Source organism: Pseudopodoces humilis, chromosome 5, assembly GCF_049639895.1.
Source record: "Pseudopodoces humilis isolate 2021_Gansu_Grassland_sample_001 chromosome 5, ASM4963989v1, whole genome shotgun sequence".
Lineage (NCBI taxonomy): Eukaryota > Metazoa > Chordata > Aves > Passeriformes > Paridae > Pseudopodoces > Pseudopodoces humilis.
In genome coordinates this window covers 32,987,670-33,131,848 of record NC_142204.1, presented here as the reverse complement: position 1 = coordinate 33,131,848, position 144,179 = coordinate 32,987,670, and the positions used below count along the sequence as shown (strand labels likewise).

At 36.7% G+C, this 144,179-nt stretch overlaps 1 protein-coding gene across 3 annotated transcripts; it reads right to left on the bottom strand.

The window, feature by feature from the left end:
- Positions 1-81,922: 81,922 nt before the first annotated feature.
- On the bottom strand, positions 81,923-118,312 carry SLC6A15 (solute carrier family 6 member 15). Of its 3 annotated transcripts, XR_015772486.1 has the most exons (13): positions 118,184-118,312; positions 107,529-107,998; positions 98,567-98,724; positions 97,969-98,095; positions 96,023-96,204; positions 94,692-94,802; positions 90,996-91,237; positions 90,698-90,890; positions 89,309-89,501; positions 86,728-86,887; positions 84,438-84,600; positions 83,734-83,949; positions 82,916-83,049 (listed from the first exon to the last, which is right to left on the bottom strand). XR_015772486.1 is itself a non-coding variant. In XM_005519401.3 (12 exons), exons 2-12 carry the CDS (start codon positions 107,815-107,817, stop codon positions 82,678-82,680), a joined length of 2,190 nt encoding a protein of 729 aa, XP_005519458.1. In that variant the 5' UTR covers positions 107,818-107,998; positions 118,184-118,312; the 3' UTR covers positions 81,923-82,677. The 3 variants fall into 3 exon arrangements, 2 of the variants coding, with proteins under 2 accessions (XP_005519458.1, XP_087911174.1); XM_005519401.3 differs by lacking the exon at positions 83,734-83,949 and having other exon boundaries at positions 81,923-83,049; XM_088055048.1 differs by lacking the exon at positions 82,916-83,049 and having other exon boundaries at positions 83,098-83,949.
- Positions 118,313-144,179: the final 25,867 nt, after the last annotated feature.

The window sequence follows — 144,179 nt, the reverse complement described above, 5'->3', positions numbered from 1 at the left end:
AAGGTACTCCAGACTATTTTTGAGAAAAAAGGTTCTCTCCTTCTTTTGTTTCTCAAGGAAAAAATCCCACAGAGGATTCATCTTAACCTTAAGAGATGCTTACATTTCTTAGTGACCCCACTTAACCAGCTTTCTAACTCATGTCTCCTGCTGATACCTCCTGCAAAAAGCAGTTGGCGGGTTCATTTGCAGAGTAATAAATGCTGTCTCCCAGCCTGTAAGAAACAGATTGAAAGAGATTACCTCCCAACAGTGCTTGTTAGCTATGATTGACATATCAATATGAGACACACTTTTACTTTCAACCCTGTGCACCCTCAATTTCAGACAGAAAGGCATTTTAAAGGCAGTGAAAATAACTAATATAAATTCTTTCTGTAAAGATTGCTATGGGTTTTCATGTGTCTCAGCATTATAATTTCCCCTTCATTTATCTCACTTTTTTTTGCTAGAAGTCAGTGTGTAATGGAGAATGTCTTATTATTACCAAGCTTCCTCCATCTTAAAGGACATTTTAACTGCCCTTTTAAAAAGAGCAAAGCTAGGGCTTATTGTTGTCAGTGTTCTTTCAATGCATCAAGTTCGGAATCCATCTAAGTTTTGATCAGTAAACAAATGAAATACGTGAGAAGGGATGATTACCCAAATTCACTTTATTATTGCTTGACAGATGACACAGATAAATAAGCCAAACAGAATAAAGGCAACTACTCCGTCCAAAGTCTGTGTAATATGATCATATTTTATTTGGGAAATTTACTTAACACCTTCACTGACATAGCCTTACAATGAATGAATCTTTCAAATAGCTCAGCTTGTTTACTAGCTGGCAACAGTGCAGCGTATTTTGGAAGTAGGATTAGTGATCTTGGTGACAGCTCTGTATTATATAAACTACCATCCCCACAGCCAGAAAGAAGTCTGCACTTTCAGCTGAAATTTATTGACAATTTCAGCTCAAAGGCTAACGCTGAGAAGGCTCCACTTCTGTGACACGTTTCTGCAAAGTGTGCTCTTTGCTCATTACCAATTCCTGATCCTGAAAACCCATTAACTACCAACACTATGGGGAAAAAAGGTGCCTTGTAAAATGTTACAGGTGTAGTCATATGAATCAGAGTTAACATTTTAAACAGCCAGAATACATGTGCAGGAGGAGCTGGGCAATTCCCACTTCACTCATCTTACACTTATGTACAAATGGTAAGGTCCAAATTTCTCACTCAGTTGCCACCTAATTCAAGACAAACTCCAGGTACTCCAGCTCTCTTCCTTTCTATTTTGAAAGCCAGCCAGCCCAGAATGCTGTCACTTTCAAAAGAATTATTGGTTTTCACAAGACTTCTGAAGGAGAATCAGGTCCCACTGATGCTTTGTTTTATCTAGTGGTACAGTACATAGCAAAGGCTCACCCCAGACTACAGAAGTGCAAGATTCTGATTCCCAGGAGGTTTCCCACAGCTCTCTGATAGAGAGTGTGCAGGGCAGAAAGCAGAGCAAAGAGTCCTGTGCTGGAATTATTCCTTTCTTAGAATAACTGGAGATCTGGTAGATCTTTCCCTGGAACATTCACCTACTTCACTCTAAGACCTGGTTCTTGTTCAAGGAGATGTTTATGTGACTTTTTCCAACCACTGTTTAGTGGAAAGTGCACAGTCCCTGAATCATGCCTGGAAAGCTCTCCAATAGCTGGAAGGCCAATCCCCAACCACTCATATATAAACTCTTGCTGCTTTTTTGTCCTTTCTCTCTGGTCTAGTATAGATTTTTGATACATAGTGAAAGAGATTCAACAAAAAGGGAAGTGGTCTCCTTTTAGCCGCAGTCTAGAGGCCACATGACTCTCCCAGAAGGTGGGAGTTTGAGTTCCCTCTGGCAGAAAAGGCACTGGGCTCAAATGTGTCAGACAGTAAAGGAGTATTCAATCCAGTAACCAAAAAAGCTGCATTAAAGAAAAAAACAGAACTTCCCTTTGTAACTGTACTTAGGAAAGGGGATTAATTAAAAAAAAAAAAAAATTGCTTTGGTTCAGGTGACCATTTTGAGTTTTGATTATGGAATGGAAGAAGGTGGAAAGAATATTATAACATAGCAACTACACACAGACACCCCTACCCCTTACGGGGTCTGTCTAAGGTGGAGTTAGCTTTCCCCCAGCACTGTGGCATTCCCTCACAGTGCTGTGCTGTGTTTGGATTCCACAAAGGTGTTGATAACACAGCAGTGTTTGGCCACTGCTGAGCAGTGCTGACACACCACCAACGCTGTCTCTCCAACATTCCCCCTTTCCAAAGGCCAGCAGGCTGGAATTGGGCAAGAAGCTGGGTGGAGACAGAGACAAAGCAGAGACTGACCAAAGGGATATTCCATACCATATGGCATCTGCTCAGCAATAAAAGCTAGGAGAAAGAAGGAGGAGGGAGCATTCATTATTTATGACACTAATCTTCCAGATCAGCCGCTTCATATACTGAAGCAATACTTCCCAAAAAGAGGCTGGACATTGCCTGCAGATGGGAAGTAAAGAATAAATCTTTGTTTTTCTTTTCTTCTGTGTGTAACCTTTGCTTTTGTGTTATTAAGCTGCCTTTATCTTGACCCATGAAGGTTTTTGCCATCTTATTTTTTCCCCCCCTTCCCAGCTGAGAAGCACTGTGGGCACCTGGCATCCAACCAAAATCAACCCACCATACCCTTCCCCCAAAACAAACAAACAAAAAAATAAAACAACCACAAAAATGAGAGAGGAAGTGTGATAAATTGAAATTAACTGCTAATCTTTTTCTTTAGAGTAAAATATCACAGAAAAACAAAAAAGAATCATTACTCAGACTGAAGGAAAACATGAGTTAAGGAAACATTTTATTCAGTGGGAGACTATTTCATCAGTAGGCCAGAGAAAATCAAGTAGATGTTGACCCAGCTGCTACTGAAGCCTGGAAGCTTTCTGAATATTTCCTACAATTACACAAATCTCATCTGAGGCACTGCAGATTTGAAAGTAAGAGCTAAATCCTCTAAAGAATATTTCCCCCGAGGCGTTTATTTCTAATGGAAATTATTCCTTCAGATGTTTGACTTAGTTTACTCCAGAGAAGTTTGGGGGTTTTTTGCACAAACAAAATGTTGCAGAATAAAAAATGTTGCTAACCACAGGTAGTAGGTACTATTATTCAATAACCTTTCCACTGTTTCAGTACATTCATTTTCATGATGCTGAGGTCTGATAAATTGTATTCCATTTCTTAAGAAGTAGAAAAACTTCCACAAAAACCAGTCACACAGGGACTGAATTTGTTCAGATACAGCTGAAAAAAAAAACTCCTTGCAAAAATAATTAAAACTGGTCTGCACACAGCTGCGTGTGAGTGATTCTGTTTAGAAAGAACAGGTTTGTCTCTAGGGCAAAATAGGTCTCACAGGTTTGCTGCTTCTCATTTAGATACTCTGTTCCACATCTGTAGCTCTTCTATATTCTGGTAAATGATTTATGTATATTCACCGATACTTTTCCTTAAGTAATTTAAAACATAGCCATAAAATCATACTTGCCAAAAGGATTGTTACGGTTTAACAAGGAAGACTGGAACACATTTTCTGAAAAACAGGTTAATGAAGAGTGAATGGGGATGTCTGCATGTAGATGCATCAGTAGGAATAGGATAGGGCTCAGGGTGTGTTAAGAGGAACAGGGCTCTCTGAGTGGCCTCTGATGATGGCTACCAGATCAGCCATTCACTATCCATCATCAGCATCCCAGCAGGAGAAGCCATATCTGTAACTTGCATGTAGTCCCCAGCCCAGGAGAAACCTTGGAGATGTGAGGACAATTTGACAGCTTAAGTCTCTTTTCCACCATGTCATCACAGTGGAACCTGGAATTCACACCTGGATTAACCTCAAGGTACCTGGCTGCTGGACAGGCTCCTCAGACTCTGCACATCCTGGTGGTTCTGAGTATGAGACTGGAGAGAGTGAGGGTAACAGGGAAAACTCATTTGCTTCAGATTTTATTTTAAATAAATTACCTCACGCTCCTAATAATATCTGGCAGGGGTAGTTCCTACAGGGCTGGTGCATGGTGGCAATAGTATTTCCTACAAACACTGTGGCATGTAATTGTGCTAAGGCATAATAAATCACAAACACAAGGAGGCTTCAAAAACTTTTGGCTAGACAGAGCACTTGACATCAGTTTCTCAACTGTTGTATGGTTGTATGGGAGCAAATCCAGCTGTGCAGAAAGGCATGCAGACTTCCTCCAGTAAAGAGAGAAAAGTGTTCCTTCCTGATAAACCAAAAACTAAAAGACTGTGAAATATGCAATTTGGAAAAATGCATTGGGAAAATAGAAATACTGAAGTAAAAGGATTATAATAGTTGAAGTAGAGATAATTTTCTGGTCAACATTCATACACTTTCTACCAATATTCGGAACAATTTTGTAATATAGTTTAAGAATTATAAAAAAAGCCCAACAAATTTACAAATAAGAATGGCAAGAGGGAGAGGTTATGTGACAGACAAAATGATACCTGTTTGGGAACCAGTGTCGGAGAGAAATTGAGCTTATTCCTTTCATTTCAAATCTTAACCCACACAGATTTTACCTGTTCCTAAACAGGAGAGATTCCTTAGAAGCATAAGGGTTTATTTCCCCAGGCTCCTCACTTATTTTTCCTGAAAACATTTATACCAAAGATGTACCAAGTGTTATTTCTTTGGGAAGTCATGGCTACAGAGTTTTCCAAATCTAGCTGGCCAAATAAATAATATATTATTGAGAAATGCTGATCATCTTTAGTGCAAATGCTTCTGTGCAGTCTTTGAGGCATTTCTATTAAATTAAGATATGCTAATGTCAGATTTGTCACACAAAGATTTTTTTTTCTGTACAAAGCAAAACCCTTTTATATAAAAAAATTCAAGAACATATATTCATTCAATGTCTGAAATGAACTCAAAATGTTGTTCAGACTTTTTTATTTTTCAGCTTGCATGAATAAGAAATATTTTGAAAAAAACTGTTAGGCTGCTACTAGGGTTTGACCTTTTTTTATTGAGGTTCCAGCCACATTTCCAGTACAGCATTAAATCTCAAATAATCTTTCTAACGCTAACACATAACATCTTCATTTTTAAAAAAAATATTAGGGACATGAAACACTGTAATTTTAAAAACCACTTAGCATACATACTAGACACTAAAAAAGAAAAATCAGAATATACTCAGGATACAAGTTTCTTCCCGGCCATCTGGAAAGCCTAATCCATACAAATGCTTCTCTCTCACAGGGTAGCAAATAGGGAGAGGAAGAACAACTCTGATATGATAGAATAGATTTTAAGTTTCTTCCACCATTTTATTTCTCAGTGAATGTTTCCTTTAGTGTAATTCTGGCTATAATGTATTAAAAAGGTATCTGACACAAGTTTGCTATGAATCTTAGTTCCTAAAAAATATTAGTCCAGCACAGACCAACAAAATGGGAATGAGTCCTCGTGAAGAGAGAAGGAATATGATTTAATCATCCATGAGCAACACTGTGGTGTTCTTGAGATTAACAAGTCTGGGGACAGAGCTACCCCTATCTAATGAATACATATATGTTCTATCACCATGAAAGCTAATAAGTAAAGAAGATTTAAGGATCCTTAAGCATCCTACTCATTGAAGGTAGGTGAGACAGTAAGATCAAAATCAAATTCTTGTCATAGCCAGACAGGAAAATATTGGTTGGAGTTTTATTGTTGTTGGTTTTTTTTTTCTTCTTCTTTCCTGCTTATCAAAATTATAAATTTCTCCCAGTTATTATAACTTTTACAGTAATTGAATTAACTTTCTGGAGCTTAATACAATTTATTTTTAAGTGTAAATTAAAGCAACTTAATAAACACGTATAAAATAGCTGAGAATTTTTGAGAATATTTTAACTAGTCTTGTCACACATGTTTCTGTAATGAGAATAAACTTGAGCTCTCATTTGGACATCTGAAAAAAGAGAGTATTTGAAAAGGCTTTTCTGGGAATGCTACTTGTTAGCTAATAAACAGGGCAGCAAAATGAATAGAAAAACTCATGCAGTCATTGAAAAGACCTGAAGATGGTTATTCTTCTCATCACTGACACCAAAAAGAAATGTTTATAGCAGAGAATGGAAAATAAATATTTTTCATTATGTTTTTCATAGCTGAAAGATAAGATTATTCAATCAAGGGCATGAAATATAAAATTGCAAAGAAAATCTGCCAATGTATATTTTGTTCAGATTACTGAAATTTCAGGATGTTTTTTAGTAATTATGGAGCCTCAGGTCTGCAATAACTCTGAAAGGATGTCTGCAATAATTAAATCTTTCATGCTGTGGGATTTCTCAAATCAGGACCATGAGATAGACATAGATGAATTTATAGGTAAAATGCAGAATGGACTAAAGAGATCATAGTGACACAGACTGTGTCACAGATTTATGTTCTTACATGAGGGAATGGAGAAGAGGTCAATTTTGTGTGATCTGGATGCTTCAAAAAATTTTTAGTTTTAATTTAATTATGCTAAAATGAAGTCCTCTCTATCGGGTAATTCATTATTTCCCTCTCATTTCCCAGCACAATTCCTTCTTAATCAATGAAAAATTACAGTCCTCCAATAAAGGAGTTGAATGATTGTGGGAACCTATTCTTTTCATAATAGTTTGATATTTGAGAAAAGGGGATAAATATTTGGTTTTAATGGATTAACCAGCTATCTGTATACATCACTGGTTTGGCAAACACTTAATGAGTTTTCACAAAATTACACAAAAGATCATGTAACTTCAGAAATCTTCCTGATTCTTAAATGGGGTAACAGCATCATAGAGTAATTCAGATGGAAAAAGACCTCCAAGGTTATCAAGTCCAACATGAAGCCCTCTTCACAAACATTACTACCCCATAATGATATATTTATTATATATTTATTATATATATGATATAGATATCTAGATATAGATGATATAGATAGATATAGATGGATATAGATAGATTAGATAGATATAGATATAGATATATTTGTATTACTTTACCAGATTTGGGACATGAGGAAGTTTTTTTTGTTTCATTATTTTGTTTTAAGTTTTAAAATGCTTGGTATAAAGTACATCATTCTCTATGTTTTTCTTTCTTTTCTTTCTTTCTTTCTTTCTTTCTTTCTTTCTTTCTTTCTTTCTTTCTTTCTTTCTTTCTTTCTTTCTTTCCTTCTTTCTTTTTTTCCTTCTTTTCTTTCTTTTTTTCTTTCTTTCTTTCTTTCTTTCTTTCTTTCTTTCTTTCTTTCTTTCTTTCTTTCTTTCTCTTTCTTTCTTTCTTTCTTTCTTTCTTTCTTTCTTTCTTTCTTTCTTTCTTTCTTTCTTTCTTTCTTTATCTATATCTATCTATCTATCATCTATCTATCTTTTCACTTTCAGTAATGAATCAAAAAGGAAAAAGAAGAATGTTTTTAATGGTCTCAACTTTAGATAATTTTTTTCTGGAAACCTTATAACATTAGAAAAAGACTGACTTGACTGACATTTGAAATGAGGATAGTTAAATCCATCCCAATAAGTAGTGGGAAAAAAATTAGTTTTTTTTTTTCTTCAACCCCCTTGTGCAAGTATCTGACATGCTTCACTTAAGCAAAATTGCATGAACTTGGATGTCTGCCTTTCCCAGTATGTCCAATGCAAATGAGGTGAGAAGAGGAGACGAAGGAATTCCCTGGTGTGATATATATTTTATGGAGGTATTGATTTTTTTCTTAGCATTTAAAAACTTTTTCTTAGCTTAAATAGCTTCTTGGGTTAGGGAAGAGAGAAGGGGCCTGGATACACTGTACACTGACACACAGATCAGTTTGGATGAAGTTATGTACCATATAGCCTATTATTTTATTATTTGCACTGTAGTAGAGCCCAGAGGTTCAGTCAAGGATCAGAGGCCCATTTTTGTAATGAATAAAAAGACAACCAAGATTGCTTCCAAAAGTAAGTAAAGACTTTTCCAGTTGTTATTGGCAAAAGTCAACTTCTGTGTTTCCAAAATAATAAAATTCAGTTACTTCAGTACATATTACCTAGATCCAAGAGGTCAATAAGAATCAGGTTACTGGAAAAAAACCTTTTTTGGCTTACAACTAAATAGTTTCATACTTTCTAAATTCCCATTGATGCTGCCTTTAACTTACTACCATTTTCTGTATTTGCTATTTGTATTTGTGACAGTAGGTAGGAAGATATAAAGAGTAATTTAAACTGGCATTTGGGGATGGTCTCTTCTATTACTTGAATTCTTACAGAAATTCAATATTATTAGACAGCACATCAGTGAAAATATTCCAAAATTAAATGAACATATTGCAGTTCATATCCATTTGTCACTGGAGTTTCTCTGTATGCAGTACCTTAATCCATTTAAAAATTATAACAGAGTTTTTTCTAACTGAAACAGAGCTAGTTCTCAAAGCTGATTATAAAAGACTTTATAGTGCATTGCAAGAAACGGAATTAATTCATCCAAGAGTGATTATTCTTTGTGTTTACAACATGATAAGGAAAAACTTCTTGGATGCAAATAGAGGAAAACCTAGAATAACTGAGAAAAACCATCAAGGCATGTGTCTAGTTATGATTTAGCTCTACTTACTTTGCCTCAGTCAAAATCTGAGTGGACTGACTTCTCTTCTCTGTCTGCACTGACCTCCCTATCTTGAACTTGACACTGATAGCCCCTAACTTGAGTTAGAGGTGGTTTTTCATACGGAATTTCAACTCCCAGTATTCTTAATTTGCAGGAATTTTCTGTTGCACTCAGTTGTTTTTCAGAGTTTATGTCTCCCCAGGGGAATGAAATAAAGACATTCACATTAGTCATACATATATCCCCCAAGATCACCTAATATTTATCTAAGACATTTCTCCATAAAATACATTAAGTCAACAGTATTCTGCTTCTGAGGTGCTGTCTTTTAAACTGGACCTTCTTGCTGATTTATGTATTGTACTCTGAGGAGAGAAAATGCTTCAAATATTAATCTTAAAGAACAAACTAACTTTAAAACAAATGCCAAGTACTCTCCTATTTTTTGAAAGCTTACACCACTTGTCTACACTGTACATATGGCTTAATTGCTTGGTAATCCATGGCATGCAAATAGAGTATCAATCTGATTACAAAACCCTTTGAACTATCATTGGTGGACATGTTGGAATGTCTCCACATTTTTTCTTAGAGAGTAAATTAAACTGCAATTATAAAATCAATGTAATGTTTTGCAAATCTTTTATTTATAAGGCAGTCACCTCTGCTACTTGTGGGTTTATTAGCATTTCATAGGGATCACAGAAGACATGTAACTTCAGCTATTATAGAGGTCACTGCACCAACACTTGATTTCCAGAGGAAAAGCAGAGCTGCTGAAAAGCTCCTGTGCTCATACATTCTTAAGTTAATGTAATATAGAATTGATAAATACATGAAAAATCAAGTTGAGGAAACAAAGACTTCATCAGAATATTCTGAAGCAGTTCTCTGGTGTTTTCCAATATTTATGAGAGTGCAGGCAGCAGCCAGGTATCTGTGAAAATGTTTATGAACTTTCAGATGTCTGCCAAGACTTATGCTGCCATTAATGTATGCTAACATCTTTTTTTTGTGCATTATTTTAAGTTACTGGTGATGCAATTCAGGCAGACAGAACTATTCAGGTGACTTAGAAAACCTGCTGTACCACAGAGCCCATGAACAGCAAGTGGAGAACTAATGTAAGCATTTTTTAAGCATTTATTAGGCAATTTACATCCATTTTGCATCCTGAAAACCATAAGCTCGTACCTTTCAGTGAATAACAGGATGTAAGGAACTGAGCTTGTGTTTTGAGTATCTTGCATGTATATGTAACAAAAAATGCTGCACATAATACTTGCAGCAACTGATTCAGAGAGAATTCTCCTAATAAATTTCCATGTATTTTCAACATAGTAGTCACACTGGATACTATTGGATATGGGATCTCTATGGAACAAGTTAATCTTGGCATTTTTATGTTTGATATGAAACTGATACAAGGAAATTAATCCATTTCATTCTCAGTAGAAAATCACATCAAATTTATGAAGCTCGCATATAAGTCTTTGAAATAAACACAACAAAATAAAATGTCTGTTTTTACTGTAATTTGTGTCTAACAGCTTTCCTGCTTGTTGTGATTGAGGTCTTTTCCCAGGGGACTTTACTCCCTAGTTCCCTGAGCAGCCTGAAGTCCGCTCCCACCACGTACAGGGTTGGAGTTTCACTGGCACTTTTCCTCCTGTAAATAGAGACTTTAAACTCGATCTCTTTGTGGTTGCTGTAGACAAGACAAACACCAATCTCTGCTTTGCTCAGGAGATCCACTCTTCTGACAGAGTGGATCAAGCAGCAGATCAAGGAGGGCATCTTTCCATGTCACTTCCCTTACAACCTGTAATGTAACATTGTCATCCAGGAATCTTCTGGATCCACAGCTGTGTGATGTTCCCAGCTAATACCTGGCAAGTTGAAGTCCCCCATAAAGACAAGGGTGGTTGATTTGGTAGTGTCCATTAGTTCCTCAAAGAATAATTCACTGGCACCACCATGCTACCTAGGCAGTCTAATATACACTCCCACAATGGCATTTGCATTATTTGTTTGTCCCTTAATCCTTACTCAGACGAATGCCATGTCATTTCCAGCTGTGAGAAATATTATATTATATTATATTATATTAGATTAGATTTATCATATCATATCATATCATATCATATCATATCATATCATATTTATCATATTTATAATATTTATCATATTAATTATATTTATTATATTTATTATATTATATTATATTCCAGACCCTCCATTACATATAATGCCAGAGAATGTCGTGATGTAAGAGGTAGGATCTACTACTTTAGCTGGCCCAGAGGGACCTTTGCCCACTCCATCAGTTGATTTTCCAGGAATGATCCAGGGCCTCATGCTCCTTGTAAAAGATCCCAGTTCTCTTTGAACTTGGATCTTGATGAGCAGTAGACTTTCTCATAGTATGCACAGTGACCAGCCTCCAGACCTCAACAGTTCAACAGTTTAATTCACTAACCTCTTGACAGTGTTCTGAGGCTCCCTGAATCTCCACTTCTATGGAGGTTTGAGGCTCCTGAGACCTCAGCATCATCAGTCTCTGACTGTGTGAATCACGTTCTCTTCCTTACATGGTTCCTTCACCTGTTGGCACAGCTCATTGGCAACAGCACATGCTCTGCAAAAGGAATGATTGTCGGCCCATTCTGGTAGAGGATCCTGTGATTCTGTGAAGCATGAAGAATCTACATGTTACTCATGAAGATGGTGAAAGAATGCTGCTGTTTAAGTTGGTCCAGGCACAGACTGTGTTCACCTTAGACTTATTGTTTATAAGAAATAGACACAAACAGGGCATTGCAGAGGGACTCTAGGTCTAAATCTGTGGCTGAAACTGTAGAGGGTATCTCCTCTGCCACAAAAATGCAGCTGGATACCAGAGCTAGTGGATGTTCTAGTTCAATATTCTTTTGTCTTGACAAACTTCCCTGCTCTTGAATCCTGCATTGTAACTTTAGATGATAACTTATTGGTTTCAAGATTTTCCAAGAGCAAAGAAACATTACAAATTTCAGCAGACCCAAAGATTCTAAAGCATATAGGATAGGAGCTATGAATTTGCCTGCAGTATGAAGCATTTGCTAAATCTTATTAAATTAGAATCAAAAAAAAAGGGAAAAAAAAAAGCTGTGGGGAGGAATTGATTTTAAACTGTACTGTCAGCATGGCTTGTTTATAGGCCATTAGCAATAAATTGCAACATGAACATAGCTGATTTGGTTAACAATTACCCTCAATAACATATCAGCTTTCTGTCCTCATAACATGAAACTCAGCTCATTAAATGGACTCTCAATTAACAATTATTCATACTGTCAGTTGATGGTGTAAAACTGTGGCAAGAGAGATTGAATAATTAGCTCATTTTAAAGGAAAAATAGAGAATGAATTCTTTGTCTAATTTATAGCAAAGCAAGAGACAGAAAAGAAGCTGGGCCAAAGAAACTGAACCAAGTGAATTCCTGAGATAAAGCAGCTCCTCATACAAGACCACAGCATCAAAAGGCACAGGAAAACTTTCCAGACAGGAGGAAGAAAGAGGCTCATTTACATGTGCAGACCTTGAAGTTCTACAGGTAGATTTAGTTCTTAAATCTGTTAGCAACTTAGTTCATTAGATCCAGTGGGATTTTGCAACTGAATAGAGCTTCTTGGATCAGATCCTAGTTGTGGGATTTTTTCTGTCTTTTCCATGCTCTCAAAGGGGTTTCCCCTTGATATTTTTGGTATCTATGTTACTGTTTACTTGTTTGATCTGTCAGGTTTGAAGTGCTTGGCCATAAATGTTGTTTATTTTTATCCATCAAATCTTGACTTTATAAAAACTTTGTTCTTCCTTTCTTTTGGCAGCAGTAATAAGTGGTCAAAGTTTCACCTTACCCACCTATTATTCACTCAAATCTTACTTCATTTTATAAGTAAGGAGAGAAGATATTAATCATTCAGTAAATATCAGGCATATGTAGTGTGCATAATGCTTCAGGTGAATATTATTTGAACTCTGCTTTTGGTCTTATGACTGACAAAATCCCTTTCAGGGTGAGTGAATCTATGTCCTGCAGCTTCCAAAATTCATTGTTACTCAAAAAAACAAGTTCATAGATATTTTCCATTGCTTTCCCTGATGAAACTTAAAATGAAAGCAAGAATGCCAAGTCGCTGAATTTTTGATGGAAAAAAGTCCAATTATTTTATGTTGCTAAATCAAAATAAATTTTGAAGTACTGTCTTAATGATGAGACTGAGAAGTTTAAGAAATTTCTAGCCTTCAATACCAGAAAAAATGGAGAATTTCAACTTACTTTTTCCTCTTTAAAAATTCAGAGAAAAAAAAAAAAAAGAAGAGAGAGAAAAATAAAAGAACATATTTCGTGGAAAAGATATTATATAGCATTTATACTGAATTAGTGAAATCACGTTTTACACAACACAATTGGATGAATTTCCTAGTGCTGAAAAAAGAATTAACATTGAATAGCATTGCTATACAGAAAATTATTCTGGGGATAGCTTTAAGCTGTGACTCAAGGAACTGTTGCATCATCTTGCAAGATTTTAACTTACAAACAATGAAGCTATCTATCTTCCATTAAGTTTTCCTGAAAGACAAAATTGTTTTGGTTAACAAACAAGTGTTCAATTTGCTCTGTATATAAAATCTAAATAGAAAAGTCAATTTTATGGTAGAACAAAATAAGGGCATGTATGATGCTTATTAAAGAGTTTTATGGTTGTTTTTATGCAAAGTTGAATTTTTCTTCTGTCCTTAATGCTGTATTTTTCAGTTCCCTCCTTTCTACATGTTTATGTATTTCTCCATTTGGATTAGCAGCGAAGTGTTGATATTTCCAGATATAGCAGAGAGAATTGGATAAATTATGTCAGCCACCATTTTTTTTTTACAGTTCTTCCTGAGTGCACTCTCCTGAGACAGGCATCTGAAAATGTCCCTGATGATCTAGTGGATGGCATCTGGCTAGATGACTTTAAAGGTGCCTTCCAACCCCAGCTATTCTGTGATTCTGAGATCTTACATGCACACTACTCAAAGACAAATTCTGAGTTTGCCTGTAGTTGTATGATAATCAAATTCATTAATTATCTTGTTTCTGACATAATTTAGCACTTAAAAATTCTTTTCTTCTAGAAGCTTTCAACAACATTTGTTCTCAGGGACTGTTACTCTTCTCAAGCATAAGAAATAAACGTGTTGGTAGTTTCTATTTAAAGGATTCAGTGACAGAGGGCAGACAGCTCTTTCCTACAGTAATGCTCAATTAGAAAACCTGAGCAGAGATGCCTGCTTTCTTAAACACAGCAAAAATTAAATAAGAAATGTCAGCCGCAGCTTTAGAGTTCTGAGCCTATCATTAATCACTACTTGATCCCAATATCTGTTTTATGATAGCAGCAGGCTAAGGATTTCTTCTCTGAGTATTCCTGAAATTCTGATTATTTTCACACATTTTTTTTTCTCACACAGGTCTGTAGGCAGATTAATAAGCAATCTCTGTCCCTGCACTTTGCTTGCTATGGGAACTTTTAAAATGCCCTTGTAATATTTTTGTACATTTTCATTGTACAATTTTACTTCTCTAGACTACTATTTTGGGTAGCAACTCTTGATATTTAAACTAGTTTTTCCTTAAAGATTTCAACAATTTTTATACTTATCTTGACAGAAAAGCAGCTGTTGTATCCACCAGCTTCATTGTATATAAGCTAAATCATGATGACTGCAAAACCAACCCCAAAGTTATTTTCTTTTATTCATTTAAAATTATACAGCATTCAGAGAGAGAGAGTGTCGTAGGAGTGTTTGTGCCTGGCTACTTATTTTGCTGAGCTTGACCTACCGTCCTGAGCCCAGGGCTTAACCTAGGGCCTCTCTTGCCACTGTAGACCTGCCTGGCCAGCTGTGGTGTCTGACCGTGGTCATCTTCACCAGACCTGGTCAGCTTTTTGTATATGGGTGCTGTGGGACTGGTCCTTTGTCAGTGTGGACACCATCCTGCCTGCCTTGCTGTGTTAATCTTCGGCTCCTGTCTTGCTTTTCTTTGAAGAGCAGACACCCTTTGTCTTGGAAACACGAGTTAAGGAACACATACACACATACATGTATATCTTGCATTTGTATAGACTTCTAAATTCTTTGATTCTAAATTCTAAACTGCACAGAAACATTTCTTAATTGCACTTAATGGGCCCCCAGAAGTACTTACTAGAAATGTAGGGAGAGCTTCCCCAGGGCAAGGTAGCACCTCAGCTGTGCTTGCACTTTGATACAAATTACTATAACGAGTAACTTGGCTCTTGGGCAGTAATTCAGATACTCAAGCATAGTTTAGCAGAGTCCAAATCAAAGATGACAGTTTTAGGCTTAGTCTTGCCTTTAGGCCTGCATATTTTTACATGAATTTGGCCTAAGAAATTCAGCTACAAGCAATTGAGTGTCAACCAGTACCTACTTTCAGGAGTCAGCATTACCTCTGTCATGCATAAGTATTAATGTGCAAATAAAATGTTTTAAATTGTATACTGAATTCGAATAGTCTTCAAAAATAATATGGGAAGTCACATCAAATAAATGAATAAATAAATAGCACTAAAAGGAAGGCTTTTACACAAACTGCAGGTTATGATAAATAAGGAGAAAAGCAGCTTACATGTCACCAACATGCTGAGGAACAATTCTAAGTAAATCCTAGTGTAAGTGGCAACATAATGAGTGTTTATGAAGTACACATTTATTTAAGTTTCCACTTGCCAAGTTTCTAAACAGTTGAGTGTAATTTATCATATTATTGAAAAAAATACCTTTACCAAACAAAATTTACCATTCTGGCAAATACAGGCATCTTTTAGAATACCTCAGTATGATACTTCTGTGATAGATTCAGATCTACACTGAAGTCCCAAATTTGCCTTCTTCACAAATTTGCAATGCAGTTCTTACTCATACAAGAATTTTGCCAGATTTTGGGAGACAGAAGTCAGAATAATTACACCTCTTCTATTCCTTAATACAGGCATACATATTCAAAGAAAAAGCTATTTACAGTGTGTACAGGGGAAATAGTGCCACCTGGATCTTTTTCTGTTGCCATGGTGTCACAGGGCCAACAGCCAGCAGCTGAGGCTCAGAGATGGCACTTGGATATTGCTTTATACGTACATACAAATTTTATTTCCCCTTATAATTGACTCTCTAGGAATCTTACATCTACATATGAATCTCACCTGGCTTTAGTACTAGACAATGGAGAAGTCACATGGCTGCTTTCATACCACCTGCTTATAGTAAAGCTGACAATTCTCTCATCTATTTTTCCTTAGAAGTGAAGACACTTGACCTGTCTTTCAAAGACAAAATGCATCTGTAATGTGTTGACAAGTCATGGACCTGCCTCATCTCTCTGTGTGATAACGCCCAAAAAAAGGTGTAGTAGTAACTTTTGTCTTGGTGTGGCTAACACTTGACCAATAAGTTTGTCTCTATCTTCTACACTAACATAGGTCATCTTTCTCATGTCAGCATTCAACGCTTCCAGATGACTGAAAACCTGTTCCTATGGTGCTTAACAGATGTTATATGAAGAAATAAAAAATTTGGCAAGGCTGCTAGGAAATCTACCTGCAAAAAAGTGAAAAAGACTAATGTTGTGAATGTTGACTGAAGTAGATCATTGTTTTGGGATGTCTGGGGTGTTGTATCTGAATCAGGAAAATGCAATTAAGCACTAAGTATTTCACTGTCACTGTGGAGTCTAACAAAACTCACTGAACTCTGCACAACTGTTAAGGAAAGCTTTTCAAAATGTCTGACACTGAGAGAAAATTTGATTCCCAATTAGCTCAACATGTTTTCTAACAAATAAGGTATCTGAATATTCCCAGTGGAGAAGTGCAATTCCAATCCTCTCTACGGGTCATCTCTTCATGAAGTCAAATTTCTTCTAATGAAAGGATGTATTGTTCATAATTTACTATGTCTGACATCAGAACTGAAATAATTAAATTGAGGGATTGGCAGAGAAGTTTTAAACCCCAGAAACAATACAAAATGCAATAAACAATAATAAAAAAATTATCTCAGTGGCCTTTGAAAACAGGTTATTATTTTCAGAAAACTGCATCAATAAAAATGAGAAATTGTGACCACTGCAAGTACTGAAAAAATTTGCACATATGCCTTAAATAAAAATAATGCAATTATTTAATAACTCAAATTAAACATTAATGGAAAGATGGCAGTATCATAAGAAAGGAATTCACAAAGTTTAACTCTCCAAAACCAGTGAATTACTGCTTTATTTTCCTTCATGGTAAAGCTGTTTATTATCTTGCCTTAGTCAAAATCACTATCTTTATGATGCAAATTCAAACAATAAGAATCCTACTAACAACTTTTGATAGTTTGTATAGTGCAAATTATAGCGCTGCAGAGAACCAAAATGTATCCTATAAATGTTAAAATTATCCAGACTAGACTTTATGAGCTAACATTTCAAAGATATTGCAGTGATGATTGTCTCAATAGCTTAGAAAGAGCTGCTGGAAGCCTAAGATATTCCTAGGATATGTTAACTATTAGTATGAAAAGTGACTTTGAGACTCAAATAATTGTGTTTAAAAGTAAACTTTCATAAGTGACATATGTAGCTTTCCTTCACTTGGTCCTCTTCACAGAACAGTTTGAAAATGTCTTTATCTGGTTGCTACATATATTTTCCTAAGTGTTCAGCTAAATTTATTTAGTTCTACTTTGTTAAGTAGTTCTCATGTTCACCAATCCCTTTTCAACTCCAGACCTATATTCTCAGGTCTATATTCTCACCTTTTCAGCTCCTAAAAGGGTATGTGTTAAAAGCAGTCAGAAGATACAGTTATCATTTATATTACCAAATCTATCACAAATACAAGTGACAATAATTTTAATCTTTAGTGAAATTTTTAAAGCAATGTTTTGCTAAGGGTTTCTTTAAATATATTCTCGCTACAGACACCTGATGAATGAATTAGAGCATAAATAAGAAAACCTATTTGTTACCCTACTTGTAAACAAGAAAACCTACTGCCCCATGTAGACAGCTCTAGAAGATCTTTCATCAGGAGTGGTGAGGCATGGTGTCCTAGACTATTGCACCTTGTCAACACCAAAGCTGGGATTCTGAGGTCCTATGTTGTCCCCAAACATCCTGGCAGTTGCTGCATTGTGCCACGAGCATGGAGAGACAAAATCTCTCTTGGTAATTGTGGTGATGACATCCTATTGCTTCTGCCACTTTCTGTTTGCCTGAGCTATATTTGATGTGCACAGTTCCAGGCTTTCAGCTCACACATCCTTTCAGCCCTGCACATCGAGCTCACGATGTGAGCTTGCTGCTACAGGCAGAGCTTGTGACAGTGGGAGAAATGAGGGGAGGAAAAAGGTGTCAGAATACTCTGCCTAAGAAAATTGTCACAACACAGTGGATCAGTGTCAGTGAAGTCACCACATTCATCACCTTTGAAGAGGCTGGACAGTCATATATGCACCCAGCAGCAGAGAATGCCATTTACAGCAGGCAAACAGTATTGTAACACTGGAGAATAATTGAAGCAGAGCTGCAGATACCCACAGTACGTATTTCCTCCAGTGAAAATCCACCAGATTTCCAATGATACTGCAGATAGTGGGGCTAGCAATCACCATGGCAAATTCAGAAGACAAACATCAGTTCTGCTCTCTGTGTGTATGATGCTTACCTCCTTTGCAACTGTCAACCTGTTGGTTATACAAACATATTTTTCCCACTTCTGTATTAATTGCTCATAATTTATTTCTGTCATAACTGTTCCTACTTTCAGCCAACTGTTTCATTCAGGTCCTGCTGTTACACTGTGTGTAGCTTTACATAGAAAACTCATGGGAAGTTCAACCTCAAAAAAACTAAGGAAATCTGCATGTCTACCATTAAAGGAGATTATTTTCAGGCAAACTTCGAGGGCCTGTGGGACATATTATGCCTTACAGACCCAACCACCATTCAGTGTGGATACAGATAAGTCAGAATACAACGACTTATGGCATACTTGGACTAGGAGAGGTCTTGGAAACAACCTTCACAAACACTGACCTGGCCTGTCACAGCCACAGAAAAAGAGAGGCCACCTCCTTAGTTGCAATGAACTTTAATCAGTCTAAAACTCAGAAGCATAAGGTAAAATCCCTTCTAGAAAAGAACAGGGTACAGGGAACATCTGTTAATTAACTGCCCCACAGATTTCATTAACGAGATTAGTGAACTCAGTGTATTTCCAGGTGTGTTGTCAGATGGTTATTCTACAGAAGGCAAAATTTTAAAGAAAATGCTATAGCTCTGCAAGAGAAAGAGGGAGCAAGAGAGGCCCAAAGAAAAGCATGCTGCAAAAGCAACAGTACTTTCTATCAACTTTACTGGCATCTTGTGAATTTTTTTAATTTGTTAGGATTTTTATTTTGCTTTGTTTATTCTCTTTTCTTAATTAACTGTGTTAGCTTGATGAATGCAAGAGGCAAATTCCACACTTTTTTTTACAAATAGTCACTTTCCACACAACTCAAAAAATAATTTAAATCCAGAATTAAATTAACAAAATTGTAATTGGAGAAGGATTCTGCAGTAGTCTGCAATAATCAGAAATATCTCCCCATTTAGGCTAGTGAACTGAGGTCAAGGAAACAGGAACAAATTTACTAATGATACAGGGCACTTAGAGCTACATACAAAAAAAAAGCATTTTCCATTACATACATTAGAGCTGTTTTTCTATCACTCATGGAGAAGCAGACACAAAGATATATTTTATTCACCATAGACTCATATGTAAAATCCAGTGTTTAAAAAAAGAAACAATACTGACAGGCAAGACTTCTACATTATGGGAATTGCAAAACAAAAATAAAGGCTATTTCCAACCATGACTGCGGTTTTCCTAGACGAGTCAGTATTGTGATATTTGTTCAAGACATCTGTAATAAAGTAGATTTCCAGAACCTGTTCATAATCTGCAGGTAGCATTCACACAGTTTCCAGCTAATTACACCACCTTTCCCTCCCACACTCTGTGCTGTAAGTTCAAAGCAATTAATGCAGTTGAGTGGAAAGGAATGATTTAGAAAAGGTTTGTTTCATTCCCTATATAGAGCTGAAAAAAATTAATCTCCAGACAAAAGATTGACAATGATTATGCCAAAATGTCAGGTGGCCAAAAAATTATAGGACTGGTTTAGACAAAAGATGCTCTATCAAAGGTGAAAATATATTGTCAAGTTAGTATGTACTGTAATTAGTATAATGGGCTAGGAAAAAGGAGAAAATGTGCAACTTATGAACAAAGAAACATCCAGGCTCAAAATATTTTATAACCAGTCAATAAAAATCTCTGAGGACCACTTTGAAACTTTTGTTAAGATTCTCATTAATCTTTAAACATGAGTCATTCTAAAGCAATAAAAAAAATGGAAAAAACAAACAAAAACACCAAAAAACCCCAAAAATGAAAAAAAAACACACCAAAAAAACATTTATCCAAGCCAAAAGCTTCTACTGTCTGAAATAGATAGCCAAGGTCAAGAACTTTTCTTTATCCAGGAAGAGATCCCACATCCAAAATGCTAGTCGAAAAGCTACCACAGATAAAACCCAACTGTCAGAAAAAGAGCAGTGAAGGGTACAATATACTCCATCAATGAATTGTAGAGCTTCTGTAATTCTTCAAATCATTTTCCAAGTCTCCAGAAAGAATCTTGTAATCAGAACAGAAAAGAAAGTTAAGTTCAGTCCCACAAGCCTCAAAGGTCTCCTTTCATGAGCAGGAGGATACTGTCCTCTGGCAGCCAAGAAACTATTCCCTGTCACACGTACACACTACTATTAAATAAAAAATGAAAGAAACCCCATGAATTTTTACACATTAAGAGAGAGATAATCAATTTAAAGTTTGTCTTTAGTGAGCACAGACACAGCATTCTGTTTTTATTCTGTGACAATATTATCTAGTCCACTGCAGTTTTGTGTAACATGTCTAAAACTTAGATGATAACCTCTTCCCCACTGTATCTCATCTAAAGCCCATCAATCTGCAGAGGCCACATGCAGATGACAGATGGCAAGGTAAGGTGACATGTCTGTATTTTAGGTAACTATAGTATAAAAAGCATTCATACCAGCTGTTCTCCACAGTTGGCTGGTGCCAGAGTTACCTAAATTTGATCTGCAAAGCCTAATTGATGGACATTTCTGTTCAGTTGTTCTGGACAGAGAATTTTTTCACTCCACTTATCCTTATTTCTAAACTCCATCAAGGTTCTCAGTAAACATAGGGATGCCTAGAATTCATCTATTCTTTTTCTGTGGCGCATCATCTGATAAGAGTGTTAGCATATGTGTGCTATGCATATATATATGTATGCACACAGGCATTTTATGTGCATTGAAGAATAAAATTAGACAATATTATATAATTTTATTTCATTTGCAAAAAATATATATAAACAGTGTATTATTCATTGCTGCAGTAGAGTTATATGTATTTGAAAACACAGTGGCTTCTAAAGGTTCTATTTATTGTGAAGAAGGGTTAAGTAAGGGGGAATACTCTGTGTGGACCCTTTGGTGAAACTGAACTTAAAAATTGACTGAAATCCTGTATTTGACAGAAGACCAGAACACAGCAGTTCAGCATACCTTTCAAAACTAAGTAATACATCAGATAGTCACAACTAAAGGGAAATGAAAGTGTTCAGCAAACATCATTATCTTTCTGGTTTTTGCATCACTAAAATAAACAAATGCTAGTATGTAGACTATATTTTTCTCCTGGATCTGTAACATACAAAAATGTTGGGGGTCCTCAAAGCATATTGTGTGTAAGCTGTGAACCTGGACTTCCTTGGCATCAAAAGGATGCTTTGGGAAGTGACGGTGCCCCTTAGCTCTGCTCTGCCTGGTTGGAACAGGGAGTAGCACATCTCACTCCTTCCAAACAAAGTATTCTGCAAGTGGCAATAAATATGGTGTACCACCAAAGGACAACTGAGATTTTTTTAAATCTTACTTGTGCTCTAGGAAAGTTCTACAGTATTCCCTCTTAATAAAACCATTACTTGCTGCTTTTCTTCTTATTCACTTTCCACAATTGGTAAAGGAGTGATACAGGATGTCGACTGAAAATTTACGGATTTTCACATTCTGAACAGAAACTGAAAATTCCATTAAGAGTTCCACGACCTTGAGTAATTTTTGGTTACCTTTATCTACTTTTAATCCAGAAGATTCTTGGCTACAATCAGGTTTCCAAGACACTGATTAAGGGAATGTATAAACATATTAAAAATTATTGAGAAGGGATATTTCTAATATGAAATATCTGAAGCTATAGAAAACTTTGAAAACTGCATCTTAAAAATTGAATGCAGATTATTGGAGAGAGCATAACACACAATCAACATTCTGAACCTGCTTATATTTTCACTCACAGTCACAACAAATTCAAATACATTGCTGCTTTCCTGTTGAAAAAATAACTTCATGTGAAAAGAAATAAGAAAAAAGAACTTCACGTTCTTTCAACAGACAGAAACTATACTTCTTCCTCAGTTTTCACAGGCAGAATTAATTATTTGGGTTTGTGTTTTGGATATACTATTCTTCCTTATGTTTGATCAACAAAGAATGATATTTAACTTTAAAACCTGGCATCTTTTTTAACAATACTTGGCCAACTTCAGCTTTTTTAAAATACTCTGTTCTTACTCCAAAGTCTTGAATTGCAATCTTTCTTGAATGAAATTATCTGACCTGACATTAGCTGATGATTTTATTTCTGGTATTCATATTGATAAAATATATGAGAAAATGAATTTCCAATTAATAAAAATGAAAAATTCAACTCATAAATAAAACAATATTCTAACTGTATTCTTGAGAACCTTTTAACATATAACAAGAAAATAAAAGTATATAATTGCAATTGATATTCTCAGGATTGCAATAGGTCAGGTGGAAACTTTGACAGATTTCTGCAGAACACATAAAAATGTAAATGAATCTAGCTTTCCTTTCTTGGTTGATTTAACAAATGTAAGGCTTTTCTTTTCCTGAAACAAACATTGATATGCATCTTTAGTATTTTGAACAGGACCACAAGTCTGGACATGTTTTATGTGGCAGAAATAGGGGAGAGGTAAACAGCTAAAACATCATATGCAAGTACTCTTGTTTTTCTCTGTTTTCTCTGAAAGTATAAAGTAAATAAATACATAGTTTAAAATTTTTATAAGAGTAATCATACTATAAATAATGCAGTGATAGTTCTTGTCACTGATCATGACTTACTGCACTTTCTATAGAGATCACCAGAATTTATTTGGCTTGGTGAAAAACAAGTGCATAGTCACAAACTGATAGTCCTGTAAGTCCCACGTGTTAGATACCACAGGAAGTATTCTTTAGGAGTATTTTTGTCAATAGCTCTAGTTGTTTTTGAGAATTCAAATAGGTTCTTATGCAACCAATTAAACTGAGAAGGAACAGCTCTGTTGGCCTTCCACCTTATCTAGTATTCTGCTCAAAATTAACATCTTTCATTTTTTTGCACATTAGGAGAGAGAAAAAAAAATAAAATTATCTATTGCTTAGATAAATTCCATTTTTGCTTCCCTTTGGTCTGCAGTTGGGCAGTTCTTAAGCTCCCTGATACTCTGATTCTGCTCCAGTTAGATGTTCTCTTTTGACTCTGGAAGACACATGCTTGGTTGAAAATTGTTCCTACATTGTGGAGTTTCCATTCAGACTATATATTTTATAGCACTGTATTTTTATATATATACTGCAGCACTACCAAATAGCAACCTGCACTACGTATTTCAAGTGGTATTGCAACATACACAGATGCCATAAAATTGTCTCCTTCCATGAGAAAACTATCACTCTGTGATTCATTGCAAAATCAGAAGGGAAGGATTAACATGTGGGAATACAGGAAGGGTGCAACCCACAGCCTTTCCAGATCCCATATTAAAATTCACTTCTGAGGGATGCTATACGTCAGAGAATTTTATATATTATATATATATAAAATATAAATATATATAAAAGTGACACTTCAAAGCAGAAATCAAATGTTAACCCATAAAATAGGTCTGAAAATATTTGTGCTTATGGATCTCCATTTTATAAAGGAAAGGGATGTACAGAGAACTTTGGTACATCATGTTATCTTCCTTGCTCAGCACCGGATTCTTAAAGAAGCAGTAAGTTGCATTCATTTTCTCCATTTCAGACATCTGAAAATTGTACAGCTGAGGTGAATACCTCTTTTAATCTTCAGTGGAGAGAGAAGCTTTTAAGATTAATTGATTCCCTTCCTTTAAATGTCTGTGTCTCATTACTAATAATAGAGGATTCACAAAAGGAATTATTTAGATTTATACTTTCGGACAATTAAGTTACTGCCAGTTTATCCCACAGAGTGACAATTTAGTGCTCTGCTTTGTCAAGTTGACAATCAGCTGATCAGCAGCACTTATCAACATTAGGCTTAAAATTTCTTTCTTCTTAAATACTAGTTTTACTACCCAGCAAAGATAACCATACTTTTATTCCCATCTGAATTGCCCTTAAATGAGTAGCACTATCCCAGAGGGAATGTAAATCTTAAAAGATGTGTTATTACTGGAAAATATCAAACTCAGAATATGCAAATGTACAGCAAGCACCTTGTAATTCCTAATCTATTTCTTGACAAGAATAGCTACAGACTAAAGTTACACAGGCATATTGAACAGAAAATAGCTGATCTGAAATAATTTCTCAGCAAATCAGATCAATACAAATTTGCCTTGTAAATAAAAGTAATAGTGTGATGTTACTTCCAATGAAAACAGAAGAGAAAGAGGAAGAAGAGGAAGAGGGAAAAGAAGAATAAGGATTTATGGGAAAGCTGAACTGTTCCTGCTACTTAAAATTCACATTTCTGTTTGCCTTAACTGGTAACTTGAAATAAGTGTTGAAAACCATTGCAATAGTATGCTACTGAATAGAGTGACTTCTTGTTAAATAAAGGGAACACAGATTATGCCTACAGCTCTAGTTGGTGAGATTACTGGTGTTTTCTGAATAATTATTACAAAGACCCTTAGAATTGTTTATTCTGGAGGGGAAAAAACTGTGACTATGCATTCACTAAAGCTAATCAGTTCATTAGGATCATTGAAAACCTCAGAGGAAAGAAAGAAATTAATTCTTTACTTGGATTCCATGTCATACTAGAATTCTCAGAATAATTTGGAACTATTAACACTTTAATTTCTATTAAAATAAATTGTCCAAATGAAGCTTTAACACAATCAGCAGGATGAAGCACTAATAAACTCAGGAAAATTATTTGAATAACATGGATTATTAAATTCTGAGTCATTTCATCTGACAGCTGGATCCAATTTTATCCCAGATGCATCCTTCCAGGTCTGTGAAACTTCAATTTGATCTGTGATCTTGGTTTTTTTCAAGTTTGCTTAGCGCATTTACATGATCACAACTTCCTTCCCCTCTTTTGCTGACTATAAAATGGTGAGACCACTCCCATTTCATTCTTCAACTTCACATAAAAAAGACCATTAATTTTGAAAAGTTACATCCTGATTAGGATATAAATTAAGGATGCAAAGACTGTAAAGTCCATTTGCATGTCATTCTAGTGCAGATTAAGTCAGCAATTCTCGAGACTGCAGAAAATGTTGATTTTGTAACTTTTTCATTGTTTTTTTTGATATAAAACCTTTTCAATGAAAATTAGTATCTTTAGGGATGACATACTAACTTCTCCAAATGTAATAATGTTGTTCTGAGTGGGAATGAACACGTGCATTTTTAGTTTGGAAAAGTTTTGATATCAAGCTTGCAAAACATAGGAAATTCTTTCCAATGACATGCATGTCTAACTTTTGCTATAGACACAGTAGATTGCAGTAAATGGGCATTTTCTAAGACTGCTATCTGACTGCTAGCCTATTATTGAAAATGGTGGTGCTTTTAAACTCTCAGTAAGCCACAAATATCATACTTTTGGCATGCTTATGTGAGAGAGTAGTCTTATTTTCTACCTGCATACATGCATGAATTTTGAAAGTCACTTATTTTTCTCAAAATTTATGAATCAAACTAATCCGAAAACATGCGTGAGAAGATTTATTCTTAATTATATTTATTATGCATATACCTGTTTTTATAACAATATAGGACGGGAAATCCTATGGCAGAGTTTTTCCTATCTCTTAGCTACTTTGGCTCTTTGATCTTATATCAGATACTTCTCCCTGAAATCCTTTAATCATACTAAATAACCCCAGGCACCAGTACAGGCTGGGGGCTGACCTGCAGGAAAACTGGTTTGCAGAGAAGAACCTGGAGGTCCTAGTGGGCAATAAGTGTCCATGAGCCAGCATTCTGTGCCTTCATCAAGCACTGTTAAGGTAAATCACAGTCAACAAGTGTTTCTAAAGGACTTTTAAATGAGGAATAGCTAGTGAGATCGGTGGCTTAGCTATCAAGGCTTGATTGTTCCTAAGTTCCAAACAGGCACCCAGATAATTAAAATGTAATTTTGCTTCCTGAGAAATTAAGGGGTTCTTCATAATTCTGATATAGCCAAAAGGTTTATTTTGTGAAAATAAAGCTTGGTGTTCTGTGGGTCTCCTCTTAGGCCTGGGTCTGGCCGGGACTGCAGGACGCCTGTGCAGTGCCTCTGCCCAACCTGCAGGTTAAGATGTGAGCTGGAGGACAGCCGTGAAAGGAGGGAGCTGCAGTGTGGAAGCCAGGGTCATGCAAAGCTGAGACAAAACAACCATAGGTATTTCCAAGGTGATTTAAGAAGCAGCTTAAATATTCATGGCATGTGATTGCAATAATGGGCTCTACATCCATAGAAAGGAAAAGTAACTCAAAAGTATTGAAGATGTGACAAAAGGAATTACAAAATTACAACTATAGTCTTTCTTAAGGTGACAAGGTGTATTCAGGGTATTTATTTACTTTTTTAAAAATACTGAGAATGAGGAATTTCTGATTCTTCCAGAATACATTTAGAAAGATGAGTTAAATTAGCTACAAAAAAAAATCTTAACATATACAGTTCTGAACATAGAAAAAAGACCTTTACCTAAACAAGTTCTGACATTTACCAACTCCACTATAATAAATTCACTAAGGGAAAGCATATACTTTCTTAAGAAAACATACGCCCATTGTTTTTTCTTAATCGTACCTGACATCCTCCCCGCCAAGATATATTTTTCTACTACAGTGCAAATATCCCATCCAACAGAGATCAGTTTTTGCCAAACTTGCATGATGGGTAGAAAAATATAAACATACATTTTTCAGTAATAAGCCAGGCATATGGAAGACGAATGCAATTCTTTTCTTTAAAATTAGCATTGGCTAGCTTGAGTATTTTCTCTCTGAATGTACGTCATCATTCACATTTTTTCCAAATATGGACTCTTTTTCTGTCTTGTTAATTCAATATATTTAATTGTAAATAGTTTGCATGTGGTGAACTAAAATAATATTGCTCAAACTTTTAAATATCGCTTTGAGTTGCATTTGGATGGGTAGGAACTTGGACAAAAACTCAGATTCTATTTTGTGCTAAAACATACCACAGCTTCGTAGATCAGATTGAATCATTCAAGGATCATATTTTATTCACAAAAAAACATCGAAGTGCTAGCTGTATATGTTCACAAAATGCTTTCTAATGCAAATATTTCCCAAAAAATAAAAAATGAAAATTATTTTAACTATCTTTGCTGTCAAAACTCAAACATTTCCAGAAAGTCATAGTTAACAGCTCCAGGTACATATATATATTTTAAATTAATGTAAGATCCATTAAGAATACAGAATTATCTCTACTTTATAGTAGTTGTCCTCCTTTTTTTCATACTGCTGTTCATAAGAAGGTGACATATATTTGGTCTCACTTACAAAATCCCAAAATAGTAACAATTATTTTTTGTTAAAGATTCAGATGCAAAATAAGCCTTGAAAAGGGAATATTGACAACTTTGGTCACACAAGCATTGGATGTAAACTTTGCTTCATCTCTTAACTATCATCCTTTCCCTTTGTTCAAAATGGAATGGTGCAGAATGGGAATTTCTTGACCAGGTTCTGACTGGAAATCGTATCATCTGCAGATCTTTGGTACATAAAGTGCTGTACCATGACACTGGTCAAAGCTCTAGATCAAGCTCTAGACAAGTCCCCCTTTTTGTCCAACTGCAGCTGGTGCTCAGTATTCTTCTACAGCTTTGGGAATGTTTTACCTCTGCAGACAAGCACAACACCCTTTACATTGCTGAAAGACTGCCTTCTGAACTATTTTGTATGAAAGAGTAAGAAAAGAGAATTGTCCTCAAATTTGCAAAAGTTCTTAAAGGACCTTTGTTCTCTTTACTGGAATGAAAAGACACTTTATCACTGGCTTCTTAAAATTATTTTAACGTTATTTTCTGATTCTGCACACTCTATTCATGCTAAATTTATTTTATGCCATAAAAAACAGTTTTAGTTCTGCTACAATTTTTTCAATCGATGTATATAGATAGTAAACTTGACATGCTTCATTTGGAATACTTCTTATACACCAGACCCAACTCATGAATACTAGAGATTACAGTTTTAGAAATAAATCACTGTATGCATTCTCTTTACCCTATACCAGTGTGATTTCCTGATCTATATTCTCTAGCTGAACTTAGAAATACAGTTTTCATATTTAACTTCTAAAGTGTAGTTCTTCAATATTCGGTCTTGAAATTAAACAGTAATAAAGACATCTCTACATTCCTAATTCTCAGCTCAAAAATGGTGCCTTCCAATTCAATATTGTTAACAAGCTCAGCTGGAATTAATCAGAAGAACAAACTAGTTAGTGGCCCAACAAGATTTTAAAAAGGCCCAGTTAAGTAATAAAACTATTTCTACCTATGTCTTCACGTCCAATTCTGATCATCTGGAACTAATCCTGTGCAATGTGCTGTAGGATGACCATGTTTGAGCAGGAAAGTTGGACGAGATGGTCCCTTCCAAACTTAGACATTGTGTAATTCTGATTATGAGGACTGCCTGAATAAGCATAGACACAAGCAAAAAAGTAATTATTAGAAGGTGGGAATAAAGACCCTTTAATACATAGAACAAGTCCATTTAAAAAAAGTCGCAGAGAATGACCAATTTTTTGCATAGAAGACCCAGTATTAGATGCTATTTCCACATCAGGTCTCAGCATTTCACAATAGTAATTCCGCACTAAGAAATACATAAGAATGAGTCAAAGTTACCGAGTGTAACAAATACCCTGGAAAGGAGATATGATCAAATAAAATGCAATTGAAAAAAACCAGAAAATTTGCAAATGGAGTGACTATGAGCAAATGTACTGAGATGAAAGGAGGTGTAGCAAAAAGGACCAAAACTTGCCAAAATTATCCCAGTTGAAATCCCAAAATCAGGGAAGAATGGTAAACAAAGAGACAGGAGAAGAAATGGAAGCAATGAAATGCTAAAAAAAAAAAAAAGAGAGACTTCCAAAAGCAGGAGAAAACAATATAAGCCACTGGGATGTCACAAAGTGCAGGAAAATGGACTGAAGCTTGTACAATTGCCTCTTTGAAATTTCAATATTTCATTCCCTTTCCTGAAAGGAAAATTTAAATTTAATCTAAATCTATTTTAGAATATCTCCACCCAGATCACTTTTTTCTTCCCCCCCTCTATATTGATTTAATCTTCCACTTTAACTTAATGTAAAAGGAAACTTTTGCACGTAGTGGCGCAGTCAACCCCTGCTGGAAGGTTACCGTGTACTGCACTATTCCCCAAATACTCATTTACAATGTCAAGTTTTCTGCCAGCTAAAGTAAATATACTCTAATTTATTTGTACTTGACAGTATGCTTCACACTGATAGACAGCTAGCTGAAAAGCATAAAAGTGTTGTGAAGAAAAAGTTTAGAACATTTTTTCCTATTGGACAAGGAGTTAAAAATTATACCTCCATACACAAGTAACAATTTTGCCTTTTAGTTTAGTAAGCTGACATCGTTTATAACTCATCTGATTTGCAGTATAAATTTCCAGTTTGCAGCAATGAGTCTAAAATATCGAAGAAAGAGCACTGTGATTACAGAAAGGCTTCAGGAAGACAGAAAGAACATAAGTTTTTTCTCTCCCTGTGGAACATGGAGGAATAGAAAGGCTTGAAACAAAACAACCAAATGTCAAGCTTTCAGGTCCTGACTTCTTACGTTACATTCCACAGTTAAAATAAACCCACAACCCAACAAACAAAAAACAAGCCCTGTTAAAGGAAACCTTAAATCACGTCTTAATTTTTTTTTTCCCTTTATACACATAAAGAGTTTTGTCTGGAAACTGTTAAAGATCTTTCATAACCATTCACATATTTTGTCCAATTTACTTGGATCCAAGATGAAGAAGATCCATTTTTAAAAGGTGTAATATAGGGCTTTATTGTAAATCAAACTATTTATTTGATACTTGGAAATATCTTTCATGTTGGTAAGATTATGTGTTGTGTTTGCATATTTATCACTACTACCTTATAAAACGTTTAATTTGACTTTTAAGTATATAATATATTATAAATATATTTTCTAATCCAAAAGAAAAGTGTAATTTTATCTTGCACAACAAATCTTTGTTATTAGAGGCATGACTTTTTTTATAGTACCAAAATTATTTTGAATTCATCACTGTTTATTGAACTGAGCAATTTATAATTATCTCCCTAATTAATTTCAAAAGCAATTAGATTTTATCCCTCTGTGTAATAAAAAATAAAGGCAAGTTTGAATTATTTATTTGGGAGGAAAAAACAGCTGGGAAGTATGTAAAGCAACTTGAAATCATTTTACTTATTAGCTCTCTTGATGGGGTCTGCCATTATAGAATATATTTATCAGGTATTACTATTAGTTTAGGTGCTGATCCTATAAACACTGATCTAGGTAAAGAATTCCATATTCTGGCTGATAAGGGTAAAAGTTGAGGTAGAGAAAACATGAAAAATAACAACTGTAGAGATTTATAACCAGAATATTATACTTAGTAGTTTGATTCAGCTTACAAGTTTTATAAATTACCTAAAAGGTATGCTAATATAGAAAAGTATGTGGGTTGAGTTATAAGAGAAGCTCAAGTGTTGTTTCTTAGTAGAGCACTGAGGATAACACAGAAATAAATTCAGGACAGTCGGAAAATGTACAGCTGAGGAAGGTCGGTAGTTGCAAAAGAGGTGTGGGCCATTTCCTTGCTTGATGTTGCAAAGCATTATAAACATTATAAAATAAGGACAAACATAAAAATTTGGCTATGACAGAAAGACAGAAATGTAACATCTCCCATATCACTTCTGCAAAGCAGTCAGTCCACTGGAGAGACTCAACTCATAGAAGTTCATGCTATATATATAAATTTCCTCTATCTATCTGCAAGAAGAAAAAGATATCTCAGAATGAATATCAAAAATCCACAAAACTCAAAAAGGGCTCTCCTATAAGCAGCAAAGACTTAAATTATTTTGAGAAGATGGAGAGAATGGTGAACCATAAATCCAGGTTTTTGGAATAACACCTTCAGATAGATCCTAGAATTTCTGGAGGTTCTCCATTACAAGTGGTGAGTTTAAGCACTTTTCCAAGTAATAGTTTGGTCCTTACCAACTCATCTGGAAAATGAGGATTGAGGTCTGTCCTCTTACAGTGTGTTGCAGTGCATCTAACTCAGTACTTTAAGTAACAGAAGAGTTGGCCCAGGGGCTTACCAGCTTCATCCATCTCTAGCCCAGATGAACCACAGAGGCAGATATACAAACAAGAACTTCCCCCTAATTCCCAAATATGGAGTTAGTATGAAAGCAGAAGGCAGTGTAAACTCAGTGCCCAAGCTTTGTCTCCTTTTCTGCAGTGGAGTCTTCCTGCCTTTTGTCATTCTTCAAGATGGAACACAAGGAGATCACTTGGAAGTGGGCCAGACCAGAAAAAAGGTAAATAACTCTTTCTTCTTCCCCTGCTTGGTCAGCGAGTGTTTGTCTTGATGTCATGTCTGGCAAATGCAAGAAAAGCCAAAAGCTTGGCAATGGAGATACTAAGCACCAATTCAAGATGTTTTCTGATAGCACCCTGGACTTTATTAAGCTAGATATCCGTTACCAGAGAGAGCTTGAAGCATATTTCAGGAAATGCTTGGAGCACTAAGAGTGTTCCAGGAAAATGTTAACTGAGATGCCATTACCTAACCTGGACCCAGACTGACTAAGACTGCCAACAAGCTGAGCTATGATGTGAGGCTCCAAAGCCTCACACTGTAGATCTTTGGCAGTTAAACCTTGCTTTCAACAAAATTGGACTGTTTTGTTAAACTTAATTTGTAAGAAGTACTGTTTTTATTTCTGTTCCCTCGGGAGTAGGTTAGCAATTTATGCTGGAACCCACCACAGAAGGTATCAGTTACTCACCTACCAAAGAGGTCTGCAAAGTGCAGGGGTTACCTAAGATATTTACAGCCTTAACACTTATGGGAAGACTTTAGACCACACTGATGTAAAGTTCAAAATAGATAACCTGACAAGTTTGTTGGGGGGAAAAAAAAGTATTTTTTTTCCGTGCAAGAAGTGTGGGCCAGAAGTCTTGGCTTTTGTGGCTGAGAAACCTGTTTGCATTGCTGAAAACCTGTAGTCAATCATATAAATGTCTATTAATCTAAACTTATATCCCTACGTTATATCTCCTTTCAGTCTAACTCTGACTTCTTTGGGCTATCAGATGCATCTCACTAGGGGAAACAGAAGTTTTCAAAACAGTAATCCAGTCTTCAGAGATGCAGAGACCTTCTAAACATTCTTCAGCCTGGCTGGAGACAGGCAATCCAAAAGTGGGACAGGGTCTTCTGGAGAAAGTCAGTGTGGCTTTCTGGAGAAAATTTTTGTGGCAGAAAGTAAGATCATGGTGCAACAGATGCCCTAATAATTACTAAGACACTTGTAAGTTTTGTTTAATGTCATGTTTGTAAATATTACATGGGGAAGAGTTTAAGGGAATGCTTTGAAGGAGGCATGAACATTTGTAATTTTTTTTTCCTTTTTATATAATAAAAAGCCATGGCAAATCTGCAAATGATCTTCTATCCTGCTTAGGAAGCAAAAACTGAAGCAGGTAATTGCCTATTTCAGCCATCCCCTAGCAACTTAACTCTTGTTTAATTACACCAGCTGATTTACTTAAAAAAACTCCCAACCTGGGGTCAAGCCCAAACTAAATCATCCTGCATGAAAATCAAAGGCTTAAAAGTATGACTAGAACAGATGGGACTGAAGGGATCATGGTTTGAAAACAGTCAAAGAGTTATTGGTTTAATAAAAAATGAACACTGAATAACACCCAGAAAATTTTACAAGAATTTGAATGAACAGAATTAAGGATATTATTGCAAGTCTGCCAAAAGTAAAAAAGTACTTGTGATATAAAGCAAGTGAAGGGAGAAATTTTTAAAAAACAGCACAAGGGCTTAATTTTGTGCTTTCTTGTTTTTCAGCCTGTTGGGTACGTGTTGTGGATTGACATTGGCCAAATGCTAGGCACCCATGAAGGCCACTTGCTCACCCTCCTCCCCTGCCACAGCTGGGCAGAGGAGAGAAAAAAAAGATTAATGAAGGGTTCATGAACTGAGATAAGGACCAAGAGAAAACACTCCAAGGGCAAAACAGGCTCAGCTTAAAGGTACAAAGTGAATTAATTATTAACAGAGTCAGAGGAGGATGATGAGACATTATATACCGTTAAAACGCCCTTTTTCCCCCCAGCCCCTCCCTCCTTCCCACCAAGAGCACAGGGAGACAGGGCATGGGAGTTTTGGTCAGTTCATCACCTGATGATTCTCTCCCACTGCTCAGGGAGGAGTCTTTCCCCTGCTGCACTGTGGGGTCTCTTCCCACAGGACACAGTTCTCCATGAGCTTCTCCAACATGGATCCACTCTCATGAGTCCTGCTAGAACTGCTGCAACATGAGTCCCTGACATGGGCACACAGACCTCCCAAAACTGCTGCAGCGTGGGTCTCTCTTCCATGGCGCACAACCCTCCAGGGCAGGCTGCTCCAGCCTGGAAGCAGAGCCCTCTCCACTGTGTCTCCCACTGGATCACAGAGCCTGTGATGCTCCAGACATCCATCTGGTCCAGCATGGGCACCTCCCCATGGGCTGCAGGTTGATCTCTGCATCCCCCGTGGATCCTTACAGGCTGTGGGTAGATCTCTGCATCCCTTATGGATCCCCATGGGCTGTGGGTAGATCTCTGCATCCCTTATGGATCCCCATGGGCTGTGGGTAGATCTCTGCATCCCTTATGGATCCCCATGGGCTGTGGGTAGATCTCTGCATCCCTTATGGATCCCCATGGGCTGTGGGTGGCTCTCTGCATCCCCCATGGATCCCCATGGGCTGTGGGTGGATCTCTGCATCCCTCATGGATCCCCAGGGACTGCAGGGGCACAGCTGCTTCACCATGGTCTCACCATGGCCTACAGGGGAATCTTGGCACTGTTGCCTGGAGCACCTCCTGCCCCTCCTTCTCCACTGCCCTTGGCGTGTACATGTTGTTTCCCTCACATGTTCTCACCTCCTCCTCGTCTGTGACTAAAAGAAAAAACTGTGCACTGTGTTTTGAATTTTTTCTTGAATAGGTTATCACAGAGGCGCTACCAATCTCCCTAACTGGCCCAGCTTTGGCCAGCAGCATGTCCATCTTCAGAGTGATGAGGGATTGCCTCTGCTGGACATGGTAGAACCTTCTAGCAGCTTTTCACAGAAGCCACCTCTGTGGCTCCCCCGCTACCAAAAAAACAGTGCAAAACCAACACAGTACCTTATAAAAATTCTAAATGAAACTCATACTGCAGTTTGCATGATGTTTTGTTTTGCCAACAACGTTGTGATTCCATATGTGTTGGCAAGTGTACTTTTGTCTTTGCCTAGTCCCCTGCCCAACTCTCTCCCTCCTCCTCCCTCCACCCCAAAAATAACAAATAATTCAATACTGAAGGTTTTCTTCTATATAGGGTAATGTAACACAATATGTTCACTGTATTTCAGTAAAATATAACAACCACATTTTCTTCATCCCTGAGGAACCTTCCCATCACATGTCATAATTTCAGTCCTGAAATCTCTTCCAATAAGATTTCCTGGGACTTCTGCATGCAGCAACTTGCACCATCATGCATGAAAGACTTTAGGCTGGAACAACCTCCAAATAGAGTATAGTGTCAACATCCATAGTACTGTTCTAGGCATAACTGCATCACTGCAATCTGCTGTTAAGGTTCAACAGAGGGTTTCCTGTGGGCTGAAATTTGGCATGCAGTAACTCAATTTATAAGCACGTTTTAGAAGTGTAAGTATTTACAAAATCATTTGGGTAGCCAAGAGTTAACCAGAGTAACATATCAGTTTTGCAGATGATACTTAAACAAAACTCAGTCGATGGAATAAAATGTTAGGAGAGTAGATGTTCAGTATTTCCAAAAATAAAAACTAAAAAATAATGAAGGATGTAAAGAAATCTCCCATGTCCTTTCGTTTTTCAAAATCCCAGCCTGGATTTGAAGAACTCATTTGTAGTTTGTTTCTGTTGGCAGAGAAAATCCGTGAGGAACCAAAGTATATGTCAAAACTTGTTATTTGTTTTGTCCTAAAAAAGGTAGTTCTTTACTTATGGAATTTCTGAATTCCCCTCTGCCAAACCCTCTTGTTTAGGCATGTCTTTCACTTAGAATACTGTGCATAAAGACTTCTAATCCTTACCTCTGTCAAAGTGTTTCTGAATTCATTATACAATATTAGGATGAAGTGGATTAGATGCTTTGGAACAGGGCACTTGGGGTAGATGGAGCAATATATTTGCAACATCTTGAGCTAAGCAGCTCTCCTGTGATCAGCAAATGTCATTTTACTCTCAAAGTAAAAACCGAAAGTTATCGGTAATAATCCTCACATAGCAAGATACCCTTACTACAAACTATGCTTTACAGGCGGAATGCAGGAATTATTATGTGAAGAAGCCAGAGTGTTCCCTTCCTTTTCAAATTTGGATATAGTATGGTAGTCAGTTTGGCATTATACTAATCACATTTAAGCCAAAGCAATCGGTAAGTATGGGACAGGTTTCGTCAGTCACTCTTGCCCATCCTGTGTCCCAGATTATTCAGATCAGAGAACTTGTTGAAGCAGGGCATGTCTGATTTCTGGTGTGCACAGCTTGATTTTACTCTCATGGAAACTCAGAGTGATAAAAAGGGAAGGCCCATGTGCCTCAATCTTAACTTCTAATGTAGTTAGGTCACAGATAAGACATATGTCCATTTCAGGAACTGAGAGGCACACCTGAGGTCCCACAGTACATGGGACTAATAAAATGGTTGACAGATTAATCAGATTTATTTCTTCATTGACATTCTTATTTCTTTATTTTAGCTTTTGTCATAAGCATACACTCCAAGGATGCAGGCATTGTGATGTCACAGTTTGCAATATAATTAAAAGCAAATAAAAAAAAATTAAAAAATGCCAGAAACTGAAGTTTTATTACTCATCCTGACATGTAAATTCTAAATTTATGTAGTTAACCACAAATTTATTTTTTGCTGTTAATCTTGGCCATTTTTTCATTTGAAAAATGGAACATATGGTTTAACACATATGGTTATTCCTATGGTAATGAAATCAGATACCATCTCACAAGCGAGATGAGGAAGGGAAAAGAAATCTGTGTAATGGTGAGGGTGTTTAAGGGAAGCCTTTGTTTTGCCCTAGTAACTACTAGTCTGTGGTATGTCAGTCACTTCTACTTACATCCACTCAAGGAAAGGTGAAGCACTTCATTATTAAAGCATATGTTCCAACACTACTATATGCAAAATTCTTTTGTGACTCAATCCAGGTGGGAAAAATATGTCTTTGCATACTGAATTACAAAATAATCAGCTGAAGGTCGTCCCAGTTCTACTGACATAATTAGCTGTTTATTATATATCAGTACAGATATGATCAGAAATATTTCAAATTTTTTTCTGCTCAAATAATGTAATTTTCATCATTTTGTAAATAGGACATATTTTGGATTTTTTTTCAGTGAAAAGTATTGCAAAAACTGAAGGTTTTAGGTATAGTTCTAAAATTAATTTAAAATCATAAAAAAAATAATTAAAAGTTTCAAAAGGATGAAAATGTATTGATTTTATGGACCTGGACATTTTTGTGTTTTAACTTGCTTTGGAGGACTTTTAAAAATGTTTCTAGTTTGATTTGAAACAAGAAAAGACATAAAAACCATGGAAAATTTTGTGAAATGGAAAATCTGGTTCTTGACCAGTCTACTCTAATTCCTGTTCATCTGAATCCTTTTGGTTTTCAAAATGCAAATTAAGTTTCTTTGCCCCATAAGTGTCTTCAATGACTTCATATTTTTTCTTCAGACTATTCTTGATCTCTGCAACAGCCATCCAGTCCTAGCTTTGGGTTTTATTGAGGCTTTCAGCCTCTTCAGAAGTTACACAAGTGAAGCTGTCTCTGTTTGCCAGATGGGGTTATAGCACTAGAAAAAAGAAAAAGCAGAATAAGAGGCAATCTGACTCCCACCCACTTTTTGTACAGTCTCAACTACTGAAACCACTTCATCTTGCAGTGACGAGGCAAAGGACAAAATAACTACCTTGCTGCATTTCCGTATTTGTAAGAGGCTTGCAATGATGTTTTAGAAGAGGAGAAAGAAAAAGAATTTCACAGGAGAAAGAAAAACAACAATTAAAAGGATAAGGGGAAAGAAAGGAAAATGGAGGAAGAATACACTGTAAGAGAGAAAAGGTTTAAGCTAATGGAGCTACCATGAAAAAATTCATCATTTAAGGTATGCATACATGTCATGGTTTAGGAATGGTATTCCCTAATTTAGTGCAACCTTTAAAAAGAAAACTGCTAGCTCCTCTTTTCCCCTCCTCCTGAGGAGAAAAAAAAGACAGAGATCCCAAGCTGAGATACAAACAATTTACTGAAAACAGAAATTAGATAAGAAAACAAACAGTAACAGCAACAATAATAACAATAAAAGTGCAAATAAAGGGTGATTTACTTCCAAACAATACTCACCAACAGACCTACCCAGTGCCACCTGATCCATGAGACAAAGAAAAAAAGGTAGCAGAATCTCCCTGCATCACCTTTTTCTTCCTGACAGTAATTCACTCCTGACACCCTTCCTGGAAGTAAGAATCCCTTATTGCTGTGTCTGGTAGTAATGTATAGAATAACAAACTAGACGTGTTCACATGGCTTCAGGCTCCACACCCTCAGTTGCTGCGAAACCCTGAACAAATCTGATTATTTTAATGTGAAGAAAAAGGAACAGCAATCTTTAAACTCTGACATGAAACTGCATTCACAACCTGTTATTCTTTATCCAGTAAAAGTGCCGTGTCATGTTGAATCCTACGGTCATTGTTTACAAGTAAACAGAACACCCTTGACCACAGAGATTTACTGTAGTGTCGAAGCATCAACAAATCATTCATTAGATGAAGTGTGAAAAATTAACAGATACTAGGTCATTTTATGTTTCTGAAAAAGTATCCCATCTAAAACAGAATTTAATATAATTTTGAAATCTGTGTAGTTAAAAACTTTCTGGTTTTTTATAACATTTTTTATTGTACAGCCTGTTCAGTTTTGAAACAAATCCCTAATTAATAAGAATTAATACTTACTGTCATTTGGGGTTTTTATAACCAATTGAAATGCTCAGGCCTTAGTAAACTTGCTTAAAAATAGGTAGGAAATGGATTGTGGGATTATGGTTGGTTATTTATGTGCTTTTCTTTACACAGGCAGAACACTTCTGTAGAATGACAGAAAGCCCCAAAGCTAGTGCTACAGCATGTTGTTAAAATTGTGGGCTTGCTTGTCTTGTTAACATTAGGTAGGTTTTTCTGTCTGCTAAATCAGAAACTGATTAAAACTTTTTCAGTGTTTACTATGGCAAGAAGAGCAGAAAAGAGACCTGTTGGATTTCCTACTATGTGCCTATCAACCCAGTGGCGCCACTCCTAAGCAGCGCTGTTAGCCAAGGCAAGGTTTTGTAATGTTTGTGTCTACAGCTTGTATCCTGAGGTTTACCACATACTGTAGTGTCATCCTCTGCAGACTGAGCTCTGCTGAAGTGACAAGAAGGCATTCATGACTATGCATATTCAGAACTGGCATGTAACAGAGAGAGTAACTTATTTAGCTGGTTTTTTTCTGTTCTTCAGCCATAAGTAAAAAGAAAAGGTTTTTTTTCCTAAAGCTTTATAAATTTGAATAGCTCCATAACTCATTGAATTTCTATTTTCATCAGGACATTATTAAGTTACAAAAGTAAAGTACTTTGGAAGTACTTCGAAAGTAGAGAAAATCATGTGGTCAGTCATCATTACAGGAAAATCTAAATCAAATTACTGAAGTTCTTACAGGACAATCAAATCAGGAATGCTAACACTTGGCATTTCAGAAGATATCAGTAAGATAGACAAAACTAAAGGAATCGTGAATAGAAAAATGCAGGAGCTATTTGGTATGATCCTTTTCATGTACAAATAGTAGTTTGTCTTGCAAACACCTGTGCTGACAGGCAATATTAATCACATTTACTTTTGTTTACTTATGTTTAGCGACCTTCCTTAGACCCCTTACATTTCTGAGGAAAACAGTGACTATGACAGCATGTAGTTTGCTCAAAATGTGATAGATTTTATTTTTAAATTTTTCTAAATTTTATAAAATTTAATTACTTTTTTAAAAATTATAGAATTTTATATATAATATATAATTTAAAATAATACATAATTCATTATTATATTATATTATATTATATTATATTATATTATATTATATTATATTATATTATATTATATTATATTATAATAAATATATAATCTATATAATGAACTTATATATTTATTTTATATATTTTTATATTTTTATATTTTTATATTTTATATAGTGTGCATTTATAATATATTAAACACATTTTATATATATTAATATATTAAATACATTTTATCATATTTATTTATTTTTTTTTAAGATTACCACCAATACAATTACAGCCAAAGATTACGGCATCTTTGTAGTCTTCTTTAGTCCTTGGCTTTCTTTTCCAAATCCCCATATTATTTTTAGTGATTTATCTATTTCAAGGTATATTTTTGTTCTTAGGAGAAGAACAGTAACAAAAGGACAAAGTTCCATGCATGAAAATCATAGTTAAACTTTCATTCATCCTCTGTTGTTTAAATTGCAGAATGCAATCTGACTATGTTCAGATAATAAGGCAATTTTTTTACATATTTTTGGTTATATGTCAGATACTTCACAACAGTACAAATCACCTTCTGTCACCTTAAAAAAAAAAATAAATAAAAATATCTGGTAGACCACAGTGCACATTCTAGACCTTCTACAGGGAATTTAAATCTTAATTTTGTAACAGGTGATTTTAGAACTGCCTGAATCAAATACAAATTCTATAGCACAGAAAAAGAGAAAGACATACAAATCACTGTGAAGTAGGTAGAGGGCAAGCCAGTTATTCCAGGAACAGAAACCCACAGAGCAGAGTGAGAAAGAATTTACAAATTAAGAATAACCCAAGGATCAAAAGCTAACTCTTCAAGGGGCTGGAAAAACGCAAGGAGCTGCTTTACATTTTGTGAAGGTTTCAGTATGTTCATGGTGGCTGTAAAGCTTTTAGAATATTTGGCAGGTTCAGGAAAAAAACAAAACAACAAAAGTAATAGTTTTGGTTTTTTTTAGTCTAGCTAAGGAAGTTGTATTCCTTGAGGTCAGTGGGTATATAATTGCTTTGTAATTTTTCTATAGGGTAATTTTAATTTTTCTCTTACATAGGAGTTACTTTTATTTAGTACATCATAACTTAAAGGTGTGCCTTGTTTTTTTTATTAATATACTAGCTGACTAACCAAACTTTTGGTTTCCAATCAGTGCCTCAGAATTAAATCTGTGTTTTTTACATAGATCTATAAACAAATCAATGATCCCTTATGATGTCATGAATGTATTTTCAAAATTAAATAAAAACAAAGCAGATGATCAGATTTTCTGTTTTAATTTTATGTTTATTATTTGATCTATTGTTTTAATGTTTCCTTTCCAATTTTTTCACATCAGTCTTTACTCACCTTCATGTTAGAGCCAATTACTGATTTATCTGTCCACTTTTTTTTAATTTCTAGTTCTTTCTCTGGTTGGTGCCTCCTCAGCTCAGTTAATTAATAGCCTTCCTGTGACTGCCTCACACACTGCTGCTCTCTTAAAACACAGGCAATTAACTTTTACAAAATTTGCAAACTTTCCACTTTGTCTGTGATCTGTACTTCTCCTTTACTGCTCTTGTGCCATCTCTATTGACACTATGGGATGTTTAGGGAATACTATAATCCACTGTAACCTCATGTAAATTAAAGAGTGTGAAGCAGAACAAAGGGACATTTTTGGCTGAATTATGAAAAATCCCTGATTTAAAATTATAGAACAAAAAGATGAAAGCAGAAAAAAATAGAAAGTTTTCCTCAGATCCTCTTATATTGGGTCAAACATTCCATAACTAAACTGTCATTAATAAATAAACAGTTTTATTTGCAAGTTTCAAAATATTGTAAGGCAAATTATTAAATCCAATGGCAAGTAGTAGAGTCATATTTCAAATGCTACACAAAAATAAATATTACTCTAATAAGTTTCTTTTGTTACGATTTTCTATAAAATATTATATTTTTTTCTCTGTCTACTCATAAAAATACACAAGACTCTCTGCAATAGGTCCGCAATTACTGTCACCACAGTAATTAGTTGAAATGTAAGCAATTACAGTGACTATGTTCTGTAATAAAACTGTTTAGTAACAGAAAAGGCTAGACAAATCTCCACTTTCCTTAATATTCTATATAGAAGACTACAAAATATATGAAATTGCAGCTTCTAAAGAAAAATGTTTTATCCTGCAATGTAGTTCGAGATATTGTACTTCACAATGAATAAAAACCAAAGGTTTTGGTAAATCTTTAATGTGCTAAGAAGTAAAGGTCATCTAAAGAAATATAGTAAACTTTTAATCTTTTAGTAAGAATTTGTGCTTTTTTTGGTAAGAATGCAGAGTTCACTAATAGTGAAAAAATTTATTTTGATAAAATATTTAGCAAAAATAGCCAATGACTAGAAAAAGCAACATATTCTTTTAATATTTAATGTTGAGAGACTATTGACAGATATAGAGTTAGAACTCTTAATAACATTTAACACTTCAAAACCTTTCAACACCTAGAAAAGAAATGTAAACTGTAACACTAGAGAGTAACTGGAGGATTCCTTCTATGGCATTTCATGCTAAAACTCTTCTGTGACTGAAAAATAGCTTAGAAAGTACCTTTAAAGCCTAAATAGCACAAACAGTATGTAAGAAACTATGCACTCCCTATCTCTTCACACCTCCATCTCTGCCTGAATGAACATTTTTCCTGATGGCAATCACAGCAGTGTTCCTCTGTTCCTTCACTTACCCCAAAATCATTGCTCCCCTTCTCACTGCTAATGCTTCATTCCCCTTCACCTACCACCTCTCAGTATTTCAAGGAGACAGCAGTTTTCAGAGATTATTCTTGAGAAAAGTGCTCCTTTAATGAGATTTTCTTTTAATTCAGGAAAGACATTAATGGAGAAGGTCACAGGTGCTGAATATGAATACTTGGATGTCAGATCTTTGTGGCCCACAGACAATCACATTCAGCAATGAGACAGGAGCGTAACTTTTTAAGTGCTTTTGCATGTCACATTCTGGGCATTCATCCTTTAATATTTCATAACTTGATATCCCACTCCACTTTTTCCAAACTTTAATCATTTCTTAGCATTTGAATTTTAAGCTTTTATACAAAACAGAAAGTCTCACCTTTAACTGTGCAAGGCATTAATACAGTTTGAATTTATTACAACTATCCAAACACTTCTCATATAACATCTTCTGATTATTTTTTTTCCCTGAATCCATCATGGTCTGCAGAAAAAGGCTTCTGCAACTCAGTGGCCTCTTTTTCAAGGCCTAATATGGTCTTCTCCAAAACTAAAAGAAAAACACATATCATTCTGTTACTGGCTGGTCCAAATCTTGAGCAAGCTGAAATAAATTACCCTTGCCCTGAGCAAGAGGTAGGACCAGACAACTTCCAGAAGTCTCTACCAACCTGTATGAATTTATGTCTGTACAGGTTGTTAGATACATATGCTATTTGTCTATATGTTCTCTATGTTACGTCTATAAATAATGCACCATGTTTCAAGCACAGAAGAGAAATAGTTAAGCCACTGATGGAAAAAATTGCTACATAAAAATACAATTCCTTCTAAGAGTAAATTTTTCTGAGAAACCTGCAGCAAGGGGTGCATCAGCAGCCAGAAATGAAAGACTCAGCAGCTGGTTTAAACTGCTGCTAATTTCATGGATCCCAATGAAGAGATGTACTTTAAAAATAGTTTCATGACAAAACATTTTTTAACCACAGGGTTTGGAGAAATGAACAAAAATGAATTAGTGAGTTTGGGGATATATTTTGCTAGCCCAGCTAGGGATAAATCCGACCCCTTCCCATAGTCAAAACTCATCACGTTGTGCTGAAGGCTAGCTACACAGACAAATGACTTAATAGGACAGTGTGTATCTGAGATGGCTGCACTGTTAGACTCAAGGTAAATATTCATTGAAATACGTCACCAAGGTGTAGTAAAAGTCAGGGGTTAAGTTTAAAGATTACCTTTAATACAGAAGCATCCAAGATTTTATATTTTGGGATTTGTCTCCAAAGAGAGGCAGGAAGATGTAGCAAAGTTAGCAGTAGGCTTTTACTCTCTCACACTTGGCTGTGCACATTTTTTGTAAGAACACAAATGTTTTCAGTTGTTTTCACTCACACCCATTTAAACTGGAGTCCAGCTCTACTTTGGTTTTTTTTATTACTATGTTTTCTTCTGAATTTTGAAGGATATAATGTTTTAACTGAAAACTTCTCTGACAACGCCAGTTCTATGTTACTCCTGCTTTGTACCTGATACAGAGTTAAAACAGTGAAGAAAAACTTGAATTTTTGAAAACTTTAACTGCCTGCTGATTTTGGCTAAAAATGCTGGAAAATTCCAAGGGCTCACCACCAGCAGAGAATACATCTTGCCAGGACAAGGTTTCAAATCCTCTGATAATTGGATGTAAGGATTCCATATGCAATGAGATAGATTACAATCAGATACAGGGTTTCCCTTCTTCACAGGAACCCAAAATGCAGGGCTCTAAAGATGCACCTACCTCAGAGCATTGCTTGTTTGTTTGTTTAATGTTGGATTAGTCAGCACCTATATTTTTGTACATTTCCAATACCAGACATTTGGTTTACCTTTTCTGGGCTTAGATAGATACTTTCCTTGGGAAGATGTTTCCCCAGGTACTAATTAGAGGATCTGTGAGCAGATAGTTTTTTGCTGCTTATTTATACAGAGTATTTCCTTCTACAAAACTGTATTTTCCTTTTCGTTCTGATGAGTGCATTTTTTTTCTGCATAGCTACATGATTTTCCTGTTAATTTCACTGCTCACAACATTTTTGGGCCATCATCTCCATCTCCTTGTTCAGTGATATTCAGTGGGGAAAGGAGTATGCTTGTCTTACTGCTATCTCTCCAGCTCTGTGCTTCTACCTACCTTGGTCTTCTGGCAATGAACACACAAAGCATATGAATCTACAGAGCAGTGTTGCAATTTGGCACCTATTGACCTCTGTGGCAAAAATTGTTTCATCTAGCTGAGAATTTGAGAATTCTTTTATCAAGAAAAATATCAAGTATTTTTCTGATAGTTTATGAGATAATTTAACTTTTTACTAAAACCTGTATAAAACCGCTTTTATTGGAGAGTCTTCCATTCTTACCTATCACCCATTTCATTTTGGCACTTGTTTTTTGAGTGAGTAACTTCTTTGCTTTATATACAGTCTTGCATCCAGTGGTTTTCTGTTGAAGTATTCTGGGAAAAAAGGCATGTCAGTGTCTGTCCAAAAATGTGATTTTGCAATCTGTGTCTCTGACTTTTAGGCAGACTTTCACACAAACATCTCTCTGGGTGTCAGAAAAGAGCCGTCTCTAAATGTCACAAGGCAATTCAGGAATTTAATTTTATCTTTAGTTTTGCTCAAACTGAACCCAAAGGCATTTCCAGTAACAAATTGTGCAAGATGAAAGCAACACAAAAAAGCAAAACAGACTGCAAAGACAGTCAACATTTCACCACCTGCTTTCTTTTCATCCAACTTCTTTACGCCAAGGAGAGGGACTGTACATCAGTACCCATCAATACATATCAGAGCCAGGATTTTTTTCCCATAAGCATGTTTTTAATTTTCTGCTGGTCTGCATCATTATCAGCAGTCAACCTGTCCAACAAATTTAGGGTACAGCTGAACAATACCCATTTTGTTCTGGTTGGGTCACCCAGAATTTAATGGTTAATTTCTTCCATTTTCCATTAAATTTTTACTACTATTTAATCTACTGATATCTATTCCTTGGTACAGGAGGATTTAATGGTAATGTGCTGCAATGTAAACATGTAATTACCGTGAACATTTCCCTACAGAAAAGTGTCATCAGTCTGATACAGCCTTTTTAAGACCCATTGGACAAAATAATGTATTCCTTTGTAAGGAAGGAAATTATGATGAATTTGAAATGTCATTTTATGTCTATTTTTCTGCTTAGTTAACAGTTTCATAGGAAACAGGTTTTCAGAAATGTTGTCCCAGGAGCCAAAAGATATTTTAAAAAATTTAACTGTGGTGAAGGACCATATAGTTCATGTTGTTTTATTCTCCTAGCCTCATTGTCACAGTTCCTAAGGTCAGAGGAATGATATCATCTGCATAACACAGAAAACATATTTTAACCTAATTCTGAGTTCAGGCAGTCTCTCAGAAAACAGATGGAATGACTGCACTCACAAATGCAGTATGAGAATGAATGCAGGATTTATATAAGAACTTAGAAAATCTTGCCATCACAACTATACACTGCAACTCAAAGTTAGAAATTAATGTATCCTACCTATCCTTGAAAGGTATGCTTTCTATTCTAAAATTCTAAAATTATCCTTCTTGGGTATTCTCAGAGTATGGTTTCCCCTAATCTTCAAATTTAGTAGTGAAAGAATAAGCATAAAAAAAATATTTCATAAAACTGCTGAAGTAGATTAACTCTGGCCACTAGGAATGCTGTGATCTGAAATTTACGACAGCTTTACACAATTTTTCTTAAAGGCAATAAGTGGTGTATAATTAGTTAGAAACTTATTCAAAATATATGGGGTAAAAAACCCCAAACAAACAGATTGCTGTGTGAAAAATAGACAGAAGTAAAAGACTGAAGAATTTCTGCCTCAGTTCCAGTCAAAAGCACATATTTTGTTCAGACAGCAAAACACTTCAACATTCTTTGTACTTTTTGAGAGCTGTTTGAAATGCAATTGAGACAGAATATGTTTGGAATCATTGTGAAGTATAACTTATATTATTTGAAGGAAAATAGGAATTAGTCTCAATTTTCACCTCATAATTCCATCTGCTTTACCTAAGAAGGTAGGTTATGATGAATGAAGTGATGTGCATCAGCTATTCTTTGGTTACATTCTGCAAGTCTTCTGCAAAAAAAACCCAGAAAGCAGCATATATATATTTTTATGGCATTGAATTCTGATGAGATACAATTTGATGCAACCACAAGCTTTCATTCTCAAATAAATATCCTCATAGTATAACAAATTAGAAGTTCCCTGACTATAATGGAGAGAGGGATTATTCACTTACCATCAGATATCTTGTCTCTATCAAATGTCTTCAAGCTAATCATTTCAGTCCTATGAATTCTGGAAAAATTAGTAAACTCCTCCCTAAATGTTTAGCTTTTTGAAATATATAAATATGTTTAACTCTTTAGCACTGTAAAAAAAAAATCACTTTAGTTTTCAGTTATTTATCAGATAGCTTTTTAGCTGCTCCTTATGAAACACCTTTCTTTTGCAAACAAAATTCATGCTGATTACAACTGCAGAGAACATAATTAGAGAACTATCCACAAGTTCCAAATGCAGCTCACATTATATTCCGTTTGAAATACTATTATTTCAGTGATGATTACAGGGCTCAGTACATGAATACAGGCATTTGAAATCTGACCACAAGTGTTCTGAGCTGATATATTCTTTTCAGCAGAGTTTGTGAAACTAAGCCAAGTGGTAGAACATTAATTACATATATCTCTTTTAAAATATTCTTTCTGCCATAAATAGGAGAATCTAGACAGTGCATTACCATTTGTTTGTTATTAGAACATTTTGGTTTTACCATTCAGCTGCTGTGACAATCCAGGAAGCTAACAGAAATTGCAGTTAGTGCGTATCACACATTGTTTATTTTGGATAGATCTAGTCAAAAGGATTCATTGTTATTTTTGGTACTGAACAGATAGAAAGATCAGATCTTGGGTGAGGGTCCTACAATGGAGAGGGGAGGGGAGGCTAAATTTATTCCATTCCCATATAAATAATAGTATCTTAAACTGTAATGTTCAAGCAAAAGATATACATTTTTCAGTAAGAATCTCAGAGTATATATTTTGTGAATTTAAAATCTTTCTATATAATTTCTTATAAAATATAAACAAGCAAAATAGCTCTAGAAATAAAATATTCTGAAACTTTATCTAGGATTAACATAAATTAAAATATGCAAAAGTAACGTGCAAAAAAGGCAATAACCTAGAAGTTATTACATTAGTATTTTTCTGTTTTAAATTACTTAAAACAATGTTTTACAATTTGTGTTTTGCACTGGTTGGATGTTTCTTCCTTTTTTAATCTCACTTTGTGGTCCTTTTGAAATATTTAATATTTTTCACTTCATGCTACAACCCTGTAACTTCAGTAGTAGAACTACCTGGAGTCTCCTAACTCTTGCTGACTCATTCATGAGCCTGAAGACACTAGAGCACAGACAAGACGCATCTAGGTTTGTGTCGTATTGTGTTGCTAATTTTGCTCCCCACGGTGTTATGTTAATGGTTTGTTTCTCTCTCCCCTCTCTTTTTGGTGTTAGTTTAGCCCAAGTTGTACCCCCCTACCCCAGTTGTCAATCCACCCTTGTACCTGCCCCTTGTTCCCCAATGTTCCCTGTTCCTCCCCTCTGGGCACTGTCTGTCACCCTACTACTCCTCCCAGCTTCTAGAAAGCTCGGGAAGGGTCGCTGAGTGATAGGGCAGAGACAGAGGAAGTCCCACCCTGAACCATTCTCATTGGTTCTCCTAATGTCTTTTTAATCCTATCACACTCCCCCTTGTTTCTCATTGGTTTGCTGTCTGTCTCCACCCCTTGTTCCTCCTCCATATTTAAGTTGCTGTCATCCCTGCTATGGGGATCTGCTGGAACAGTCTCTCTGAGTTTGATGGTCCTTTTGGGGACTCAGTAAACCTTGGGCTTTGCCCTTCAAGAGAGCCTGACTCCTGCCTCCTCCATTGTCTTCTGCCAAGCCGCTTCTCTGATTCCCAGGATTCGGAGGGGTGTCCCCCTGCAGGTTGGTGGTGTCGAGCTAGCCCGGGTGGGTCGTAACTCTGAAAGGGACATCACAACAGGTTTGGTGGCCTAGCAGCATTTTTCAGGTTCTCTTTCATCCCTTCCAGATTGTGCCATGATTTAAGATAGTATGCTGATTGACTGTACAGGCAGTTCCTAGGCTGGTCCTCTCTCACCTGTGATTAGCCGGCTGCTGTCCTTTCTTAGTTACGGATCATGCTCCCAACCAACTATCCTATATTTTCACCCAGTGTTTATATTCCCTGGAAGTCTATAACCATCTTACCTCCCCCCTAACATCTTCCTAATGCCAAGCTGCTGTTTTCTAGCTTATCGCCTTCCAATCAAACTATCCTTGCACACCATTCCATCTGTTGCCTTTCTGTTACAAAATTTGGTATTCGAGAAGTTTTGGAGGAGCCTACAACTGCTGCGTTACTGAGCAAATCTCCCTCCAGAACTTCAGAAACACTGGCTCAGGTTTCTGGGCTTGATTCAGATCCTCACAGAGGTTTTAAGAAGTGTTCATAAGTGTGAGGGAGGTGGTTTGAAATGAGACTTGTGAAAAAAAAAAAGAAGAGAGACTTGGTTCCAGTCTCTTTTTTAAAAGTCAGTGTTTAAATGTATCAGATGTTTACTGGAACAGAGATGGGGCTTTTGGAGCAGTTTTTACATGTAATTTCAGATATGAAATTGTGCTGAATTCTGTTACTTATATGCATTCCAACAGTGACACTTACACTTCATTGAAATTGAACTTTTTGGGATACAGAACAGTATCACACAAGAAGGTGAGGAGAAGGCAGAGCCAATGTACTACACAAAGAAATCTCACGTGGGCCTCTTTGCCCTTGCACTATAATACATCATTCTGGAAAGAATTGCATGCATATAAGATCATGCTTCAGTGTTTCGCTAGCATTATTTTTATGGAATCTGCTGTCCTAATATTGGGGAAGATTGCTTTGGTAAAAGATATGCACAGTCATATACTTTGGTGATGAATTGTGTTGCATTCCATTGGTGTCCAATCACTGCTGGTGTCCTCCAAGGACCAGTTCTGGGCCAAGTCCTGTTTGATGATCGGGATGAGAGGATTGAGTCTGCCATTTGGAAATTTGCAGATGACACCAAGCTGTGGTGTGATGCATGTGTTGATCTGCTGGAGGGTAGGAAGGCTCTGCAGAAGGACAGGCTGGATCCATGGGCTGAATTTAATGACATGAGGCTCAACAAGACAAGGTGCCGGGTCCCCCACTTTGGCCACAACAACCCCATGCAGCACCACAGGATGAGGACAGAGTGGCTGGATACCAGCCAGGCAGAAAGGGACCTGGGGGTATTGATTAACAGCAGCTGAACATGAGCCAGCAGCTGTGCCCAGGTGGCCAACAACATCCTGGCCTGCATCTGAAATAGCGTGGCCAGCAGGAGCAGGGCAGTGATCGTTCCCTGGTACTCAGCACTGGAGAGGCTGCACCTTGAGTGCTGTGTCCAGTGCTGAGCTCCTCACTTTAGGAAAGATGTTGAGATGCTGGAGCATGTCCAGAGAAGCGCAACAAGGCTGCTGAAGGGTGTGGAACACCAGTTCAGTGAGGAGCGGCTGAAGCAGCTGGGGATGTTTAGTCTGGAGAAAAGGCTCAGGGCAGACCCTATCACTCTCTACATCTCCCTCAAAGGGGGCTGTGGCCAGGTGGGGGTCAGTCTCTTCTCCCAGACAACCAGCCATAGGACAAGAGCACACAGACTTCAGCTGCACCAGTGAAGGTTTAGGTTGGCTGTTAGGAAGAAACTCCTCACAGAAAGGGTCACTGAGCATTGGAATGGGCTGCCCAGGGAGATGGCAGAGTCACTGTTCCTGGAGGTATTTAAGAAAAGAGTGGATATGGCATTCAGTGCCATGTCTAGTTGACAAGGTGGTATTGGACTTGATCTCAAATGTTGTTTCCAAACAGGTTGATTCCGTGATTATTTTGGATCCAATCACTGTCTTCACCCTCTTTGTGGCATCTAGCATATTCTGATGGCCCCTGTAATTAAAATGCGACAGAGATTTTTTTATTCTTTCCACTTCCTTTTTTTGGTTTTAGTAAGTCAATATCTTCCTTCAGGTGGTCATTAAACTTTGCTTCCATTACCACTGATGGATTTTTTTTTTTAAACATGTATTTGCTGCTTGTTACTCTTCGGAGTAATTTCCTGTAAACATTCATAAAACTCCTAATTTCTCCTTAAAAATTCCTCTTGAAAATCCTTCCCTTTTAGGAATAGAAAATACCTGAAAATTATTACCTCAGTCTAAGTTTGTGCTTACCATACTTGGACATTGGCCAGGACAGCCAACACTTCCTTACTCTTTCCTTGCTTTCTTTTTATATCTGGTAACGTCTCTTGTTGCCTTCCAAGACCTTTCACACACACAAACACACACACTCCAGTTGCAATCACTGTAACACTAAAGAACCTATTTACTATGTTTTCAGAACACTTAGCATAGTCTCTAGCCAGTAATGCATCTCCAGGAATTGCAGCAATCAGGTCAAAAGAATCTCAGTCCTTGTGCTTTTCTGTTAGACCCTATTGTAAGAGATAACGAGATGCAAAACTAGACTATCCTTTAAGGGCCCCATCAAAAATATGATTTTTAAGTAATACTGATCTCATTCTAAAGAATGGCATTGCTATAGTGCATTTCCAACAATCACTGCCTTGAAAGGTTTGTTTGTTTTTTTTGTAAAAGAGCCTAAAAGCATGATTTGATTGCTAGACAGATCTGTGATGTACAAAATTTTTTAAACAAATAATTTACTGAAACCATTGTGAAATTCTCTATGATGCTTTTTGGCTCAGTCTGTACACTGAGTGGTGGCAGAGACATAGCATCTTATGACATAGTTCTTAGGTGAAGCATGCTCTTGTGAGAGGAGTCAGGCTTGGTTTTTCCTCTGTAAAGAAATTGGATATGTTACATACTAGGTTTACCCCAGGATCCTCTTTGACTTGCATGGCTTTAGACATCTTACACCACCCAGCAGAAAGACAAAGTGAGATTAGAGATTCTGTATGGACTGTCAGCCCATATGTACAGTTACACATAAAACTATATGTATAGCTAAGGATTTTTCTTCCTGGAACACTGAAAAATCTAGAGGGGATAAAGCCTTGAAAATCTGAAGCATAGCATAACCTGTATACATATCTTCTGGTAACAGGATAAGGAAGCAAGGAGTGCTGAATATTTAACTAATTACAAGATAATAAATTGTACATGCTCATTTGAGGAAGGATGTTTCAGTTTAGACACAAAAATGATTATGTTCATCTCCTTTGTGCCAATAGATTTTTTCAGACTAATCTTAATTTTTGCAACATATTTATTCTGTTTCATTAGTATGAATTTGAAGCTTTAGTACAATTATTGAAATAAAATTATCTAGAGAAAACAGATATGCCTAGAAGGCTACAAGAGAAGAGGGAAAGTTTGTTTTAAAGACGGGTAAAGATATTAAAGTTTATCTTGGGTGAACACCATTTTTGATTTTTCTTTCCCAACAAAATTGAAGTTCCTCATGAATTTAAGAGATATTTGCACTTACACTAGATTGTAAAACACAGCATCAGTTGAATGTCTTCATCCAGATGCCACACATCAAAACTTGAAAGGTTTTTCTGTCTCAGAATTAGGACACACAGTGGGAATCACCTCATTGTCATAAATCTGTTTATAAGATGAAATATTAAAAAATTGTAATTGTGTTGTGAGTTATACGATATATAGGATTTTATGCTGACTTTCTAGCTTTTGTTCAGGACCTGGGCATATGACTTCAGAGGTTGGATTTGAAAGCTTGAGAACATTCTTGGTTCAATTGTCTTCTACGAGTAGGTGTCTTGCAGTTCAAAAAGCTATACCAGGACCCTTGTGCTTTGATCATAAATACCTCGGCATAGAAATGGAGCAAAAGTGGAATGTCCTTTGATTAGAATAAGTTCCAAGAATAGAAACATTTTAAAAGCTCAAATTCTGCAAGTGTAATTTTGTCATAAGCTCTCGTATGGAAAACTAATCAAAAGGATCTTGGAACATAGCATGCTTTCATGCTGGTCCCAAGGAAAAGGGATCAAATTGGTTACAGAGATTTACTAGGCAATGGAATGCCTGCACAGCATACTGGAACACTACACACAGATAGCAAATAGCCCTTAAGTGAGCCAGCTCAGGTTTTGGATATGTACTCCTCACCAAGGCAAATGTACTGGACTGTGTGGACCACTGGTGCTCCAGACATGAGCTGATTCTAGAAGTTACAACTTCAGGTCTTTCAGGTGCAAGTGAAGATGTTGCTGTGCTTGGAGCTGGTTGGGAACCCAGAGATACAATCTTCTGACTGAAATATGTTTAATTTTAACTGAACATTTTTAATATGTGAATATTTTAGTTTTGTAAAAGAGAAAATTATGTCAGAAATGCTAATTTTTTTTTTTTTTTTGCTGATGTGAAGTGCGCTACAGCAAATGCATGAACTCTACTACTTCTTCAGGTGCTTACATTTACTAATCATTCAGTAAGGTTTTTCAATCATCTGTCTAATTATGCCTATATGTAACTGGCTGATATGTGTATAGCCCTGAAGTAAATTGATTTATCTAACTGTATGCAGAGAAACGATCTTCACTTAGGAAAGGCTGTGGATGTCTATCTGGATTTCAGTAAAGTGTTTGCCACTGTCTCCCACAGCATTCTCCTGAAGAAACTGGATGCTCATAGCTTGGATGGAAGTACTTTTCACTGGTTGAATGACCAGATCCAGAGAGCAGCAGTGAATGAAACTAAATCCAGTTGGTGTCTGGTAACCAGTGGTGTTCCCCAGGGCTATCTTATTTAGTCCTATTTAATGATATCCTGTTGATCCTATTTAGTATCTGTAATGATGATCTGGAGGTGGCATTTGAAAGTGTCCTCAGTAAGTTTACAGACAACACCATGTTAGGAGAGAGTGTTGATCTGTTGGAGGATAGGAGGGCTCTACAAAGAGCCTTTGACAGCTTGGATCAGTGGGCTGAGGACAACTCTGGGAGGTTTGCCAAGTCCTGTTTTTGGGTCACAAGAACCTCAGGCTTGGGTATGAGTGACTTGAGAGCTGCTCAGCAGAAAGGAACTTGGGGGTGCTGGCTGCCAGCCAGCTGAACATGAGCCAGCGCGGTCTCCAGAACAAGAAGGCAAATGGCAACCTGGCCTGTATCAAGAATGGTGATCAGCAGGACCAGGGAAGTGATTGTCACCCTATACTGGGCACTGGTGAGGCCACACCTCAAATCCCAGTGCTCAGTCCTGGGCCACTCACTTCAGAAAAGACACTGAAGTGCTGAAGTATTTCCACAGAAGGGCAACAAAGATGGTGAAGATCTGGAGCACAAACCTTGTGAGGAGCAGCTGGGGTTCTTTAGCTTGAGGAAGAGTAGTCTCAGGGGAGAACTTCGCACTATCTACAGCTACCTGAAAGGAGGTTGTAGCCGGGGGGGGTCCATCTCTTCTGTTATGTCTCTGCCAGGTGAAAGGATGAAAGGAAATGGCAGTAAGTTACCAGAGGTCCAGATTAGATATTAGCAAAAATTACTTTCACTGAAAAAATTTCAGGCATTAGTGTAAGTTTCAGAGGGAGGTGGTGCAGTTGCTGTGTCTGCAAGTGTTCAGGAGGTGATCTGGACATGCTTGAGCAAGCATTAAAGACCAGTGTATCACTGTGTAAAGGCCTTCTTTACAAAGATTGATTTAGATAATGCAGGGCCTCCAGCTTATATGGAACACTAGCATATGTCTCTGTATATTGTAATATATGCTTACAAAGGCATATTATTTACTGGGACATCAGATATAACACTTCTCACTTGTACAGACTGCAACTAAATTATTTTCCAACCTGCTTCATTACCATTCTAACTTTTTTCCCAGAATTTACTTGTATAAGAATTTGAAAAAAAGTTAAAAAAAGACTATGTGACTTCTGTTGGTCTTGGGAGCTAAGGATTCTGTGTTGCTCTGTACTACAACTTCAAAGCTAGAACACAGAGATACGAGAATGGTAAAGAAACATCTGTGTTTCATTCAACATCTTGCAATGACCTCTTCTGGACAAGTCAGGCTTAAAAAATGACAATAAAAGGAAATACTGACACTTTCCTGATAGTGTCGTAGCCTATGGTGATTTGTAGCTCATGGTTTCTTTTAGCAAGATGTAATAGTTCGGGTTTAAGAACCTTTGATTGGTCTATCTTTCATAAGTTTTGTCTCATCAGTTTCTGGACCTAAATCAAATCTTCAGTTGTAGAATTTCATGCAAAGTATTTGCCTTGAATCTGTATGACAACTTTTAAGGATACCTTAGCTTTTGTGTTCATAACTGTTTGCCTGTATATAAATATGCACTTATGTTTATTCAGGATGTTGTCTCCACTACAGGTTGCTTTAATTATAAGCCTGCCTATTAATGTAGAGAATCATTTATAACTCTGCTTGATCCCACAATTCCTCTCCGTGTGCCCTTCGCTATGTGCACAGAGAACAGAGCAATAGTACTCTATAACTACACAAAGTAACTTTAATATTTCCTCAGTCATATTAGTGTCATTCTCTCTACAGCCCACAATCTCCACAGAAAATCTGCTAATAAAAACTTTATCACTGCTGAGAATGATGGTACTTTTTTTTACCTTAGTCTATTTGTTCAAAGAAAATAGTTACTTGCTATATACTGAATGCTAATAAATCCCATCTCGTTTCACAACAATTTACTCTTGTTCTGGAAAATGTTTTTTACTACTCTTGAAGGCATTATCATCAGTTGTTTGCAGAAAGCAAATGATGCATTAAGACATTGCCAAAAACAATTGTAAGGAAAGCAGGACTTAACTACTTCTCTTTCTTGGATCAGCAGCAAAAGTAAATAAGAAGCTACAGATTTGTGTTGCTAAAAACACCATCTTCTGAATATGTGGAAACTCAGAACTAGGAACATTAATTGCTATAAACTTCCCATAGAATATGTGATAAGACAACAGCATGTTCTTTCTTCTTTCTCTGTATCTTATTTAAGTCTACTCTCCTTCAGTTTAAACTGTTCCCTCTTGTGCTGTCACTGCAAGCCTTGGTAAAAAATCTTTTTCCATCTTTTTTTCTAAGCCACTTTTATGCAGTGAAAGGCCAAAATAACATCTTCCCAGAGCCTTCTCTTCTCCAGGTGGAACAGACTCCACACTCCCATCCTCTCTTCAAATGAGAAGTGTTCCTCTGACCTGGTTTAACAAGGCTGTGTCCTTCTATGTTGGGGACCCCACAGCTGGAGGCAGCTATCCAGGCAGGTCCAGCTATCCAGGTCCCAAAAGGGAGCAGCAGAAGGACAGAATCACCTCCACTGCCTGTTCCTTATTTGCAGCCCAGTATTTCTGGACTGCAAACACATGGCTAGCTCAGGTCCAGTGTTTTGTCCACCAGTATTCCCAAGCCTTTCTCTGCAGGACTTCTCTCAATCATTTCATTTCCCAGGCTCTAGTAATATTGGGGATTTCCCCAGCCCAGGGGCAGGACATTGAACTTGGCTTGGTTGAATGCCATGAGGTTAAATAGAAAGTGAATCCTAGAGATGCAGGTTCAGTGAGGTAGCCTGAACAAAGTTTGGTAATAACATTAAAAGCTTCTGTAGTAAAGCTTTTAAAGAAAGTCAAAACCAGATAATCAAAACTTTGGCTAAATGCTTCTTATGTAAATGATTTACATAAAATTTTTAATATATTTTAATAGGAGCTCTAACAAGGCTTCGAGGTATCATTAAACCACCCAGGCTTGGCAGGAAGTAGTCAGCCAGGAGTTAAAAAAACCAAACCTCTCTCAGGAAAATGAAAAGAATACCTGCAGTTGTATAGACTCCACAGCTGGTTGAAGTATAAGCATTTTGTCAAATGAGCTGAGCCATCAGAGGATTCTGAATTTATATTCACAATCAAAATCTAGATAGTAGTGAAGAGATAAAGATGTAAATCTTCAAGCATACATGTATTAGATATGAAACCAGGTTAAAGATGAAAAATGTTTACAGAATACTTAGAAGATGCCCAGTCATCAGTCCCAAGATCTTGCAGCTTCTAGCTAGTTTTGTCTTCAGAACTGGTGGAGTTCTTCAGGCAGGTGACATTTCCCGAAGTGTGTCAGGGAGGCTGTTTCAAAAATACTGCAGAGGCATCTGGTGGTTGCATTTTAAAAATCCCTGCATTTCATATTTCTTTTACTTGTAATCTTTTGCCACTGATGCTGTATCTAGAGATTTCTCTTTCTAAATAAATCATTTTTGTTTTACTATTGTTTGTTTGATGTGATGAATCACTGTGAATCAGCACCAGGTGATTCAGAGGCTGTACCCTGTACAGCTGCTGGAAATTTTATTCAAAAAAGCCAGCTTGTTTGTTCCTTGAAGTGATGTTCCCGTGTGTACATACAAAGATCTAAATGTATAGTAATAGCAGATGGCTATTAACTAGGTAATGAAGCTCAATTAAATTTTCAGGATTGTTTTAGGAGTGGAGGAGAATCTTTTGGGGTTCTTTTTCCTAGCCTTTTCTGATAAGGAGTTTTATCTCTGCCTCCTCACTGAGGTGGGTTGTTGTTTTTTTATTAACTTGGGAGGGAAGATAGCTCAGGATGAATCAGAGTAATGCAAACTTTAGTGGTCTGTATGAATGATTTCACATTTATATGAAGTGGCATGTTATGATTAGGTAACTGAGTAGGAAAAACAGGTAGGTAAAGCTGTGAGTGTAAGGACTCTTGGGGTGTAAAATATAAGTTTGAATATTAATCTTTTTCTGAGCACACTCCATTGATACTGTCAGAAAAAATGTGAGACTCAAATGGTGCTAACTTGGAATAGTTGAGATGAGGCTTCTTTGCATAAAGTCTGAATAACCTGTTTTTCCCTTATACACAGACCTGTTCATATGTGATTGATAAAACAGTTGATGTTTGCTTAAATCAGCTGAGTGAGAAGGGGCAAGGCAAGAGGTCAAGGTCAAATTCAGTGACTATTATAGAGCTGTTTGCTGTGACTGGTACAGATGGTACTTTCTGACTGTGTCAGCTGAAGTCCAGCTGTGGCACTCCTGTGTTACCTCATCTTCCAATAGATCATTACTCATAAGTCTTTTAGGCTGATTTTGATGGGAGTCCAAGGTAGACCCACATAGGTACAGATGGTTCCCACGGTTGTTTTCCTGGATACGCTCTGAGTCTCAGAGTGAAAAGGGTATAATACTCTCCCACAACTGATTAACTCAGCACAACTAACATCTTTCTAGATCTTTTTCCTTTCGTTGACACTACAAAAAATTAATGGATGGATGCTGTGTACTATGTTTCATCTGCTTAGATTCAAGAAGTTCATTGTAAAATGCCAGTCCACAAAGTGTTTATTATAGTGTGCTTTTGCACCCTCTGCAATATAATTCATGTGTCTCATTTTAATCCATGCATGGTATTTCTCCTCTGTGTAAATAGTTCTTATCAAATCCAGATGTTGCATAATCTCCTTTCATAAACTTGCCATGACATCTGATGCTAGAGCTGTGATGGCATCCATCCTGTCCACAAGCACATTAATACCTTGCTCTCCTAATCACATACAGCTAAGCACCTTTTCAGCTCATGTTCATACTAAACCAACTCCTACAGAGTAGTATCTTTGAAAGCCCCATTTCTCTTTGCTGTTGGCCTTGTTGCAGCACATCAAAGATAGATGGTTTGATATTGGGGAACCACCTGCCTAGTTGGAAATTAGGCTGGTAAGGGTGGTCTGTTGGATAGCCCTGACACAGAGTTTCAGCAGTGTAAAGACTGGGCTGCCCTGTGTACCCTGGCAGCATGTCCTTTGTACATTGTGTGAAAAATGATCAGGTACAGTGGTTTGAAGTCAGCTTTTAGACAGCTGTTCAAAGAGAATCTTCCTGCAGCACTGGTATTTTACCTCCTTGAAACTTGTGATGTTAGAAACTGCTGAATTTCTTCATGGTGAGTTGCATCCTGAAGTATTTAAGAGTATGACTCTTAATTAGTAAATTCTTTTAATAAATAATGGAGACAACCCAGGTACATTCCTGAGAACAAAGCAGATATTTATGCCCTCTTTAATAAATGTAACATGACTGGTGAACAGAAAAAAATAAAAGTTCCTGTGAAAAACAAAATAGTTTTTTTAACTTTTTTATGTGAAACTCTAATACTGCATTTCTGGCACAATGGGTTGCTGTTCAAAGAAGGAAATTAATAGTACTTCCTATCACTTTGTCGCTCAGAAATCTGCCCTTAAGCAAAAACTTACTTTTTTCCAATTTCTTAGTGTAAATGAAATCCAGAGCAACCAGCAAAAGAGCAGGCAATACTGTTCTTCAGGAATGTAACACAGTTAGTTTCCCATCTCTGCTGGAACTCCTTACTAAATTTCAGACTCCAGTTTTCACATTATCCACATTTTTTTCTGTAATATTTTTACTGTGTTTTCCACTGAACTCTCTCTCACTGAGATGTTAGATTTTTCTCTCACTAAGAGTCTCTAGTTTGTGCTTCAGTTTATTTTTCTGTCCCTCTAGCTATAAATTTGTGGCTACGAAACATAAGCCAAAGTTTTCAACTTATGTTCTCATGTAATATATTGAATTTACATGTTTGGTTATGTGGTTTTTATCACCGTAAGATAGCATGAAGAAAATGAGTGGCTTCAGGTAAAACTTTTAGTCTGATCAGTTACAGACATTTAATTTGTAAGCTATTACTTCTTCCTCAAGATCTTTTGTCCCTAGTCATTTGGAAAAAAATTTTGGATGCCTTTATATTTGAAGGTATTGACAGTTATTTACATAACTTTTAATATGTATATTTTCTGTTTAGTACACAGCTACTTCTAAAAATACATGAATGAAAAGTAAGCAAAGCTACAGAAGGGTGAGCTTAGTACTATTTTATCCCCTAACCTCACATGGATACCCTCAGGAGTTAAAATACCATTCCTCTGTGTGATCCATGTAATTGCATGCATTCTGACAGATGAAGTATGGGGGCGAAGCAGTCAAGTTATGTATTTTATTATATTCCATGTTTTACAATGTTTTGTTATTAAATAACCTTCTGAAATATCTCTTAGTGTGAAAACATGTATTGTTTTATTTATTTACCATCTGGTGGCCTGTGAACTCAGACCTGTGCAAGTCCTCATTCTTGAAGAAGGCTTCCCCTTATGAAATTGCTGTAAATCTGACTATACCAAAGGAAAATAATTGCACATGCAATGATTTATTCTCTCAATATAGAACTCACATATATTAGCAGAATAATATAAACTTTACATAATTGTTAATAATGGTATAGGAACCAAATTTAGGCAGGTCAATAAAATGCAAATGTTTATTAAATAACGTGAATCAGTAATAAAAATGTGCAAGTCTCAGGATTTCAGCTAAAACAACTGAGAAATTGAACAAGTTCAAATGTCAGTCTACAGGGTATAATTTCATTACTTGCAGACTTTTATAAACTCAACTGCTTGCAAGTAACTAAACTCAATTGGAAAGTAAAGATGGAGAAGGTTCTGCATAAGCATATTTTGCCCTTTCCTCTACAATTTTTAATGGGAATTTTTATTTTTTTTTTCAAACCTGAAAACCCAAACACTGATTTTTCTTCTTAAGGAAACTGAAACCTGAAAAAGACATTTTTGTGCATAAAATTCAGAAATTTGTGTATGTGTTGGCTAAAGGGTCAGCATTCTTGCCAAAATCACGTGTTTGTCAGAAGAGTTTGCGGGAAGGATATGCTCTTTTTATTTAACTGAAAACTAGTTTAGCAACTGAAAAAACATTGACAGAAAGTATTTCTTAACACCAATAATAGGCCAAATACTGTGTGATTTAGGCTGTCCACCCAAAGGAACAACCACTTTTTCATCTTTCTGCTATCAAACATAGTTTTAAAAGCATTTAATGACAGTGGTGGGCAGGATAGCAAGTTTTCATGCTCTGCAATCCTATTGTTATTTTTAAAGTACCTTTAAACCTTTCTCCTTATTTCTCTGCAGTTGAAACACTTCAGGGAAAAATTTGAGTTCAAATAGGAGTGGGGAAAAAAACCAAGTTATTATATTTTTGATTGCACAACTAATTTCATGTTTCATTTTGCTTTAAAGTAAATACTACAAATGAATACTTTGCCTTTGAAAACAATGAGATTTCTGAGGGTTTAGATTATGTAATTATCTGAAATCCACAGAAGAAGCCTGTATTGGCTGAAGCCTGCACTTTGCTGCTCTAAAAGAAGTAATGACTTAATTCAGTTCTTTCTTTAATAAATATTTAAAAGCCAACAGTAACTCTGTTTATAAAAAAAAAATAGTAGATCCCACAATAAAAAAAACAAAAAAAAACCAACAAAAAAACCAAAAACAAACAAAAAAAAACCAAAAAACACCTTTCCTGTTTTGACCTTAAGAAACATTTCACTGTGTGGTCTGGACAGGTACTTCTGATCAAATTACAATAATGAGTCAGATTTCATCTCTGCTTTGTGTTGTGAATAGGGAAGGCAATTTATGTGGAATCAGTTTGGGAGTCATCCTGTATAAAACAATGTACTTTATTACAGGACCCTGCAAAAGATAGCAGTTCATGTAATGATTTGTTAGCAACACACAGTTACCCTTCTGCCTCATGACATGAAGGCTGGATAAGTCATGTTTCCATACCCAAGCAATAGAACTTCAATGTGTAGTGTAGTCTTGGGAACACCTTGTCGTGCCAATAGAGATTACAGATCAAAATGCTTAAATAATTCACCAGTTTTACATCAAAGAGAGACAGATTCTGACAAAACAAAACAAGCTAGAATAAACAGAATATAGAGAACAGGAATTTCCTGTAAAAGTAATTGAATTCTCCAGATGTCACTGTGTAAGTAAAATCTGAAAAAAACAAGGGATCACTTTAGCATCCTGTAAAATGTGATCTTTTGTTTGAACATTTTCGTCCAATGCTACATAATGCGCGTTTACCATTGCATTGCCAGGTTCAGTTTTAAAAGCTATACGCTTCTCAAATGGTGTGAAACTGAAATGTAAAAGGAAATTTAGTACAGTATTATGTACAGAAGAAAAGCTTATTAGACTTCAGAAATAGTTAATAAAATCCAGTATTGAGACAGAAAATATATTTGCAAAGCAGAAATATGAGATAAGACTTTTGTCTCAATCAAAAGGACTTTTCCAAAATGTGTGAAATGTAAGAGAGAACAAGGTTACATTTTTGTCTCATTTTTAACAGCTTGCGAAAAAAAAGTACTAGAGCCAAAATGTTGCCTTTAATGTTATTTTCAATATTCCATCATGATTTTTATCAGTCATCTCCCTTTATAACAAGGCCTTTTTTTCTTTCCATATTGGGGCTAGTCTTACTACAGAGCAAACCAGATCTTCATTTCCTTTTTCATTTTTAACCTAGTCAGATGGTGAGAAGAAACATAGCAGTCCGATGTGTTCCCACCCTCTTTTCTCTTTTGTAAAATGAGACATCAATAAAACCCTAGATCATTTCAAAGTGTTAGTTATAGAATATCTAGCTATCCTAGGTGCTAAACATAATGGGAAAATCACAAGCCATGTTTTAAAGAGCATCAGTTTTCAACTGATTTTACAAGGACTACGCAAAGAAGGTGAAAATAAAATAAAGTATGTTTAAAAGAAAAAGAAAAATATTTGAAGGAAGACTTCTTTCAGTATGGGGGAAAAAAGCTAAAACAATAAAAACCAAGACTTTTTAATAGGTGTGGGGGAGGTACTTGTAAGCAGTTGAAAAGAATCAGAAAATGAGAAATCACAGGGTGAAAAGAAGTTTAAAAGGTGAAAATAATGAAATGTAAATAAATGAAACATAAATCAGAACCAGACTGGCTAGGATAAATTGAGCAGAATTTACAAGGGAAGAAAGAAATAAAAAGAAGCAGATTTATTTCAGAACTAAAGGCCCTTCAAAGAAATCCAAAATGCATAAGAAAGTTGACCTAAGTGAAATGATGTGCAGTTAAAACTGGAAACGTAATTAAAAGTTAAGTGGTTGGAAATATTATTATGAACAAAAACTTGAATACTTAAAAATTTAAAAGAACCAAAGAATAAAAATTAACACGCCAACTGAAATATAAAACTAAAAGTAAATAAAATATAATTTAATTCAGAGTGCAAAAATAATATGGCACAAAAAGCTGCAAGAGTTAAGTTTGTTTATTTGTAAAAGCTACCCCAGTGGAAGAGATTTTACCTTCATTTTAAATAATACAATCAAAATGGGAAACCATTCTTTTCCATAGGCAAAACCAAAAAGTGTCACTTTTTATTTGCGGCACAGTTATGTTTGGGTTTTTTGTTACAATTTCTCAACATAGAAGTTGGAAACACACTAAAACACAGATCTCTTATTTTTCATTCTACTGGCATTGCCTCGGCAAACACATACCCTCAAACAAGCTAAGATCATAGTCCGTCTTCCCTGATGCGTCGTAATAACAGGCTCGATATCTTCGACTCTCTCGACTGACAAGTGCCTACAGATGGACACAGAGGCTTGTTCATGCAAAAGCTGACTTCTTTGCATGTATTTCTATACCAAAGGACAAAATTAATATTTTGTTCAATGAGAGGAAGGATAAGAGAGAAAAATCAAGTTTCTGTCAACTTTCCTGAAGTCCTGTGAAAGATGGAATTATGTTTCCTTAACTGACCAGCTAGTCAGGATGAAGTGCATCTTTATTTTATGTACTGTTATAGGCTACTTGAGGCAGGGACCTGTTCTTTTTCTGTACTCATGGTGAGTACAGATGTTTAACTCACCAAAGACTTAATGACAGTCTGGTACCTAGGTTTAAATGCTCTTTTGTTTCACTTAAGAGCTCTACTAACTTCAGTTTGAAATCAGAAAAAAAAAAATAAAGCTGCAGTTTGAGCCTGGTGAAATGAGGCTGCCAGAATATATTTCAGATATTTATACTTAGTCTGTTTTTAAAGATCTAGATTTGTTAAGTTTTTATTCATAGTATTGCCTTGAATTTACTGCCTATATTAAACATCTCTACAATAAATACTTCTATTTCTTGTTCCAGTGTAATTTTCTGGTTATAGTATATGGATCAGAACTAAGAAAAATCAACACATCTGAAATTAAAATACCTTCATTTACCTTAAAAAACCCAAACCATTGAGAGCACAGTATGAAGTCATTCTGATCCACATTTACAGTAAGAATGGATGTGACAAAGAGACTTTCAGAACTTAGTCTTCTTAATGAGTGTAATATTTCCTACTATTGGAATAATAATGCACCATTCTCTTTTCGAATAGAATATTTTATTTCAAAGTATTACCTTTGGTTACCACTGTAGAAGCAGCACCAGTGGTTTTAAAGTTATTTTTGAAACTTGAGTTGACGCCAGTAACAGTGAACTCGTGTTTCTTTTGAAAACTCTGAAATGTATGGAACAAGCAGCTATTTGAAAAGATATCCTTAAATAGGAAACATTCCTTAATCCAGCATGAAACAGAGGATTGCTGCTCTCCATACTATAGAAATATTTTCTAATTTCATATAAACAAAATGGAAATGAAACTGTTCTTTATGAGTGTATCCTTAAATGTATAGTAGCATATCCAAGGCTGGCATTGAGCAACAAAATTAGAGAAATTCATGTTGCCTGATGATTTGGCTAATGTTTTGATACTGAGAGACAGCCAGCCTCTTCCCTATTCTCTGCAGGTCAGCTGGCACAAGCACTCATGATGGAGAAAAATGGTATTGTCTCATTTTGTTGAAAAAGATAAATGTCAAGGACACCCTACACTGGGATTGCAAATCCATCATGATTCATAGGCTAACATGCAGGTCATAGGCTCGTCACAGTAATAAGAGCACTGGCACAGTATCAAGAGAAGATGATGCTTACAATGAGGAAAAGGAAGGATGGACTGTTGCAGATACCTGGACAAAATCCTACCAACTATATTCCAGAAATATGAGCTTGGTGTCAGGATCATTAAACTTTTTCTTGGTTTCTTTTTGCCATACTCTTATTATTTCAACAGTGCCAATGCTGCTGGGTTTTGATGCATTCAGACAAGGATTCTGTGTTGCTAAGACCCTTCACTGAAAAAGGAAGGGAATGTTTACTGTGGGCATTATGCAACCTCCTCTACCTCAAGCACAGTTTCTGAAAAGTCTTTGTGAAAATTAACTTCTCCTAAGGAGATGAAGGGAGGGGGAAAAAAGGTAAAAAAACCAGTCTTTGCTCTTTTGTCCATTCTTACTGTGCCAGAGAGGTTTGCAGTTTCAAAAAATTAATGAGTCTCCCAGTTAGAATATGTCCCTATACTTCAGGATAATTTTCAATATTCTGTTTTGTTATCCACAGTGAGTTAAATCACCTGTATCAAGTGTTATTGTGTTGCACAAAAGCTGTCTGAAGAAACACTATCAAAGTTTTATGACAAAAAGTATTGAATTTCCAGAAAGATGATTAGCTGGTCCTTGTCACAAAATTGATTTGTGATTTAGAAGTTTTAGATACAGTTCTTAGTTATCTAGAGAGAATGAACAGATATGAATACAATGTGTATTTGTCACAAAGTTGAGAGGACAATTAAAGTACAAAAAGAATACAAAGTGACCTAATTAATACGTATGTGGTTAATGATTTTTAGTATGTTTACTGAGACAAAACATGAAATTGTTTTTCATTAAATTTGTAGATGACACACAGAGAGAAAGAGTATTTATATTCAATTTATTTGGCAGGGTTTGGCAGCAGAGGAGCTGCTGGGGTGGCTACTGTGAGATCAGATCAGCTTAACACACCACAGTCTTTTCTGGTGCCACACGTGGGCTCTGGAAGAATTTGAGAAAAGGGCAGTAACCAAGAGAGGTAATGGGCAAACCTTGATCTGAATATTACCAGAAAATGGAATATTTGTGAGGACTGTTTTGTAGTTGTAATGTGTTCTAGGGACAAAGAATGTGGTGTGCATGTGTTGTCCACCAGCATTGGTGCAGTCATGATACCAGTTCAAATTTGGTGGATAATACTCTTCATCAATGTATGTGAGGTTTGTGTAGACTGTGTGATGAATGTATATTTTAATGATAATTTTAAAATACGTTCTTTGCAGAGGTGAGGGGGGATATCTGGGGGGCAGATTACCCAGTGCAGGCAGAATAGATGTAACCTGAAAGATGCTGCAGCCAGTGGGGGACCCACATTGGAGCAGCTCTGGAAGAGTTGTAATGCATGGGAAAGACCCTTGTTGAGGAAGTTCATGGAGTATTGCATCCCATGGGAGGGACCCCACAATGGAGCAGGGAAAGGGCATGAGGAGGAAACAGGAGCAGACCTGAAGCATTGTGAACTGACCACAGCCCCATTCCCTATCCCCGTGTCCCACTCAGGAGTTCGGGGGGCAGAGGTACAGGAGTCAGGAGAATCTGAGCCTGGAAAGAAGTGGCAGTCGTGAGAAGGTGTGCTTAGTTTTGCCTTTGCTTCTCACTATCCTACTCTGATTCCAATTGGAATTAAACTAAATTATTCTTCCTCAATTTTAATCTCTTTTGCCTGTGACAGTAATTGGTGAGAGATCTCACTCAACCCATCAGTTTTTAATCTTATATTGTTCCCTTGTCCTGCTGAGGAGCAGAAGCAGCAAAGTGGCTGGGTGGGCACCTGACAGCCAGCCGAGGTCAACACACTGCAGTACTGAACAATGAAAGGGTAGTTTCTTACCAGTATCCCTGTTCTCTGCAAAGTCTGTGCAGTTAAAAATAAAGTCAATAAGCTACACAAAACTGGAGGGCAACTTCTAAAAGCAGTGACTAAGAAAAAGGTACCGAGAAAACCAGATGAAAGATAATTGATTGAAATTGCTTTCTGCTAAGTGCAATTTTTGGGAATATAATGGTGAATTTCTTATATGTAAGCAGAGCATAAGGATTGGGAGATGCAAGTGTAGATACTGTGATTTCCTACTGCCTTTCTCTGTGTGGCATTTGTGAAATAATTTTCTGATGATGCCCACTTCTATTTATTCAAGAGAGTATCTTGTTATCTTGTTTATTCAAGAGAAAAATAAGGTGATTGCATTACTTTCTTAGGTATGTGTGGAATAAATTTCTTAAAATACAGACATCTGTAACAGGCAGAAATTTCACAGTGTACAGTGGCTGGAGGCTTATATAAGACAAATCCAGACTAATATTGAGGAATTCCTTTTTAACACAGAGCAGCTAGCCATTGAAATAGCTTTCCTATGAAGCACTGAACATTATATCATATATATATATATATATCATCTGAAGTCTTTAAATAAAAGCTAGATAATTTTTCTAAAATGTCTCCAGCTCAGAAGTTGCAGAGTGGATATATCACCAGTTCAAAGCCTACAGCTTCTACAAGCAGGTCAAGCTATGATGATTGCTCATAGACTTGGAATCTGTTAATTCTTAAGAAGTACATTAAATGGGAGTGGTAGGTAGGAAAAGTAATTGCCAAGAACAATGAAACTTGGACACAAATTTAGTGAAGTGCATGTAGAGGTGAAAAAGGCAAACAGACTTGTTTTATAAACACAAAGGTCTGCATCCAAAAAAATATGTGGATTCAGTGCGTGACAAGTGATATAATTTTAATGCATCTTAATATGGATTTCATCTTGTAAGATGAACTGGAGAGATTTTTAAGAAAATAAGCAGTTCTGTAGGAGAGAGTTTCTTTTTTATTGTGGTATTTGCATTTAATTATGTACTTTTGTCTGAATTGTAACATTTTAGTCAATAGGTGCAAATGGCAAAGAGAACATGGTGCAGGACACTCATCTTTCTGAAACTAGCTCTAGGGTGAAGCCAGGTGCTTATCACAAACTGCATTGTATATATAGTTGCGGATCATTTGTTATGACTACAGCCATGTGCCTCCATTCAGGCTGAAACTTTCACTGTTTTTTGGAGGTGTTTAGAGAATGCTTAAAGATGAAGAAGAAATTCCTATAAATTTATCTAGCTTGGAACAACTACCATAGCATTTCTCCCTGGACTTTTCGACAACAAGAAGCTGACTTTTATGCAGCTGCTGACAGCAGGAGAAACCAGCAAGGATAAGTTGTCTAGCATTAAACCTGGAGCAAACTTAAAATTAAGCAAATAGTGAAAAAACTCTTATGGCTGAAGCCATACAAATGTTTTGGTTTTGGTTTTGGTTTTTTTTTTTTTGCTTTCCAGTCTGTGTATTCTATCAGAGTAACCATATGTTTTTATTATATTAACAATAGTGTATTGCTTCAGAAAATAAAAGTGATTAATGATTGTTTTGCCATTGCTCTGTACTTTACTATGTGGTTCTTGCTATGCTTCAGTTTAAATGCAAGCTTTATTGCCAACAGCTTTGTTCTACATCCCTCCAAGATTGCTTTTACACAGTAGGAATAGCAAGGAAAACTGCTAGAGGAAGGCCAAACTTTTCACATAGCACCTGTGCACACAAGAGCTGCACATCCCTAGTTTGTCAGAGGACAGACCAAGTTGATCAGTATAGTTCCCTTTTAAGGACGGTGTGTCTTATGGGGAAACAATGTCTGAAGTTTGACATCCTGTTATGAACTTCCTCATCTGAAAAACAGAAATTAGGGTTTTTCCGGTTCATATGAGGGCTATTCAGATTTGGGAGTCACGTACAGACAAAGTTATTTATTATGAAGTCCATTTTCCTTTCTGGTTTGATTCTTCCCGCTGGCTTTAGCAGCCTACCTGGTCTAGCCATCTGTGTTCTCTCCTTTTCTGGATGGCATTCCCAGGCAGATCATTTTTCTCCTCCACACTGGAACAGAGTTTTCCTGGAGTAGTTCTTCTTTCTCAGAATTGAGAATGACAGTTCAAATGTTCTTAGAGCCTTTGCTAAATGGATTTTGGATGGTCTCTTAAGAAGAGGGAGAGCTGGATACTGATCAGGATGTCTTGCTGTACTAAACCAAGATGCATGGGTGCAGCAGCCTTAACCTTTTATTCATTTTCTCCTTGACTGCAGGGAAAAGCATTGTATTAAACCACAGCAGTGTTGATTCAAATACAGTTTGGAATTTCAAAGGCAGAGTTTGGAATAATTTTATGATAAGTATCCTTTGATTCTTTCTCTTCTTGTGGGGCCCACTAGTTCACTACCTACCTGCCTGCCTGCCTGCCTGCCTAACTAACTAATTAACTGGCCAGCTCTTAACTAAACTGGCACTAAACCCCCATCCCTGTGTCTCTTAGAATCTAGGAATTTCAACAAGTGGAGCTGATGCTTTCCTTGTGCAATAGGTGAAGTGGCAGTCACTGACATATTCCAGTATTATATCCTGCTTCTAAACAGTGTTTTTCCTGTAAAGCACATTTACAGTAATCCTATATCATTAAATCTTTTAGTATTCATATTATTCATATCAGCTGATTTCTACTATCTTTTACCCTTCAAAAAAAGTTAGAAATCTCTTCCACATGTGATTACCCAGATAGGTGGTTGTTGACTATGTGTGTGTCACTGGGGGAAAGTGTATCACTACTTGTGAAATTTTAGAAGATACACCACAGTTCTCATTGTGTGGTTTTATGAAGTTATGATGCATTCAGTTGGTTTGCTTCAAGCTATCTATTATCTGGTTCCATTTTACAAAAGGATAAAGAGTACTTTCCAAGTACAAACCCAGACCATTTATTATATCAAATAATTCACTTCTATCCACAAAAAAAAAAAACAAAAACAAAAAAAAAGCAAAGCTATTTCCCTAGAAAAGTTGTACAACAGATCATGCAGTTGATTTAGGAAAATTGAGCTTTCCTCATAGTAAAATACGACTAGAAGGTAAGTGGGCATTTCAGTAGCAGAGGTAATGAAATTTCTTCCTGGCTCATATTCGTGGATTGAAACAAATAGGTGCAAAATTCTCAAGCAAGGGGTTTTTCCACCTTTGGAAATATTCTCCCTTCATATTTTAAAATTAAATTTATTTTCTGTATGTAGAGAAAAGAAATTGAAGATCTAGTGATAAACTGGCTTTTTCTGAATTTTGGGGGGGTTTCTGTAGTCCCTTGTTACTAGACAGAATGAGACACTACAGCACCTCATGTAATTTTTTTCTGTTTATTTGGCTGGCAGTACTGTAAACCTTCAGCAGCTACATGACTATGCTGCACTGTGTCTTTTTGTGTCCATGAGCTGTATGTTTCCAAAGCTCAGAAGTCTGATTCAAAGAAACCATGAAAATGCACAGGCAGCAGAAATGACAACCTACAGTATCTTCTGTGGTTCACCATGGATGGGAGCCATGACTTCTGACTACCCTTATTTTGTGTGGGTGGTCACTTGACAAGTTATCTGCAGGGATATTACTAATGCACTGATACTTTTATTTGAAGCCCAAGCCTATCAGTTAGAATGAAATCATGCTGAAGAACAAGCACATTTTATGAGGACAGTGAAAACTTTCTTTGAAATTAAACTTCGCCTCATGAAATCCACAGCTCTGGCAAATGTCTCCAAGTGGATGACCTATTCATCACCAGCAGTCTCTGTAGCTGGTTGAGGAAAACTATCAACAAAACACCTCATTCCCATGAGCATCAGAACATCCCTGCTGCCAAAAATAGTCTCATTTTTATGACTGCATAACCTGCCAGCTTCTAAATATGACTGTTATCCACAACACTGTGGAGAAAAACTGCTTTGATTTTGTGAGCTGAGTACTCGCAGATCCCCGTTACACAACAGTCCTAATAAGAAATCCAGGTCTCGTACAGCCTGCATTTCTAGGAAGAGCTGCATGTACATTAGTCACAGAGGTGTTTTACTTCATGCAAAAGCCACCAAAACTTCTTGTACCAGTCTACACATGGTAGAGTTTATCTGAAAAAGCTAAATTTATTCTCCCAGTACAAATAAAATTGGACATTATTAAAAGGTTTCAACATCTGCTGTTCTCACCCTGTTTCTTTGAATTTTTTTTTTTTTTTTTTTTTACTGGAAATAACTGGGGGAAATGTGGTATTTTCAAGAAAATGTCAGTGCCAAATAAGCATCTTTCTACCTCAAAGAATTTCTAAGCAGCTATCAACTACAGCTTGTCAACTTCACAAAATGATAACAAAATCCCAAACCTTGCTTGAAACCTGCACATAAACCATTATTTCTGTCCTGCAGTTCTCTGAGTTCTCTGCAGCCTTGCCTGCATTCCCCTGCATGTGGTGTGACTAAATTAAGCCTGAATTAAGAGTCCCAAATTACGATGTTGAACTTCCTGAGAAGAGCTCCAGCTGATGACCCTGCTGGATGCTTTTTCTAGTTCCATTCTGTGTGGGGGCAGCCTTATGTATCACGCCGTCCAAGCCATTCATAATTGATTACCTCAAGCCTCTGTCCATAAAGCTGAAATATTATGCACAACACTGTATTGAATGGGCTGGATGCACACTTATGGCTACACTTGAAAATGAAATGGGTAGACACTCTGCCCAGAATATAGTGCTCTATACTGCCATAATGGAGGAAACATAATAGAGTGTCACAGAAAACTCTCAGGCATTTCTGTCATTGAGAATAATGGTTTTCATGAGGATCGACCAATCTATCTATCTATCTCTGTACCAATCCATATTTCTGTCTTCTGTGTTCTTATCAGCAAGTCTTTTGACCCAAAGCACTTTTACAGTGTAAATTGAAGGACTCCCAAGAAATTAAAATCTACATTTGCCTACCAATCTGTTAATGTGAGATGGTATTTTACTATTTTGGTTTGAATTCGTGGGCAGACATTTGACTGAAAGGCTAAAAATTAACTTGAATCTCGTTCTGCCTTGGGAGTGGCAAAGTTTTATTATTTTGCAGATCAGGTAATTGTTATTGTTGTTACAATGATCAGATTTACAGTTTTACTACTTCACTCCCAGTGTAGTCATATACTCGTAGAAAATTGTATCAGTAGATCAGTGACTCTTGCCTTTACAAAGACAATTTCTGTCCTGACCTGCCACAGCCTAACTAAAAAGGAAAGTTAAGTTACTTACAAACCTAACTATGAAAGTGCTAAGCCAGCTTCCTTCAGAGGAAGTGGGAGCAGATATTTATGTCTCAAAGTGGCCCAGCATATCTGGCTTAAGATAGATACAAGCAACCTCACCTGAGATCCCAGGCTATGAAAAATACATGCTTTAGCTAAGTTAGATGGTGGTGATTGTTTTTGGCAGAAAGGAAAAGTCAAGGGATTCTCCACTGCCAATGGAGCTGTCTGAGTCTAATACTGACTGCAAGAGACCTAGAATTTTATCACTGCTAATCTGATATACCTTTCCTTCATTGACTGTACCTAGCATTCGTTATACCTTCTTTAAATGAAACTCAATATAAAAATAGAATAATAATTATTAACTAGAAAAAGAATACTCACTCTGCTATTTTGACTGTCTTTAACCTAACAGTGAAAAATTTATTGTTATTATTACTGTTATTATGGGAATATTAGGATAAGGGTGGCAATGCATTCAGAATTTATGCAGAAAATGACAGGTAGTAGAGAGATGAATTAAACGAAATCCGACAAGAAATCTCTGTCAAAGTTAGGTTTAGAACTAGTATTCCCTGATGCATAACTCTGTACTTGGACCTTAAATTCTCTCCTGTCAGATACTTGTTGCATATGCAAAACATGTTTCAAGCTTACATTTTATCCCTGTCCTGACATTCTTGGTGCTCAGCTGTTTGGCCATTTGTGCACCCTCTGTCACAGCTCCACATGTGCTGTCCAGAGCTCCACAGCACCTGCTGCCAGACAATCTCTTTGTCCCAAAGCACGCTCATGTGCTATATATAACTGCACATCATCAGGAAATGTCAACATGCATTTGAATTTCCTACTTTTAAAGCAAAAATACCCACTTAATTTTTTTTCCACCTTAAAAAAAAATGTAATAGGAGAAAAAGATAGCTAAACCCCTCAATTAAACTAGGGAACTGCCTGTTCCCTCTGTTAGTTGAAGAAAAGCTATAAAAAGCCCCCTGTGGTAAACACATTTCCAAAGGGTTATCGGGCTAGTCAGCTCTGCACTAGGTATGTGAAATTGTATCAGCATCCAGTGTCTCCTAATCCCACAAAATACATTTTAAAGTAAGGACACATTTCTTTCTTTGTCTTCATAAGGAAAGTGTCAGCTTCTTTCTCACCTTTCCAGTGACTGTGATGTGATCTTTGTTTCAAGCACATCTGTCCCAAACTTCATTTGTTTCCTTTCTAGTTTTTTTCTTCCCTGCACAATGGAGATCAAACATCTTATTTCCTGGGATATTTGTGTAAATACAGATTTAAAGTAAAAAAAACCAAAAAATAGAAAGCATTCATCATGGATCTCACCTTGATGGGAAGGGGCTAAAATGATCCAAATTATTTTTGCTTTCTCATAGGCTTAGACCTGTTGGAGAATTAGTGTTATTGAAACATCAGCAAAGAGGGAAGTCCTGTGTATGTTGTACACACCCCGTGCACTGCCTGCTGCTTTGAGCAGCAGTGACAACCCAGCCCATTCCCAATTGCTGACAGCATCCTGCCTGCTGTAGATTGGTACCTGCCCCTCTCCAGGGGTAGTGCAGTGCCTGGGAAGGGGGAGTATCCCATGGAAATTGCACACAGTTCTACCTGCACAAGAAGAATCCTCCCACTTGCTGATTTGGAGGTTTTTACAAGGTTACCAAACATTATTCATGACAAAGATGACAGTCTTTTAGCTTTTGTAACAAACCTATCTCACTGGAATCAGTTCCCAAATCTGTAATCTGTTTCTATTTTTCTCTTCTTCTTATTCCCTTTTTTTTTTTCCTTTTTTTTAATTTATTTTATTTCTATTTTTTATGAAAAGAGATGAAAAGTTAAAGATGGGGAAACACCAAGTCACACAACCACCTACAAGCATACTCTTCCCTCCCATGAAAGATACTGTCTTGGGAAAGGATTTTTTTACAACTCAAATAATTATTTTTAATGGCACCTATCAATGAGTAGAACTGTCTCCTTCATGTAGAAAGGAACTAGCATTTGCCAGCAGAGATGGATCTTTCTAATGCTGGTGATGATGAAGCTATATTCGTTCAAGGCTAGACTGTCAACATAAATTAGAAGCCAGAGCACTGTGAATCAAAAGGATACTGGCACACACTGCACAGTTTGGCACAATTTTGTGACAATGTGTGTCAGGATGTGTAGCACATGAAATATTCAGAAACCTAAATCTTCATTCCTGATGGTTGTCTTCAAAGAGGTAAGCTGTGTGACACCCATTAAAGCAAACAGAGGTTTAAAGCTTAAATCTTCTGTCCCACTTTAAAGACTTTCCACATTGTAGCGTGACTTTCTTCATATAGAACATGGAATATCATATTTTCCTTTTAAAACCTGAAGTCAACAAAATGAGGGGTTAATCCCTTTAGTTTATGATGCACTACCTCACCTCCTAAATATCATATACATAATAATAAAAATGATGAAGAGAGGCATTATTTTCTCAGTTTTGGAGTGGCTTACTTGCTATTTTTTTTTTAAGAAAGGCAAGTGATGAGGAATCTGTGAGCATCACAGTTAGTGTCTCATTTTGTTGCTGTTGCATTTTTCTCCCCATTTTAACAATTGTAATAAATTTGGGTGTAGGGAGATGCAGACTTGGGAAACAGTGATGCTACTCCACAGGTTGCTTCTGTCCAAAAGGGAAACTGTGAGACTGTTCAAGATCTCTGAACTTGGCTCTTGTTCTATTTGCATTAAAGAATTACATCCATATCTTGCTAAAGATCAGTATTCATTTGTCCTTTCTCAGTAAAACACTCTCTTGAGGGAACAGTAAGTATCTCTCACTGGGTATGTTTATCTGTACTAGTGTCTGTCAGTACCTTGCCTGAACCAAACCCCAGTTTTTTTTCATTTCTAGGCACAGTTTTAAAATCTGTTATACCACATGCTGAATTTCTGAAATATTTTGCCTGGGCAGCACTCAAAACTTCATGTATGTCTGTAAATGTGCTGAGTCAAACCTCAGATCTGACTTGGGAGAAGTTTGCAGTCTTTAAATAAATGGTTTGCCATACATTGTTAAATAAAATTAGATATTCAGTATTATGACTATGATGATGAAAGGTCAACAGCACACTCAATCCCACTTCAAGACAGGGAAACTTCCTGAGTTAGTTCAGCAGTAGCAAGCAAGCAGAGTTAAAAACTAAAAGAGTGGCAAATAATTACATTCACTTTGAAGACAGGATATGGCTCTAATATTCCCCTCACAGTTTTTTCCAGACATTACTAACGTGCTTTAATAAGAATGTGCTTTATGAATTTAACACATATTGTGAAAGTTCATGTACAGCCAGAATCTAGAATATACATTCATACATCTCTGTCTTGGTGTAATGCTGCATGATTGAGCAGATACAATAATTTCATTACTAATAAATGAGAGCTGTCCATTCCCTATCTCACTCCAGCAGTCTATTCCTTTCCTGACTGTACAGTGCCTCCTCCCTCCTGCACCTATGCTTACACTCATTTCTTCCTGTGATTAATCAGTTTGATTCACAACTTAAGAAAAAAAAATACTTGGAATAACAGGAAAAACAGTTTTCTGGGCTAATGTAATGGATCTGTCCGTGAAGGTGTGATGAACATGAAAGTGGGCAGGAGTGAGAGTAGGAAGATTAAAAGAATCTCTTCCTCCTCCCCTTCTCCAAATTGCTAGATTTGTTCAGTTGCTTGTTCAGCACATCCCATAACAGGTGCTTCAGCTAAGAGTGGTTTGAAGTGTTGCAGAGAATGAGAATTAGATGTCTGTGTCCTTCACACAGACAGTACAAAGAGATGCAGGATGTGTAGGCAGCCAGGGTGTGCTCTGGACCAGACTCCTTCTGACCTGTGCGATACTGGCACAAATGTTTTCTGTCCAGCACAGCAGCACAGGCTCGGCTTCTCTGCATTCAAACTGCAAAGGCAATTAAGAAAACAAATACAGATAATTCAACAATGATTTTTTTTTGTGTGTGATGCTGCTTCTGTGAACTCCAGACACTTCAACAAACCGTTGAGTCCTGAAGATTGCCAATTCTGTAAGGGGTATGGAAGGATATGGATGTGGAAGGAATATAAAATATAATATATTGATATGGAAGGATACAAAATGTAATCCTGAAAACAGAAGAAAAAGGCTGTGTAACAAAGCTTAAGATTTCTGATTCAGTTTTGGTTTTAATGATTGCTATAAAGTCATTATTTAGTGCCACCAGTGTTTCTTATGTGGCTGTATGGCCATATATTTGTACTCCATGTGTTGTCTAATTTTTAGCTACCTGATAAATGAAAATTATGTAAAACTCTTAAGAGGCTGGATACTTTTGCAGTTGTTTATTTGTTCATAAGATAGTTTCCATAGAGAGTACTGAATATTTCTAAAGCTGAAAGCAAAATTCCATGTTTGTTTCTTTGGTGGCAGTGCAGGTTTGAGCAATTTCTGCTCTCAGCCCTTCCTTCCTGTCTCCACACCACCACATCCATTGTGCCAGCACAGCTGTTTGTGCAGCTTGTGATGAAAATGGGAACCATCTGAGAAATCCCAGGGCAGCAGAGAGGAATCAAAATCAAAAGGAAGCTTATAACAATATGTGAATTAAGATGTATGAGAGGCTAACCTTGCATTGTGACATCTGTGGGGTCTATGGAGGCCTTGTTAAGTTGACCCTAAAGGATCTGAGGTCTAGGGAAACTTTTAGAGTCTCTTATGAAATTTCAAAATATGTCTAAAGAACCCTCTTATTGATCTGATTCAAAACCTCTATCTAGGTACCTTACTTTATAGCCGTTTGCTGCTTTGAAGATTCTTTATGGAGCAATATTAAACTTACTCAAAAATAAACCTTCCTGAAGAGTTAAGATAGACCCTTAAGTGCCAAGTGTTCCATCTCCTGTTTGCTCTTCTCTCAGAAAGACAATTGTAGCTAGATACATGTTAATGTAAACATTAGGTAAAGGGACTGTGTACATATAATCTAAAATACTGTTGCAACATATTTGAAAGCTTTTTTTTTTTTTTCATGTCAGGTAAGCAGTTTGTCTGATTTTGCTGCCTATGGGAGAGAAGAATATTCATGACAGCTTTCTTAAATGCAATATCCATATAATTAAACACAGTTTTATTCAAAATATTTTACGCTTGGACAAAGCCAAACATTTAATTTCTGCAGTGACCCACAGACATTGATGTCTCACCCATCTGTTAGGCAGTTTCTCCAGAGTGCCTCAGTTCCTTCTTTTGTTGATAACAAGGGGTTCTGTCACACTTAAGTCTCACACCAAATGTTGCCCATTTATAGGCATATAATTTTGGAGCACTTCACTGTCCAGATGCTTTGCATATGGGAGGCTGGGTATCTGGTTTTCATTCCAGGGACCAGGCAGTAAAATGCATATCTTTTAGGTGCTTTGAGATTTTGGTTAATTTCAAGTCTATGAATAATGGTTGGAACTATTCATATTCATTTTGCTAGGCAAATGCCCAAGAGATTTACTAAAATGTTAAATCACAGTAACACAGTGGTCTCCAACTCACAGCTTTTAGTCACAAACTCATTTTTCTTCACCTCATATTCTCATACATTGAGTTTTCTGTGTTTTTAAGTAATTATTTTTCTCCTTAAACCTTAAATATATGGCAAAATTTCACTGCTATTTTACCCTGATAATTTTGTCTTCAGATCAGACAGCTAAAATGAAGTCTTTTGGAAGGCTGCATTTCCTTAACATCTTCCCCCATAACATCTCAAAATGCATTATGAAAGATAATCAAGCTCTTTGGTATGTTAGAGATGCATGAAGGGAATTTAATTCTGCTCAAGACTTTCTCCCCAGCCCACTGTTCTCCTGTCCTGATTCATTCCTCTTCTCTCCTTCTCCTCCTATGCTAACAAAACTTCACCTACCTTTGATTCATACCTCTGCTAAACAGCTATATCTTACTGCAGACCATTTCTTATAAAGGTTTGATTACACCACACTTCACCAGCCATCAAAACCTGTTTTCCTTCTGAAGTCCTTTTTTTTCACCCCATACCCCTTTTTTTGATCAACTAGTACCTGTCAATTTACACTTTGTCATTTATTGTCCTCAGTATCGTTTTCCTTCCTCTTTTAATGTGATCCATTTCAGTTTCACCCCCTTTCATCAGTCTTTTGACATGTTTCTTAATTCTTTCTTAATTCTTTATTTGCAGGACTGCAAGCATGGCTCTTTCTTTGTATGTGTTTCCTTTTTGCTTGAATCAAAAATCTGAAAATCAACTAGACTTGCTTTGAAGGAAATTTCTTTTGCCTTTTCACAGCATTCTTCTTTTCACTAATCAGTTCAACTCCTTTCAGTTAAGAGAGTATCTCATGTCTTTGAACTTCTAGTTTTGGAAAACATACTTCTCTTTTTTCACCTGTTGTATTTGGTTTGGACATGAAAGATTCAGAGAGCATCACAAAACCAGAAAATTACATGGGACTGAATAAAAAAGGGAGAATGTCTATATCTGTTTTTTCACTGAATGTTTTCTTTATCTTAACACCCTATTTTAAAGACTATGTCATGGGAGCTGTCATTGCAGTTCTGTGTACTTTGCTGGATAAAAATCACTAAAGACATGTACTGATGCTGATTTCAGACAAGGTTGTCTTAGTTAGTCTTTTTCACTCATTTAATTGTCAGTAATGATGAATACAGTATAAATGGAAGGTACAGTGGTTTTGTCAGAGCTAGTGAGAAGCACTTGATACCTTCCTTACCAAAAGAGTTAAACAGATGCCCAGGGCACGTTTACCAGCTGTACTGCTCTTAAAAAAGTACCAGATACCTCAGTAGCTGCTTTCCTCAGAAGCAATGGTGCACGCTAGAGTCACTCCTTCAGCTGCTGCCTCTTCTCAGTGTTCTTGCTACCTCCCCAACGCCTTTCATCTACCTCCTGGCAACTTTAATCACTTACTGATGATAGCAGTGAGAAGTATTAAAGTTTTTAATATCATTATCAGTGTTAGTAGTAATATTAGAGTCAGAGGTTCTCTTACTCCACTAATTGGTCGACTAATTACTTTGCTAATTTAAGAAATAAAAATAGCAAGTAATAATGTATTTTAAAAATAATAACTAAATAATAAATAATAATAATAATAAAGCATGTTAGAAAGTACTGATTCTAAATATTTACTCAAGAACCTACTGCCTGCTGTCAAGACCCGAAAGTGTACTACTTGGCAATGGGATACTGACAGCTCGGTTTTGCTTTTGATAGCATTAAAAATTTGTGAGTCTTGAAAATAAAAACCCAAGTATATATATGAAAGCTGCTGAACGAACAGATTAATCAAATTCTGAGCTTCAGAAACATCATGGTCATTCAGAAATCTTGTCTTGATAGATAATAAAAATACATTATTCTGCCCTTTTCAAAACTCCCGAGCATTTCATCAACAGACATGACATGAGCACCGTCAAGTGGCGAGGCACGTAAATTACAGCTAGTATTTAGACCCTCCTTTTTTCCTCAAACCACGGAATCTAACTAGGCATTTAGATGTTTATATTAAAGTTCCTGCATTTTTTAAAAATTCACGTAACTATCTGTCTGCTAACTTCTCAGAGATGTGGTAGAAGTAGAAAGCTTTTTTGTAATACTCTGCATGTCACCTAAACAGAGCATTTGGGTGTTCCATGGTGGTTAATACAGGCATTTTCAGAGTATCTAAAATTCTTTTGCAAACATATCCTTTTTATTTTTTTCTCTGCTCTATTATCACAATCATAACCGATTTCTCCCTTGTGTGACAAGACCACTGTTCCCCTCATGGAAAGATAAGGATTCACCAACTAAACTGTATCTGCTGCTTCCTGAGAATAGGGTTACAATTGCTCAATTTTTTTCCCCTTTTTTATGTTTACTAATTTTTTTTTTTCTTCCCCCCATTCTTTATCTTTTCTTCACTGCATGATACTCTGTAAGATATCAATAAAACTTTGATCCATCGAAACACATCCACTAAAAATAGGTATTGAGTCTGCATGTTTATCCTGCACGTCACTGAATTTGGGAACCTCTGCTGAAGAGTATAGAGGTAATTATGTGGCCTTCATTTGTGCCACAAATGCTGACTGATTCTTTTAAATTTCTGTAGCAAAATCAGATCCCAAAAATAATATTGGTTAAAGGAACCTTATGATTTCTGCAATAATGATACTGGAAACCTATTTTCACTTTTCACACAGATGATTTTGCTCTTAGGCCATTTCCTAAGAACAAAATTGTGTAAGACTCAATTAGAATTTTCTTTCATTTTAAGCATGACTGACTTTTGCAATGATCTCTTCCTTAAACCACCCCCCTTACCCCCCAGATTAATTGTAGCTATGACTGACAGGACACACATTCTGGCTTTTAAGCAGGTAAATATGAAATCTCTCTCTTCTGCCCTCTTCTTTTACTACTTTGCTCCCAAAGTTGAAGTACCAAGGCAGGCTAAATTCCCTTGGCTTTAACAGCAATTGTACATATAATTTCTTTCTTTGCTTCAGTAGTTCTTTCATTAATAGTAAGAACCTGGATGTCACACCTTATAGCAATTACTTTTAGATTTTTTAAATCTTCACATCTGGCTACAGAACTTCTGCACTTGAGTGTTTTCAATCACAGCTATTATCAAATTATGAACTGAACATCTGACAGTAGACAGGACATACATTTTGGGTTTTCTCAAGCCTGAAACATTTCATGAAGCCGAGGTGTTGTGCTAACTGGAGTTAATAGGAAGCAACCAATTGAGAACTAGTGGTTTAAATGAGTGGAAAATCTTAGTACTCATTAAAAGTGTTAAAGTAAAGAGCAAAAGGGCAGATATATACTCCTCAGCAGAATAATCTCCAGCAGTTGGCTAAAGCAGCATTAGTCCCCTTTATGATGCATTAAACAGAAGTAGCTGTTGCACTTCAATAGTAAGATCTTGCTCACACTCATTTTAACAACTCTTCTGTAGCAGCAAACATTTGACCATGACTCTACACGGAAAAAAAATAGTTTTTTTAAGTAAAAGCATGTGTCAGTACAGGTAACTCATCTGTAAGAACAGAATTCTGCACTCTGTGGACTGGGCACAGCGGTGTGCATGGCACCTACCCGAACAGCCACTTTAGAAGCCTGATATATGATGGTGGAGATCTGCTGTTGCTCTGCCACATCAGGAATATTTTGTACATGCTTGCTCTGTCTCTAATGGTGAGCCATTACATGCACACCAGTATTGCCAATACATCAGTTATAAAAGAACAAGCTGCTTAAATTATGCCAGCTTTACCCCACAGGTTCCAGTACGTGCACTTTAGAGGACTTCTTTAAATGCTTTTTGACGTGCACAGTTTCTATCACATGTAATATAAGCCTGATAATTAAATACAGATTTTTGTCAACTAACGCTACTAGTTCAACTTTCTGATGATTGGAAATTATTTCAAAAGCTCTCAGGTTAAAAGTGGGAAATTATCTGAGATTATTCTCCTGCGACAAAACAGTTATCCATAAGGAATTTTGTCAAGTTGCTAAAGTGCTTTGCTCCTTAAGATTCTGCTCCTTTCCATTTATTTGACATACCTTTTCCATCCTGACACGGTTAAAACTGTAGTTTCAAGACACAGAGCTACAGAGACCTGCATTTACATCAAATAAAATAATCTGGTTCTTTGATGCCAGGACAATGCAAACCAATTTCTGCCCTTCGCTTATTAGAGGTAGAAAATGTCAGACTTTATGCCTAATTTTAAAACACTTAAGGAGTAGATCATGTACCAGCTTCCAGAGTATCCTGCCAGTTTACAATGCTGCATCACCTCCTGTATTCACAGTAAATGGCCGTGTCCAATAGTTTATTAAGATGACTGATTTTTTGCTTTGTTCAAGTTCTTTCAGCATCTTTATTCATCTAGCAAATACCATTCTTTCAGGTAGTCCAGATGAGGAAAAAGCAGGCTGTGTTACAATAAGTGTATTAGGGTATCACAGAGAAATACTTTATCAATCTCTTTATTTGTAGGTTAAAATGTAATGCCATACAGTTCTTAACAATTACTGACTGAAAAAAATTATCTGCATAAAACAGAAGCAAAACTGAAGGAGACTAATTAAAAAAGCCATCTTGCTTCAACTTTTGAAACGATTACATACAGAATAATATACATATTTACATTACAAGTATATTATATAAATATAATATATATGTAATCTTGTAACCACAATAAATATCAAGGTCTTTTTTAGGCACACAGCATAGAAAAAAATGCAGAATCTGCACAATCCTTAAGATTCTTGGAGTGACTCACTCTAACATTGTTTTCACACTGAAAAAGCAAATATTTTACACAAAATATACAGGCACAGTTTATGCAGTCCCCAGTGAACAGGGAATTTTTGATCGCCTTCCTATTAAGTCTACTCCTCGATTTTCTAATACTATTGCTCTATACAGCTATTATATAAGAAAATAGTTTGCAGGTTTGTTTTTTACTCAGCTAATAGCCTAAGTAATTATCAGTGCTAATAAAATAAGTACAGCATATCTACATAAGGTATATACAGGTGTTTACACAAACAGACTTGGTGAAGTAATACTGAGCTCACCATTAATACTTGGGAGTTAACCTGAAATTCAGCAGAAAAAAAAAGGTTTTTCCATGATATAACCTCAGAAATATTTTATCATTTGAGCGAGAGCTGGGCTTCAGAAATAGAAAGCTTTAAATTTAGAAGTTAATTAAAAAATCCAATTCTTGGCTATGCTGGCAGCTGTAGGTTGCCACTGAATCTGAATGTTTCCTTCAGTGCAAATAAAAACTCAGAATTAATCCAAAGGGAGTTTTCTCACCCAGTACATACAGTCATGGCATTTTACAGACTGTCACTATGGAGCACCTGAGATCGCACCCTAGTAAGTGATGCTGACCACTTCTCATAGCAGGGCCGTGGTCAGTGGGAGGAGAAACAAACGGCACTTCTTTTCCTGTGGTTACAAATCAGACTCTGGCATGTCAGGCATATCTGCCATCAGGTAGCCAATACCATAGCGTCCATTTGGAGCCGTGTCCAGAGTCGGTGACCCAGTCTGTTTTCGATAGATGTTTTTGCCGAAATTTGGAGATGGCACTTCACTCGGACTCTTCCCATGAATCAGACTCGTATTATCTCCCTCCAGATTAACAGGTTCCTTTATTATCCGGCCTCTTTTGTAGGAGACAGACGCCAAACTGCCAGAACTGTCGTCAATAAGGTTGCAACGGCGTACCATGAAGACTATTGGGACTGGCAGTATGGCCAACACCATCAAAGATATACAGACAATCATTCCCCATGTTGGATAGCTGTGGAACTCTTCCATAGCCTGAGAAATACAATAGAGAAACTATTAATACATCTTTCCCAGAAAAATAACAAAATGCCCCAGTCCTCACTGAGGTCTGTCATTTTGGAAACTATACATCCTCCACTGCACTCACAGCGTGGGCACCACTACAGATCTCAGATTTGTAGAGTCATGGAGATGTAGGACTGCTATCTTTCAGCCAGTGAGGAGGACTAAAACACCACTGAACAGTTTCTGAGAGCACTTCAGCAGCACACAACTCAAGATTTTCACTTTAGGCTTTCTGCTACATTTCTCTGTAGTTGTTCCCTGATCCTTTAAAGGGTGCCCAGAACAGACAAATGTGCAGTGGTATCTGTAACTATGCCTGGAAAATTAGCCCTTGTTCTGTAGGCTAATAGCTGTTCTAGACAGGAACCATCTCAGTTGTTGCACTTTGCATAAACTTTCAATAAACTATAATGCTGGAGCACTGACTACACCCCACACCTCTACTGCATTCATGCACCAACAGCCCCCGCTTGCCTGATTCTGTACAGGAAAAGGCATGGCATGTTTGGTATTCTAAGGTATTTCTCTTTCTAGTTTTTGCGGGCAAGAATCAAAAGTAACAAGAGCATTTTCCTGAGAATCATGTAGTTGGATAGAGGCAGGCATACTATCTACCTATAGTAATGCTGACCTCTTACATTTATCCTTTACCTGTCTTTGCTGTGACTTCCCCCCTGGCTAATTTGGGAAAGTTTCTTTAGATGAATTTTTCTGACATTTTCTCTCTCTCCATTTTGCAGAAAAAGCCTGTAGAAATAGCTCAGGGCTCGTGAGCCTACAACCAGCTGAAGTCTTCAGAGTTACCTTGACTGAGTATCTCTTTGAAGTCAAAGCTCAGAACTGTCTTGCTGCTCACCCTGAAAAGTTCTTATCAGAGACAGGTTTTAATACATACAGCTGCTACCTACATTTTCACGTGTTCCCAAAAGGAAAAATTACGACATGGCTAAATCTTAATTCCACAGAAAATACCTGATGTGGTATCTAAAATGATTTATGTAGTTGTCACCTCTTTTCTGCAGCAAAGTAAGACTTCATGAATGTGAACAACCTCTCCCATCATTAAGAGTTTCTTCATCATACATTACAAAATAAAAGTCACCCAGAGCATAAAGGTTTGAGTCAATCAGCTATATTTTAAAGCAGAACTACCCTAAAATTTAAAAAACTGGTGGTTTTACATTGAATTTACTTAAGATAAAAGCAACCATCATGTCATTATTTATACTGATTTTGTAATTTTTTTGTCTGTTCATGTGTTTCTCAAACGCTCCCGACACGATCACTATGATGATGGTAACGGTATCACATATACATCCAAACCCTACGTATGCACCTACATGCTATATACGTACCGTATCTTCAATCCAAGCATTGTAACCAGGAGGACTCAATCCCATTTGGACAATGCTAGCTACCAGCAAACATAACAATACGAATGGTGAAACATACTTCCACATGTAGTAATAATACTGGCTTGGAGAAAACCCCAGCATATCCTTCAGGTCCTCCATAAATCTGTGAAGGGATTAAAATGTCATTGTTAGTGTAGGCACTGAGATTTTGAAAGCTGTAATTGATACATAGCACCTAACCTGAGGGAAACAACACACTGGGAAAAATACATATATAGAAATAGCTGTAGTTTAAATTACTTGATGGGCTGAAAAATAGAGCTTATACTGTTCGTCTGTTCAGACCAGATGAACAAAAGGAATCCTGCACAGTGCAGTGACTTAGTAAGCTGCTTGCTGGACTGTGCTGGAAGATATTTAAAATAATTTTTCTTTTATAACATTTTTTTTTTATGTTTTCTTGTATTGTCTACTAGGTTGTTTACCAGCACTTCTTACAGATTGTGCAATATTAGTTTTGAACCAACACATGTGCTGCAGTCTAAAAAAACAACCTTATGCAAAAGCTATGGTTTGCATTGTATAAACTGCTGAAATAAACCTTTGCCAAGCTATAAAACTGCCTCCTTTCTCCTCAAAATTCTAAGTTAAGACATGAACAAAACTCCTATTTTTGTACTCATGATGGAGTATATGGTTCCAGAGCCAGTAGACACACAGAATGCTTTTAGAAATAATTATTTTGGAGTGTGAGTAAGCAATGATTGTTTTAACTCCTTTGTAGTCCCACTCCCTTTCAAAATGTGCATCTCAAAAAAGGATGTTTTCCAAGCAGTTACACATGTGAAGCTTCTGTCATGTAAATGCTCAGAAAAAAATTTTACCTGCACAGCTTGAGGCATTCTATTGTTTATTTACACTGAAATAAAACACATCATTAAAAGGAAGTTGAATTTACAAATGGATTGTGCCCTCTGTAGATAGCCTTCTCTTCCTGAAATCTCTAGTTCTTCTTCCAGTTGAACATGAATCTGTTACCTTTATTTTAAAGTCTTCCACTGTCTCCATCCTACTTACCCTCTTCTAAAAATCTCCTTTACCTCAAGCTCCTCATAGCACTGATTCCAGCATGGGAGATTTTCCCTCTTGGTTACAGAGATTCACACATTGTCTCTTTTTCTGTAGCACCCTTTGTATGCTATGCCTTGCTTTTCTACTGTCTGATCAAAGACTTTATGTCTAATAAGACATTTGTATGGAATTTCACCTCCAAGGAACCCTTGGTACTAATCACAGCCAATGGCAACCTGGGGCTGTTGGTACTGACAGTTTTTGCAAACTGAATTGCTAGGTTCCTGAAGGACACTCTGGAGGAACATACATCAGAAGAAATACTAGGAATACTCCAGAAGGAATACTCAGGTGGTCATTACAAAGGAGAAACTTGGCTGTTAACTTGTCACTGTATCCCATCAGAACCCCTTCTGAAAACATGAATCACCTGCACTGTGAGTCATAAGCAAAGGATTAACATATTTTAGCTATGCCTAAACATCAACTTCCTCAAAGGTAAGCTGCTGACTTTTGACACATCTACCTCCTTTCACAGTGGAGCTTGGACATTACCAACCTTATAACCAGGTCATCTGTTTTATCTTTTGGTTGCATGTGTAAAATAATCTACGTGGTGTTTTTATATCTAAATGATCAATTACAGAATTATACATGTGGCCCAAGTTGGAATTCTCCCTTAATGAGTAAGCAGACCAAGTACTACTTGCATAGACTAGAAACAATGTCTGGAAACCATTAAAATTAAATTTTCTTCTTATAGTTTTGTTTCTTTATGACAAAGGACTGGCTGATTACTCATATCAAACAAGTGAAAAGTCAAATGAAACTCCACCCATTCTATGTCACACTTTTTCTTCAAGAAAAGTTAGACACTTAAATTACGTCAACAGCATTCTCTGTTTGACCTGTGCATGGCACTTGTTCTTTTTTCTATTCCTTAAGTGTGGCACATATTGATCTCACTTCCTGAACACATTCTGCTGATTTTGCATATAAAAGGAATTAAAAAGAAGAAAAAAAATAAGAGGGATTTATGGTCATTCCTCTTCACCCATCCCCAACCAGTCACTTTACTGTCGTCAACTGTGCTGCTTCCAAGAAAGCTTTGACCCTATTTTTGCTATCCTCTCCTTTCTCACAACTATAATTAAAATAGTAATAATTATTGTAAAGAATGGCATTGATATGGACAGGGAGATACATTTCCTTCACTTACTTGTCTATTCCATAAATTCGGATGACTGCAATATTCTCCAAAATGACCACGATAAGCAGCGGCAGAGTAGCTGAGTAGTCATCAAACATCGTCACAAAATAATTTCCAGAGCGCTGCACAAATATCAGGCCAATAAAAAATGCTACCAAGCAGCAGATGACTGGAATAAAGGACAGAAATATGAGCCACAACTGCAACAAAGTTCCATCAACAAAGAGGAAGTAACGCATTGTTTCATAGAAGTAAATTCGGTAACATTTTATTGTTTTGGGGGGGTCTCAATTTTAAGAATATTAGTAATCCTACCTCTTTCCTAAAAATGGGTAAGTTATAAAATTAGAATTACTAGAATCACCATAACACAGCAGTCCTGATTAAGCAGCAGTGATCAATCAAGTTATTATTTCTCACTAAACATAATGTAAATGCAGAGGTAAATCATCCAGTAGGCAAAACATCATACATCATGTTAACTGGTCACCAGCTCACTTTTTAAAATTCAGAAGTGAAAAGAACTTAGAAGTGAAAATATGGGGAAAAAAATAATATGAAAAATTTTCTATGATTCTAAAAAGACTATGATTATAAAAAACAAAAAGGCTGAATAGACTTTCCCTAAAAGACCATTCATAGCATAAAATTGTATTAGGATCTGTCTATATGTATTTGTACATTTATGCAACATTTCTGTCCCTTCCTTAGGGACGCCCCAAAATATACTTCTTGAAAGGCTGATCCTGCATAATGGATCTCAATATCATTTTCTCCAACTAAAATTGTCAGTAACAGGACTTAATTATTAATTAAGTTAAATATCAGTAAATCACGACATCAGTTGTAGGCTGAGCATCAGTAAGACTGATTCTTAAAGTGCTCTTCTTTTTTCTCAAAGGAAACTTAGGCTAAGGATGTACCTAAGCAGTCCAAAATTATGTGAAATTAATCTGGGTCAAAATATAAAATATCTTTACAGAATACAGACACTGTAAGATAATTATTGATTACAATACTGAAAGTAAGACAATGACACTGTTTCAAATACTGTGCTAGAAGTCTAATCACTTTCTTGAACCTTGTAGAACTATTACTATAAAGACTTTATGAACTTTCCACCACTCAGCATGAGGCACAACATTGTTGAATGCAAAATGAATTTAAGCATTTGAGTTGGTTTCCTTGAACTCAAAGAGTTGCAAATGTGCTAACCATTCTGTAAAAGTTGAAAGCTTTTGTCTTGTAAGCATGAAATCTATTGCAGACATAATCCTTAAATGCCCCCAATACTGCATGAAAAATAATCCAGATATTTCATTTTTTTCAGTAAATTAACAAAACACCACATCAAGTTGTAATCTTTTGAGTACAACTGAGTTTAGCTAAAATCATGCATGCACACCACTTAAAAAAGTTACAAAAAAATGGTAGTTCTTGGACATTTCCTTATCTTTTTTTTTTTTTTTTTTTTGTCAAACTGAGTTAACAAATACTGCAAAATGCTCCATTACTCCAGTGTAATGACTTTATATCACGGTACTTGCACACATACTTAGGAAGAACAGCTAATTTCTAATTGTTGCACTGGTTATTCAGCATGAAGTTAAGACCTAATTCAAGAAAACAAACGGATCAAAAATAACTCATAACTTCTGAAAAATCAATTTATTCATTTTTTTAAAGAATTTGATTTTTTTATCTATTAAATATTACTTATTATCTCAGTAAAGTAAGGAAAGCAATTGGGAAAAAAACAGTGCTCTGCTGCATCAAGGGTTAACTTCTATAAAATATATTATTATTTCTCTCACAGTTTTTATTGTTTTCTTCATAGAATTAGATAATGTTAAAGCACCTTTTTTTAAAATTTATTTTCTATCCCACCTTTTACAGGCATTGATATGAAAGCTGAATTTGTGTATAACACACCAAGTCCCTTGCAGCTGTCATGAAGGTTTTCAGGAATCTAACTTCACACCTCTGCTGGTCTTTTATATAAAAAAGAGAAATCCCTACAAGTCAAAGCTACATGAACATGCTACACCTCAAACAACTTTGGGCATTTAAGTAATAAAAAAACCCCAAACAAAACAATGAGACTTCTTGTTTAAGACTTTATAAACATTTAACAGAAAAATATGTTTCTCTAGAGAGTAATTGTACTGATTTTAGCATAATAAAAAATTCCTCATAAATTATGATTTCATCTGGCCTACTCAGGAGTAATTTGTAGTCATTTGCAATGTATTTTCACTCTTTCCTTGTCCTTTTTTTTATCCAATGTGCAACACAGGCTGGAATGGAAAGTATTCTGAAAGAACCCAAAAGGACTGACCCTACAGAAACTTGTAACAGACATTAAATTAAAATTTAAGGGTATTTATGCTACTGTAACATTCAGGAAAAGGTTTTACTGGCAGATATTAATGTGCCTGTGCAGGGAAGTACATTCTGTACAGTGATTTACTGCTCTGTAAAATGCTCTGTAAACTTTCATGTCAAAAAACAACACAAAAAAGAAAATTCATAGTCTCAAAAAAATTTTAGCTTACTGCTTTACAGAGAAAAGAAAGTTTGTGCAACTCACCAGTAAGAATTTCTTTCCTGACCTTGAAGGTATCAACAATGGGCGTGATAATGCCTTCAATGGTTCCAAACATACTTCCAAGTCCCAAATTTACTAACATGAGAAAGAACATGACTGACCAGAAGGGAGAAGCAGGGAAGTGGGTCATTGCTTCCGTAAATGCAATAAAAGCTAAACCGGTTCCTTGGACTGCCTGTCAGTGAGAAAAAAAAAAAAAATGTATCATTATTCATGATTCTTTTTTTTTTATTTTTTTTTTTTTGGTAGTGTGACAGCCTGACAAGTCTGACTTTGTGTTCATACAGTGTCATTGATTACACCTTGAAGGCAAAGAGGGAAGTTGCTATCTAATATGTAATTCTTCCAGTTAATACTAGTTACTGAAACATAAGAATTTTTAAGTTGATGGGCATTAACACAATTCTTTCATAGATTCATAGATTACTTGGTTTGAAGGTGTCTCATGAATCATCTGGTCCAAACTTTCTTGGCAAAAGCAGTCTCAAGAAGATGGCCCAGAACCCTGTCCAGCTGAATCTTAAAAGTGTCCAATGATATGGAACCCACCACTTCCACTGAGAGATTTGTCCAATGGCTGATTGCACTCATTACTGAGAATTTTCCTCTCATGTCCAATCAGAACAACTTCTTTCTACCTTTCACTGACAATTTTGCATGACAGCTACTATATAGGACACTATATAAATACACTGTTTTCTCCAGTAAGCACATAAAGGACTGAATTTCAATACTTAGAAATTTAAATCAAATTTCAACAGCAGCCATATTATAGAAACTTTAAATGTCTAAATCACCAATTTTATATTTTATTGTCAGATGCTGGTGCAACTGTATAGAAGTCAGTGTTTCAATCAGCAATTGCCTCTCTAAAGCTAGAAAACTATAATTTCTGTTACAGATTTGGCTTACTATGAGATTTCAAAACAGGATTATACTCATTAAACAACTACCTAGTAAGTAGATGATAATTTTTTTAGTTTTAGTGAAGTAGTATTTATAGCTAATAATTATATCTTAACATTGGATTGTCTTGCAGTCTAAGACATTGAATAAGTAACATCTCTGTTTAGTCTTTGGCCAAACCCTCAAGCTCAATTCTTCTGAAAAACAGAGCTTAAAAAACCACCTCCTGAGAAGAATGATATCATGACCAAAATATATTCTAAAGCAGTGAAGACCATATTAAGACGTCAGACCCAAAAGTCCTCAAGTGAGCTGGAATGCAGCCATGTTTTCATCCAGGTCTTTACAGGTGCATGGCTCACAGGTACACTGTACTGGTACTTTGTGCAGGTACGCTTCACAGCTCACTTCAGGCTTATAAATGTTCATCTGTTCATAATCTCTGTACTCAAGATGTAATCTCACCTTGTCAAGTTCATCTTCAATTTGACAAGATTTCAGACCAAGAGAATCAAACTGTTCTTCTTTGACTTTCTGTATAATGTCATAAACTAAATTGTAATCTTCTGCTGTAATGCTTGAGAAATTGATATGATGTGGGATCATATCTTGGCTGAGATTGCCCATTTTCAAAAGTTTTAAAATCTTCTCTGAATTTCTGTAAAACACAATAGAACAGAGAGAACAAACTCAGTGGTCTGTGTTAGTTCATAAACTAAATAAACCGTAAAAATAATTTTAAAAAATAAATGGATATTCATACTGGGTAACACATTTTTCATTTATGATATTGGCTTTGAAGCCCAGAACTGCAAACACCACCAAAGTTGCCAGCACAGAAGTGAAAAAATTGATGAAGGACACCAGTACAGCATCAAAATGGCAGTTGTTGTCTCTCTTGTTGTAGCTTGAAAAGGCAATGACTCCACCAAATCCAAGCCCTAAGGCAAAGAACACCTGAGTAGCAGCTTCTCTCCAGACCTTGGGCTCCAGCATTATTTCAAGCTGTTTGAAATTAGATATAATATATGTCAGCTATAAAAGGCATTTCTATTATAAGAAAAAAACAACAGAATAAACCCTACATCATAAAATGCTAATACTCCACTACAACTGTATTTTCACCACGATAAAATTAAAGCTGAATGCGACCCCTGAAGTTGGCAAACTTATAGGCCAGAATTTCTGTTTATTTTATATTATCTAAACATTGTAGAGAAACATGCTGTAGAGGATGTTCCCAACAGTGAGACACTATTGGAGCTATGTAACTGAAACAGCAGCTAGTTATACTGAGAAATAAGAGAGAACTTTTTTTTTACAGTATTAACTGTTTTTTATTTACAGTATATATACTGACTTCTGTTAGACTTAAGATGTATTTTAGAATGATCAACCCTCTTAATAAATGCAGTGAGTATGATTAAAGTTGCTTTCTTGTTACTTTTCAAACGAACAAAAAAAAAAGGTGAACATGAGATACGCATGCTTATATGGAATTCTATTACATGCAAATATGTAAAGCAAAACGAAATACATGAAATGAACACTTGCCACCACAAGCTGTATAGTGCAGAAATCAAATCTCCTAAGTCAGATGCCTTGAACTTAACCCTGTGTTAAATGTGTTGGGTATTTCAGAGGCAACTAAGCCTGTTATCAAAAAATTTAACAATATGGCTCACTGAGATCAATGCACTGGTCCTTAAAAAAATAACTTTGTTACAAATTTATGAGTCATCATCTGTCTATCTCAAATTCTTCTAGATACTGAATCACAAGAAGTAAAGAAGTTCATGTCAAATTTAAAACATCAGATTTGCTTACGCTGATTCAGAACCTCCATTTATGCAAGTGACTTATTTTCTTTAAGCCCTAGGTTTATTCATAAAAGTAAAACTAAAATGCATCAGCATAGATGCCAGCACTATTAGACTGACTGTCTTAACTCTGAGGAGAAATAAATCTGCTATTGTTACAACATTTTGAATAAAAGGTCAGTTTCTCATGGAGATATAATATTTATTACAGATAGGCAGCAGAAAGCTTCTTTATTCACTTATTTATAGCTGAAATACTGTATAATTGAGAAAAAGTGTTTATGACGATAAACATATTCCTGTTTTATAATCTAGTTATTTAGACTATAATTACAATGCACAAGTGGCTATTGCACGTGGTTCTGTGTCACACTGTCGTGCCAGAGATGTCCCACCAGAGGGAGCGCGAGGAACGTTCTTATCTGCACCAAATCTGCCATCGGCTGAAATATCAGAACACTTCTCACCTCCTAAAATACATCCTTTGGTACCACCAAAAGTAGCGTGTTTCAAAATAACTCTAGATTGATTTGCTATTAAGTGTTGCCTGTGAAATTTTGGAGTCTCTGTACTTCATATAATCCTATAGTTTAACTGCAGTAGTTGATTTAAGTGGGTTTTTCACATACCTTTCTTTACGTTTTCAATGAAGTTTCTTATTTAGAATTTTTGCTTTGTTTAACAGCCATGCCAAACAGAGAAATTCTCCCCTTCTACATTAGTCTGGAACTCTCACACCTGCAGCAATGTGTGCCAGTCCTCTACCATGCTGGCATAACTGATGGGAATTTGCACAGAATTCATCCGTGCTCAAAATGTGGTCATTTGCTCAGCTGATTGGGCTGAAAAGATGCTTCTCCCTCCCCTCTCAAATCTATCTACCTGGATAATTTTCATTCTAGATAGGTTTAGCACTCCTTTTTATAGCCTGGATGTACAAATAAAGTGTCAGCACAGCGGAGTGAATCAAACAACAGGTGGGGGCGTTCGAATTTCTCCGGGTAGTCTCATGAGCCTACAGTCCAAATCAGTGCTCAAGTACAAAAAATTGTAATGTAAATATTTTGTAAGGTTTATATTCACATATAATACATGTGACATACAGGCCTCCTAACTTTAAATTTAAACCACAGCTTAAATTTTGATACAGAACTGGAAACAGAATAAATTAAGAACCATTTTTCTTTTGATATCATTTATATGAACAGTTGAAACAATTGTATAATTAAGTGTAACATAACTGTAAAGGAAGCACCAGCTGCAACTTATTTAAGTCTAACTCATGAAATAGTGAATACTGAAGAGGTGTTGGTATCCAAGGGGAGTTTTTATTTTTATTTTCCCTCAGTATCTAGTGGTACTTCTCCAGCCAAAAAAGGAAATATATACCATTTCTCACCATGGTTGAGAAACCAAATTATATCTCATAGAGATCTGTATTCCACCTCTGCTTTAGACTTACTTTTGTTAATGGGCATTACATTTCTCTCTTCCTCAGGTTTCCCAAATCTGCCTTGCAGCCTGCAAGTTCCTGCACAAGTGTAACTCTCTAAAGTGGTGACAGTGAGTGAAGTGGAACATGACTGCATCACTGTGAGAGCTGACAAAGGTCATTTTTACAGGATGACAGTTCTCCAGACTCAAAATATCTGGAATCAAAACAACTGACAACATCCTGTCATCTGGCATTAGCCACTATGTGCATTGATTTTGATTATCTTATTATTTAGCTTTCATTTTTGAAAAAATAGTCCTGTTCTTGTCAACTGTATTGTGAAGTGGACTTGCAGGAAAGGCCATTTCACCATACAATATGAAGCCCAGTCTTTTACATTCCTTAGTAGGGTGCTGACTATTTAAACATGCTGTTCCTATAGTATAGATGTAGTTGCAAGCATTTGAGATAGGTGTGAACAGAATTTAAATCTTCAAGCTAAACAATGATTCATAACATCCCTTATCACCTCCGTAGTTACACAATCTAAAGATGTGTAAGGCACGTTCCTGGCAAAAATATCAGCAGTAAAAAGTACATGCTTAGAACTGCTGCTATCTTGGCATGTCATTGGAAAATTGATAAGGAATGCTGAGTGGCGAGTACTTACACTACTTTACTATTAAATACAGGTCTCCTGTACTTTGGGCTACTAGAAAAGCTTTATTTTTTTTCTAAAAAGGAGAAAAATAAATGCTCTTTTTCAAAAGGGACAAGTTAATTATGTATACCACAATAGTTCCAAGTAAGGCACTGAAAACCCAGAACTAGACATTTGTTTTTACAAATTTGTTTTTTACTAGACATTTAGTAAATGGCAAACTTCTCTTTTCAGTATTTAGAGCTCTCTAAACTTCCTGAATCCTCTAAACTGCACTCTCATCTCTTTAGCTTTGTAGAGGCATGTAACTCTGGGAACCCTCACCTAAGAGAGGTAACTCTACAGACCCTTGGAACACCTAGAGCCTTTGGACTTTAGGGCTTGGTATTGTGCCACTGAGTTAAACAGAAATTTTGCAATTTAAGCAAACAGAAATACAGCCAAATGTTCTATGAAAACAATAAGCTTAAATGAAAGCATTCATAAATGGTCAAATTGCCAACTGAAACTTTAATACCCTGCAAACAGAAATTAAGTACATACCTTAGGGGTGAACATGTGACGAATTCCATCCACTGACCCATTAAGGAGCAGTCCTCTGATCAGAAAGCATAAAAGCACCACATATGGGAAAAGGGAACTAAAATACATGATCTGAAATACAAGAAGAAAAAATGTAACATGACATTTAACATGGACTTTCTTTTCAATAGGTTCATTCACTACACAGTATCCTTTGGATGTGTGAGTGTATTGATGATCATATGCTCTAAAAATATGCAGAACACTTCCCATTCCCCTTGCCTCTGCAGAAGAAAGCATAATCACAGGATTGCAAAATAAATTAAATTCTGTACTGTACAAAAACAATACAACTGCAACCAACTGTATTTATCACTAATCAATAGCCACCTGACTCCCAGGGAAATTCAGTATTGAGACAAAAAGAAACAATAAAAGACAAAAGTAAACTGTTGCAAAAATGCTTCTCTTCACAAAAGCTCTCTGACTGTGTATGGCAAAGGTATGCAGCGTGAATAGAAACTAATTTTGCCTTTGGAAGGAAAGGGGACAAGAATTAATAGAAAGTACATAACCAATTAATTCAACCACTATGTAATGCTTACTGCCAAAACAACAAAAAATAGTAATCAAATCTGATCTTTCATTACCCATCACTGAAAAGAAAATTTATTCTGTAAAGTTTAGTAAAATGATTAGCTAGTTAAACTTGCTACTTATTTCTTTAACTGAAATATCCCAAGGAGATCACAGAAATTGCCACGTCAGTGCCAAACTTTTTAATAGCAAAGAATTTTGCTACTGGGACAAATTATTTTACCTCTGAAAAACCCCCCAGGATAAACAGAACTAGCAAATCTTTAACCAGCAAATGCAGCTGGCTGGAAAGAAGACAAGGTAACAGTACTCAGATGCAAAGGGATGATGGCAAGCCATTAGTCAAAAGAAACAATCCAGAATCCTGGGAAGCAGCTGTGTTAATGCCAGAAGCATGCAAATGTGAGTACACATGGAAACTTATTTCCTTAGACACTCAGAACACAGAGACTTGTGCTGCACAATAAAGCTGCGGTACATTACATGCAACAATTACGCGGATGAGAAGATGAGAAGCAAAATTCTTCTTCAGATCTCAATTCCCTCTAAATTACTGCCATTTCCAATAAAATTGATGGAATTTTAATGCTTAACTATTAATATTCCTCTACTTGAGATTATACAAATGGAGGGGTGAGTCAAAGCACTTAACCTGCTCCTACAGATTTCATGAGTAAACAGAGGGTTTGGTGAACAGAAATGTTCTGAAATGCTTCAAAATAAAACAGCATCATGCAGGTAAACAGTATACTCACTTTGCCTGAAGACTGAATGCCTTTGATCATGGCTAAGCATACCATGACCCAGGCAGCCAGCAAGCAGATAGTCATCTTCCAATTTAAACCCCCACTCTCTGACAGAGAGCTGGAAATATTCAGTGCTTCTCTGTACCAGTAGTAAGTGGTTGCAGAACTTTTTTCACACTCTGGCTCCACAACTGTCAAAGAGATGTTAGCAAGTAAAGAATGGGTTCAGGAGAGATATTCCATAACAGTGTTCTCCCACTTCTCAAAATTTCTAATTGTGCCATCATCACTTATTAGGAAACCAAAATCACATAACAGTCTTAAGACATTGTTTAAAAGAAAAAGTGACTGCTATCAGTGAAAATTTCTGGGTATATCTCTTGAAACACCCTTTTGGGATAATGTATTCCTCTGCATTATGGTTAATCCTACTCCAAGGTAGAATTTATATCTCACTTCAGAACTAAATAGTAGGCAGGTTTATATGAGGACATACATTACATTTATCACACATAAAATTACATTATATGTATATGATCCTATGAATTACATACTATGAAAAGTGAATGAACACGAATTTGAAGACAGAGAACAAATCGTTGATTGTGTTTGCTTTGATATGTCACTCAAATTAGCATGGACTTAATTACCATTATAAACAATAAAATAATAACATAATGATACCAAAGTGATGAGGAAAGCAAATAAATGGTTCCTACACAGATACATTTAATGAAAGTTTCTATGTATGTTCCAAAAGTGATTCTACACTTTTTCTAACTGTAATTCTGTTATAGTCATGTTACCAAACAGTTTAAGAAACTGTGTGCATCTAGGCATGTAACATATAAATAGAAAGATTTCTTCGGAGAAAATATTTACTTAAGTTCTTTGTAAATTATTTATGCCTGACAATCAACCATACATGTAAGCATGTCCTGAGTCAAGGTAATTAATGGGAAAAAGAGGAAAATACACTATTTTTAAGAAACCTAACAAAGATGAGAGATCTTCACTGCAATAACCTATTAAAAACAGTAAGATGCTATCAAATATAATAGTTTTCTTTAGAAAGCTTAGTTCAGAGGGCCTCTGCCCAAGTTAGGCTGACACACTGTAGCTTAGCATTTGGGAAGCGTAAGAGTACATAAACAACCAGTGCTGCTCAATTAATGCACAGCAGCTTGTGGCATACAGTCAGTTTGTGCGTCAACATTCACTGGTACTGACTTTCTGTATAATAACTGAAGCAAGCAACTCTGGAAAAGACTCTACAAAAAGGTACAACTTTTCAAACATCTCTGGTTCTTTATTCAAGTGGTAAACAAACTCACAAAAGATAATTAAAGAAAATTTAGGATCTAAAATAAAAGGAAACTAAAAGAAGAAATAATACATATTTCAATAGAAATAATAATAAAAATTATCTCATTACAGCAAAACTCAAAGGACTGATTATCTCATTTCTATTAATTTACAAAGAAAACCGTGCTTTTATCACTTGCATTTCATTGATATTTACAGTTTTCTATTTTCTCCTTTGTTAGAGAACCAACAACATTTTGCCAGGAAGTATTCTACTAGTTGAAATGTAAAATTTCTTCTTTCACTTTTCTTTCTTATCAAGTATAAAAAGTAGTATCAGCATCAGAAAAAGAGAAATAAGATTTTTTTTTCTGCAAGTCACTAAATAGCATTCTCCTAATTTAATTGCTCTTTAAAATGCTGTTGACAGTGACATTTCTTTCCAAATACACTGTATTTGTCTTAGATTAAGCTTTTGTTGCATCTTTTCAAGCATTATAATGTGATATCTTAATTAGATGGAAAACCACTTTCACATAGAACTTTTGCACACAAATATCTTCTTGAATTTTTCTCCTTTTTTGCTTCAAAATCTCAAATTTTATATACTTTACATGATTATTAAGAACCTTATGTTAACACAGACTTACAGGTATGGGATGCATTTTTAACTAAAGGACATTGGTCCCATGGTAGCGGATGCTGAAAAGATTGGGAAAAGTAAAACAGGCTCCATCCAATAATGACATTGTAGTACAGGGCCACAAAGAAGCATACCTAGTAAAAAGGAAGAAAAAAACAAACAAAAAGTTACGTTTATTAAGTAAATAAAAAAATCCCTGCTGAACTTCTGCATATTTCTGTACATCAGTCAATGAACCTAAATTTAGTTCAACTAAATCAGAAGAAAAAAGAGAACGACTTGTCCCATTAAAGTACCTGACATTTTCTAAATTTCCACTTTTCTCCATATTCATCATGTTACACCTCTACTTTTACAGGCATTTTTCCTCCAGAAGACTACTCTGTTCCACAGTTCCTAATTTCAAAAGAGTCACAAAAATGTCTGACTTAACAGACACGTATATACCAACAGTTGTAATGGTTCAATTCAAGCTCTAAGATCTTTGAAAACACTGTAAACTGACCTTGATGCCCATCTATAAATCCATGGCCTTTCCCTGCAGCAAAACAGGAAGTCTAAATCATAATGTCTGAAAGCAAATGGCACAATGTTAAAAAACTTACTACACAGCTTGCAAATCCAATTCCTCCAAGCTTGGGGCTGATATAATTCCACACACCAATACTCCCTCGACGGATCCTCTGCCCGACAGCCAGCTCCAAGAAAAAGAGTGGAATCCCTATTATCAGTAGCAAGATTAAGTATGGCACAAGATAGGCACCTATGAGGGGAACAAAGTATAAATCAGAGTAAATGGAAGAAGAGTCAGAACTTGACAGAACGAATGTGAAAATTTCTAACAGCTTCATATTTGAATTAGTGTCCCTCACTGTAAAGCTCTTCTGATCCCATGCAAGAATAATTTTAGCTGAATCTTGGTCATAAGTCTTGTGAGATATCAAAAACCCAAAGACACCTAATTTATAAAGCACTGTAACATGTTTGAGGCAAGCCTTACTGCAAGTGAGATATTACTGAAATGAGTTATTTGTTTGAAATTTTGGACATTCAATCAAGCTTTTTAGAAATACAGAATCATCAGGAGCTGAATGAATATTTCTTATAAAACTTTACAGCCTGACTTGTAACAGAGCAGCAAGACTGAATATAAAAGAAATACAGAAAACACTGTACACAACATTTTCAGCGAGCATCAATCATAAGAAGTTTCAGAAGATATAACTTGATTTCTCCATTTCTCAGATGCTCAAAAAGGGGATTTCATGCTGTACATAATAATGATGCTACTCAGCTAAGCAAGAAAACTGTATCAGCCTGTTGCTACAAGGCTCCAGACAGAAAACAGAAACATGATGTGGAAGCGAATTGAAGTATTGTAGGTCTGCATCTTGCAGTACTCACCAACTCTCTTCTTCAAGTCATATTTGAAAATGCAACTGCAACTTCACTTTTGCATAAACATACATATAAAAAGCATTTCCTCTTTTTTAAGGTCTTATTCCCAGGAACTGATCATATAGAATTCTAACTTAAGGATGCATCTCCATTTATTTCAGGAAATTTGATTGCAAGCAAATATATCCAAACACTAAGCACACTGAGAAGTTCCAAGCCCAACTTCCTCCTTGGTGTTGTGGAGTATTTAGTACCAGAGCTAAGAAACCATGCAGGCATCAGCAATAAGCATCATGGCACCTGACTCTGCGTGGCTCTTACGCTGCAATACAGACCACAGTGCTGGACAACTAACTCAAAGGCCTTAGAACTCCTGTTTGAAACTATTATAAGGCTAAGGAAAAACATTTGAGAGATGCAGACTGCAGCACATTGAAGCAAGCTACAAAGCAAAGACCTAAAGACCTCAAAAGCTTAGATTCAGATTAGTTAGCTTGTATAATCAATGTCTTCATCCTGTGATGAAAGAGAAGCTGAGCAAAGTTCAGAAACCAATTTGGCATTTATCCTCAACTCCCGCTAAGTCCTGCTTCAAGTTCCCTCATCCATGTCAACTTTCTAGGGCTTTTTTAGGAATCTATCAAAATGTACTGGCATTTTCATATCCTTAGTGGGAAATTTATCTCATGGAATAGTTTTTGTCAGAAAAGCTAAATTTTCCTAGGCGGTGCAGGAGGTATCAGACATTCTGGTAGCATTAGTTTGTGTTTAAGTCCAGTTGCTATTTCACTCCTCATGAAGTACACACTAATTGGACATCCCCTTCCATTACAAAGATATTACAAAGATCTTACAAAGACATTAATTGTGGAGTAATTGCAGTCTTGAGTTCAAGACTAGGGGGACAAAATGAAGAAATAAAATTGGAGAAAAGTGGGAGCTCCAACACAAGATGTTGACCTTCTGGAGTGAGTCCAGAAGCACCAAGTTGGTCACAGGACTGGAAGACAGACCTGGGAAAGTTCAGTTTCTCAGTCTGGAGAAGAAAAGGTTCTGGAGAGACCTTATAGAACCTTATAGCAGTACCTAAAGGGGACCTACAGGAGAGCAGGAGACCTTTAATAAGGGCATGTAGTGACAGGACAAGGGGGAATGGGCATTAGATGAAGGAGGGTATATTTACATTGTATATTAGGAAGAAATTCTTTACTATAAGGTTGATTAGGCACTGAAACAGGTTGCCCAGGAAGGTTTTGAACTCTCCATCCCTAGAACTGTTCAAGGCCAATTGGATGGGATTCTGGGTAACCTGGTTTAGTGGAAGGTTCCTTGCCTATGGCAGGGCAGTTTAAACTAGATGATCTTTTAAGTCCCTTCCAAACCAAACCATTCTGTGAAAAAGTACTGGAACACCAGACAAAGAATATTAATCTCATGTACCTCACAGTCTATAGGCTATGTTATCAATGAAGTAGCTCCTATGCTTTATTTTCATGACCTGCTAATATGCTATGCAATGATACTGTCTGACAGCATTGTTTTTACTGAGGTAGCAGCTACATTCCTATTCAGTACTTTGGTGTCTCTCACAGTTCGTCTTCTATGTGCACATAATGGAAAGAATGCAAAGGATTTACCTTCTATTATGAAAAGAAACATAAATAAATAAATGTGAGGAAAACAGGGGAACAGAGCAACAACCACATTCAAAAATGAGATGGACTATCTATCTTAAAAACATGTAACACAGAAACCATTAAATATCCCAGACTGATTCTCAAAATTCCTGCAAGATAGAATTTACATTGCAAGTGAGAAGCTTTGGCATCACTGTCTTCAAAAAATCTACTCATACAATTCATTGAAAGTCAACAGTACACAGGTGTTATACCATATAATGCTATTGTAAATGATACCTTAGATCTTAATTAGACAGATGTGGCATAGCTGAGCAGAGACAAACCTATACAGCTCCAAAAAATTGGGGCCTAGTGACTTACCCTGGATCCCACTGGATGACTGTACTAGAGCAGGAACTGAACCCAGCTCTTCAGTGTCCCAGTCCACAACCTTAATCACAAGGCTGCAAAGTTAAGCACACGTTTAAAGACTGGGCTGATGTGGGTGTTTTATGGTGCAGTATCAACGCAAGTTGCAAGATTTATCAGTTAGATTCTACTAAATGAGTTAAATAAATGTGGTGTTAAATCCACATTACATTAGACTTGACAACCCTGTAATTCAGTGGGTAGCCAGACAGCACAGTTCACCTCCATACTGCTAGGTTTGTGCAAAGCACCTGAAGTGCTGGTTCTTCGGATTATTCAAACCTCCTGAGCTTCCTTCTGATCTTGTTCCTGTCACCAAAACGGACATGGAACGGAAAACCGTGTGTGCGTGAGTTTCAGTGTGATAGAGCTTGGACTAGATTATACAACTGTATCACATCAGCCATGGGCTTCTGTGCCCCACAGCCAACATGAAACCACAGCATCTCTGGGCAAGTATTTTGCTGAAGTCTTCCCATGAAGCTAGGCATACTTCAACGAACTCTAAGACATCCTATCCTCACTTCATCCTAAAAAAGGATCACTATGGAAACATCTCAGCATGTCTCTTCTTTGCCTGCACATGAAAACATGGGTCCTTGCAGTTACAACATTAGATAAGGACCATTCTAATTTGAATTTGAATAATAAATTGGCCTTGAATAACATCCTACAATCAGTTGCTTGCCACACCTATCAGCTAAACTGCCTTCTGAATATTACAATTCTGTGCAGTTCAGGATCCCCAGGTTTCCTTTCTACATTTACAAAATTATTTGGCTCTGAAGTTGCTTTTTTTCTTTTGCCTATTTTGGTCTTAAACATTGGCTTTTATATTAAAAAACTCAACAAGAAAAAAAAAACCTTCACCCTTCTTCATTAGAATGAATGACAAAGATGTAAGAGATTTCATGAAGATTTCATGGTAGTTAAAACTGTGCACAGCACTGCTTCCATTTCCTAATTTTTTTATTTAATCAAGCATTAGAATGGGATAGCTGGTAAAATGCCTTTCTTGAGATTACCATAAGCACTGCATTTGACAACATTATTGACAGAAGTGGAATAACAACATTGGTTTTGATTTAAGCTCTTATAAATGCTCAAACAAATTCATAAAATTACATGATTCATTAGTGATTAAAGAGTTGGAAAATATTTTCAAAAGCAGTAAAACATGGCAATATAACCATTATCACCTTGATACTACATAAGAATTTTCTTCTTTTAGCGCTTCTTGATGTAACCTGAAAAATGTATTAACTTTCCACATTGGTTTCATCTGCTGCTGTGCTAGATTTTAATTGTCTGATGTCTGATTTAATTCTTTTTCAATCATGGTGAAGTTTACTACTGTCTTGAAGAGGGATCCCAGCTCTTACTGCTTACTAGATGCTTACTAAAGGAATGCAAGCAAGAAGCTGACAATCAGATGAAGATAAACTTATTTTCAATGACAAATGCTAAAATTTTCTAAGTTATGACAAGTGAGCAATGAAACACTGTTAACAGTATACTAAGCTTCAGTAAAAAAAAATTATTTACCACTACAAAATTGAAACTGCTTTTTTCAGGAAAACTCTGATAAATTGTTTTATGATTTATCTGTAGGTTTATATTCTATCCTGATAGGATAGTCTTCTTGTCACTAGTCTTAGTTCAGTATGTGCAGGTGTGCCTGTTTACAAAACTGTGCTCAAAGGGTGAATATCACCTTAGCCAATTAGCTTCAATGAAGAATTACACTTGAAAAATAGAAACAGGAAATTTCAGTACACTAAAGTACAACCAAATTTTAAGTCTGATAATACTGAACTCAGAAAATTACACTGTAGTCATCAGTGAAGTCCAGGCATTAAATATAAATTCTTGATCCAAAGCTACATAATAAAGCCTCTGAATCCATAGTCAAGTGCTGGAATACTAGGAAATAATTGTTTTGCTCCTATTTCTCTTGTATTAGTTGTAGCTTCTAACAGAGCAATGCAGAGGAAAAAGCAAAACTGCCATGCTTTTTCATTAGACCACAGAACTTTAATGTCAATCAACTGGTATTTCAGTAAAAAATTCAGACTACTTAACTGTAAAAACTCTCAATGTGACTCTACCTAGGTCAATCTTTTCAAAACATAATGACACTATCATGTGCTACAATTTTTCCTATTTTACTCACAGCTTTTATCTATAATTGTATAGTAGTTCTTTTCACTTTTTATATCACAGAGATATGAAGAAAGACTTACCTTTAAAAAAAAAAAAAAAGAAGAAGAAAAATCAGAAAAATTAAGTTAACACCCACAAAAATGCAACACAATCTTTGGGCATGTAGCACCTTGCAGACTCCTTGCTTCTCTTCAAAGTAACACTCAGTCTATTTTAACTAGTACCACTCAGCCAATTTAATTTTCCTTTGTTACTTCTAATTATGTAACAGTATCATTATACTTCTGCTAATCCTAAAGGGAAATGACAAGCAAACAGAATAAATTTAAGTATTTTCTTTGTTTGAAAATAGTGAAAGATGTGCAAGCTGGCCTCTGGATGACAGTTATGAGCAGCAGGAAATTATAAATCTAGTTTGTCACTATTTATGAGCATCTTGGCAAGACTGGGTAGACCTGAGCAGTTCATTTTTAAGGCTATCAACCATAGGAAGCCGAGGCAGCTCTGAACCATAACAGAGGTTATGAAATTGTTATACAGGAACTGTGCTTATCTGAACAAACACACATATTCACCTGCATGTAGTAAAGGAGGAATAAACAAATCCTACAGTGCAAAAATGAAATTGAGCATACTCAGCTGCAGCACAAATTGCCTTTATCAAGAACCAAGGATGAAACAGCTTTTTTATCTGTTAGGCTGCAAAGAGTGGAAGAGGAGCCTTAAGTGCCAGATGAGGTCTGGGCATTGCCTGCCAGGGTTAAGAAGGGCCTGTGGTGAGGACAGTCAGTTCCTCACAACTTTGCTGACACATCTTCAGCCCCTCTTTCACAGAGCCTGAAACTCCTTTGTGCCCTCCCTCTCAAGTCAAGAAAACCAGCACCCTAGAATGCTCTCAGTCTCCTACCAGACTCTTTTCCCATCAATACATTTGGCATTACAGCTACATCCCCAATGTGGATCCAAGTACATCCCAGCTGCGTAACAGCCTTTTCTCTCACCTCTCCCAACAAACATTTTTCTGGGAATAAGGTAAGTGAGAAAGTCAGCAAAAAGCTACCCTTTCTAGCTGGTTAGTTAACTATAAAAAATACCAGATACTACTCTAAATATTTTTGAGTTGCTATGAATTAAAGCAGCAGGAGTACGTGTTAAATAATCACAAGAAATAAATTGAAGGATGTTGGTTTGGTGGAACAGACCAGACTCAGAAACGGAGATGGCAAAGATATGGATATCTAGATATGGCAAGAGATGGATATCTAGATATCCAAATTCTCACTGCAGAATAGTGCTATTCAAGTTACTTTTAAAGATGGTATCACAGGTATTTCACTGAAGCAGTAGAGAGCTCTGACATTAGGAGGGTCATTATACCACAGGCCATAACCATAAACAAACTAAATCTCTTACTGAAAACAGGGTGGGAAACACACAAATTTTTCTCCACAAAATTCTCACATTACATATATATAGTTTGGCTAGCCTTGCTGTGTCTTCTCTGTTTATTTTGTTGTTCTTGTCAACACAGTTAGGATATGCCTTTTCTTTTACTGGTGGTTTTAGAATACAGTATATGAAGGCTGTGAAGGAAACTACTGAGTATCTATGTTTTTTATTTCTTTTTGGTTTAAATTGTAACTGGATTTATTATTTATTTAACTATTATTTATTATTACTTTTTAATATACTTCCCTCCCCTCACATGGTATTTTCCAGATATAAGTTCCTTAAACACAGGGAAGAAAATGAAGGTCTAAATGGAAGGTAGAGACCTAGTCATACACTTCACTGAAACAATTCTAGTGAGAAATTCAGAGAAAGTTTACGATACATCAAGAGATATCAATAGCTATTTATAGTAAAGCTTTATCAGAAGATTACAGAACAGTTCTGACACTGATATTTCCATGGATTACACAAAACTACTCTAATTTTACCTAGAATACTTATTAGAAAAAATATGTGTAGCAGAAAACAGAACCTCCTATAAAATGTGTGTATGTTTTCTTACCATGTGTTTGAAGTTTTCACTCCCTCCCCCTATTCTTCTATGCACTTGTGAGAATTATCTGTCCATCTCCATACACATACAGGCACCAATGTACTTTACATATTTCAAAGTTTTGCGTCACCTTCTCCATCTTGCATTAGGATTAACTTGAAAACCAAGCAAGCTTCAGCTCTAATGATCAATTTCTTTTCTCTGTTGTTCAGAAGGCTGCCATTTGCTAAAATGGTGTAAAATTATTGTTAAAAGCCAAGTACACTCTTGTCTCAGCAGGTGCAGAAAACACTGTATCTCCACAGACTATGTTATACATCCAATTTCCTGCAATCACAGCACAGGAGAAAACATTTAACTACAATCTCAAGTGACACCATAGCTACTTTTTCAAGTCTGATGAAAAAAGTGTCATAATCCTTGAAGATTGGATGGTTTACTGTTTTGTGGGTTTTTTTATGAAATGTGAAATTACTGACTAACTTAATTTATTTATATTTGACCAGAATTAAACTTATCTTCACTGATAGTAATTTTGGAAGCACCTGAGGGCATGAAACCAACAGCCCAAGGAGCACACCAATGGATCCCTTCCTTTGGTTCAAAGGAGAATCCAAGTGGCTTGCAAAATTCCTAACTACATTAGACACAGACTTTCAAAGGGACACAACTACACAAAATAAACTGTTATAGTCCATTATCCTTGAGACTACATCTTGACACCATACTTTAAAATCAATCATGTAGTGACCTTCTCTCCAGAATAAAAGAGAAAAAAAAAAACTTAAATGAAAGTAAAAAAAAATAAATCAGTAACTAGATATAAAAGAATAACTTTATCCTAAAGATAGAATACTTGAAAGCATAAACTTAATTTTTTTGGTGCTTGATTTGAGAGAAAACAAATAAAGAATTACACTTTTATCATATTCTAGCCTCATTTCTGTACTCCTCCGTTACATCAGTTGTATCATTCAGTTTTTAAAAAAGCAGCAAGAGTGGAATGTTATTCTTCATTTTCTGTACACATTCACTTTCTGTATCATAAAAAGTGACAGGTTTGTTTTGAACTCAGCTTAGTAATTAGCTACAATAGAGTGTGCATTATTGCAGTATATTTGGGTTAACATTGGATGAAATTCTAATCCTGCATTCATAGAGGAAGGAAAGTCTCCAGCCTCACACTTCAAACTGCATTCAAGACCACAGGTGGTCAACTAACAAACAGCTTGATGTTATTGTTTTAAGTGAAAGGTACCTTGTTATTTAGGGAAATAATAAACCCTCTAACAGCACAAAACCAGATGCTTGTCTCTTAATGTAATGATTTAAATTATTTATCATCAGTAATGATTTAAATTATTTATCATCAGTAAAAAAAAAGACAGAAAAAGAAAACAAACAAACAAACAACAACAAAAAAACCCCACAACTTTTTCCCTCCCAGAGTATTTTGAAGTTCTTGCCAGAAGTAAATCATGAAAATCATGATCAAATGGCCAGGAGCTAAAAGCAATTAGAAAGTAAAGGTGTGAAACTAAGTACTACTAGTACACTAAATACAAAATGCTGCTTTAGTCTTTAAAGTGGATGCAGTCTTAATGCCTTGTACTATAAAGAACACTTAAGCACAATAACCAGGTCTTAAACAATGCAACCCTCCATAATTACGTGTTATGAGTAGCCACTGAATTGAGCAGTAGCTAGGGTTGTATAAAGAGCTTTCTACCCAAAAATGAGGAAATGGCAGCTTAGAAGAATCTGCTACTTACTTAAACAAATGCATTTTTCTAAATGAAGAAAATGTGGGCTTTTCCTCATAGGTTCTGGCAAAAACTAAAAGAATAACCTGACATGTTGGAGCAGGTTTGACTGTGGCTCTCTCTGCTAACTTTGAAACCTGAAGAGTTAGCACCATCATCTAGATACAACTAGCTGTATCACAAAACTTACCTCCACCATTCTTCTGACACAGATAGGGGAATCGCCACACATTCCCCAATCCCACAGAAAATCCAACTTGTGCCAGAATATACTGGAGTTTGCTGTTCCAAGCAGGTCTTTCATCTTCTACATCTGAGCCTTCCTCAACATCTACATCCTTTTCTTCCTGATCATCAACCATAAGTTCACTCTTCTTGAAGGCATCATCTGAAGAGTCCTCATTAGACAGCAGGTCCTTAACTGACTCAATGACCTCATCATCTAGTTCTCTTTTCACTACCTTGCTGTTCTTAGGCATTTGTAATTTGAAACAAACAGCAAGATGACGTTCAGCTGAGACAGATGGACACTGAAGCAGACTCTCCCTCAGCGTGGGAAAAATACTGAATAAAAAGACTGAAGATTGTGCCTGATGAGTCCTTGATATCAGGGAATCAGTAAGGACTTCTGCTTCTCAACGTCTGTTCTACTGAAAGTATCTGTGGAAAAAAAAAAAAATTAAAAGGGTATTACATTATTATGCAGACGAAACTTAATTTTGAAATTGTGTGCTTTTTTTTCACCCATTTCTGAATATCTCAATGGTTTGACAAGAGGAGAAAACAAGAAGAAAGGGATGTTAAACCACTTTCAAGTTGTAGGGAATAAGCCCACTATTTGGTTCAAAAGATGTTATAAAATACATTTCATTCACTTGTTAAGGGTTGTTGGGTTTTTTTATTTTGTTTAGTTCCTATGGACTGATAGTTCTTATTTTGATACCATAACAAGATTCTTTTCATCAGGCATAAAAGGGTATGCTCTTTACATAAAATGGAGGACTTCAGCTCCATTACTTCGTGACTTAATAGCTGTACTTGAATTTATTAAAAGTGTATTTTAACCAAAGTAAATTAAGTTTTTCAGACCATTTCAGAAAGTCATGCAGCCATTAAAATTTTGATGGAGTGGATGTATGTAGTAGTTCAAAAGCAATGGTGACTAATTTTCTTGTTATTCTTCATCCTGGAATATATAATCACAGTCACAGTCTGAAAGGAGAGATACTCATACTTTACAAGCTTTGATACTTCAGATATTTCCTAAGAAACTATCAGAAATATTTGAAATGCCAAATCCATTTTAAAAGCCTACTGTTTTAAATGTGTATGTACATAAACAAAAATGCCTGCGTTTGAATGCTTGTTTTTCTTAAACACAATCATTTAAAAAGACAGACAAACTTTCTTGCAGCTGCCATACGAAAGGTAACCATAACTGTAAGATTTTGGGAAGGAATGTTTTTCAATAAATTTTTCACTAATCACATGGGATAAAACAAGTGTGTGCAAAGCCATCTGCACAATTAAGAGTCTTAAAAAGGATTTAGATTATGTGTTAAGCTTCATGAAAGCTCTAAAGAGGGCTTCTGTAACAAATACACAAGAAGTCTAATCAAGAACTGCTAACTGATGAGAATCAGAAACTACTTCAAGAAACATGAGACCTTACAGCTTTTGCTTATGGGCTTGCTGCAACATCTGGTCCATAGTATGAAGGCTGCATCATGTCCTGACAAAATCCCACGCAGTGGAGAACTGCAAGGAACTGTTCACACAGTCACTGAAAGACCAAGCACCTCGCGGCTGCTTCGTGCCAGACCCAAAGCAAAGACATTAGGCCACTGGAACACAGCCCACAGCTTATCAAGATGAGACTTCCCAGCACCAGAAATAAAACCTCTGCCACCACAAGTACCAGCCTCCTAGCCAAAAGGGCAATTACTTTTTCCAATAATTTCCAAGTATTTGGAAGTTGAATTTCACTCCAGTTGCCTACCGAACTCCATCGTAACCTCTTTTCACTGACTCCCTAGACTCCGGTCACTGTCTTCTCACTTTCCCTTCTGTTACTGCCTACTCTAGCTCTGGCAGTCAGCCCAATTTTTTTAAGCATAGTAGAACCTACTCGGCTTGTGATCTGCTTCATGTTCACCACTGCCATGGAAGGGTTCAGGCTCCTATAAACCTTCCTTCTGACATGCAGCAGGATTAGCACCAGGTTTTGCTTTGACTGATACCAATTCTTAAAAAAATAAAAAAATGTTAAGTGTATGAGCTATACAGAGAACAGCAGCATAGGGAAAAAGTTGTTTATACAAGAGAGAAATCTTAATGTTCTATCCTGTATATCTGGGCTAAATGAATGTCTGTGTGGGCCTCTTTTCATCTGTTCTGTCTTTTGCACTGCAGTCTTCAAAGGACAACGCCCTCTTCTAGTTCATACATGATTCAGTGGCTCTTAGTTCTGACTGAGATACCTATGTAGAACCAAAATGCAAACTTAATACATTAACTTGAAGCATTTAAGCAGTCCTAGTGGAGCTTTGGGACCATAAGCCGCAGCATCTGGTACTTCAAATGTTACTTTTAGTCACATTGGTCACATTTCAAACTTTTTTTTCCCTTTGTTCCACTGATGTAAATTAGAGAGCATCTTCTCAGTTCCAGTAATTAGTAATAAGTTCAGGGATTACATTAAAATGAAACAGCTGCACATGTGAAACTACATCAGTATTTGTCTGTAAGTCTGAAATCCTTCTCTAACTGTAGTAACAAAAAGATTTTCAGTCAAAAAGACACAAGTCATCCATCAGTATTTCCTGAAACATTTTAAAAGGTCATACCTGTTTTAATTATTTTAGATAGAGTAACTTGCAGGGAAGCAATATGATTTATCTGGAGCTCTCACTGATGAGTCAATTCCAACAAAAAATTGCATCACTCTGTCCTGTCATGAATTAAACATTGCAGTGCTACACTTCAGGATAATCTGGGCTTGAGACTTTTACTCCTAGCACAGTATCATAGTAATTTCCCTTTCGTTAACCTGCCATTAAGCAGAATATTATCCACAGAACTATCACTGTATAGACCTGCAATATTTGCAGGGCTTGAGAAAATGTGGGAGGCATGCTCAGCAGACTGGTGCATGGTTCTAACAGTACTGCTTTCCTAATTCAATACCTTATCACTGGCCAGACTGCACCAAGGATGGAGGACAGTCCTTCCGGACACATCACAAATCAAAGCACTCTCCAACTGTCAGATTTCACAACTTCTCTCTGTATTGAAGGAGCTGGTACTAGAGCAAATAAGGAGTCCTCTCTCAAGAGATACTACCATCAGGTACAAATGTTTTAAGCGTGGTCCCAGCTGGTTTGTGCAAGGAGTCTACTGCTGCGTGCTTGGCACTCCCAGAACGCAGTCAGTGACAGGCACAGAAGCCTCTCTTTGATCCACAACAAACCTGCACAGAAGACTGATATCAAACTACTCAGCTTGAGCTAGGTCTAGATATGAACGCTCCTGCATGAAGTCTGAACAGGGAGAAAGAGTAGAGTTACTCACCAGCACTATTTAGCTAAACATGGACCACTGAACAGGCATTCTTTTCTTTTACTCTTTCCTCATCAGAGTACTGAACTTGAGCATTTCACCATATAAAATGCTATTCTGTGTTCCCGTATCATTTGGATGTAGTCCAGTATTCACCAGCAATAAACTAGGAAATATCACAGCAAATTGTTAAATGTCCTCAGTTAGTTCCAGTACTTGTTACCTTCTACACTGCCTTGTACAGAAATACAGCACTATGTGATGAGACAGATAAATTTTATAAATCCTTAGTAAAATGGAGATTTGCTGTGTAGATTTTTAAATGATACTTAGGAGAAACTATCATTTTATCAGGACTCCAAGTCCTAAACCTTGTCAGGTATTTTAAAACGTTACTATGATACTACCAGTACCTTGGATTAAAAGTAAAATGTCAAAAATACAATTTAGCCTTATTAAATCTGTTTGTTTGTAGGTTGTATTTTTTTTTTCTGTCTTGCATCTAGATCACGGAATTTGATAAACTGATCTAGTTCTCAGCTTCTCATCTTTTTCAGGACTCAAATGATGTAACCTGTCAGATGAAAATACTGAAAGGAAATTTTTATTATCACATTTATTGGAAAATGTAATATTTTTCTGGACTTCTCCATGACTGAAATGAGCAAATAAGAATGGTTTTCCTCTTTTTATGTAAAATTATATAAAGAAAATTTATAAAGAAATCTAAAATTATTCTTAAACTGACCTGACAAGTGTCTGTATTGTTTGATGGGATTTAACAGAATGGAAATTGATGAACAATGCACGGTTCAGTTAAAAGAACATTCAGAAAATTGTTCTGTCACTGAAATAAGAGCAAACGATAATCTGAGTTGGCATAAACAAACTTTTGCAAAAGAACTTACTAAATCAAATATATGAGCTAGATTTTAATTATGTCTTACTAGCATTGTCCTTGATATGCTAAAATCTATTTCTGCCACATACTGAAAGATAAAACCATGAGTCTTTTCTGACTTTTTTGATATCAAGCTAAGTGCAGACCCCAACTTTCTCTCTCGGAACACAGTGGGAATTTTGTCATTTTTTTCCATGGAAAAAGAATCAACTCAATGCACCAGCATGCAGAAGTAAAGTAACCTGATTAGACCTCCACATTACTAGCAGATTAAGCAATAATAATCCCTTGCAACAGAGAATTCAGACCCAAATTAGCTCCCTGGGAGATCCAGGCTTGCTATAGAATTTTTACTTTAGCTTCATTCAGAAATGCTGGCACAGGGAGATAAGACTTGCAATGCCCCCACTGACCAAACTTGCAAGCGTTTGCAGTAAGACCCAAAGGAACTTCATTAGTCAAAGCACCAAACAACACATTGAAATATTTCACTGCACGTCCTTTCCTCACAATCTTTTTTGTATGGAATGGCTAGTAAGGGAGTTGTCCTGCTTCTGTTCAACACTGCTGCTCCTCTTCACCATTACACTGGCAATGAATTTTATGTTGGGCTCCTTCCGATGCACCTCTATCAGACAGATCTGCATGCCAATCCATATATAAATACTTTCTAGAACACTGCAGAATCACACTCTCAGCAGTGTAATACCAATAAACAATTACAAGTTACGAGGCTGGAGATTTTCCCAACGTGTAGAGAAAAACAGGCACCAAAAAAACCCCCTCACTAACGGATTTGAAAGTATAATGAGTACAGCTGCCCCATGTTCTTGGAAATTCATCACAAACCTCTATAAAAAGCCATTTGTAAGGCAATTTGATGTTTAAAACATCCCACAATACTATTGCAACGACTGATATAACTAAGTATTAACATACTTGTATCTGTGTTTTACCAACATAAATTAGAACGCAGTAATTCTGACATTGCATTTCTTCTTAAAACCAGCACTACCCTCTGAAAAGGAAAGCAACAAATATTCTTTTGCAACACAGTGTACTTTTTTCTTTTGTAATCTTATTTCGACTTCTGATGGAAACACAGCTATTTGACAACATTATTTACATTTCATTTTTAATGCATTACAAATAATCCTCAATACCTTTTTAGGTTCAATGTTTGCCTTTGAAGGGATTAAAGAGATCAATGTTCTGTTCTTCAGAGCACTGAGTTCTTTCCCGAGGAAGCAGTTACATACCAACGTGCTGCTGTTAGGGCAGCAAAATGCAATAAAAAACTGCAGCCAGTTCACATCACTATAATCTCAGCTTTGGAAGTAGATTGTGCCAGTGCAGTGTACCAGCCCAGTCCCACAAGCTGTGTTCCTGCTCACCAAATCTTCCCTTTGACTCCCAATGAAGAAACCAGTGTGGTTAAGCAGAGGACATGGAACTAAAAGTCAGGATTCTCACTGTGACACACGTCCATAAGAGATCTTTATTGAAATTCATGCCAAATGTTTCAGTCTGTATGAAATCACTGGAGGAAAATCACATGCAAAAGTGAAGAAGAGGAGCCTTTTGCACCGAAAGGAAATGTACAAAATGCAACTCAAATACAAGTCTACAAGCTGGGAAGAAGAAGCATGATGGGAACAACCAATACAGAAAATGAAAACTGACATTTTAGGAGCAACGGACTGCTGTAACTCTGCAAAAATGGAATCTGTGCAGACAGGATGAGGGGAATATCTAGTGACCATCATACTTGAGTGAAAAAGAGAGGAAGAAGACTGCAGGAGCAGACCAGTCTTCATGTGAGTACTGTGACTGTGAAGAATGGCTATCGCTGCGGGAATCTGTGTACAGATAATTATTTCAGGAAGAGTTACAGTGTGTTACAGTACTCATTGCACAGGCTGAATTACTGCTGCAATGCAGCATTGTGTTCTTTGGCGGAAATACACACCATAACCTTTTTGCCTAGTCAAGCCCATCTCTATCTATGAACTGAAGGAACCATTACGCTGCTCTTCAGCGTGAGCTACATGATCTAGCATTTTCCCTACCTAGTTTAATACAGCCTGTCAGTAAGATATAGATTCAATAGGTGCTTAACTCAATTGCAATTAAAGGTAATTATATTCTATACAATTATACTTGCATTAGCATGTCTCTGAAAACATCACACAAGAATGTAAAAAAATCCATTACACATTCATGAATGACACTCTAAAAAAATAAGAGCTCTGTGAGCTATGGAAGACTTAAACACATTAGAAAAATGATTTTATTCTGGTGTCTACAACAGCATCATTTATACTACAGCAAAACTATTTAAAAATGCAAGACTAAATTCAGACCTTCTGCAGACACAGGTAGTTATACAGACTTCAATGACACTGCATCACTTTCATATTGCTGGGGAATTCGTTCTCCATTCCTACAAAATTTTGTTCATGGCTTTATCCTACAACAAAACCCTGCTCCTTAAGTTTTTGCTACCGGAGAATACTTCCTACTATTATAGAACAAACACAATAAATGGACAAAACCCACCAAGTTTCTTTCTCAGGATTGTTCATTATCAGTAGACTTGATCTTAACAGCTTGTATGACTACTGCCAGATCACCGGCCCAACAGAAACATCTAGAGACAGAATGTTATAACCTAGAGCTCTTAAATGTCAGTTTTTCTTTCCACTGCACATAATTTCTAAAGAATTAATTTGCCTTACCGTAGTTTCTCACTTCTGCTTTCACAGAAGTGAATTTTTTTTCTCAGTATTTTCTCCTCACAAATCAACCTCAGTGAAATACTTCAGAGACTTAAAGGACGAGCTAACTTTAACCTATTAAAATGGAGAAAATGCATCACTTATTCAGCAGTCTTTTCTTATATGTACTTTTCTGAAGGAACAAATTCAGTAGTTACCACTCCTTCAAGTGAAGTAATCTCAGCAATTATGAAGAAACTCTACCTCTGGTTGGTCAAACTCAAAAGGTACAACTGCAGACAACTTGAAACAAAATCTCCATATTCTAAGCTCACCATATAAGATACAAGAGAGGCCTGAGTTTATTGTACAATTTTATCACACTTCTCAAAAGTGAGATGCTATAAAAGTATATTCAATATTTTAATAATGTATTAAAAGTTATTTATTTAAGTTGCAAAAATCAATTGCTGAAAATTGGGTATTACCGGATATATAGTTGCCCCAAGACCCCAATTCTCTGACCTCTGTGCTTTAGAATGGATCAATAAGTAAATCATGTTGTCCTTGGGAAGAATTTATGTGATTACTTCTTCCTCTGTGTTTTTTATATACAAGCAAAAAGCCAGACTGGACACATGGGTTAGTGGAAATCTTACTTCTCATTGCATCTGACTATTTGATTTCATTACATGAATCATGCTTTCAAGTTATGTTACAATAAATGCCTATGTCTTTAGAAAGATAACTATTAATACCAATTCCACTACTGAAAATCAAACAAATGTAAATGTAAATGGGTATTACAATTTTCATCCCTTCTCCATTTTGGCTTAAGGAGAGCATGCTGAATTATTAATATTGCAGTACACATTTCTGACACTTGAAATGAATAACTATCATTAGCCAGCAGCAAGAAACTCTTTTCCCGAAGTGGGAAATACACTACTGACACCATGACTCACGGCACTGTTGTCCACAGCATTCCACAAACATTTTCTTTGCTTTCTCCCATACAAAGAAGGAATCCCTAGCCTTAGGAGTGAAGGGTAAGAATGCAGAGCTCTTTTTCAGTGTAGGCTTATGGGAAACTCAGTCCAGTTACTGCCACTGCTTAATGCAACTGTTCTGGCACTTAACACTGCATTTTCACACCACTTTTTACTGTCTTGCCGGGATTTCTGGCCCTTCAGTACAATAGTATTTGGTTGTTCTTTGTCAATGGCATGTTTTTTCCTAAATTATTTAAATATGTTTCCTGAGTAATGGCAAGGTTGCTTTGAATCAATTTTCAAGGACAAATGGAGTTGCTGAAGTTTTAATTGGCCACCTGCGGATATGTCAAAGTTATTCTGCAACTGAGAATCTAGAGATACCTAAAGTCATATGGAAAAGCTACCATTGCTATGCTGATCTATAAAATTTGGGGCCAAAAACTGTTCTTCCAAAATCAACAGGTATTTTGTCTTTTAATTAAGAACATTACTCATGGAGATGAGTGAAATGGTCAAAACAATGGAAAGTAGTTGTGAAAAGAGATAAAAATGTCCTTAATGTTGTGTGCACTTCTGGTACACTACAGAATTACCAAAAAAAATCTTCCCAAAAAGATTCTAACACAAATACTTCAAGTGGTAATCCCATACCACTTGAGCAGTGACTATTCCTTAACAATGTAATCTAAATCAAAAGGAATAGCTGCCATGAGTAGATTGTGTTTCTGAATAATCTGTGATTTTCTGACTAATTCAGCATGTGAAAATTTTTGTGCGCATGGGTTTTTGCAATATGGAAAAAAGACAACCGTAGGAATGACAAGACATGAAAGGTCAACAGGAAAAAGATTATGCTACAAAACTAGTTTTGAGATGCCATGGCAGTTTCACACACCCAGTTTTCTGTACTGGTGATACATCTGAACAGCTATGAAATGGTTTGGTTTTTTCATGCACAGGTCAAAACCAATGGGATTTTTTCTTCTTGAATCAGAAGTGCAGAGCTGATCCCAAAGGGAGTGTCTGATATGCACTGCATGAAGGCTGTGATTCTATGGTTATCTTAATATGGGGTGTGGGTAGACAAAAAAAACTTGTATATTAGCCAAAACGAAATTAAGCAATCTTTCCTAATTATTTTTCATAGTTTCCTTTCTAATGTGATGCTGATAATGGGAAATATACTACTAAATAGAAAGAAACTGATTATGTTGCCATCGGTTTTTAAACAGATGGAGAAAGCTGCCTGCGTAAGACATCCAGCGTACATTTATATGACATCAGATAACAAAATCTTTACTATATTTACGCTTTTCTTTGTAGGGAAAAAATTGGGCCCATATCCTATGGTATGCCACAGTGACACACAGATGGTATCATACTATTTAAAAATTATTAGGTTTATCTTAGAAAAAAACACTACAGCAGTAAGCTTGTTACGTAGCAGTATCACAGGGAAAATAAAATAGCTGATGATAATGTGGTCTTTAACAAGTAAAAGAAAGTGTAATTTACTTAAATGTTTGAAATCCATCACAGCTCTCATGCGTGCCAGGTCAGTGTGACTGTGCAGACATATTACAATCATCTCATTTACTTCCACAACAAAAGCAATGCCTTGCGAAGAAATTCCAATTCGCTCCAACACTAGCAAAACGAGAACAAAACCAGGCAATATGGGCACAGAAAATTAGAAGGATTAATAAGCAAATCGAAGAGAAAAAGAATTAATAAGGGAACACTGTAGGTATGAATCTACCCTGTGGACACGTCGTAGCAGACGGCGGGCTGCAACCATCAAACCCCTGCACAGAAAATAAACCCATGTGGCACAGAGGTTGGGAGAAGGTGCTCATTACCATACCCACCCAAACATGGCTGACACCGGAGCGCCCCGGCCCCCGGCGGGGCGAGAGACGCGAGCGGCGCTGGGAGGCACCGAGCGGCCCCGCCGGGCGACGCCCACGCTCCGCAGCAACAATGCAGCGGCCGGGCCCGGCCCTGGCCCCGCGGCACATGGTGCGGACGGAGCCCGCGGGCCGCTGGTAGCCGGCTCCCTCAGCAGCCGGCCCGCCCTGCTCTCCCCGGGCTCGGCCGTGCGGCGAGGCACATCACCGCGGATGCTCCCGGGGGGAGGCAGCCCGCGCCCCCGCTCCTCCCGGAACACGCGCCACACATGCATCTGGCATTTTTTACGCAACACGCGGGAGATGAATGAAATTTCTTTCACTCGGAAAAAGATCTAAGTTCCTCGCCCTTACCGAGAGCAATAATAATTAAAACGCTGATTAAAACAGCCCCGTACATCCTTTTAACCTACCGCCGAGTTAGAAGGCACGGGCGGCTTCTAACCGGCGCTCGCTATTGTTACCCGAGGGGCCGGCTCTCTCTCCCCGCCAGCCAGAGGCTGGCGCCAGGGCCAAAGGGTGGGCTGGGGGGACCCCGACCCGCAGGAAGGCGGACACCGGGCGGACAGGAACCCCCAACACATGCTGCCCTCTCCCGCCCGGCGACACACGCGAGGCGGCCACGCTCCCCCCGCGGCCCCAGCCGCACGGCAGGGCTGGGAAAGCGCGGGCCGCCCCTCGCACCCACGCTCAGCGCAGCGCCGAGCCGTGCCATGCCGAGCCGTGCCATGCCGTGCCGAGCCGTGCCATGCCGTGCCGAGCCTTACCTCCGCCCGCCGGGCGCCAGCTGCGGAGAGGGGGGGCCGGGTGCCCCCGCGGGCGCGGATGGCGAGCGGGGCCGTGCGGGCGCGGGGCTCAGCGGCGGGCAGGCGGTGGCAGCCACATGTGCCCAACCCTCACTGCGGCGGCGTTTAAAGACAGACATAAAAGCGGCGGGGGGAGAGGAAAGGGGAGGGCAGCGCCGGGCCGGGGGAGCCGCACCTCCTGACGCAGGGAGGAGCGCCCACCCACCCGCCTGCAGCAGCATCTCTCTGCCGGAGGCGGGCGGGGAGGTAGACGCGGCAGCGAGAGGACAGGCAGGGAGGGAGGGGGCCTCGTCCCCGCCACCGTGCCAAAATCCCCGCGGCCACGCTTAAGCACTGCGGGGGCACCATTTCTATCTTCATCTTCATGCTGTGCCGCCTCTGCGCCCAGACTGGTGACGGTGCCCAGGTGCCTGGGGCACGGCTGCGAGCGGCCCGCCCTGGCCTTCCTGCCGCGGGGTAGCGGCGTGCGGGAGGGGGTGGCCTCCGGGGCGGCCTGGAGGCGGGAAACAGGCACACAGGTGGGAGCTTCCTTGGGGAACACGAAGGTTTTGAAAAGAAGGATTAGTGGGGATGAAGGGTGTGGGGCCCTGGAAGGAAGAGAGGTCGGTCGGAGGCAGGGGGGCGGCCGCAGCGAGTACACCTGTGCGCTGGAGGCCGGCAAGCGGCTGGGAGAGAGCTCGGGCGCTCAAGGGATGGAGAGAGACGGTGAGAAGTTCGGAAGACAGCGAGCAGCCCCGTGGTGATGGTGCACGGGTCTTGTAGCCCTGACTCCCAACAGTTTCTTAAGTCGAAGGAAGGTGATGTTTCTTCAGCGCCTCCCCTAAAGTGTCATTCAGTGTTCCCTACCCTTCCGTCAGTTTTTTCTCCGCTTGCATTTCTCTTTGGGGAAAAAAAAAGAGAAAAAAGCAGACCGATCCTGCCTAGCGAGGAAGACTTGTAGCGAAGAGGAGGAAATGAGCTGTTCAAAGGCGCGGCAGCCAGGTGGGAGAGGCACATTGGCTCTGCTGAGCACAGGCACGACCGAATGGAGAATGGTTTTGATGTTCGCTGTGTGAATAATTACTGCAACAGCTTCACTTAACATGCATAACCTTATTACACCTCGTGAGATTTTCCTTTCGAGTCGAGAGAAGATAGTCTGCCTAGACGATTTGCATTCATCTTTTACTTGGAAACCTGTGATACAAACTTATTTTCGTTTCAGCTTCGTTATTCAAAGTAATTAATCATAGCATTGTGCATTTCTTGCTAATGGTGCTAGTTCACTTAACTAATAATTTTCACAATGTATTTCAATTATGTATCAAAACAGCCCTGTAGACAATAGATTTTGTACTCACTGATCGAATATTGTTTGCAACTCAGGAGAAATGAGTTGAGTTGAGTAAGTTTCTACTGTGAATTCAGTACTAAGAGAAGATTTGTGCTTTGATTTGCCGGCTCATGAGTGATACTTTTATTTAGTAAATTAACCACTAATGTCATCAGATGATTGCATAGTTAATTGAAACAGGAAGAGATAATTTCTTGGTCCCTTTAAATTCTGTGTACTGTTAATGATGACTTTAGATCTGAGGTAGGGAGCTACCCACACAGACACAGACACCTCATTTGCTGGTCAGACTCTCCAAGTGTCTGCTTGTGATTCAGGAGATTTGAGGATAGAGAAAAAAAAATCTAAGTGGAAAGCAAGAAATACCAGCAAGACAAAAATCGTTATCCTAAAAAGCAAAGCCCAAATGCTGATGTATAAAAGCTCCACACCATCAAACCTTTAGAGAGAAAAAAAAAAATGCAGAAGGAGAGAAAATGACTGGAAGAAAAGCAGTTATGCCAATTTTATTTTTCTGCTAGGTTTTGCTATCTTGTAACTTGTGTAGAGATTTTAACTGCCATGAGTTGGAAGAGACCCACAAGGATCATCAAAGTCCAAAGTCCTGGCTCTGCACAGCCCCTCACACACCATGTGCCTGAGGGCATTGTTTGAACACTTCTCAAACTCTGTTAGGCTGGTGCTGTGACCACTTTCCCAGGGAGCCTGTTCCAGTGCCCAGCCACCCTCTGGCTGAAGAACTTTTCCTGTATCCAACCTAAACCTCCCCTGACACAACTCCAGGCCATTCCCTCAGGTCCTGTCACTGGGCACCACAGAGAAGAGATCAGTGTCTGCCCCTCCTCTTGCCCTCATGAGGGAGTTGCAGCCTGCAGTGAGGTCTCCCCTCAGTCTCCTCCAGGCTGAACAGACCGAGTGACCTCAGCTGCTCCTCATAAGGCTTCACCTCAAGGCCCTTCACCATCCTCATGTCCTTGCTCTGAGAGCTTAATGTCTTTCCTATATTGTGGTGCCCAGAACTGCACAGAGCACTGTGCCTCAGAGCAGGACAATCCCCTCCCTTGCCCAGCTGGCCATGCTGTGCCTGATGTCCCCAGGACAGGGTTGGCCCTCCTGGCTGCCAGGGCACTGCTGGCTCATGGTCAGCTTGCCATCCACCAGGACCCCTAGGTCCTTTTCTGTGGTGCTGCTTTCCAGTACCTCATTTCCCAGTCTGTCCATACATCCAAGGTTGTCCCAGCCCAGGTGCAGAATCTGGAACTTGGGCCTTTTGTGTGCAAGTATTGTTAATATTCTCAGTGCATAGAAGTGACACTTTTTCACATGCTGGGTAAATGGGGAATTAGTATTGCATTTTGCACCTTTTAAATCTGTCACTGTTGTTAATATTCTCTCGTTGTCTTAATGTTAGCTCATCATTGAATTTTACCTTAAGATATTGCACTCCAGAATATATAAACTGAGTGATATCAGTAATTACGAACTTACTAGTTCATGTAAGAAACAGCCATTCCTATTTTTTCCAGATTTTTCAAAAAGCTTAATGATCTAGTAATTTTAAATCACTTATGATCCTTTTCAACATTTTTATTTTATGAAATATAGCGTCTTTGGTTAAGAACTGTAGTAATCTATTCAATAAAACAAAAATATGCTTTGTTTCCAACAGTAGCACGAGGATTAATTAAAAAAGCAGAATGAAGATGTTTTATAAAAGTCGCCTGTTGTCACTGATTTTATGATAATGAAGATGTTGAGGAACTTCAGCTGAGCAGAACAAGTCTGCACTGACAAGTCACTGTGACTTCTTATTGCTGCATCATTCTGGCTGCTCCTAGTTCTCTAGGAGATGGCATCTGGTCAAGATTCTGAAGCAGATTTTGCCTCATTGCTCAAGACACAAATTATCCTTTTGGACATAGCAAGCATAGTAAGCATGGATTTCCTGACTGCAGCGCCTGTTTTTGTGTTCTGGAAACACTGAGAAAAACACCTTATTCTTCTCAGACTGAGGCAAATCAGAGTACATTGCAAGCATTGGGCCAGTACAGATATTAAAATATTCAGTTCCAGGAGCAGTGTCAATTTTGGGTATGGCTAGTTAGGGTTTGAGGTATGTGTTTGAAATTTAATTTTCACTAAATTGAAAGTTTAGTTGTAATTAATGGAATAGTATAGTGACCATAATTTCTTCAGCAGAATAAATGAAATAACTACCTTATTTTATTTAGAGAAGAAAGAATTACCATTCAAAATATTCAGAGAGATAAAGAGTATCATGTAAAGTATAAGTGTAACCATAAACATATGAATTTTGGTTTTGAAGGTAATACAGAACCTACTGCTTACTAAGGAATGCTTCCATGTTATGTTCATCTATTTTGAGAACCTCAAAATCTATATTCTCCTTTGAAATCCAGTGCTTACCATAAAGTCATAGCAATAAAATCATACCCAGGGGAAGTTCTAAACCCCAAAATTCACTGAAGAAAAATATTATAGCAACTCAAAACTCTGCATGAGTTAAAAATAGTTTCCTCTCATGATGTGTTCTATCTGAGATGATGATTTTCCAGATAAGTGTTGGGAATGTATTTTTTAAATAAATTAATACTTCTATGATAGGATGAAACAAGTAGGAGCTATTATTTCAATTACTACAATTCAGAATACCATGTAAATAACAGAATCTAATATTAAGACAAAAGAAGAGCAGTTATTTTCAGAAATCCCCAAAAGACTTTTACAGCTTTAATTAATGATTACTGTTGCAGCAAGGAATAAAAAGAATAGGATGTTCAATTGCAAGCCATCCATGGGAGATACTAAAAGTGTATTTTGGCAATTGTAGAACACTGTGTCACATTTTAAATATTATACTGAGGTCTCAGTTCAGAATGGCCTTCATGTTAAGTTCCTGCCTAAAAGTGCACGTGATACTCAGAATTGTTCCTTATGCCTGAGCTAGGTAATTTTTTTTTAATATAAAGTTTTGCTATGCTTTGGGGTTTTTTTAGCATTGCATGAAGAGGTGAGCCAGAATGGAATCCTAGTCTCCTCAAAATAAATTCTAAAATTCATGGATCTAGGATAACGGGAGATGTGATAATCTGTACATTGCATGAAGAAAAGTGGTTTAAAGAAAAGTAGCAAAATGTCTCTGACTGGTGTCTCATGAGATTTCAGAGCAAGCCAGTTTGCCAGTATATTTTAACATATGTCCTGTGATGACAGGCTTCTGGGCTGAGAAAATCCAAGCATATTTCTTAATCCCAGGACTGGCAAGGGCAAATGCAAGGCTCCACTAATGTATGCAGTCCTGTGAGTCATCACTGCCCACAGAAGCTATCGTTCTCTACTTGCAGCTTAATAACTGGGTTAGTCTATAATAATATGAAATCTATGTTAGATTCTGCCCATGTCTTACACACACTGTGTCATTTTTAGTTATTGATGGGCAAGGGTAAAAATTAACTTTTTTCTCCTGCGTGGAATTTTCTTTAAAATCTGTGTACAAGGGACTTCCATATGCTTCAAGCTGAAGCCTTTATGAATCAACCATAACTTGACTTTTGTATCAAAAGACACAAGCAATTCATGTGAAATAATTTTATTTTAATATATTGCAGTCATAAAGCAATGAGGATATGTAAGTAATAAGATATATAAGATTATAGTACATTAATAGAATTAGAATTTAATTGTTGGCTATCAGTTAAGACCGGAGAATGAGGATCAGGATGTGTGTTTCATTCACGGGACTAAAAGACTGGAGGGGACAACTGGCATTAGCAAATCTACTTCTGTGATATCCAAGTTAACCTGCCTGTATAAACCTGTCCCTATATTTAACATGTTCATTCTTAAAACTACTTAGGTTTCACCACTTCATCTTGCTGAAGTTTCTCTAGAACTTCTCTCCTGTGATTGTTTGAAACTCTCTTTGAACAGTCACAGCCGATTCATCATTATTTTTTGCTTGTGTTAAACTTATTTCTGCCTTTCTATTTTATGTATCATTATGCATTTTTGGAGGGTAGCTCCGTTGTTCCCTCCCTTTGTTTTAGTAGGGTATAAAACTGAGGGTTTTTAGAGCAATGAAAGATGATACAAAACTAACCTCGCACATATTAGTCATGCATATCATGAAATGATACTAGGTTGAGTCTTAAAAAGGGGCAGGCGTGTGATAGTTTACTCCAATATTGTGACAAGAAGTGTTATTCCTGAGTTAATCTATTACATCTGTGTGAAACAAGTGTAGCACAACGTAGCACAGTACAGTGCCCATGTAGTACAAGTTGTTTCCAGTTACATACGGGACCAGAACAAAGGTCCATCTGGTCTGTCTCCAGCAGTGCAATATGCTAGGTGTTTACAGAAAAGCATGAGGAACAGTGCAAGTATGACTTCTGACATTATAGCAAATGTTTAATAAGTTTCTGACAACATTTTATATAATTAAAAGAGAATACTAGTTTATTCAATAAAAATATGAATCTAGTATGCATGAGTTATCCTTAGCAAATCCATACAGGGCTTACCAATTTTTATTTCTCTTTGACTACTTTTCTTTCAATTTGATTGAAAAATCAGCATATGATTGAAGTCAAATGAGTAGTCTGTTTTTCTTAAATATACTTATTTCCAGACATATTTACAATTCTTAACTTTTTCATTGTCAAAAATTCCTAAGGAAAGTCTTAGAAACATGTATTAGAATCTATCATGCATAGTATTTCTTGGTATTCTGGGATGGAAATCATTTGGCTTTTTCCTCCCTTAAATGTCTCCGGCTATACCTCCAGAAATTGAAGTTTTATTGTTGAGAATTGCTCAGTTTTAATCATTCTCATTAGCGAAGCTGCCTTTGCCACCAGGAGTTACACCACCAATTTTGCTTGAAGATTCTAGCAAGATCTCTAAAATTTTGCATATTTTAGTTAAGGACACTCTGTACTTACTGTGTGTCCCAAACTTCTGTAATAAGTTTCCTAAGTTCTTACTCTTGGCTCCTCTGAAAACAAAAATGTTAGTTATAGAATTACTTAACCTCTATGCTTATGTAGGCCAAGTTCAAATTTGCAATGGTGTCTTTAGTTTGGACTAGAAAAATTAATAATTCCTTCAAATATCAAACTAGCTCACTCATGAAATTCTGCTGTTGTTTTGGGGGTTTTTTGTTAGGTTTGGTTTTAGGAGATCTGGTTGGTTGGTTGGATTTGCTATACTAAATGCAAAAGTACATATTGGTGTATAACAATAACTTCACAGACATTATTTACCTTTAGTTTCCTCTGGGAGGATGTGATAAGTTTGTTTGTGAATACCTGTTCTGTCCAGCATCTGAAAAGAAGAACCTTAGTTTAGACCAGACTCCTAATTTTGAGGAAGGTGAAAAAGTTCAATTTCTCACCCAGGCATTTTACATAGGTAGAGATATGAAATCCCAAGTTGTTAAATTGGTCTCATTATGACAGAAATCTTTTGACATGAGTTTAAGATTCAAGCTAACTAGTTGTACACTTTGACTGAATCCATATTATTAGAATTTGTGATGAAGAAAGGTTTGAAAATGACAGTGTTTGAATGACTATTTACTTCTAGGCTATGTAAAAATGCTAGTTTAAAAATAATAAGCCGTGGAAAAATTGGCTTTGGATTCTAGCTATTATTTTGCATCCTATGTATTATATTAATATGAATATTAGAAAGAGACTATTATGATTCAATTTGGGCATAAAACTTTCTCAAATTATATTTTTCTGAATATGCATTTACAAATGCTAGAAATTTTTAATTATTTGCCTGAAAATAAGCACTGTTTTCTGTACACAGAAATCAACATAAGCAATGTTTACACTGATGATATTGTAGGATGTTTCTTTACAGAATAATCTAATTTGGTTTCCCCTTACTGCTAGATAAATGATGTATCAAGGAATTTATGTTGTTTTGCTAAGAATTTTCTTTGAAATTATACCTAGACCTTGAAGAGTCATTTTAGCAATGTAGTTTAAACTTTCAAAATGAAAGACATTCAGCTCTACAGGGCTTGTGAGTCAAAAGAAAACCTTAAATGCAATTTTCAGAGGTGATGGTGAATTTGTAGGTGATGGTGAATCTGGGGTGCCAGACCAAGGTTTGGAGTCTGTGGAGACCTAGTTAGGTTAGCTCTTTTTTCCAGGCTGTTGCTTGAGCTTGGACACTACTCTGCACCTGAGAGCAGCATGGGGTGTTCTACTGTGGAAATGAAATCACAAACTGATGAGTAGACTGTTAGCTTAATTCTCTGCACATGTGCTTTTCTTATGATACTGTCTGTTTTACACTGTTCAGGCCTATGACAGCCGGGATTGATCCTATTCTTAGTAAAGTCAAAGGCAAAATTTCCACGGTAAGTAGCACTTAGAGTTTCCCAATCACTGACAGTGTTAAAATACACATGAACAAAAGCTTTACTTTGCTGCAGGTATGAACTAGCAAGAAATAACTCCCCAGAGTAAGAGAAGTAGGCAGGAATGTGCTCCACAGCCATGAGTGCCTCTGGGCAGACAGACACAGTACTTGTAAGTTCTGGTGCTTTGTGCACCAGACTTGCTTTAAGCCAAAAGCTCTCTGGAAGTCAGCACATAACCAACATTTCAAGTGGTAACTGATTGAGAAAGTTTGTCAAGATTGATGTCTGTATAATCATATACTAGGTGAAGTTTATGATTAAAAAGACAAAGCTTCCTCATATTTACACATTTTATTCACAAAAATAGTATGTTCAAAGTAATGAATCTCTTGCAAATATGTCCAAAGAGACAATTAATGCTGGATGCATTTCATGAAAGCACCGGTTAGAAAGCTGATTTTCCTGGTCTCTTATCTTTAAAATGCAGTGGCCCTATTTAAACCTGATGAATGAGGACAAGACCCTGCAAAACAAGCCTTGTCTAGTTCATAGTTCTGATATCATTGTTTAATCAATGAAAAGAGTGGATTTTGTTTTAAAAGGTGAAAATATATAATGGATTTCCTAAGGGATCCCAGCGAAAAAGCATGCAGGTAGTATTATTTAACCTGTAAAAGTAAACTGAATACAAACAATTAAACTTTAGATCTTAATTACGAGAAATGCTTATTCATATTGAGGGCAGAGAGTTACAATCATGTTTACCCAACAGAACAGATAAATGCTACTAAATTCAAGTAGTATTTTTCTAGCTGTTTTACAGAGGATTACGTGTTTTCAAAAGCTTTTCAGAAATCTGTCAAAATATGGAAAAAACTTAATAGAGGACAGAGTGTCTTGCTAAACAAATAAGCTCGTTAATATGCCAAAAGTTGAGAGGATGAGGTTGGGTACATCAAGGTGGAAACTTGAGTGTTGTGTAATTTTGGCAGCCAGATTCACATATGCATAAGAGCTCTGGTGCTTGCTGGAGGATTAGCACAAATCATGGCTTTGGAGAAGCAGCAGCAACAAGAGTCCAGCTGGGAATTTAGTGAACAAGTCAAGAGTGGAGTGTGTTGAAGAAGGTGATATAGTTTAGCAAGTAAAGTTCTTCAAACATATGTTTCCATGTTTCCACTGTTGTGTAAGTATAAGATCACTACTCAGACCCCACTTTTATTCTCTTCTGTGACAATATTGGGGGAAAAACACCAAGAAAGTGGATACATCATCCTTTAGACCAGAAAGGAGGTCCAGAATTTAATTTTCAGCTGCCAGGTTCAAGGTCCTGAGCAAGGACTCTGGCAGGGTACACCCGTGCTGCCTGCCATGGTAGCAAGTACAATGTTTCCCTTTGTGGTACCAAAGAAGGTAATCACCTTCCTCACCTGTTTTCTCACTACTGACTCATAACATGTCTTTAGTGATCAGTTAAAAGTGGAGAAATGTTCAGTTTTTATTCAATAGAAATGGCATGCTCATTTTTTGAAAACAGAGAATTGTTAAAAACAAAAATTTAGAGACAAAGCTTTAAAAATCTTAGATCATTTAAAACTGTTTATTCAGTATTATTTCAGCCTAATTGTTTTCTGAACCAGGAGAATATTTATGTATTTGACAATTTAAGGTTGTATTTAAAAGAGTAAATTATCTGTTGTTTAACTTCATTAAGCCAGCTCTCTTGTTCATGTGGTTTGAATTTGGCTAGCGTTGCAGTACAGTACATACTTGAGGGATTGGCATTAGAAACTTGGGGTTGGAGGAGGGAATGGATGACTTCAGACATTTTAGTTTTGCATATTTGTTTGCATATTAATTTATTAAAAGAACTAAAGACAAATAAACAGATATTCTTGTTTTCGCTTTGCAGTGATTTAGCAGATTTTATGTTTCGTTTCTTTAAAATTTTCTCTCTTGTACCTGAGCCAAGACACTGGAATCTCTTCTATGTCATCTCCTTTGATGTGAGAAATAGAAGGATTATAAATCATAAAATCCCAGCAAACAGAATCTGCTAAGTCCCTTGGAAAAATTGTGTAGATTAATTTGGATACACCACTGTGAAACCCAAACTGAAACAGCATTTGTTGTAGGAAGGAAAAAGTGAGAGGTCTCAGTACCTCACACCAGCCAAAGGAGGATAGCTATTTTGTGCAGAATGTTTGGTGGGAAAGTTAGCCACAGTTTTTACACAGATTAGCAGATAAAGAGAAAAATGGAAGGTAAGGGTTGCTACTAAGTGCTTCTGTGTAAAATAAAACACCTGTGGCTCATATTCAAGTTCAAGGAAAACAAATGAACTAGTAAACGTGTAGTGTTTTAATTTAGCAAAAGGACTTTGTTTTACCATGGGGGAAGGAAGAGTGTGACTCTACATTAGCACTACTTAGATGGATAGTGCTTATATTACTCATCATCATACCGTTTGCTTTTTTATTACAAGTCTGGCAGGAATAGGATCAATCATTCTACAAATAATGGACTAACATGAAAACAGCTTCAAAATGCAGTTCTTTTTGACCAACAGGTGTTCTTATCAGATAGTACTTATAAAAATGCACATTTTTTTACTGGAGCTGACATATATTCTCTCTCTGTAAGAATGTATTCATAATGTGTTCAGCCACATACACACCTATACATGTGCATTTTCAGATATATACACGTGGGTATCTGCGGTGAGGGGGGGTATACATGCATACACTGACCCATGGATAAATCATATATTAGAGAGAGAGAATGAGAGAAAGGGGGTAGGGGGGAGGCAGAGACAGATGCATATCCATCTGCCGGGTCCACCAACTCCCACAGCTCAGTATTGTTTGCTTGTGAAGACTGGGGCTGACAATCTACTGTTTGTAAGCACAGAATGCATTTGCTTCAGGAATTACGCACTGATACTCAGTGGTGACAGGAGACCAGCCAGGCCTGAAAGTGTGATCAGTGGAGAGAGTTAGTCTAAGGGTGGCATCAAATTTGGAATTCTGTGTCTTCTGGATGAACACCTTTCCATCCACAGGGATCCTGGAGAGACTGTGCCTCCAAAAAAGGGCATCAGGATAAAGTAGTGCATGGTAGAAATGCTGTATGCTTTCCATATCTGTTTGAGTGAACTCTTGTGGGAATTACTTTAAAATGGGTTGAAGGAGGGTGATGGTAAAACAGCATGCAGAAAATCTATTTAATTGATATATTTGCTTATTTCATTTGATTGACTTAATTCAGAAGTTTCTAGACCATATATTGGATGACATTATGTCTGTTGCATATCATCAAAAGAACAATATCCTGCCAGCTTCCCAGTTGTAAGCTGTAAATTTTGTCCTCTGGCTACACAAATCTCAAATTTAAAATGTCGCCCTAACTTGCAAATATGCAGAAATTATATACTTTTTGCATCTTGTTAGACTAAATATAAACTGTACCATTTATTGTTCATTATCCAGCTATTTCTTTTCCTGAGGAGTAGAAGGAAGTCATTCTGAAAGCTATTGGGGGTGAAGATCAGAGTCAAATGAAATCTGAAATAAAATCATCTGAAACAAGCAGCAAAGTTGTACATTCCTCTGCCATATTTTGGTATACAGATAATAATCCTTTTCCCTTAGGATATAACCCTATTCTCCTGATAGTAGGTATTTGCTTCTGGCTATGATTTCTAAAATCATAGGTAAGTTACTTCAAAGTATGATTTTTATCAGTCTGAAATGGAAGCATGCTTCTGAATTATATCTATACTTTAAAATTTATTTCCTTTCACCTTAGTGACATGTACTTAGACTCCCTAGTATATGGACACAGACTGCTTTTTAGCTTTTTACCATTTCTTCATTTAAGAAATTATATCCTGTCTTTTTTGTTTGTTTGTTTTGGTACTACATATTCCTTGCTTTATTATCTGAGAAACAACATTTTTGGGTGATATTTCATTTAGATGATAGCATAGAGAATATTCCAACTCACCCATAGGATAAAATATACTTTTTGTCGCATCTCAGATAAAACACTGATAACAGTAAAATGAAATTACTCAACATCTTGTTTACATGACTGAATTGTCCAATAACCTAAAAGCAGGTTCCATATATGTTTTAAAACAGACATAGGTTTCTGACCACAGAAACTTCTAAAGTTGCTTTTATTACAATATTCAATTCCAAAATTAATTCAGAATTCAGGGTATGGGGAGTAGGAAACATTTTTTATGTCAGCTTGAATATACTATATTTTATTTTTATATCATTCAATCTTTTTTCTTCTCTCTTATTTTTAAGTTGACCACTGGGCTATGAAATGGAAAATATTACAAATACAAGCTGAAAAAATGGGCAGTGAGGGACTGTCTTAGGGTTACAACTCTGTGGGATGAATAAGGCAATCCACAACAGGTTGGGAAACCTTGGAAGCATAGAATAGTCAAAGCAGTTTGTCTCCCTGATGATTTCACATATACTCTACAATAAAACAGTTACTCAGAGCCCAGTTTTATTCTCTTCTGTAAGTGACAGTATTGGGGGAATATAAAAGCACCAACAAGGTGGATACTTCGTGGATAAAAAGGATGCCATCCTTTAGACATAAGATAACCAGAAAGGAGGTCCAGAAATTAATTTTGAGCTGCCAGGTTCAAGATCCTGAGCAAGGACCCTGGCAGGCTACACCCATTCTGCAGTAATAGCAAGAACAAGACTCCCTTTGTGGTACTAAAGAAGGTAGTCACCTTCCTCACCTGTTTGCTCACCCACCACTGGCTCATCACATGTCTTTAACAATCAGTTAAGAATGGGAAAATTCACAAGTGCTTTGTGTTTTAGTTGGTTGGGGTTTTTTTCCTGCTTTAACATCTTGTTAAGAATATTTCATCATGTTCAAAGCTCTGGGCAATATCACATGTTACTCTGCATGTCTTAGCCTGGCTGAAAGAGCTTTCTGTCTACATTTTTTCCCTCCCAACTAAGGGAAATTGCCCTTGCTCCTCTTTTCCATAATTGAAAGTTTGTTTATGTTTGGCTGGTGCTATGCGTTTTGGTAGCAGGAGTAAACTGGTTTGTTTTACAGCTCCATTAGTAGTGGTACAGTACCAGATGGATGTGTATTCCTCCCGTCTCATCCTCCTCTCTTTCATTCTCTTTTCTCTGCTTATTGCTCAATTTGTTTTTTGAAGACCTATCTTGATGTTCAACCTCTGATGTTCAAATTAAAATGAGTGCTTACAGCACTTTCACTGTGTGATACTAAGTGTGTATTGAGAAATGATTCCCAAAATGTTACTGGAATAAAATTTTACAAGTTTAGGGGATTTATAGAGGGGGAGAGATCTGAGGTCTAGAAATAAAACCAAGCCATGTCACCCTGAATTTTGGACACTGCTTTTACAGTATAGAAATTCTACTTTTTACATTTCACTTTAAAAAACATTATAAAATACCAAAGAGAGCAACTGGCTAAACAGTTGCTACATACACACAGGTATAGAGTACTCCTAGAAAACTAGAGTTTCACATTAGTAAAAGAATTTTGGGATCAAGAAAAATGTTGTTTAGACATCTACTTGAAGCTGTTTCAAGCACTGAAGGACATTCAATTATTGCTGCCATTTAACAGAATTTCATGAATTGTAAGGTTTTTGTCAAGGGAGATGGATGTATAAGGTCGGCTAAACTCGTAGCCTAAATTGCCTTTTGCAAGAGCACGTGGAGAGCGTGGAGAGGCAGCACACTGCCATTCTGTGCGACTCTGCTCTGCTGTTGCACTCAGAGCACCTGCTGTGTGACTGCCAGCCTGGCCATGGCCACCTGTGGCACGGTGCCTGCAGACAGACAGATGGACCTAGGGCAGGTGGAGCAGCTGCTGTGACTCCCCTGCCTCCAGCAGTGAGCTTGCTGCTGTGCTCTGTTCCTCTGCACACACGTTCGTACACACACGCCCTTGTGCACCCCTTTCCTTACTCAGAGAGCTTTCCCTACCAAGGTGGTGAGTGTAAATATGAAAAACAAACCTCAGTGTACAACCTAAAGTCTGCTACTTCTAGCTCATTTACGACATGCCAGTACTCACTCTGAGTGATATTGCTTAGCAGTGAAGAGAAACGATTGAAGTATAACCTCAGAGGAAAATTAACAAATAACATAGCTTTTTCTTTTGCTTTCCTTGACATATTTTCTTTACAAGACTTCATTCAACATTAATTAAGTTTTACTTTGTGGCTCTGAACCTGGAACAGTGCAGTTATTTTTATTTTTTTTCTTTATAATATAACCTTTACCTTGCAGGTAAAGAAAAATGAAGTCATGGAGCTATAATCATCAGATCATAGAATGAAAGGATTATAAGTTTTATACAGGCTAAAAAATAAAATCTTTGAATTAATTAGCATTTTATGAGTTTCAGGTACATGTGAAATATCAAATTAATAGGGCCTTATTCTATTCTTATTAGGTGTTAGAAGAGTATTAAGTGAGAAAATGTAACTCACCTTCAATTTAAGAGCTCTTCAGACTAGGGAAATGTTGGAAAGTGATTAAAGGCTAGGCCCTGAAAGCTTCACCAGCTTTAATAGTTTAAATTAATATAAGCCATAGATTTGGGGGGGTTTAACCTGAATAAGATGAATAAAATTCTACATCAAACAAAACACCCTTTTAAACTGAAATATCTTGTCTTCAAAGTTACTTTTATATCTCTGATATGAGCACTATCATTTCTAATCTTTCCTTTGAATGTAGGATTACAAAGTTTATATTATTGCTCATTATCCAATCCTGTGTTAGAGATGCAATAGAAACAAGTGAACAAATCAATCAAAGGTAGATGCAGTTGCAGCTCTGAAAGATCACAAAGGATGAAAAATTACTAATAAAGCACACATTTTCTAGTATATTAAACTGGCAAATCATTTTCACTTATACTTCAGATGCATGTCAAACATTTTGAATACAATATCTAAATTGTAATCTAATTTTGATCATGAAATATGTTAAGCATTTCTACAGTTTTATTTTGTTGAGTAACAAACCTCTTTCATTGTTCCAACAAGTAAATATGAGTTTCTAACAATCAGAGAGATTTATCTAAATCTAGGTGTGAGAATCAGAGCTAAAGGTTTCACTGTCCAAAGCATAATCTATTCTAAATTCCTGTGCTGAAAATGCAAATAAGGAAGTATTTCACTGTACATAGTCAGAAACTCAAATTAATTTTATAGTTTTTCTACTATGGGTATTATAGATGGCTTTGTCATGTGATTTCTGGAACATTTAATATTCCATTAGCATCCTATTACTAAAATGAAAAATGTGAACAGATATTGATCATGCCAAAAAATAAAAAGCCAAACTCAAAAATCGTCATTTGAAGGGGTGCAGAAATGTCAAAATCAACATTGATTTCAGAGAATAGTTTGACACATTCCAAAGAATCTAATTTTCTGTTGTGCAGCTACGACTTATGTCATGTGCCCTAATAACTATAGCAAGAAAGGCGGAGAGAAATCCTGATTTGAGAAATTCTTATTTTAGGAACTCTGCTCTTCAAAGTAAAAGTTGCTAAGAGAAAGGAATGAGCTCAATACAAACATAGACAGTATTACCTCTTCAATGTAGTTTTGATTTCATGCTGAAAACCTTAAGTCTGAGACAGAAATTTTGTCAGAAACAATGACACTAACTTTGTGCCCTTGTGCTCTGTTGCTCATGAACTCATCTCCAGATCCACCATCCAAACTTCTCTTTTAGTGAAGCAGCTTGCTACAGCTTCTTTTGTGAGGGGAAACACAAAAGATTGTGGAACAAGGTAAGTGTTGGGAAAAAATGGCAAGCTCACAGAAACAGAAGAATCCTTCAATATTTCAGTGTTTTGTCTTGTCAGCTACAGAGATTTCCGAATCTTGCTGACGGGTTAAAGAGGCCTATTTCAATATGCATATAAGACTGCAGGCTATTTTTTGAACTTCTAAAACTATTCCACAGTTGAATGCAGATAAATATTCGTCAGTAACTTACAGATGAACTTACACTTTTTTCCTCTGTGAAGATCAGCAGCTATGCTAGTGCTGACTTTATTTAAAAGTTAATGTCATCCTCCTCTTTGTTCACTCCTCCAATCTCATTTGGCTTTCTTATGTGACTGCCAAAACTTTGGTCTGAGCATTACAATAACATTAGAGTAAGACACATTTTGTGTCAGGATTTAGTATTCTTCTGATCAAACATCAGGATATCATAAATAAGCACCTTTTAATGCAGATTTCTTCAGTGTAGTCCATGCTCCTTGACTTTCTCCTTTACTAAATCACTCTGCTACATGTTGTTTGCTTGGCAAACAGGGGATCCTGTGCACCATACATAGCTCCAAACACCATACATGGGAGGACAGCACCATACATAGCTCCAAACACGTCCTTGACCTCCTTCAGGATGCTACTGATCAGGTCCATCTGGACCACAGGAGTGCAAAAGTACTGAATCTTGCAAAGTCCAGGACAACATCCACATTGGCATCTGAAGAAGGCTAACCTGTGTTTTCCCTCCTTTGTTCATAGCCATTACTACAAAGGGCAGTCAACACAATCCATGCGTTTGCTCAGCAGCCCTGCTATCCTTTTATCAAAGTGCTTTTCAGTTCACAGCTTCCTCTCCAGTTTGCTGCAAAGGTGGCATGTGCATAAAATGGGAATGGAAATCTGGGGACACATGGTGGGGAAAGGACCATGATAAAGCAGTATGCTCTTCCACGGCATAAAGCAGCATGAGCACAGATTGCAGGACATTTTATAAAAAGGCAGCAGATGTTTATCTTCACTACACAGACTAAGGCGTTTTTTTCCATATAAAAAATATGGCTTTCTAGCCATATAAAATTAATACTAATCAGCAGAATGTGACATCAAATTGTACAAATTAATATGACCTTCCACAGAGGGTTGAAGAAAAAGGACTATCTTTCAAAGCATTCAAGCAAAGAGAAGATGGGTTATTTTAATAACAGTATCATGCAGGTTCTTGTCCTGTTAAAATCTTTTTATTACTACTAATTACTTATGTTCTAAGGGGAAGACAATGGTTTCTCTGTTCATTCTTAGAGTATTTCACAGCCAGAGTGCACATGAGCCAGCTTGTATTTCTTAAACCAAGTAAGTGCAAGCTGTAGTCTTGATGATATTTAAGGTGCAAGACAGAGTAAAGATTTGACTATGTCTCTGTGGTTTTCTCTGTAAGAAATTTGTACTTTAACATTTTAAATTTGTTATTTATCATTTCACATAGTCTTAATAACAGATTCATATTTTTAAACATTTTATATATTTTCCTATAGGCTCATAAAGCTAAATTTAGAGGTACTTAATTTTATCAACAAGAACCTAAGAATTTCTGAGATCAGTTTTATTTGGTTAAAGTCACAATAGAAATTCCATTTTGAAACTAGATGTGCAGCTTTCAACTGGAGAAAATAGAAATTAGGGGCTTTCACACTCTTTCTGCCATCTGTGTTCTTGAAGGTCAGACCTTGCTCTCTGTCCCTCAGAGTTTTTTATTGAATGTTAGCGACTTTCTCAGTGGCACCACCTCTGGCTGGTCCCAAAGATTGAAGCACAATCTGGCAAGGTTGAAGTCTGTCTGTCCTTGCTGCCCGCTGCACTCTCTTTAGTGTCTAAGTGAGACTGAGCAGCTCCTACTGTTGCCACTTCCCCTCTGTGGTTTCCATAGGAAGGATGCAACGTCACCTGATCTCATCTTGTCAGCTATAAATAAGGCCTCTTCAAGACAGAGAAACCAATGTTTCTAACTATTATTATTATTATTATTATTATTATTATTATCATTACTATTATTATTATTATTATTATTATTATTACTATTACTATTACTATTACTATTACTATTACTATTACTATTATTATTATCCAGTCATTTTTACTTTGTTACTACTTAAAAACAAGTCTTGGTCTCATTGTGTGAAACGTTGCATGAACATAACTACTGAGAAAGTCTGTGTCCCTAAAATCTTTCAGTCTGAAGGATAGGACATAAATAGCAGATGAAACAATCAAATCAACTGGACAAAACTGAGGGAAAACATATTAAGAAAAAACTCCCAACAGTACACAGTTTAATGCATTCTGCATCACAGCCACAATTTTCCCATCTGTTTCTGACTGATAACAGACTGAGAGATTCCATTTCCCCTGTTACTGCTTACTTTAGTAAAACATTATGTTAAAAAGATGTTGCTTCTCTGAGGGACATTAGTGAAATGAATACAAGTGAATACAAAGCTTAAGAGGTTTGGGCCTCCCAATTATTCCAAAGGAAAATAAATGCAGTAAGCATCATTGTGACTCTTTGCTGCCCTATACTGTCCACAAAACTGGTAGTTCTAACAACAGGCAAGTCAAAGGAGCAAGTACTTCTCAGTCTTTCAGCCTTTCTGTGTGTAATCCCACCAAAGTCAAGAGCTGTACAGTTCAGGATTCAGCCATAGGAGGTTGAAAATAAGTTTCAGTTCAGGAAACAAATGTAAATAAACCAAATCAAAGCATAAAGAAGGCCGAGGTTTCTTTTTCCTTTAACTTTTCAGAGGAAGGAAAAAATATTTTAAAAGGTACCATCCATCTACCATAAATCTAAGCAACTTCTGCTTAAAATAGCTAAATGCATGTTATATTTGAAACCCTTTTACCAGTCTTTTAACATATTACCGTAATTTTTTCATCAGTGGAAGCCAGCAATTTATGTCCATTACAATTACGATTCATGGTAATTTGTTGTCTTAAAAAATTTCGGCAAAATTTGCAAAGGATAGAAAGCTAATAGGAAACTTAAAGGCAATATTTCTATATTTATTCACCCTAGAAAAAAGATGAATTTTGATATGGTAACGACATCTAGACAATTTTCCTTTTAAGATAAATCTTAAATTTTAGGTTTATATTCCAATGTAAAGGCTGGGATGTGGAGAATTTATTGAGTCTTGTTTAGCTTCATAAGCAATATTTAAAGGCTCAGTTGTATTTATCAAACTGATTCTTCATTGATTTATTCTTCTGCCATGCAGCTTATTGATTTATTTGCTCTACTGAAAATTGTCTGTCAGCTCTTCGATTTGGCCACCTGACTTTTCAAAAACTTAATTAGGAAGCAAACACTTCATGCTGGGTTATGGATGTGAGAACTTCAGGCAGATGCAGAGGCAGACACACGTGGGGCAACTGCTGTTTGCTAAGGGATCCCGTATCCAAGCCCAGGTGCACTCTGTCCCTGTGCTGCCACTGAAATTCCTCCCTTGAATTCCCAGTCATGTGAAGATAATTCACACTCCTCTGTCTTACACTGTGAACCGTAACATGATAGTTACAATATATTGCACAATAATTATAATATATTGCACAATAATTTACAATCATTTTGGTACAGTAATTTCTCTACATCTCAAAAGACTAGGTTGCTTTTGTGGTCCTTTCATAGGTAAAAGGAAAAATGTAATCCCATCTAGTAATGAATTCTAAACAAGTTTTCTGGCTGCATTTTGAAGTGTCTTCACTTTTTCTTTTCTTTCTTTTCTCTGATGTGATCGATAGTCTTCGATTTGCCAGTCAGGCCATCTTGTACTTGGCTATTAATTTAGAAACTTCCAGAAACAGGATTTTTCACCTTCAGTTTTCTATTTAACACATTCCAAGCATCACTTCTCAGATAACATGAAAGATAATTTCTTTCCCATCACAAGAGAGAAGAAAATGTCTAGCTATTTTCAAAATTATCCTGAAAGGATAGAAGCTGTCTGCAATTTTTTTCTGTCCACATTTCTTTCTTTTGGTTGGTTTAAGGGTTTTTCCCTTTTTTTTTTTACCCCCGGAAGCCCCAAAACTGATTAAAACTCAATCTGTTGAGACAAAGTAATTTTGAAAGATTAATTTGATGTCTTATATTTCTTTAGTATCCTTTAGCTAACCTTGGTAATTAAAGGATTCTAAAGAAATATAATACACAAGTTATCCAATAAAATACTGAATAGCATAAGCTACACCCTCAGGAGAGCTATGAAGAAATTATGCTCTTTGCTTCATTTAATTAATTTTTGCTTTTGAATATAGGCAGGGTGAAAACACAAAGATTTGTGTAGTTCATAAATAATTTAAATCTTCAGGACTAATTTTTTTTTTCAAATTTTTCTCCCACTACCAGAAAAACAGGATAGAAATCATAAGGTAAATAAATATCAGAACATCTGACCAAAAAATGCCTGTTAGAATGTTATGAGAAGAGGAATAATAAAAGATGCAAAAGGGATAGAAGGAAAGGAAAATCAGGAACCACAGAAGTGAGCTAAAACACTAAGAGAAAAAAATAATGGTACAAGAATAAACTTGCCTGTAATTTCTTCTCAGTATTGGCTTAGAGAGTTTGCTTTTAAATGCTGTTCCAAACATTCCAATCATTTAAATATATCAGATGATGGTCTCAACAGATAATAAGATTACCATACACCATTTCATACATCATCTTCTAATTTCCAAGTCAGTATAGAACTTCTGCTTTGGAATGATTCACTGATCTTAAGAGATCTTAAGCAGAGGTTCAACATACAATTAAACAAGCATACAATTAAATTCCAGTCCCTGTTTTCTTTTCCATATGATATTAACCCGTCCTTATATTTTAGTACATTTGACTGCGTTACTAAATGTCTTTTATTTTGTTGGTAAAATATATAGGTACTTATATGTTACTTTTTCCTTCATGTGTTTTCTTGAAGAATAATAGAAACTACGTTTTAATAGGAAATTCATTATAAATTGGTCAACATTTTCATTTATGATTCTACTGTCTTTTTATGGTATATGCTTATATGGAATTTGCTTATTGTTATACTTCAGAAGTAATTGAATTATGTAAAATACATCATACTTTACATACAGCAAAAGGAGAATATTTAGCTAAGCAAAGTGTAAGTAAAAGGAAGTCTGATGAGATGTTTTAAATAGATCACATTTTCAAGGCAAAGAAATGTGAATTTTTATTTTGTATTAAATTATTCTGTAAAACCTTACTGGAATCTTTATTCCTGTTAATAATCATAATTCTTTTAAATTGCATGGCACTATCATATACAGCAAATAATGTCCTTTTCACAGAAATATATACTAAAGACTATGAAAACACCATAGTATGGGGCAAAATTAATAGCAGTAACCAGCAGCAATATTTCGGCCTCTTGCTAGCTTGTAGCTGATAAAATATTAATTCTTATGTCTATCACAGAGAATTGAGCTTACTGAGCTGCCACACTTATCAGGCATTATCAACTACTAAATTCTTCATAAAAAACGATGTAGCAAATCAGTGCTGTTAGGTGTTGTTGTGGCTTGTGGGTATTTTAGGCATCGCAGACCAACATATCAATAATCCTAAAGAGGCTAAGAAGTTCTACACAGGGACATGTGCAACCCACAGCAGGCTGCCACTTAACACTAAACCATGGGTGTGGGTGCACTGCTCAGGCAATTCTGAATTGCCACAATCTGACATATTACAGAAAACTGAAATTGGTGGTGGTTTACCTTAAGATGTCAGGCTTTAATCTGTTGTGGCTTCAAACTGAAAGAAGCTAGGTTTAGATTCTTTACTGAGGGTGGTGAGGCACTGGAACAGGTTGCCCAGAGACATTGTGAATGCCCCATCACAGGAAAAGTTCAAGGCCAGGTTGGATGGGGCTTTGAGCAACCCGGTCTAGTGGAAGGTGTCCTTGCCCATGGCAAGGGGCTTGAGTTAGGTAATCTTTAAGATCCCTTCAAACCCAAACCATTCTGTGGTTCTATGATTTCAGAAGCAGCTGAGCAGCCCCAGAACCTGTCTGGTATCTGACAGGAGCAGGGAGAAGCAGGTCAAGCCCAAAACTTCCAACCCGGGGGACGAAGACCAGAAGCTGGGAGGATGTCTGGGACTGTGAACACTTCTGTGGAAATATATATTTCCTGTTTCCTTTTGCCCTTCACTAGATAGCCATGTTTGGCTACTATTGGAGGGATGTTACTGTTCTGTTACCTACTCTTTAAAGCATAATTACTTGAAAGATAAAAGATTACTTGGGAACTGCAACAACACTCCCACTAAGTACTGCAGGCAAAGGGTTAACATCAAACTAGATTCTTGGGAACTGAAAACTGTAGGAAATTACTGTTTCTGTGACCTGAAGACCTTGATGTTTTAATTACAATCCTTCTAATTACTGCTTTCATTCTGACTATGAGTCACATGCCTCTCTGATCATTCAGTCTCTACTAACTCTATTCTGCTTCTCTGCACAGTCATTTCTGTGTGCTAACTTATGTCATGCCAATGATTTTGTACAGTGATTAAATGAATTACTTATTGAATAGAGACGTATCTTTTTCCTGTTATTTCCCCCTTTACTCAAGCCTGCAACCTTAGCAAGAAAAAGGCTGCTGTGTTCTGTGAACCACACAGATGGTGCACATGGTGGTCTCTGAAATGATATTCAAGTACAATTGAGTCCTTGAGGAATATTTAAGCTCTTTCTCAATCAGGAAATGTCTTTCAGGTTAGGGTATTATGTTGCTGGGCTTTTTGAATTATACTTGTGATAGCCTCATTTCTAAAAGTTACTGGGCTTCTGCAATTATAGTATTCAGAAAAGTACATATTCCTAGACAACCTACATGTGATGTCAACTGCATGTGACTTTGCTCCTAAACGGAAGAAACTAAAAAGAAAATTGTCCATGCCTATAGATTTTTATCTGCTGATACTTCTGTATCTCTCCTCCACAGAAAGCCAGCATTTCAGCCATAATGAATGGCTTGTACACACATCATTTTGTCTCTGAATTCATCACTCTCTTTACAATAAAAACTGAAGCTGAGGTGTTTTAATGCCATCCTGTATACATATATATACATAAATGATGGATAGATAGACAAACAGAGAGAGCAAAACAAACAAACAAAATAAAAAACTTTTGTTGAATCAGAAGTGTTTCTCACCTGTAGAAAAATTAACATTGCACAAATTGAAATCTTAATTTACTGAATGTAGATTTGCACATTGCCATTTCCTGAAGAAACACGTATCTTCTCTATCAGTTGATGAACCATCAGTCCTTTAAAAAGCAAGACCCTTCTCTGTAAATTTCTGAATAATTGCATTCACATAAATATGGTTTCCCTATTTTTTTCTAATTATGATAACTCATTATATTAACATATTGAAATGAATATAATATTGTTCATATTACACAGAAGACATAATTGGAAATTATACACAGAAAAGGATTTGAGGCCTAGATTCATCATACTGCTTCAATTCAATTCCTTATTACTATAGGAAATGATGGGAATGAAATGCATGTAATAATGCATATGGAGTTTGATCTCCCTTTTGTTCTCTTCTTGTATTATTAGATGAAGGTAAATCATATATGACAAATTAAAATTTTAATCCCATTATTTATAAAAAAACCCTAGATTTTGTAGAAAATTTAAGTATTATCCAAAATCCCACACAAATTTTCCAGCATTTCTCCCACAGAAAGGTTTAAAAAGATGACCCATGTGTGCTGAAAGGACCAAAAAAAGCTGAAATGCAGATACTGATGTACAAAATAGAAGACACACTTTAAAATTAATTGTAATTATTTGGGCTGGTTATTTGTTTGCAGACATGTGGGGCCTTTTTAATCATATTTGTAATTAAAATATTTCTGTTTATGGGAATATAAACAGTCCTGATTTGTAACTGTTTGGACTGATGCGCAGAAAAAAATACATATATATGCAATATAAACTGTGCTCTTAAATGTTTTTAACATATCTATCTTATAATAAATATTTTGTTGTGTTTAATTTCAGACTTACTTTTATTTTTCAGACAAGTGCATTCCAAAATGCAATTTGTTTCCATCACCTTCCTGTCATAAAAACCCTGACCCCAACAGAGCTTTCAGGAGCATGTTCCTCTACTGTAGAACTAAGAAGAATTTAGAAATCTTAAGACTTACATAAGATATTTTGTATGGCTGACAAAAAAAGGCCAGGAATGACATTCACTGAACCCCATATTACCATAAATTAAAAAATACATGAACCAATTACATTGAAAGTATTGAGGGGAAAAAACCCAATGCAAAAAAAAAAGCCCCAGATGAAGATATGAACATGATCTCTTCAGAAGGAAAGAAATTTGTAATTTCATCTAAACTTGTATGAGATTGTTAATTTTCAAGGAATGAAACAAACTTAATGTTTACTATACAGAACCTGAACAGGAACATGACTAGGATCTGTCTCAGTACTATGGTTTAGACTTTTAAGGTCATCTTCATCTGATACAAGAATTACTTCTCTATTCCTCACCCCAATCCAGTTCCCTCAGAATTTATAGCTCAGTAAATTCATACAAATGGTATCATCTCTGTATCACACATTTACTGCAGTTCTGAGACAAAAGTGTTTATGCACCCTGACAACATTTGGTTTTGAGGTAGTAATGTCTTAGCCTGATTAGGACACATAAAATACTTATCTGCAACAGTTTTATCCGTGAGATTTTAATTACATTACAGTCATATATATGCCAACTTTGCTCAGTGTTCACATGGAGGTGTAATTTTAATTTCATCTTGCATAAAGGTACATGTAAGTATTTTGAATGAGAACAGAATTCACATTGTCATCATTCACCCACAAAATGTTTATTCCTTTATTATGTCTCCATGACTCGTGCTGAATTGTATATTACCCCTCAATGAGTTCTATGGCAACACCTTGGCACCTTGCAGAAAGAACAAATTTCAAGATGCATAAAATATTTTGTTCTTGTGTTCTTAAAGTTTGCAGCAAAATGGGTGTCATTTACAGGATATGAAGTACAGTGGCCTGGCAAGAAACAGGCCAGAATTCATTCTTAGTTACCTGTGTTGAGAGTTCTTTTGGTGTTTCCAGGGCTCTGCTCATGCATGTAGGTAAGCAAGTAGATACACATAATTGTAAAAACTGCCAGGCTTTTCTGTTTGCCCTCCGCATGTTTAAGGATCACCTAGGTTTTTCTTTTCTCAGCAGATTGGAATTGATTCACATGCACTTTGGTTTGATTTGTGTTGAAGAATCCAGAAAATCTAATTACTTTTTCAAGGGATCGTTTGAACAGAGATTCATAAGACATCATCCAGATATTTCTTGGAGAAGTTTTTAGAACCATCAGGAAACTTTTTGTGTAGATTGACTATAATTTTTAATGAAGGCTTGACAAGTATGAGGCTACTTGGTTATTCTGTTCCAGACAGAATGCCACTGCATTCCCACAGGCATTTTATTATTTTTTAGTTAAACTTTGGAAAAGGCATGCTAAAGGCTGTTGTTTAAGTGGTGTAGTGTTAGGGAGGAGGGAAGATAGTGTTGAGTGGGTTTTTGTTGGTTTGGTTTTTGATTTTCCATTGCTGATTTGTAGTCCTTTCCAATATTGCTGGGGAGCAGTATTTATATTATGAATCAGTTCTGAGGCAAATCCTTTTATATTTACAAGAATATTGCATATGTGGGCATTTTTGGCTGAGTACTACAGCAGAGGTGTCTGTTTTGCTTCAAGATAGATATTTTTTGTATTTAATTTTGCCCTTTTTTCCCCCACAGAACTTTTTCAAGTGTTTCCAATTCTTACTTGTTTGTGTTTTAGTGCAATAATATGAACCAAGATAACAAGAATTAGGTTTTTCTAGGTCATTCATAAATAGGTCATTCATAAAAACTAAGAAGTCTGAGCCAGGGCAATGCTGTCCTGGCATGGGGCAGTACTCCACAAAGTCCACTTTCCAGAATAGTAGGGAACAGCAACATGCAGTATGGAGACAGGTTGCAGCAGGCAGTTCAGTGATTTCAGAATTTGCTTTAACTTAGCCTGTCTGAATTCTTCCTCATAATCCTGGACTTGTTGAATTGTATAGTTATTGACTGCATTGAGAACTTTGGTGCCAGCATTTGTCACCATAGCTACATTTTCTCTGACTTTGTTACTCTTTTTCAGGAAATGTCCTAAATACAAAATAATATTCATGTGTCACTCACTCGCTTTCCACAGCAAATGTCTGCTGACTTCTCAAAAGTATTTACACAGATCTGTGGCCTAAAGTGTGGATTAAAGGTACAAAAGATAATTATGATTAATTACAAT

Excerpts from the sequence above, each read along its gene's own strand:
- SLC6A15 (XM_005519401.3), bottom strand. The coding sequence starts at position 107,817 with ATGCCTAAGAACAGCAAGGTAGTGAAAAGAGAACTAGATGATGAGGTC. Across the intron at positions 91,238-94,691 it reads GTCACATGTTCACCCCTAAG|CTTGAAATAATGCTGGAGCC; the intron begins GTATGTACTTAA and ends AATTTCAAACAG. Across the intron at positions 89,502-90,697 it reads TTGAAGATGAACTTGACAAG|GCAGTCCAAGGAACCGGTTT; the intron begins GTGAGATTACAT and ends TCTCACTGACAG.